Source organism: Arvicola amphibius, chromosome 1, assembly GCF_903992535.2.
Source record: "Arvicola amphibius chromosome 1, mArvAmp1.2, whole genome shotgun sequence".
NCBI classification, from domain to species: Eukaryota; Metazoa; Chordata; class Mammalia; order Rodentia; family Cricetidae; genus Arvicola; species Arvicola amphibius.
Window position 1 is genome coordinate 165131729 of NC_052047.1, and position 121896 is coordinate 165253624.

General features: G+C 44.9%; 1 protein-coding gene across 1 annotated transcript; it reads left to right on the plus strand.

The window, feature by feature from the left end:
• Window positions 1-53605: 53605 nt before the first annotated feature.
• Window positions 53606-121158, plus strand: Apba1 (amyloid beta precursor protein binding family A member 1). The gene is made up of 12 exons (XM_038344602.1): window positions 53606-54805; window positions 83647-83742; window positions 87046-87085; window positions 88465-88610; window positions 101768-101800; window positions 102790-102876; window positions 103822-104007; window positions 106337-106516; window positions 108821-109033; window positions 118671-118790; window positions 120275-120415; window positions 121076-121158. Exons 1-12 carry the CDS (start codon window positions 53606-53608, stop codon window positions 121145-121147), a joined length of 2514 nt encoding a protein of 837 aa, XP_038200530.1. The 3' UTR covers window positions 121148-121158.
• The last annotated feature ends 738 nt before the right edge of the window (window positions 121159-121896 follow it).

The window sequence follows — 121896 nt, forward strand, 5'->3', positions numbered from 1 at the left end:
ATCAACCTTTCCTTGTTCCAGTAGGTCATCTTGGGTATTTTGTCCACAGAAACTGGCAGCTGCCTAACAAATGGTGCTCTTTTTGTTGCCTTCGCTGACCCTGACCTTCTAGGAACCAGAACTCAATTATTGCTGGAACTACATGTCCTAATCCACGTTTGTCTGCTGAGAGAATGGTTTTCTATAAAGCTGTGTTTGATCAAATATTTCTTATTCATGCCCAGTCCTCCAGCATCCACCCAGCCATCTATGTAACAAGCATCCAGTGCTTTGTATAAGCTGACACGGGGCTCAGTGCTGGGAGCAGTGGTGTTCGCAAAGACAATGTCTCTGTCCTCACTCACGGAGCCGTGGACTTCAGATTTGCAGTTTTGATAAAATGATTTGTCCCTAATGCAAATATTGACTGAGGTGACACCAGTGGCATCCAAGCTGGAGTCTCCTTACTTCTCCCCCTCAACCCTATCCCATCTTCCCACGTCTTTATGATATCCTATCCCAATAGTGAAAGGTGACTGATTTCTCAATAGTTGTAAAATGTGAAAAATAGCATTTTAGAAACTGCAGCTTGGTATTTAAAGCATCTAAGTCGTGTGCTTGTTTTCATCCAGATTGTAATCTCAAAGTCACTTCTTTCTACCCAGAATGGAATTTAGAAGAGAAATCTGTGAAGATGAAATGACCCCAGAACTGTCCGACTGTATGAGCTGAGTCTCGAACGATGACTAAAATCTTGACCTTAGATGCCTTAGTATGCTCCACATAGTGGGTTGCCACAGGCTCGCGGAAGAAGCCGTGGTGTGGTAGTTGAGCCTTGCTGGGAGTGGCAGGGTCTGCAAGACACAGACATCTTCCATGGTTAGACTTTGTGTTCTAGTGTAGCCCAGTGAGCACAGAGGAGCAGTGGGTATCGTTTCTCGGGCCACAGTGGATCTGGCCAGCCTCCTTGCCACAGCACCTGAGATGTTCTCGTTTTGCTTGATTTAATTTCTCACTCGAGCGTCTAGAGGGAGAACCTGCGATCGATGTTGGCGAATGCGCCTTCAGACACCGTTAGCAGTTTCCTTCAGCATGACAAAGCTCAAGAGCTTTAGGTTAGATTGACTAAGAGCTGAAGAAGGCAGTGTGGCCAGAGTCCCCTGAGACAAAAGGATTTCTGCACTGAGGCCAGTGTGGGTTCTGGCACTTGCCTAGATTGCTGCCACACAGGAAGAATTCCAGTGGTGAATTTCCAACTGTGTAACCCCAGTCAGCTCTCTCTCCCTCTCTGGACCTGTTATCCAGAGCGTGTCCTCATTAGAAAATGAAAAGAAAATCACGAAGGCTACACACGATGAAGAGTTGGTTCCTCCAGGGCTTTGCCACATCCCTATATCTTTACACTTACTCGTAATTTCAAGTTTTGTCAGATTTTTTCTTTTTTTTTTTTGCTCATATAAAAAAAAAACTTTTAAGTCTCCTACTGAATATATTTCCTGTTCTCTAAAATAATAGTAAACAAGCATATCAACCTCCAAGGACCAAGAAACCCTTTATGCTGATTCGGCTCTTATTCCCCAGAAACCTCCCAATGTCTTGTTCCCAAGAATTCAATAAGAGACTGACACCTTTATTGTTTTTTGTTGTTGATGATTGTTATTTCCATAAACATGGTTTTTTAGAAAAATGTTAGTTTACTAATCTGCCAGTCTCCATTTTCAACTCAGTGTGAAGCATGAGCAATCCTTAATTAAGGAACAGTAGAGAGAGGCAAATGCTTGTCCTCAAGACTGACGTCAAGGGCAGGTTGTGTTTGGAGAGGTCACGACTGGGATGCAGGAATACAGGCTGGGGTTCTGTGCTGGTGGCTCATAACGTTTAGCAAGCGCATGATGACTCGGGCATCTTTTGGAAAATCTGGAACCCTGTGCCCCACATCAGGTAGGTAGAGATGTGGGTAATGCTTACCCAGGGCCAGAGACTGAATCACATTTGAACAGGTATCGTTTTTAAGATAGCTTCTGTATTAGTAAAACATTTATTTGGAAATGTATAAATACATGTGCATGATCACACAGACCCATAATTGTTGCTATTTTTATAGGACAAAAATGTTGGAGTATCACCAGTTTCATATAGCCTAATAAGACAAAGCTTGGAGAAGCACAAAGGAACAGGGCAGGGAGGCAGGGTAACTACACAGTCGTGTGGCATGATCACAACGCTGAAAGGCAGAAGCCACTGTTCACTGGGCTCTGCAGCTGTGGAAGCGGAGGAAATCGGCCAAGCCTGAGCCTCCCCAACCTGTCAATGTGATGTGTGTGCCTCATCAAAGCCCATGCTCTCTGCAACAGAGTGTGGCTCTCATTAACCCTTACTGGTGGGTTGGTCTGGTTCATTTAGAACCCTGCAGCAATAAATGGATGGAGATTGGGATCTGAAGAGGCCGGGCCTGAAAGTGTGGTGTGTGTGTGTGTGTGTGTGTGTGTGTGTGTGTGTGTGTGTGTGTGGTGTGTGTGTGTGTGTGGTGTGTGTGTGTGTGTGTGTGTGGTCTGTATGATGTATTTGTTGTTTATGTGTATGTATATATGGGCTTCATTAGAGCAGATTACATCATAAGAAGTAGGTAGATAGAAGCTGGTCACAGTCAGAGGATGTAAAAGGCACTGTCTAAATGAGAACCACACACATGGGGCAGTGGAGCAGGGAGCTGAAGGGAGCAGGAAGTGGTGGAATATTCAATCCACTTCTGCTCGTTCCTCTGGCTGGAGTGAGTGCTCAGGTGGCTGGGGAAGGGTGGAGGCAGAGTGAGAACACAGCAGCAGCACACGTCTCTGGGAGCCCTGAGGATGCAGGAACTCTGTACACCATCTCGTTTTGACCGTCTCCTCACTGAGCTTTGAAGGGCCTGTAAGCAGGATGCCAGGGGAGCATTCTACACCGGTGCCTGGGCCTGCACCTCTGCAATGTGCTTAGCGTGGTTGGGTCATTGGCAGCCTCAAATTTTTAGCATAGGTAGAAATTAATTCAGGGTGGAGGGGTACATTGTGAGCATACCAGATACCCCAAAAGCCATAACCTTCTGAATGCAGACCCACTGCTCAGAAAGCCTCAGGCTTTGGGCATTTCAGGTTCTGTGGATGCTCAGCCACTCAAGTCCATGCGAGCATTCCATAACCTGAAAACTTGGGACTCTGATCCCATGCGTATTAGACAAAAAAAAAAAAAAAAAAAAAAAAAAAAAAAACAAACCCAACCTAGAATAGTAAAAACATTGAAGTGATCTGCTATTCCTTCCAAAAGAGTAATAATTAATGGAATCTTATATTATTGTAAAAATAACAGTTACCAACACTAGAAACATGGAAAAGATTATTTGCCTTACACGGTGATAAATGTTCATTATTGAAGCTGGGGAAAGTAGTGAGATAATTCTACCTTCCCAAAACTACCATTGGTACTTGGCATTCTTTCTCTCCCTGTCCTGCTACCTCTCTTTCCCTGTGTGTGTCTCTCTGTGTGTGCCTGTTTAAAAATTATGGTCATAATTATATAGTCTTATATTTTATGTGTATCATTGGATGTTCTAGTGAGGAATTTTATTGTGCATGTAATTAAATATTCTCAGAAAAGATAGCATCTATGTAATAGTTCACATTATAGAGAAAGAATTCTTTCAGTGGCTTGTGTAGAGTTCATGGTTAGAAAGTTGGTATATGTAATAAGAATGCTGGAATATTGACACTGTCTCCTATTTTCTTTAAGGTGACTATTTTCATAATTTAATTTTAAAAAATGATCTTTCAACCTGGCATTCATTCATTCAATAATTAACATGGTTACCATCTTAATATCCCCAAGCTTACCAGTTGATCATACAACTATGCTTCTGCTTCACATCTCTCCTGGTTTTAGGTCTACAAAGAAACAAATGTCGGACTGAGGGAGAGAGGGCACAGTGCCCTCCTAACTCCATGACAGCTTCTTTGTTAATTAATTCATTAATTTTACACACCAAGCACAGTTTCCCTTCTCCCCTCTCCTTCTGTCCTCTCCCCCTACATCCATCCTACCCCTTCCCATCTACTCCTCCTCTATCTCCATTCAGCTTCTTAAAACCCAGGGAAACTGGCCTCCGCACGCCCCAGAGCAGCGGAGAACGGGGGAGAATGAGAGCCCTGTGTGCTGTGAGATAGGCCTCCTGGAGCCCCCTCCACCCCTACCTGCAAGGATAATTACTCCATCGATGTAATAATCATGGAAACCAGAGGGACTTGTTCTATTAGGCTTAAATTGTTCTTGTTGATTTATTAACACAATCTTTTTTTTTCTTTGGGCACATTCACAAACAAACTAAGAGGGACAACCCAGGCTGCCCTAGACTTCAGGGATCAGTGGCTTTGGAGTGAGGTGTGATATAATTCAGAGTCTGCTCATATTTGTGCGTGGCACCTGCTGTGGAGGAGGAGCACAGAAGCTAGTCTGCAGCTGTGTTGTTTGAATTTGTCATCTGGGTGAAAATGAAACAGAGAAGGTGATGGGCACTTCTCGACTGCGTTCCCTGGATCCTTAGGCCAGCGGCAGAGAAGGCTAGAGAGAGGCACCCTAGACTGTAAAAGCTTCATCTCCTTTAAGGCAACCATCCTGTCATATTCTGTTTATAAATCTCTATCAGAAGAAGGCTGAAAACTCATTTGGGAGAGTCACTTTGAATTTAAGATAAAGAACAGGCAGGTGTGGCCGCACATGTCTCTGGCCCCAGAATCCAGGAGGCAGAGGCAGGTGGATCTCTATGAGTCTGAGGCCAGCCTGGTCTACAGAGGGAGTTCCAGGCCAGCCAGGGCTGCAGAGTGAGACCCTGCCTCAAAATAAAACAAGGTCAAAGATAGATTATAAAATAAACTATCTCAAAAATAGTCCTGTGTAATGGTAGGAACTCCTAACTTTCTGCTGTGACAACTACATTTAGGAGCTGGGGAGATGGATCCACTTGGTAAAGTACATGCCATGCAAGCATGAGGACCTGAGTTCAAATCTCTGCCTGTCTATACCTCTAATTTTGGGGGTAGGGAACAGAGACAGTTGGGTCCCTGGAACTCCCTGGCTCAGTTGGTAAGCTCTGTGCCCAATGAGAGACCCTGTCTCAAAAGATATGGTGGAGAGAAACAGTGGAAGGCTCCAGACATCAGCCTGTGGCCTCCACACACATGTATGCATATCCACATGCACACATGTACACATGCAAAGACATGCAGTACATGAATACATACAAAACAAACAAAACCCCAGCATTTCTGTGTCTGGCTCTGATGTGGGAGAGTCTTCTGTTTGAGTTGATTTCATTGGCTAATAAAGAAACTGCCTGGCCCATTTGATAGACCGCCCCTTAGGTGGGTGGAGTAGACAGAACAGGAAGAGGAAGTGAGGTAGAAGGATCAGTAAGATGCCACACCTCTCCTAAGTGAGGCAGACCGCTGTGCCTCTCCTCAGAGAAAAGCCAGACGCGATGACGCTCCAGCCCAAGATGGACGTACGCTAGAATCTACCTGGTAAGGCACCACTTTGTGGTGCTATACAGATTATTAGATATGGGTTAGTCAAGATGTGAGTAAGAGGCTGGAAGTAATGGGCCAGGCAGTATTTAAAAGAATACAATTTGTGTGATGTTATTTCACGTGTAAAGCTAAACATGGCAGGAGCAGGGTGGCGGGAATCCAGCCCACAGCTCCTCACTATAGAATGGCGCCCAACTACCACACCTTGAACTCACAGATGGCTCCAGCATGTATTTCTAGTGATACGTTTGAGAATCTTGGCTGTGCACTGACAGGCTCTTTCAACTCCGGGAATCTGGTATTAAACCTCCTTGGGTATCTTGCAGAATAGACCTCAGAGCCTTTGCACAATATCCCCCCAACATTCTTCATCCTTCAAAGACTAAGGAAGACATTTTGCTTGCCATAAAGCCTGCCACAGCGACCCAGATTCTGACATCTGGGGTTTTGATAAGATTCTATGAATATCAGGTGATGCCAGCGTGCCCAGCAGCCTCATTAGTATGCGTATTAGAAATATGTGCCTGGGCTTTCCAGAGTTGCCCAGCCTTGGCACTAACTCATTCTTCATAGGGGGATATGTTAAAAATGCTTTTATCAGCAGATATGGATTAATAGTGGGTTTTATCATTTTTTACATGTACATAATACATTTAGATCGTATCACCCCCCCTTACTCCCTCTTGATCCCCCCACTCCTGCTAATCCCTTTCCTCTTCCTTACTAGTCCTCTTCTATTTTCTTCCACGTCTTTTGGGGTTGGAAGGTGTGGCCCAATGGGCTTTACTTAAGCTCTCTACACGAGTGGAGTACCTTACCAGTGGCTACAACACAAAAGAAAATCTCTCTCCTTCCTCATCAACCATGATAAGTCTTTGGACGAAAGCGGGGGGGGGGGGGGGGGGGGGAGAGACGGACATGAGCCCCTCCCCTTTCTTTGACAGGGTGTTCCTGAGGCCCAATCTTGTGGCGCTCTTATTCAGGTGATCACAGATTCTGTGTATTCAAGAGTGTAACAACCATTTCATGCCTAGAAGTGGGAATTGCACATCGGTCCTGCCCCACCCCAGCCCAACCTCAGTCTCTTCTCCTTGATTATCTTAGTTTTGTCTTTGTGACAAATACTTTAGAGAACTGAAGGAGGAGAGATTTATGTAGTCTCGTGGTTTCAATCCAAGCCATTGCTTAGGGCCTGAGGCCAGATAGATTATGGCAGAGGGAGTGTATGGTTTCCAAGGCTTACCCTCCTCCAGTGATCTGTTTCTTCCAATATGGTCTCACCTCCTAAGAGTCCATTCAGCTATGAACTCATCAACAGGGTTATTCATTGATAAAGTTAGTGCCCTTGTGATCCAATCCCCTTAATAGTTCTACCAGTCAAGAGCCAAGTTTTCAATACATAAGCCTTTTAGGGAACTGTATGTATTTAATCATAGCACATGGACTGTGTAATGTATGGAGTTCAGTGGCATCCCTGGCCTTTACCTCCTCTGACTACAGAGTACATACAAGCACACACACACACAGAGAGAGAGAGAGAGAGAGAGAGAGAGAGAGAGAGAGAGAGAGAGAGAGAGAGAGAGAGAGAGAGAGAGACTATAAAATAACAAATGGCTCCAGGCATTAACAAATACCTTGGGTATGGTAATAATATGGTCCCCAATTGAGAACCAGTAACATACATACACTCTAATATGTAGAAATCAATACATGTAACATACAGTCTCAGACGTGTATAGCATGGAAAGTTCTGCTTGGCTTTCATTTGTAACATCAAAACCACGTGTTTTAGGAATACCTGTCCAGCTTACAGATGTGATGTGATTGTGTGTATAAAGTCACAGCTTGACAAAAAAGGTAGCCTCCTGGGAAGGTGACAAAATTAATACATATCTGCCTGTAGCTAGGCAAACCTTACATTGAGAGAACAAGAGTCAACCTTTGTCCTTTCCTCTTCTAGATCTTTCCATTTTGAGCATCCCTTCCCACTAGTTCATGTTTGACATTCTGGCTCAGACACACCTCTAATGGTCTTGGTTGGAAGTAACCGAGCTGTGGGGATTGCCCAGGACATGCCAGACACCGTCCTCAGCCTTGACTTCCATTGTGTTCTTTGTCTTGTTGATAATCCCACTAGGCAGACACTGCTCGTCCCACCATGTAACACCTGGAGAGCCAGATGTGGACATGAATACACACACAGCAACTCAAGGGCGGGGCTCACTCCTAACCACTTCCTTGTGTCACTGTCCAAAGATCCCACACATTTGCTTTTCAAGGACCTCAAATGACCACAGTCCTAAGCTAAATTCTAAGTTCTAAGAGGTGTGTCATCTTCTGCTGCTGGCTGAAGCAACAGGGTCACGCGTTCAGCCTTTGAGACATACTGGTAGTTCCAGCAGAGGCAACCAGAAGTGTGGGGGAAGGCTGTTGCTCCTTCTGCTGGCATACCCAGGATAGAATGTATGCATTCTAGTTTTATTTTTATAGCAATTAAGTGGAAGATGTAATTAGTTCTCTTGTTTCACATAATGGATGAAGCCGTAAAATCTAGAGTGCTTGGCTAGAATCTTTCTTCCCACATTTAGACATTTACGGAAAGAAGTGATTAGTTAGAGGCTCAGAAAGGCTATGGTTGCTACTGAGGCTTCCCTCTGCCGCTACTGTTAACATAGGCTCATGGACCTTCTGAGAAATTGCACGTGGTGCATGGGGCCTTTTCAGGACATTCCAGAAGCTTCTTGTTCTTCTATAATTGAAGCATGATCCCTTGTCCCCCCAGGGGCAGCTGGATACCTAGGTAGCATAGACCGTATCAGAATGCAGCCATCCCCCTTTCTGGTCCCTCTCCCTTACTTTGCGCTTTTGACCAAAGATGTGAAGCTTTTCTGAGGGCCATAAAGGGAGCTTTCTGGGGGAGTCTACCAGCACAGGCCAGCCTTCCTGGGCTCTGGATGGAAGGCCACTGTCTTACTCTCAAACAGTAGAAACCAGCAAAGCATTTTAATAGAAAAGATACATGATTGGGTAGACGTGTGTTGTGGAAGGGGCACTGTCTTCAGAATGGAGAATGTTTTAGGACCCGTTGGAAGCCATGCTGAGGCCAAGGTGAAGAACAGACAGTTTGGGTGTGAGGTGGTGTGTTGGACCTAACTAAATGAGCGAAGGGCTGGCTGGCTGAGAGGACATGGGGCTTGGTGGAGAAAAATGGAGTCTCAGTTGCTGCCACAGTGCTACCTGAGAAATGGTGGGTGTCGGGCTATTTACCCTGATACCAACAGAAGCAGCGTCTTGTGGAAGAAGCAGTGTGATGGGGGTAGAAGATGGCATGCTCCTTGGGGACACATTACAGCAGCTGCAAGGTGCTGTGGAATAGACCATTGGTATGAAGCTCTGCAGAGGGCTGGCACAGGGATATGCCCCTTGGAGTGTTAGTGAACAGATCCTTAAAGGGATGGGGATGGGCAGATGGTGCTCCACTAGCGGGGTCTTTTCCTCGGGTCTCACACAGCTGGATTAGGGCGGAGGTGTAGGGCAGTGTTTCAGGACACACTGGGAGGCCCTGGAGCAGGGAGGACACATTGCAGCAAGGACGGTCTCTGGGCAGGTGGCCTCCGAGATGAATGATGAGCCTAAGACTGCCCGACATGTGGCCCCCTTCATCTTCACAGTTTGGTTGTTCAGAGGCTTCTGCAGCCACTTCCTGCTGTGGCTCCAAGATTAGAACAGGCATTTTTGGATGCTTCCTTTCCAAGGCCCCATGCCCCATGCTATCTGAGGAGACCCAAATGAAGATGGCCTTTCTCCCTCCTTATTTACCTGACCTACAGCTTTTCAACTAACTACCTCACAACTATTGTATTTCTAAAACTGTTACTGGACCCTCAGCTCAAAGGGGGGCGGTGTTCCTTTGGGGCCATTTCCACTTTGTCCCTGTTTGGTGCTAGCCACATGGCTATTAGGAATGTTGGGGTCTCGGTTTCATTCACTGATCATGAGTAGCCACCCAGAGAGGAGAAGTTGTTGGAGCATATGACCATTCCATTTTTATTTTTATTTTTATTTTTTCAGAAGCACTGTTCTGTCTTCCACAGCAGCGGCCCCACCCTCCATCCCCGGCAACAATGCTCTCTGGTTCCAGTTTCTCCAGTCTTGCCCAAACTGCTTCTTGATTTTCATACAATAGCCACTCTGTTGGCTGTCAGATGGCAGCACCTACCTCTTCCCAACTGCTCACCGACTAGCGCATACGTTGGGTATTGACAGATTGAAATCATAGCTTCCCATGCGGCCAGCTGAGCAAGAGCACACAGAGGTCATGTGACCGCCTAGCCTCACTTATGAAGACGAGCTTGCCTCATTGAAATGCACACCATAGCCTGTGAAAATGAGAGGGAACGGACCTTTGGGAGTTCAGAAATGTTGCAGTTCAAAGTGAGGACATGCTTTTGTTTTGTTTTTAATTTTGCTCTGTAATGGCTGCATTAATATTCATAAAGCTCTTCAGAGGAGGTTGTCATTTGGTATTGAGTCCATTACAGGTGTCACTGGGTTCAGAGGGTTGCTGCAGAGATTAAATTGCCCCTGCTCCTCCAGTGCTCTTCAGATTAACTGTGCTCGGGGGTGAGTTCCATCACTCATCTGCCGGAAACCGAGACATGCCTATTAGAAGTGCAGAAGTCGGGGCGAATGCTCCGGCAGAAGTTCTGCAGTTCAGAGATAGTCACAATTTTTGTGCACTTGTGGGAGACAGGGCCTCTGAGACACTTCCCGTTTCGGTGAATGCCACATTGAGGAGCGGCTTTGCTGTTCTCAGAGTGGGCTGCTTGTATTTCTTGACACTCTGTCCTAGTGACTTTCAAAGCAACAAAAGCCCAGTGGGTACTATGGAATTAATCAGTGCTGGCAAAGTCTTCTCTATATCTTGTGGAAAGCTGGTCACCAGAGCATCAGGAGCCAGGGGATGCTGGGAAAGCTGGTCACTAGAATGTTAGGAGCCAGGGGATGCTGAGCTGCTGAGCAGGGAAACCCGGTCCTTTTGGTGATCTGGTCTTGATGGACAGACCAGTCTCTCTAGAAAAGCTGACTGAAAACTAAAGGAAAGTCATCTGTTAAATTGGAAGTGCCATATTCTCTATGCATAGAGACTATGCATGTGTTCTGTGAAGTAGGACAGGCTTATGGCTCTGCCCCGGTTTGATAACCATGAAAACTATGTAATCATATTAATCCGCATAGTAACCTTTTTACTTCTGAGTTACATGGAATGTTTTCACTTCGGAGGATTGAAATTGTATCATGCGAACCATGTTAGCAGCAGGGTGGCTTTGCACTGCAGCCTCTAAGGGAAGTTCTGATGTTGTCCCCTTTGCTGCTGAGAGGGGACAGTCACCTGTCAGATGTTTTTGCTGTTCTTCTTGTTTTAATTTCAATGTTCATTCTTATGGATGGAGAAAATAAGTCACTAGGTAGAAAAGTGACAGCTGGAGCTGGCTATTCTTTTTACCTAAATTTATTATCAATGATAGAATCAATACGTGCAAGATTATGTAATCCATTTTATTCAGGGTCTTCTCAATTTGGGTCATTTAACGTTTATAACAGTGGTTCTAAACCTTCCTAATGCTGCATCCTTTATAATACAGTTCCTAACGTTGTGGTGACCCCCAACCATAAAATTATTTTTGTTGCTACTTTATAATTTTGCTACAGTTATGAATTATAGTATAAATACCTGTGTTTCTCAATGCTCTTAGGAGACCCCTGTGAAAGGGTCATTTGATATCCCCAAAGGGGTCATGACCCACAGGTTAAGAACCATTGGTTTATAGGATAAGAGAGATTTGAGATTTATGTAGAAAGGGCTCTAATTTAGAAATGAAATGGCCTGGCCTAGGGCAGCCAAAGGCCAGAGCGAAGCTTAACAGAAGGCGTAATATGTCATCTGATTTCAATTTCTGCTCAAGAAAACATTTATTTCCCAAGAAATAAAGCTAAATTGAATAAACAACCTTGTATGGAATTGGCAGTGACAATAAGTATTGAGTAATTGTTTTCTACGGTGCTTCTGTCTGCCGATGCCATCTTGCTAAGCTGGTTTTTAACTTTCTTGTTTTTTGAAAATCAGTTTTATAAGAGAGCACTGTCATATATTTAAGTTCAGATTTAAAATTTTCTATTTGGGGGATGGGCGAGATGACTCGGCAGTTAAGAACACTGGCTGCTCTTCCAGGGGACTTGAATTAGATTCCCAGCTGGCACATGGCAGCTCACAACTCTGTAACTCCAGTCCCAGGGCATCCGATGCCCTCTCCCAGCCTCCACAGATACTGCAAACACATGGTACACATAAACATAATAATAAAACTAGTAATTTTTAAATTTCCATTTAGGCAGATTTAGTTTGTTCTCTCTAAACAGACCAAGCACACGATATGCTTGTGCATATACATGTGTGTGCAAATGTGTGTTTCTCATCCTTGTATTGATAGTTAGCCTTTCGATGAAAGCAGGAATAGGAGTAGAATCAGTAAAAAAAAAAAAAATCAGTGCTTTAAAAGTGCTGATAATATTTACATTAAAAAGTATAATCTTGCCTTGGTTGAAATCTAATGTTCGATTTGAATTACGGGGATCAACTAATTCCTCTTAAGTGCACATGGACACTCTCCTCAATATTTGGGGCACAGCAAGAAGAATGAATAACCTAACTTAAGAAAATAATCATTACTTTTCTGGTAGAGATCAAATAGCAGAAATGATTGCCATAGTAACCACAGTCACCTAGACCCTAGTCTCCTAGACCCATAAATAGTAAATTATAGGATGGGAAGAGCCACTGTAGCCCCAAACCAACTCCTCTCAAGGCTCCAGTGAGCCTGTGGGTCTGTGGCAGACGATGTTCTTCATTAAATGTTCTCGATGATGTGATGATGTGTCATAACCCGCTCCACTCCGCAGCTGAAGTTACTTGGGCCCTGAGGATGCAGGTCACACTGTATAGAATAATGACATCACTCTTACCATGTAATATCCCTGTTTCCCTCCAACCCTGAGCCAGTGGTCCTCACACCCAGTCAGTGTGCCGTTTGTCATGAGCCTGCAGTGAGCCACAGCCTCACAGAAGCCTTGCCCCTGCAGTGTGGTCCCCCATCACAGCACCTTTCTCCAGATACTGATGTACACACTGAGGCGAGACCCCACCGCATTGAGCCTTGGTTTGTCTTGCTATCTTAATTTTCTCGCTGACTTGAAATGATTTCTCTAACCGCAGGGAAATTACAAGAGCATGGTCTTTGGTTGAGGAGTATTTGAAAAGAATTACTTTACATAGAGTAGTCATCCATGGTATGAAATATGATGCAGTACAAGGAGGAATGAGCCTATTTAGAGATAAAGAGACCGAGGGTTCATTTATATACATTACAGTATATTATTATAGGTCTATTTTATTATTAGTTATTGCTAACCTCCAACTGTGCCTAATTGATAAATTATACATTACATAGTATTTATGTATGGGAAAAATACAATATGTGTAATGTGGCTGTCCAAGGTTTCAGGCAACCACTGGTGGACTGAAAAAGTATTTCTGCCTATAAGGGTTTGCCCTTGTATCCAATGTACACAAAGAATATATTGTGTTTAGCTATTCGTTTTATTCCTTTCATGAAATACATATTTCTTTGTGTCTGGAATATCAACTTACACATTATCTGCTTCCTGGGTAGGCAAATTAACTAAATGAATAATATTTTCACATGTTTAATAATATTAATGATTGATGATGGTTTACTGAGTACCAGCTGCTTTATATGCAACCACATATTTTATCTTCACAGTAGTGCTCAAAGGTAAGAATTTTTTCTATCCTTCTCTTGATAATGAAGAAACAGAGACTTAGAGATCTAGTATAATATAGCTAGTAAGTGATAATGGGGTTGAATGGAAATCATCAGTATTCTGACTACTCTCATTAAAAAGCAGCTTGATGTGGGATTCCCCTCTGTATGCTGTGAATATGATTGGTTAGTAAAAGAACTGCTTTGGGCCTATAGTAGAGCTATAGGGGAACAGAGCTAGGTGAGGAAAACTAAACTGAATGCTGGGAGAAGGAAGGCAGAGTCAGAGAGAAGCCATGGAGCCACCACCAGAGACAGATGCACTGAAACCTTGCCGGAAGGCCACAAGCCTCAAGGTAAAATATAAAATAATGGAGATGGGTTAATTCTGGATGGAAGAGCTAGCTAGCAATACGCTTAAGTAATTGGCCAAGCAGTGATTTAATTAATGCAGTTTCTATGTGGTTATTTAGGGAGTCTGGGCTGCCGGGAAATGAACAAGCAGCCTCCTTACTACAGCAACTTGCTTAGGATAAAGCAATAACTTTTTAAAAATACAACCAGCTTTTTACTGGGGTCCAAGTCAAAGGTGTGAGTACACTCACTTTACTGGGCATCACTGAGCCCTGCCCATCAGTTGCACAGATCAGGCAGCATTAGAACCAGCTTATTAGAAAGCAGGTGCTAGTCGGGCATGGTGACACACACCTCTAGTCACAGTACTTGAGAGGCAGAGGCAGACGGATCTCTGTGAGTTCGAGGTCAGAGGAACTAGCTACAGAGCTAGTTCCAGGACTGCCAGAGTTGTTACACAGAAAAAAAAAAAAACCTGCTTTGAAGGAAAAAAATAAAACAGTTTTGCTCAAGTTGGCTGTGGTGGTAATGACCAAGATTTAAGTCTCTATCTATATAAACCTGACTGCTAACCACTCATAAGTCTATAGGTGAAAAACAGAAAGTCTTCTAGCAACATGGTAGGCAAAGTCCATGCAGAGTTGTAAACATTGGTTAAATCCTTCCAAATATTATTTTTAGTGTCATGATAATTGAGACCAAAATGAAGAAAGTCTGGAGAGATGACTCAGTGGTTAAGAGCACTGCCTGTTCTTGCAGAGGACCCAAGTTTGATTCCCAGCACCCACACAGAAGCTGACAACCATCTGTTTTGACTCCAGTTTCAGGGCATCATCTGATACCTTCTTCTGATGATGCCCAAGGGTATCAGGCATGTGCCTGGTGCATAGAGAGGCATGCGGTCAAAACACCCACACATAGAAAACATTTCTTAATTAAAAAAAGAAAGGAAGGAAGGAAAGAAGGAAGGAAGTAGGAGAAAGGAAGTGGAAACTCAGAGGAGCCAGATAAGACAAGCCCCATGCTGGAGACTGTTAGCCCTGGAGAAAGACGCCCACCTTAGTTTCCATGCCCGCATGAGCAGTAGATAAGACTTGATTTGTGCATGGAGAGTCAATGAAAACATAAACCCTTTAAGATGGGCACCTTATGGTCCTTCTCCAGAAGAGGAATTAAATATCTGCACACTCTTCTATGAACTGGTGTTCTGTGTGAGTCCACACCTTCTCTCCTGGAACAGATGCCTGAGGAGGACTTCTAAATGAAGGTCATAAGGCCATAGACTGATGAATCACAGTGACTCCTGTCAATTCTTTAAGTATTATTAAAAGCGAAATGGCACCCTGATGTAAGCTGGAATTTTAGAGCACCAAAGATGAAGGATGCATTTTAAACCCAAATGGGAGAGAGTAAATAGCCACAGGAAATTGTCCTCAAAAGAAAAGCAATTGCATTGGCAGGCTAGAGCTTCTGGACAATAATGAAGACTGAAAGACATTGGAATAATCTTTTCAAGATATGAAAAAAGTAATTATTGACCCAGAGTTCTATACCCTCTTAAACTATCATTTCAGGGTGATAATGACATGGGATACGCAGCGAGAAAGAAGAAAAATTACAGACAAACACAGCAATCTTCAAAAACATTGTGTTGCGTGAAAAGGCCAGAAGCAAGAGTAATTACTGTGTGCTTCTATTTATATGAAATTTAAAATAGGAAAAAGTTAATGGCTAGGAATAGCTGCCTGAGTGGCAGAGATGGGAACTGACAGACAAGGGGTGTGAGCGAGCCATCTGGTGAAAGGAAATGTTTTAAGCTGGTCTGGGTGTTATTTGCATGGTTGTGCACGTACCCAAAGCTCATTGTCCTGAACAGCTTTTGCTCACACTCGTATGCCACACCTCACTAGTGTGCATCTCAAGCCTCCTCTACAAAAGAATATTGTTTACAAAAAAGTGTATAAGAAGAAAAAGGCACATTTCCTGAAGAGTGAGATTTTGGATGAAGTCTGGAGTGGGTTTTAATAATGAATGAGAGGGGGGATAAGTAGTAAATAAGTATTTTCGTTTAAGCAAACATCGCCTAACGACAACAATATTGACTTCGTTGGGAAGGCATTAAAGCAAGATAGAACTGACACACTAATAGCCACGGGAGACAGGAGGTGGGTACTGGAGCTGGAAAAGTCTAAGATTCTTGTTTTACTCTAGAAGAAGGTAGGGTGCTGCTTAACTTGAGATGAAGCTAAAATCATTTTTAAAGTAGTCACAAAAACAGTAGCAACAGAATATCTGATTTTCATGATAGGAAAAAACTAAAAAGTTATTAGTAAAATAGTAAATTTGTTCATCAATCTAGTAAAAATCAGGAGAGTAGAAAATATAGAAAAGGAATAGATAGTAAAAGAATGGAAAAGAGAGCCAGGCGGTGGTGGCGCACGCCTTTAATCCCAGCACTCGGGAGGCAGAGGCAGGCGGATCTCTGAGTTCGAGGCCAGCCTGGTCTACAAGAGCTAGTTCCAGGACAGGCTCTAGAAACTACAGGGAAACCCTGTCTCGAAAAACCAAAAAAAAAAAAAAAAAAAAAAAGAATGGAAAAGAGAGCCAGTTAAATTAATATTCAGAATACAAGGTAATTTATTAATGTATATAACACAAATTTATGCATGCACACGAACAAGTGCTCACATATACTCCACATACGCCAAAGAGGGAGGCGGGTGCTTTCACACAGAAACAATGTTTTGGGAATGAATCACTAGGAAAGTATAGACATCCTGAGCCTGCACCCTCTAAGTAAACGTGGCAAGAAGTCAGCAATTTTATAGTAACTTAGAAATAGTAATGTTATAGCATGCACAGAAATGCAAGCATGCACAGAAATGCAAGCATGCAGCCCTCACAAGAACATGATAGCTCAGACAGACAGACAGATGCTCAGAGGATGATTCAAGCAACACCTATAGATGACCTTGGCTTCTGACTGTGTAAAGGACCCCCGCCCCACATTCGAGCACTAATCATGGACTGAGTGTGAGACCACTAAAGAAGTGTGTACAAAGGGTGAGGCAGGCGACTTCTTAAGACAAAAGCCAGCTAAAGCAACAGCACTCTGCAGCATGTGAATTCTCATTTGAAACATCACAGTAAAGATGTGCCATCTACTGCTGTCACCACCCCACCCCGTCACATTCTCTGAAAGACTCATATGTAGTTTTCTTCAAGGGAGGAATGGCATCATCAATGGATATGCCTCCCAACCAGCAGTACATGGAAACCAGTAGTTTCCATGCTACAAACATTTCTTATGTTTCTTATGTTTCAATCTCTCCCAGATCACCTCTGGGAGAGGTTGGATGAAGTCTTTGGATGAAAGACCAGGTTTAACATCTTTCTTCCTGCAGTTACACTGTACTTACATCAGTAAGAGCCCACACTGTTGGACCCTATGTTCTCTGGGCGGAGTTGAATAAGCACATGGTTCATCGGGCTCATTATACAAATTCCACTTAGACATTTATTTGTCTCAGCTTTCTTTTCATAATGTGTGCATAACATTGTTCATTATCATGGCTACAGTATCCAAGATTTCAATACTCCCACTTTGTAAGCCTAGTGTATCCTTAAATATTCTTAAAGGATGCAGGTTAGCCCCTCATTTTATTGGACTTCCCTGTCTCTTCTGCACCTCCTGCTGACCCAGAAATTCCACAAACCACTCCATTTTTAGGCTGATGGCATGCAGAGATCCCAGTGTAACCCAGCAATCTCCCATAGGAAGCTTTCTTCGAACCCAAAATGATTCCATTTCTTACCATGGATCCCTGCCCCTGGGAATATTTTAGTTAAATGTTCACTGATTTCCCTTCTATGCTCTGCCTTAGCAAATTAGACATCAGACTGTATTCAGGAGTCTTTCTTAACTTCCTTCAGTTCAGGCTTTGATCACCAAATTATGTATCCCGTGGGTGTTTTGGTTGACATAAAAGGAATAAAACAATCTGTCACCGTTTATTTTACACTATAATTGAAGAACTAACGCAACTATTGAGGGCAAGCTTCATCCTATCACTAGAGATTAAATACAGTGCACAGATCTGTGCTTTCCAAAACAAATGTTATTGGCTCCATCACAGAGCAATGAAACCATAACAGCACTTGGTCACACATTCAAGCCTGGGCATTGAAATTCTCTACCTGGTAGAAGCTGCCCCTAGCAGCATTTATATGACCCCTGACAGACTGTCCATCTTAGTGTCTGTGTTTAACATGTCCCTGGTTTCCTATATCTGGCCCAAGACTTCGGACTTTAATATGTGAATGAAATGGACATTTGGAAGGCTGTGGCTCATTCTTGATGACCAGAGGAAACTTCATTTTACTTCACATACTGATATATTTGAACTGATTTCATGTTTTTCACTTTGTATACAGTGGGAGACACATCGTGATGGTGGCAAATCTAGGGGTTGTGTTGAATAACTGCCGTACTTTAGGGTATCCGATGAAAGACTCAGTTCACTGCATCTGAGTCCCCATCTAGAGAATTAGCTTATGCTTTTTCTCAAGTAGCAATCCTCATGTTACAAATACAAAAGTAGACTCGTTGCTCTCCCTCTTTATGCTACATAGACTGTTTCTTCACTTTAAGTTCAACTTTAGCTTAGATTAATTAGGTGCCTACATCATATACAAAATTTTACAGTTGAGTGGATAATAGCCTCATTATGTAGCCAGGTTATATAATTTTTATGAACATCATCAAGGTCACACCACATAAACAAGCAGAGAACTTAATTCCCCAATGAGAAAATCAGATACCCAGGGTGCATTGAGAAACTGCCCAATCTGCCAGTAACCACCAAAATGTGAATTAAAGCAAGCATGACACATCCTCTCTCATCTTTAGATTTCTTATTTCTAAAAGTTGTGATAAAATTTGGGAAGCGACTCAATGGGTAAGGTGCTTACTGTATTCTCTATACCCGAACAGGACCCAGAATGTCTATTTAGCTCCAGTACTGGGGATAGGGCAGTAGAGATAAATGGATCCTTGGAGCTCAATGGCTGGCCAGCCTGGTTGAAAAAGACAAGGTGAAAGTTCACTGAGAAATCCTGTCTCAGAAATGAGGCGGGGAACTAGTGTGGCGGCTCAGTCCCTGACAAATTCTCTCTCTAGAGACCACATAGTGGAAGTAGAAAACTATTTCCCACAAGTTATCCCCTAACTTCCATGAGGTTTCCCATACCCATGATGCCCCTACATCACACACACACACACACACACACACACACCATAGAAATTATGATGATGATGAAGATGATGATGATGAAAAGGCGTTCCGTTTTTGATGTATCTTGTTAAAATCATAAATTTTATATGTATTGCCAAAGAATTTGCAAAATTGACACATATAGCAATTCATATTGCTAATTGTTCTGCCATTTATACTTCCCAAGGATGTCAATGTATATTGAGAGATTCTTGTCTCTCTACCCCTTTTTCTACACTGAAGTGATCATATTTTTGTTGTTAAAACTTTTTTCTAGATTTTTTAAATTTTTATTTATTTGCACAGGTGTTTTCTTGCTTGTATGTCTGTGTACCATGCCATTCAGTGCCCAGAGAGGCCAGAAGAGGGTGTCAGATCCCTCAAAACTGGTGTTCCACATGGTTGTGCCATGTGGGTGCTGGGAATAAAATCAGGGTCCTCTGGGAAAGAAACCAGTGCTCTTTGCCACTGAGCCACCTCTCCAGCCCTGAGGTGACAGTTTAAAAGTGTTGGGAGTGCATGAGTCAATTGTTGCACAGCTGTAAAAATTTCAGGGATCAAATACCCATTTATGGAGATGTTTCTATAACCTGGAAAACATGTCTATGGAAAAGACAAATACCATTTTAGGTAGCCCTGGTGTCCACTGCTCACCTCCCCAGACAGATGAATAGGAGGTACGTGGTGTCCAGCTCAGGGTGGACATCCATTCCTCTGTCCCCACTTCATACAATCTACCGCAATGGTTGTCAACCTTCCAATGCTGTGGCCCTTTAAGACATGTCCTCATGCTGTGGTAACCCCCAACCATAGAATTATTTTGCTGCTGCTTTATTCACGTTATGAATCATAATGTAAATATCCAATATGCAGGCTATCCGATCTGAGACTCCCAAGAAGGTCATGACCCACAGGTTGAGAACCACTGGTCCAAGGACTGTTTTGGAGCTCAGTGAACAGTTCAGTGCTATGGCTTGATTCATCTCATGCACTGGAAGACAGTTATGCGAATGTCACTAAGACTTGTTTCCATCGTTACATCATTTACTACTCAAAAAAAAAACTGAACTGTCTCCAAGCAGAATGATTGTCCAGTGATGAAATGTTCTTGTCTGCTGTTGCCTTGCCTAGTTTTGAATACTTAAATCATGTCCATGGCACCTTCTCGAGACGTGTTCGAAACACTGGAAACCCCACTAGCTCTCTTGGCTGGTTCTCCGTACTACCACCCGCTGACATATGCAATACATCCTGAAGATACACCATCTTGTGAAGGGAGCTGATTTTTCCACGGCTCTTCTGGGATGAGTTGAGAAAGCTCATAAACAAAGGCTTGTCACTGGGACCTGAGGTCGCCACTACACGAGTTTTCAACCTCAAAATAGCTGCCATTCCAAACTGTTTGTAAAGTATATGTCCCGTTTGAAAGGCAATAACACAAATCTCACAATCAAAATCGTCTGTTTGAATGTAGGAAGACAAGCAAGAACCGTTTTCACCAAAGCAGCACAGAATGCTGCTGGTGTCTCTTCCTCTCAGCACAGACACATCTTTGTTGTCTACCTGAGTTCCCTGCAAGGGCTGTGTGCCGATGGAAGCTTCTGGAGTCTGTGTGCTGGTCTTTGGAATAGAGATATTTGAGGCCTTCACCACCATGGGAAGTCACCCGCATTTGCGTGTCTTCTACAAGCGTGAACCATGCAATGCCAGCTTATTGGGGTCTTAGAGTAAAGCATGCATGGGCTCTGGGATGTGGCAATCTCAGGTCAAAGCCTGGCTTCACCGGGTACTAAGAATATGACTTTAGGTTACCAAATGCCCTCAGTCTGATTCTTCCTCTGAAATGTGTCAGAAATGTGCGTTTGCTTGACAAAGTGAGAATTTAGAAAAACTTATGTCTATATAAGAATCAACTTGTGGTTATTACTAGGTCATGAGCACAGGTGAATTGTATGCAATTCAGTAGATCGATGATAATCCACGTGATATTCAATAGCCAATATATGGGAATGATAATATTTATGTACCATCTTGGCTAACAGTGCATGCAGGAGGCTTTGCATAAGTTCCTTCTTGACTGACTTTAAAGCTGCTCATTGCGAGTGATGTTCATTGGTGAAGTTTCTTGTCTGAACAAGGAGTTCTCATGGGTGACACACGCTTCTTCCTCCACTTTCTGCTCATTAGTGTGCCCCAGTGAGAAGGCTTGGAGGTCACTGTTGTTTTTCTGAGACCAGGAAAGAGAGTCCTTTTCACCAGGAAAGCCAACAAGACCATAAGGGACTCAATCCACCCTTGTGTGCTCATTAGCGCTGTGCTGAACCACATAAATTGAACTGGGTTCTTAATAATTCTGATTTAGACACTTTACAGAGTGTAACAAAGATGTGTTCTATTTCTGTGAGAAACTTGCAATAAAGCATCCACAACAATCTGTAAAAATATCTTCTATGCTGATAACTTAGAATTCTCAGCTCATTTTTTAAAACTTTTTAATAAGTTTTTGAGAATTGCCATACATGAATACACTGTATTTATATCATTTCTACAATTCTTTCTCTACTCTCCAACTCCTCTCTCCCCCTATTCCTTCTCAGATTCATGACTTCTTCTATAACACACACACACACACACACACACACATCCTTCTGAGTACATTTAGTGTTGCTTACACATACATGTGTCTAGCGCTGACTACTTGGGAGTGGATAAACTCTCAGGGCTCTCATATCTAGAGAAAACTGATTTTCCCATCAAATCCATTGCATGAATATAGTTCTTCATCTAGGGGTGGGGCCTTGTGAAATAGTCCCTATCCCCATTGGTGTGTTGAATTCTGTAGTCATTATGCAGGTCTTGTTTAGGAAACCATATTGTTCCATATTTCATGGGTGATGTATCCCTACCCTATCTAGCAGACATTGTCTCAAAGCAGATGTCCTGATTCTCTGGCTCTCACAAGCCCCTCTCCTTCCTTCTCTTTCAATGTTCCCTGATCAGTTCATTTCTTATGTCCATCAAACCAGTCTTCAACTCTGTTAAGATCTATCAGAAACACTATCCACAGCAGAAGCAACCCAGATATCCATTCGTGAGAGAATGGACAGATTGAAAGATTGTAGTACATTCAGGAAACCATATTCTAGCCCACGATAAAAAAAAAAAAAATTCTGAGGAGCTGTTTGATGCAACTATATAGGGAAATCTTTGCAATTACTTGTTGAGCCAATGGAATCGGAAACAAACAAAAAAATTCTGTGAGATTTCATTGCTACAACATTCAGGAATAAGTAAATCTAATCTACAGTGGTAGGGAAAGGAATGGGAGCCACATGCGGTTCAAGAGGGGGTATTTGCAGGAAAAGGGTAGAAGTTTCCTGGGGTGATGGCAGCCCCCTGTTATTTATAGATAGAAGGATAAGCAGTCACACACACACAAATTCACCAGACTGCATAGTTGCATTCTCTGCATAGACAGTATAACTCACACATCCATTTACAATACTGCCCAAGAAAGGGAAAAATGAATATGGGGAAGATAGGAAATCAGCTCTTAAAAGAGCCCTCCTAGGACTAGAGAGATGGCTCTGTGGTTAAGAGTGCTGGCTGCTCTTCTAGAGGACCTGGGATGGATTCCCAGTATCCACGTGGTTGCCGACAACCATATGTAACTCCAGTTCAAGGGGATCTAGTACCCTCTTTTGGCCTCCTTGGGCACTGCACACATTGGTGCACAGACATGCAGGCAGGCAAATCACACATACACATAAAAATTAAATGGAAAGTAAAAGACATTGATAGATTCTATAATATTCTATTATATTTATAAAATATAAACTCTGTAAAAATTAAAGAACCCTGATCTTAAAACTGAATAAAACCTGCCAAGATAGCTTCAACAACATGAATAAATTATTTCATAATTTTTAAAGTTTTTGCTCTGAAATAAGATGCCATATAAACAATACTCACTTTAACGGCTAGAGGGCGTTCTGTTTTAAATTCCTAAGTGACGGATTTTTGAATGTCTCTTCGGATGCATTACTGTTTTCGTCTAGAGGAAAGAACAGGTTGTTTTGTAAATGTATCTTTGCAACTTGGGCTTGTTAAACTCCTCCATGGGAGAAGCGGGAGGGGTACATTGCCTGGAGCAGAACGGACGTGTGTGTTTGAATTCTGTACAGACTGATTTCATGCAGGACATTTTCATTTTGTGTGTAAGAGCGAGCCACCCACTGGCTGCTCTCATTTGCTCTGGCGTGTGTATTTGCTGACACTCGAGAAGGGTAATGTATCAGGAAGGGTGGAGACAACTTTTGAGGACCCCTGGGAGAAGGACATGGATACGCTTCATTCGTTTTTACTCTTCAGAACCTTCATGATTTTTGGTTTGGTTTGGTTTTTTTTCAAGACAGGGTTTCTCTGTAGCTTTGGTGCCTGTCCCAGAACTAGCTCTTGTAGACCAGGCTGGCTTCGAACTCACAGAGATCCGCCTGCCTCTGCCTCCCGAGTGCTGGGATTAAAGGCATGTGCCACCACCGCCCGGCAGTACTCGGGATTTTACAATAAAAAATTGTGCAAACCTCTCAGCCTTCAAAATTTACTAATATGGAGTAATTAGGATTTTTGTTCCAATCACAAAAAAGGGGTCACCCAGACTACTTTCTGTGACAAAATAACAATGGTAGCAAAAGATAAAAGAAAAAAACATTGATTCTGAGATGCAACAAGACTTTTGCAACAATCTTGAGTTTTAAAAAGCTCAATTTAAGAAGGCTCCATTGGAAAATTATACCTTTTCTGCCTTGACATTCACCCCAGTTCCAGGTTTATAGTCACCCCAAACAATTCCTTTTTTGTTGTTTGACTTTTTTAAATTTTGCTTTTACAAACTTATTTTAGAAGCTGTCTTCCCTCTTTCTTTTTGGACAGATAGTGGCTTAACAGGAACCAAATGCAACCTGAGGTTCTTCCCTCGGCAATCACGCATGCTCACCACAAGAGGTCACTCACGACCCAGTGAGGGCAAAACCTCGGCGCCTCCGGAGTAGTGAAAACCTTGAGAGTTCAAATGTATAGACCCTGTCATGAGTTCTGACCGGATATGAAGTGGTGGGAAGTGGGATTTGTAACTGTGAGGAGGATTTTGGCTGCAAAGGGGTTGGAATTGCAAGAAGACTAAGAGACCTGAGGCTCCTCATTGCTGCTGTCCCCTGCTCCTGTCGGGTTGTGGTGTGCTGAGGGAGTGAGAGCCAGGGTGACTGACCTCCCACAACCAGCCTCTCAGGTGACTGGCAGGCTCTGAGACCCATGCCCTGTCTTTGCTTTAAGAACAGTTGCAGCCGGGCGGCGGTGGCGCACGCCTTTAATCCCAGCACTCGGGAGGCAGAGGCAGGCGGATCTCTGTGAGTTCGAGGCCAGCCTGGTCTACAAGGGCTAGTTCCAGGACAGGCTCCAAAGCTACAGAGAAACCCTGTCTCGAAAAACCAAAAAAAAAAAAAAAAAAGAACAGTTGCAGACTGGGAACCTGCGCTTGGTCATGGCGTGGTATTGCAGCTGTGCAGAGGTGACTCATTTCCTTTTCTACCTGCTCAGACCATGGACTTTTGAGGTTGTTCCTGAGGGTACCCATGAGCTCCCTTTCACCTTGAGCTCTCTGAAGACAAGCTTGTCTGCTTCTCTGCTCTTCCTTTAGGACGTCTTGTGTCCACAGCCCCAGGCCTTTCGAGGCTTCCACTACCTTTCTGTCTCACCAGCTGCTTCTGCAACAAGCGCTCTTCTCCAGATAGATCTAAAGTGGATGACCTTATCTTCCTCAAAGAACTTCGTGGGAAGAAGGGGAGCCAGGAGTGAGCAAAATGTTCAAACTGGGGCATCTCTGCCTGGCAGGCCCTCTGGGCATCTGTGTCTAAATGTCATTGGAATGAGGCAGCCTCCAACACCGTGAGGCCGTGGCCTTTCTCTCCTGGGGTTTTGGTTCTTACTCCTCATTCTCTGTGTGCCTTTGGGTACCTTTCCATGCTTCTTCCCTTTGCCCCTCCCCCCACATTTTCTTCTGGCTTCCCGTTCTCCCAGTGGCTCTTCATTGAGCCTTTTATTGAAGCTGTTTGCCTGATGCCATGCTTATTTCAAACTACCTTAAAAAGCACATGCAAGCCATCACAGTCCCCCACTGGGTTCCTTTATTTTTCCTGCCTGTGCTGGGTCTGACACCCCTGTGTGCCCCAGAGGAAAGTTATTCAATGAACAAATCTGTACCATGTTGTCTTAGTTTGAAGACACAGCAGGAAATGCAGTCGGGTGTTCTGAACACCCTACTTCCTTTAGGCTTGAGCGCCCTGCCTCCTAGTCCTCTTTAAGAGCTTTCACCCCCATTAGCTTGTTCTGTGCAGACCAAGGGGGCCGTCCCTTATCGTCTTGCATTAGAACAGGAAAAGCTGCTTCTTTCTGCCCGTGGGTATTCATTGCCTATCACTGCTGTAACAAATGACTACATTCTTACGGCTGAAACAGGACAGATGTATCGGCTTACAGGACCCAACAACACCAGAACCTAACCCAGGCTCCTCTGAGCTGGAACTGGGAACTCTGCCCCTGGCTGGAGGCTTCAGGGAGGATCCATTTCTTTGCTCATTCTCAATGACATCGCCCAAGTCCTTGAGGTTGTAGGAACTGATGCCCCCATTTCCTAGCAGCTGTCAGCAGAGGGCAATTTTTTTGTTTGGCTTAAAGTCCTTCTTCCACTATCCTCAGAGTCACCTGTGCCTCAGGCTGGCTTCAGCCATCAAACCTCTGCTCTTTCTTTGGTCTCTCACCCTGACTCAGCTGGAAAACTTCTCCCTGTAGGGGTTCATTACTAGGTTGTGTTCAACCTGATAATCCAGAGTGATCTCTTCATCTCAGACTCTCCTCCCTTCCCCCAAGCTGCAAGAGCCATACATCATGCAGGGCGGCATGTGCTTGCTGTGGGCATCTGTGGTCACTGTTGTTCTGCCTAGCACAGCACTTCCCAGTTCTTTCCTGGGAAGGAACCCCGCATGGTGGATGTAGCTGAAATGCGCAGTGTGCTGCCCAGGGAAGCCTGTCTTCATCAAGCCTTGCATCTGTGAGCCTGGCCAAGGCTGTGTAGGCTCTGTTGTTTCAGGGCACTGCCAGGAGGTCTACCTTTGAAGTATAATCAAGAAATTGAAATTTTATCTTGAAAAAGGAAAAAACAATAAGCTGGGCATGATGACCTATACCTGTAATTCCAGCACACGAGCAAGCTGGAGCAGGAAGATTACTGCAAGTCCAAGATCAGATTAGGTTATAGCTAAGACCCTGTCTTGAGAAAGAAAGAGGGAGATAGAGAGAGGGGGGAGAGAAAGAGAGAGAGAGAGAGAACGCACGAGAGAGGCAGAGACAGGGGAGGAGTTTAATAAAATCTATTAACAGTCTGCTGCTGACATCCATTCTTCTTCTAATTGCCTATCTTTGGTAAGGCAACCCAGGTTTTATTTAGGCTCAAACCAGCTCAGAGAAGGACATCCTATTCACAGGGAGCTTCCCATGGACATCCAGACTGCTAAGCATGAGGCTCAGACACTCTCCCACTCCAAGTCTCCAGCTCTTATTAAACCACAGCAGCCAGGGCAGAATACCTGATGGAGCAGTTCCTCAGGGAACAGAACTGTGCCCAGGAAAGGAGACCTCCAGCATAAGTGGGCCGGCTACGTCACTGCAGAGCAGGTGGATGATCCGGTCAGGAAGGTTTGGTTTTTTCCAAGTCTCGTGGGTTTGTCTGAAAGGCAAAATACTGATTTCTATGATGATCAAATAGAATCTAGGCCAAAAAGTACACATGATACCCCCAAATAGAAACGACACTCTCCTATTGCTGAACTGAGGAATTCTCAGTCTAAACTGTGAACTTCTAAGTAAATTTATCTTGGGACTCATCTCAGTGCTAGAGAGGTTACTAAGCAAATTCAAGCAAGGCTCTGAGTTCCGTCTTCAGCATGGTGTGTGTGGGGGGGGTAGATTTGTATTTATGATTTCAAAATGCATCATATATTAGAAAATGCATGTCACAGAAGAATAAAGTCATTGTTCCGGGCAGTGGCCTCTGAGATGAGTCCTCCCATGTTCATTATTTCCACTGAAGAAGTGACTTCCACCTGGGTCTTCCATGACATTTAAAAGCCAATTTGTTGAAGGTCACCCAGTGGTAAGCTAATTGGCTTACACATCCTGTTTTCAAACTCTCTTTCTAGTATCTAAAAATCATTTAAGGGATGAGCCCCAAACAGTGAGAGTCCGGAGGCTGGAGAATGATCATTGTGAATGAGAGTCTAGAGAGGATACAAATTCCAGCAGGGGCGTGGTCCCCGCCATCGCTGTATCCTCTAAGTGGAGAGTCTAAACAAAAACACGACAGCGACCAAGAACAAAAGAGTGTAGAAGCTTTGCGTCTGTTTGACATCGTCTTCCAGTGCATCGGTGGCTGTTTCTTACGCGCCAAGATCACGTTCTTGTTTCTATTACTTAGAACTATTGTCTGCAAACAATAGAAACCAGTTCCAAAAAAAATGGCTACGGGAAAGGAACAGGCTGAGAGGAGATATTTGAAGGCTGTGGAAGTGTTTTTTGGATCCCAAGAGCCAAATTGCAGCCTTGCCATCAGAGGGTCTGGACTAGACAGTTTGAGATTTGGTTTCAGACTTGTGGTTGGTTTTCTTTTGCTGTAGTTCCTCTCACCTGGCCTTTCCTTTCTCTCTTTCAGTTTCTCTGTGCCTATTGCTCACCTACCAAGCCCGTTTTGTCTAATCTGGATAAGATATAGCTCCTCGTAGATTTTTTTTTTCTGTTCAGAAGCTCAGCCCTGATGAGATTTGAAATTTTAGTCCCCTTGCTAAATTGGTACATAAAGAACCATGACTCCCGTTGGTCAGGGTCCCACCATGAATCAGTTGGCTAAGTCTAGGTGAAAGGAACGAGGCTGGCAGGTGCCAGTCTTTAGAGTCCTCGAGATGGCAGGGAGGCAGCTCTAGAGGAGGGGAGATTTGCAGTAAGCTGCAGAGCCCCCACAGGTGTCTTGGAGTCTGACTGAAGAACCTCACATTGGTTTCTAGGCTGAAAGCCCAGGCCTAGGGAGAGTGGACAGATGGGAAGATGGACACTCATTCACCATAAGTCTTTGATTGCAGCAGCTATGTGGGTACCATTCTCTGAAGACTGAATCAGTACTATACCCTGAGAAAACAAGGGCAGATGCTTCTAGCTATGTATCAACACTGGTAAATTCAGGCAGTTCCAACTCCTGCTCTTAAATTAACTATATCCTGTGGTCATAATATGCCTTTTCAGTCACTGGGCACTGATCATGGGGCCATTCTTAGGCAGGATGTCATGCTGGGAACAATATTTAAGGACCGGTGTGTAAGGTGAGGCATAGGCCAAAAAAACTGTGGATCTATGTTGGCTGGCAGGAAGTTCTCCATGTGAATTTTATTTTTATCTGTTCCCTCTTCGCTTGTATTATTATGAACTTGTCTAAGACACTTTGCTAGGTGGAAACATGTTAGATGCATATGTATAACAAATTAGTAGAATATTCATTCTGAATCTTATTTAAATTGACTACTTCTGTATTATTTTCAGCCCCACTGAGTAGCAGGAACTCAGCCAACAAACAGCTGATACGCAGAGAGCCTTTGCAGCCTGCCATAAGGACTATTTAGGCATGACTTGCAATTTGTATGGCGGTGGTTGAAATGTGAGCAAATGCTTTCAAAGTATTTCAAAAATAGCCCTGAAAGGCTCCATAAGTACCGAAAGCACTGACATCACCATGTCACGAACTCCTTTCATAGATACTGCAAAAGGGAAAGGCCCTTTGCAGCTTAAAAGTCAAACACGAGGGATAGTTGGAGAAGCTAGCGTTGGTGTATGGTTTTTTTTTTTTTTTTTTTTTTTGGTTTTTCGAGACAGGGTTTCTCTGTAGCTTTGGAGCCTGTCCTGGAACTAGCTCTTGTAGACCAGGCTGGTCTCGAACTCACAAAGATCCGCCTGCCTCTGCCTCCCGAGTGCTGGGATTAAAGGCGTGCGCCACCACCGCCCGGCTGGTGTATGGTTTCTTGATGCAGGGCTTTGGCTCCTTAGAAGCCTCTCTTTGTTTTATTCTTGTGACAGACATGGGCACTGTGTCTGTGCCTGTTTTAGCCAGAGGGAAATTGAGTTTAAGAGGCATGAAAATTATGTTAAATTATTTGGAGCTAAATTAATGTGCTTTTACTAGTGTTTATACAAAACTCCTGTGGATGAAAACTGTAATGAGAAAGATAGCCAATTAGCACATTGGGTTAAGCAGGAAAGATCAAGACCCTGTTGAGATGGCAGAGAACCACGTGGCTTCAGTATTCAGTATTCAGGAACAAGCCACATTATCCAAGTTCAAATCCCAGTCTCACCACTTCGTTGCACTGTGACACTGGGAGAGTCACTCAACCTGCCTGTCTCTCAGTTTCCTCCTATTAAAGTTCAGTCAGTCTTCACAGAGTTGTTCTAAGAATGAAAGTTACTTAAACACATAGTATAGTCCCTGGAACATCGGAAAAGACCCTCACAGCCCTGAGCATGCCTGCTTGTCATGTCGGCAGAGGTGCTGAGAGTGTTAAGCACGGTGGCCTCAGTGGGCCAGGCTGGGAAGGATGAAAGGCACAAGATCTCTGTTTCCTGATGGTTTCCAGACTTCTACCCGCCCCCACCCCGCCCCAGTTAATAAGGAAACAGTAGTGGAAAAGCTGAGATACCCAGCAGACTGTGCTGCACCAGGGAGGACCGCCAAATGGCAGAGGGGCCAGCAGCCTGTAGCTCTGCGCATACTTAGAACCCTAACGGGCGGGAGGGTCTCAGTGTTCATCAGATTATCAACCCCCCAAAACAGGATTGCCACGGGCTCCTTACATTCATAGACGCCAAGGAAACTGTGATAATTGGGCACTAAAGGAAGAACTTCGGCCTAAAGAAGGAGGTGAACATGACGTAGTTTGTGGCAATGGGCCTGCAGCCTGAGGTGCAGTTGGCTGGCTGAGTGTTCCTGGAGATGAGACATTCTCGTTTGCCCTCTCTCTCCTCCCTAGTCATCCTCAGAATACTAATTGCTATCCGAGGTTTATTTGGATTTGCCTCAAAGCAATACAACCGCAGAAACACTAAAGCGAAATGCTGAATTTCTGTAATCCATGAGAAGTTAACTATCTCCAATACAGTGATGGTCTGATTTAACACCTAAATTTGGATAGCTCTGAGAACCAACATAACTAAAATTATGTAACTTTCCTTGGAAGATGGTTTGGCAGCTTCTTAACAAAGCTAAAAATATGCTTACTGTACGTGTGATCCATCATTTAACCACTTGGCACTTGCCCAGATGTGTTGGAAAAGTTCCCATAGATATCACACACAGAGATGCTTATAGCAGCATTGATCATAATTGACGAAATGTATCAGCAGCCAAGATGTCCTTCACTTGGTAGTTGGATTTTAAAATTAGCATTCTGCACTCAAGAGAAGTGAGCTATCATGGCACGAAAAAGACTCTTCAGTGTATATCACTATGCAAAAGAAGCCAGTCTGAAAACTCACACACTAATGGGTCAGTTACATGTGTTCCTTTACTGATAGTGAGGTTCAGTCCCAATGAACTAGTCCTAAGTTGGAAATACCCTTAAGTCCATTGTGCATTTACTGCTCCTAGGCTGCTAAACATCCTGGCTTGGCAACAGAGCAACTGCAAAGTTCTAGGGTTTCCCTGCAGATCTCCTGGCTTGCTGGGAACTGTAGCTCATGGGTGCTGCCCCATCATCTCCAAAAGGATGTTCCTGCCGCTGTCACTAAGCTGGGAAGGGACCATGATGTGAAATTTGAAGTACTATTTCTACAGCACGTGTATTGCTTTCACACAATCAGAAAGCCAAAAAAAGCCTAAGTCAGCCATCATAAGTTGAGAGGATTGCCCACGTATGATGTTCTGGAAAAGGCAAAACTATCAAGGTAGATAAAAATCAGTGAGTCCCAGAAGCTGAGTAAGGGGATGGCTAGGAGGGAAGAGCAGAGAGAACTTCAAGGATGGTGGGTGTATGATGCTCTGAAGGTGACACATGTTCTAACGTCTATCAAAGCCCATAGGACACACACCAAGCTTGAACCCCAGTGTGAGCCATGGTCATGCAGTAAGGTTCACAGAGAGTAGCCAATGTGCCACTCTGGTGGAGATGACAGAGGCTGGGAGGGCTGAGGACAGGAGTAGAGAAGGGGTCTACATGGGTCTAAGCTTGCTACGCTTCTAGCCCAGCTTTGCAGTGAACCTAGACTTTTCTAAGAAGTCTTTAATTTTTAAAAATGTGCTGTTTGCTCATATTTATTAGCTCTGCCATAAACTGTCACGCTCCAAAACTACTTTCAAAAATATTTTTATTGAAATGGAATTATTTTAAATTAGAGAGCAGGAACATATGTTCACCTTGCTTCTAAGCAAGATGCTCTTAATTGAAGCTAAGAAGAAAATAAATGTCAGCGTGCTTATTAATTCAAGGGGAAGTAAATTGCTTTTCTGCCGTGTGTTTGCACTTTTAACTAGAACCTGTACCGAAGTCTTTCTTCCCCCTGCTTCTAGCTTAACTGTAGGGATTTGTTCTGTAATTTCCAGTGTATCGATGCTATTGAGTGCTTTATAATATGTTGATTTAGTCATTATTAACTGGAGACTTATTTATTTATTCTCTCAAAAATATTTATTGGCCTATAACTCAATAGCAAGAAATCAACAATAAAAACAAACGTAAGAGAAGCGCTTAAATAGACACTTCTCTAAAGATGTGACACAAATGGCCAGTAGGTGCATAAAATAATATCCGGCAACACTGACAGATGCCAATCAAAATCACAATGAAGTGCCAGCTCACACATGTTAGAATGGCCACTCTAAAAGGAAAGAAGTTTCTTTGTGAAGAACCATTTGTTCTCTTATGTGCATTGGTGTTTTGCTTGAATATGTCTGTTGTGAGAGGGTGCTAGATCCCCTGGAACTATAGTTTCATGTGACCTGCCATGGGGATGCCGGGAATTGAACTTGGGTCCTCTGGAAGAGCAGCCTCTGCTCTTCACTGCTCAGCCATCTCTCCAGCCCAGAGAGATTATTTTTTTTAATGTGATGGACGTAGTTTATTGCCCAGCAACCTCACTTCTAGGTATTTATCTAAAAGAACTGAAATGAAGACCTCACAGAGATAACCACACTCTGTTATGATCTCTGTAGCAGTATTCACAATAGCCAGGACACAGAAAAAATGGTGGAAAAACCATTAAGTTGATGCACACAGTGGCGTAGGATTCTTGCCATTTGCAGCAACACAGATGACACTGGACGACATTCTGCTAAGTAACATAAGCCAACCATGGAAAAACAAATACTGCATGCCTCACTTACTTACATGAAGAATCTAATATAGTCAACGGACAGAAGGAGAGGGTAGAATGGCAGCTGCCAGGGCCTAGGGAGCGGTGGGGAGAAGCTGCCATTCAAAGGGTAGAAAGTTTCAATTATACAAAGTAAGTGATGCCCAGAGCTCTGCTGTACATCTTACTCATAGTTAAGAACACCATATCATACTGTCTAAATCTGCTAGGGTATGCCCCATGCCCTGTGCTGTACTGTAATAATAATAAATCAATTATAAATGGTTAAGCCTCACACACCATTCCTCTGAGGACACAGTGTGTGGAATTGTAATAAAACGTAAGAGGGAGGGAGATAAACAAATGTGTAATATGCCAGGTGACGAGTTAAAGTAGCTGTACTACTGGGGACCGTGATTCCAGGAGCTTCTCTTCATATGGTGACGTTTGAGCAGACCTGTAACAAGTCGTAGGTCTTGTCTGGGGACAATGAGTTCAGGCAGAGAGACAGAGAGTAGAGAGGACCTGCTGGCATTTTATGAAATTGCAAGGAGGTCCCTGTGACGAAGGGTGTGTGTAGAAGTTGAGATCAAAGGCCATCTCCTGGTAAGAAATGGTGGGGATTGTAATGGAGGAGTCAGAACAGTTTGGTTCATCCTTGGTCAAGTTTGAAGGTAGAAATGACATGAGTGTCTCACAGATTTGCTAGAGTATGAAGAAGGGACTTAAGGATGATGCCACAGTTTTGAGCAACTGATGTCACGGAAGCAATAGTAGAAAGAGTCGGTTTCACAGGAGGAAGTTAGAAGTCTGTTCTTGCCCATCACCTTGCAGGCACTGCCCCTTATCCATGGCAACATGCTGTTGGGGAGGGGGGACAGATTACATCTGTAGGAGTTCAGGGGAGGGGTCTGCACTGTCACTATGAACCTGAGATTTGTCAGTACAGATGACACCCAAGCCTGTATGAGATTGCCTGAAAGATCCTGGGTAGCCAGGAAACTAAAAGGCTTAAAAACCAAGCCCGGGTCCGCCAGTGGAGAGAGGCCGGGAAGACAAGAGGAAGCAGCCTGCGAAACAGGAGGAGCAGCTAGGACAGCCAAGAACAAAGTGCTGTGGGACCCAAGACAGAAGCCTGCTCCCGGAGACAGCCCGTGATTGGCTGAGTCAAATTGCTGCTCAGCTGTCCAGTGCAGCGTACCACCCTCTGCAGTGTGGAACATGGCACCTCAGAAGAAACTGGATCCATGGAGCCATAGGGATGAGAGCCCAGCCGGAAAGAGTTTAAGGCAGGACAGAGGGAAAGGGGAAACCCAGGGACAGCAGAAGAGGCGAGGATCTCGCTTAAGGAATCCACCTTGCAAGTGACCAAGCTAGAATTTAAACTCACAGGTTCTTACTTCAAGGCCCCAGAGTGTGTGTTACGGTGGAAAGTTCCCGACCAGGAGTCAGGGCAGCTCTGACACTTGCTGGTCATGTGACCTTGAGTCACAAGCCCTGTAATATGGCGGGTGGGTAAATAACAAAGGGCCCTGGCCCTAGCTTGGGGTAGCGAAGGAAGATGGAGCTAGTCCTTAGAGGGGAAGAGCAGTCCTGTTCCCATTCTCATCATCCCTTAAGCAGGGAGTTTGGACCAGGGAAATTCTAAAGGTCTTTCTTGTCCTTTGATCCCATGGGTTTGGGAAGAGAATCCGCTCACATCCGCTGGACAAGGGCGAACAGCCCAGATACACTCTCCGGAGTGTTTTAAAGGTGGCAATGCTTAATTAGAATTTTTAATCGGGAGAAAAGTGTGCGGGCACTTTAGGCGCAATTAGTGCAGCAGATTAAAATCATCTAAGTGGCCTCATTCACTTCCCAACCTGTTTCAACTGACTTTATAATTCTGCCCTGGTTAATGGCCAGGTGTCATCTGAGTAAGTAGAGCACCTCGGCGATTTTAATGAGGTTTGCGTTGTCAACCGGGGGTGTCTTCTTCCTGCACTTGCTGGGGAGGAAGCATCTAACTCTTTCAATAAAGTTCCAAAATAGTCCAACAAACTTAGGGTGTTAGTCCCAAGATAACCCTCATCTTTTCTCAGTGACATTTTGAAATAAGTTTTTCTAGACAAAATGAAACAACAGAAGCAGTCAACAGACGATGACACATTGGGAGAAAACGCTTGCAACCATGTGACAGATAAAACGTTAATATCTCTGATATTCAAAGACTTCCTTCAAGTGGCTACAAATTAAAAAGTCAATCAAAAAAATCAGGCCATTTAAGGATAAGGAAATACAATAGCCGGTCAGCCTGTGAAACAGAGGCCTGCTTATTAGCCACCAGGAAAACTCAAGTTAAAACATCCCTCACCAGACTAGCTAGGATTGAGGCTGTTCGTAACATCTGTCAAAGGAATTCCATTTTCCTGGATATTGGCTCACTGTGGCCTAGGCCTTTCCTGTCCCTCACCCCCAGGAGGGTATATTGGTAGTAAGTTTAGGGAAAGAGACCAAGGGGGCTTGGTGCCACCTGTGCCCTTTGTTCACCACGAGGATGCTTGTCATATATTCATAGCCTGTTCCAAGACTTCTCCAGGTATGACATGCTGCTGTGAGGGACACCTGTGGCTGGCAGATGTCCCAGTGATGACATTGGATACCCAGCTAATGCAGAGTTGAACACTAAGACCCTGTGACAAATCTGAAGACAGAGTGCACAGCCCAGCTCTTCAGGGGAAATTTTAAATCCCTATTTCTGTGGCTCCTTTGTATTTCATTGCTGGTTTAGACCTTAGGGAAGAAAGGAAGCTTTTTCTGCCTTTGTCCTGATAAGGAAAAAAGAAAAAGAAAAATGTGCCCATGGCTACATGCATAAAATAGAAATTCTTCAGAGTTAGCAGGGAATTGCTAAGAATTGAGGAAGTCATTTGTCGATATGTATTAGAACATAAATATGTAGCATAATGTTGGGGGTTATTCAAGAATAAGAATGCCTTTGACACCACTTAACTGTACATTTACATATGGCTAAAATGCTGCCTTTCATGCCTGTTTTACCACAACAGACAGTGTGTATTAGAGCCAGCAAGGCGGCTCAGCAGTGAGGCCACTTGCCAGTAACCCTGATAACCAGCGTTCCATTCCCAGGATCTGCATGGCGGAAGGAGAAAACTGGCTCCGACAAGTTGTCCTCTTCCTTTTCTGTGTGCACTACGGCCTGTTCACATACACCCTATGCACACCCACACACGGCGAATGAAATGTTTGTTCAGTCAGATGAAATTATTGGATTTCTTGCATTTACTTTGATGTAATCCACCAAGTGGGGGCTGCAAGTGGGGAGGAGTATGGACGGACCACAACTGGCCTTCTTCCTCTCTTCAACCCTCAAAGCCAAAGTGAGAGGTTAATAGCACTGCCATCTGTGGCTCCACTTACTCCCACTCTCTGGACATCCTCGCATAGGAATAGCCACACCCACACATAATGGCATATATCTAGGAGAGAACATTCCACAAACCAGTGACTAGGCAAATGTGAGAGACTCTAATGCTCGTGAGTGGCTATCTCAACAACAATTGGACCTTGCTAAGTACATCAAGGATAACCTACACCCACCTGATCATTTGTTTCTGATGAGCAGACACCAAGAATGATGGGATACTTGGGGGAAAGTAACAGCAAGATAGCGAAAGACTAACCGTCCAACAGAAGGAAAGACAAGCCAGGAGACTCCAGACAAATGAGCGTTCTCGTCCATACGTTCGGAGAGCTCCAAGAGCTCAGGATAGCCTTTAAAGAAGAAATATAAAGCACAGGGTAGAGAAAGGTACAGCTCTTAGTAAGTAAACATGGACTCCAAAGGTTTTGGGGAAAACAAGCCAGGAAATCTAACAGGCTATAAAGAGGCAGAAGCGGGGGAGTGGGAGCAAGCTGAAAACTGAAGAAAGCTAAGAACGTTTGATGATCTCAGAGGTGCTGATGTCTGACCAGAAATATAATCAGGGCATTCTCAAAGCCCAGGAAAGGCATGTTCTTCAGGCTGCAGCCGGCTCCACTGGACAGACACCAAGTAAGGCCTAGGCTCATTCTCTCAGATTTCCAAACACTAAGAAAAAGAGAAAACGAGTTCAAATACACCAGTGGTGGGTGACTACCAAGGCATGTGCTAGTCTATTCCACAATGTCTCATCAGCACCGTGGCATGGTGCCCTCATGGTGGAACAAGGCCCTCATAGCCATGGCCAAGCAAAGCTGTGCATTGGTCTCCAGCGTTTTGAGTCACCCCCTGCACTCAAGTGCAGAAGGACTTGATTGTGGCTACAGGCTTTAAGTGTTAGATTGACAAAATCTAAAACTATAATTGACAGTGGATGGGAGGCCAGACAGTAAAAATAAAGTGGAGAGATGGGAGGATATGTCAGTAAAAGAAGCCAAAATGCTAATTACAGAAATAGTTTAAAATTTCAAAGTAGCCAATAAAATAGAATTATTAAGCATAGGGGCCAGAAGGAAAAGGAAGAGCTCGACTAACTGTTCATCTTTTATGGCTGGAATTCAGGAGATAGTGTCACATATACATGGCAGGAACTCAGCAACTACTAATGTGTGTGTGTGTGTGTGTGTGTGTGTGTGTGTGTTTTCATTTTAGGGCTATGGATATGGCACCTAGAAACAAAAGAAGCACAATAAAATCAAGTTAGAAGCAATATAAAAGGGTTATTTCTCTTAATATTCATGCTAGTCAGCTTTTCTTTGCTAAGACAAAAATACATGAGAGAAATGAACTTATAGGATCATCTTGATCGTAGTTTTAGAGGTTGTACTCCCGAGTCACTCGCTTCTTTGGTTTCTGCGCTGTGGGCGGGACAGAACAGTGTGGTAGGGCTGGTGGTAGAGTGGAGTGCTTCACCATGTGACGGGGAGAAGTAGAAAGAAGTGAGGACAAGATACACCCTGCAAAGACACCGCCTCTGTGACCTGCTTCCCCCAACTGGACCCTACTCCCCACAGCCTATCAACGCTGACCCACCCAGTGTTAAGCTTAGCAGGCTCATGATCGAACCCCAAGTCCCCACCTCTCAACATCCTGGGGACCAAGTCTTAACAGCTAAGCCTTTAGGGGCACTTTATGCCCAAGCTATAATAATATTCTTGTCTTTTTTTTTTAACTGCTAGATAATTACTTCTTTCCTGGCCTTACTGAAATATTCCTTTGAAGTGATTTATTAGACCAATATATAATACCTTCACATTTTTATTACTGTTGCACACAAAAAGTTAATTTCCTAACAGGAGCACCATATCGTTTTCTCCACATGGTTTATTATGGATCCAGGGCTATTCCCCCATGCAGCTCCATTACCTCTCAGGTCCGAGTCTTCTGCATTCAGCGAGTGGGGAAAGAGTATGTACAAAAGGCAAGTTCCCTTGCATAAATACCTTGGTTCAGAAATGACATGCCACTTCCGCTCTCCTCCCTTTGACGAGACCTACTCACAGCCCATCCAGATGTAAGGGGAACTTGCAGTGTAGTTTTGGGTGACAGTTTTGCGTTTTGAAGTGGCTTGGTCTGTTTTCTGCTTCTATATCAGTACCTGGTGGTTTATAAAGAACAGAGACTGAGTTATTAGGGTTCTGGGGTCTGGGAAGACCAGCAGGGTGGTAGCATCTGGTACATATTTCCTGCTGACTGGCATATGGTGAAAGGTACCCCTACGTTGAAGAAACATGCGTAGAAGACAGGAAGAAAAGTTAGGCTGAACATTCTTGTACCAGGGCCCATCCCTGAGTTACCTAACCCAATCCTGCAGAAACAGGCTTAATCAGTTCATGTGGGCAGATCCTTCACATCCTAAAGGCCCAGTGTCTTTTCCCTCTCCTGTGTCATTGTTACCATTGTTGCTTTTTTTTTTTTTTGTATTGTTTGAGATAGACTCTCCCAAGGCTGACCTTGAACTCATAATCCTCTCATCAGACCTGACTGGTGTGCCGCTCTACCCAATTTCCATAATAGCATAATAGCAATTGCATTTTAGCATGATCACTAAAGGAGATATTTAGATAATTAACATGGGGTTGAAGTCAAGACTTTGGTGAACAATGAGCCAATTTGCTTTCAAATACCCATGTACAACTTATGTGTGTGTGCACCCTGGAAAGGTCAGGGTTCTGGGCATGGGAAGGATGACTGCTTTGAGTTACTTGTATGTTTTTAATTCCTGGTCCTGATACCATTTATAATCACTCGGTAGGTTTGCCTCTTACTGGATATTTGTCCCCTTTGTGGGTGACGACCTTGGCACTATGGTGAAAGAAAGAAAGTTCAGAAAAAAAAAATCTAGCAACCAGCTGCTACTTTCAGATAAACATCACTATGGACAGACTTTCTACCCCTCCTGGGCTTCATTATCTGCAAAACGAGATAAGTTCTGGTTGCCTTGGGAAGACTTTCAATTCCACCACTTTATCATTACATCTACAGGTGAATGGAGAACATGCTTCTGTAGAGGAAAGGTGAATGACCACAGCCTAGACTGGAAATCCCCATCAATGTATATAACTCTTGAAGCCGTCTCTACCAACCCTACCACCATCACCACTTAGTCCATCTACAGAGATACTACTCGTGAACAGCGAGGCGCAAAGAATAACAGAGGCTGGATGCTAGGATTGCCTTGAGAAGCCTGACAGAAGGCGAGGGTGTTCAAAACATAACAGAATGTTTACAGGGACGCAGCCCTGCCTTAGCACCTTCCTCAACGAAGGGGAGGACATGTTTCCCAGGCTCTCTACAGGCAGGATTTCACTCTGTATTCGGATTTTAAAATAGGGTCATTGTTCCAACACCAAGAGTACTCATGCATGAGAATCTGCCCAGCTCTCATCCTTGCCACTGCATCCCAAGGGAAGCTACTCACATTGCTTTCTCCCTTCTGTTGTATGAGGGGACGTGCATGCACATGCATGCACTTGTGCACGTGTGTGCACATGCACGTGTGTGTCTGTGTGTGTGTGCGCGCGCGCGTGTGTGCACACACACACACTCACACACGGCACTTTTGGACCAATACAATAGTGCCCCTTCTCCATAGTCTCAGTTTTCACCAAGTCAGTCAGTCAACCAAAGTCCCCAAACACACTATAGTATAATAAGTTCAGTAGAGAGATACACTATATTTATGTGACTTTCATTACAATACGTTGGTGCAATTATTCTATTTTATTATGGGTTATTGTTGACAATGTCATACTATACCCAGTTTATAAACTGAGCCTTAGGGTTCATTACCACCCACAGCTTCCCAAGGATAAGTGGGCTGCACCCACTACATACTGTTTTGACCTTGCTTTTAACTTCATGGATGTGGGAGTTCTTTCTATGTCCTTTGTGTTTACCTCTTCCTGTCCCATGAGTAGTCCATTATTATGTGTGCGCTTCACCAATTTTCCCATGGTGGATACAGCTGTCGTTTCCCATATTTTGTGAGAAAACTATAAATTGCTTGGTACTTGAGTCATTTCATACACCTGCGAGTTACATATGTAAATTCCTCCAAATGGTGATTTCAGTAGATGCTTTCAAGCTGATAGGTCTTCCTCGTCTCATTCTGTAGATGAGGAAAGGTAAGAATAAGTGGCTGTGGATCCAGGGCTGGAGACAGCTTGCCAGTGGTAGGATTTTTCTGATTTGGACGCGTAAGGTCAATGAAGCTCAGTGTGTAAGCATGAGGGGAACCACCCAGCGATTCACCAAGGCGCAGGCTGCAATAATGAGACTTGGCTTCAGCAAGCTGGCAAGCCGCAGTGGCAGCTGTGAGCTGAGTACTACCAATGGCTGAGCAGACACTTTGTGAGCTAGAGTGTGGGAACCAGCTTGGTAGGAGGTTTCCAGAAATAGCAGACACACGGTGTGCAGGCATATCCACAGGCGCATGCATGCTCACGTATGTGCTCTCTCTCTCTCTCTCTCTCTCTCTCTCTCTCTCTCTCTCTCACACACACACACACACACACACACACACACACACGCACACTAGGACAAATGTTGGAAGTGGGCCTAGGAAGCAAATTCTTGGTCCAGTCAGGTTCCTGTCACCCTCAGCTATGCCCATCACGCCTTAGAATCAGGACAATGGCAGAACGATGACAGATAAGCTTCAACGAAAGGTAACTTTGTTTCACACTCGTATGCAGAGACATGCTTTAATATAAATACACGATATGTTTATATACGTTTAAGAGCAGTGTAGGTTTGTGGTCGCATTTAATGGGAAGCAGTGAGTCTTCATACCCGCACACACAGTCTCCCCTTCAATGAACATCCCAGAACACTTACAGTTGCTGAAGTATTGGCACATCCTCATTACCCAGATCCTACCAGGGTTCACTCTTGGTGCTGAACAGTCTGTGAGCTGGCCAACGCACTCTTGTTCTTGTTCTTGTTCTTAGTTAATCTTTACAACATCTGATGGGGAGGGGTCTGTTGTCACTCGCTCCGGAAAAGAGGACACAAAGGCATAGAAAGGCTAAATGAACACAAGCAGTTGGACTTGGACTTCTTAACTACCCTCTATGATGCCTCCACCTTCACGCCCAGGCCCTGAGGTTTCTTTCCCCTTCCTATCCACCCCCACTGCAGGTAGATGTCCCTGTTTCTCCAGGCTTCCCCAGGTCTCGTTGGCACTTTTGAGAGTCCTTGAGCAGGTGGTCCTTCTGTTCCTGCAGCGGAGGCTTGAGCACTGAAAGGGGGGAGCTGAGGGTTAGTCGGGATGCCCTTGAGGATTACCTTTGAAGGTACACTGGAATAGGAAGGAAGAGGTGAAGATGAAGGAATGGGGAGCATTGCAGTTACTGGATGAGGGGCCAAAGGACCTGAACTTAGTAGACAGCAGTGCAGGGAACATTGGAGTTACTTAATGAGGGGGGCAAAGGACCCGAACTTGGACGGCCGTGCAGATTGGAGGAGACAATGCAAGCTAGCCTCCTCGAAAGGCAGATGGCTGGTTACATGATACGCGGTTCACTCACTCGTGAAATCTCAATCTTCTCTTGTTTAGAAGAGAAAATTCTGAAGTTTTGTTTGGTGAGCAGTGTGATGGCCCTGCAAGCACAAAGTTGTTTCCAAAACTATTTTTTCCCTTTTTTATGTTATATATTTTTATCAATTAACTTTGTTCATTGACAGTTTCAGACATGTATGCGATGCATCCTGCTTCCTCTCGTCTCCTCCCCTCTCTTATTTTCCTCCCACCTCTGTCAGCTTCTCTACCAACCACTTTCCTACACTGGACACTTTTTTTTTCTTTTTTCTTTTTCTGGTTTTTCGAGACAGGGTTTCTCTGCAGCTTTTTTAGAGCCTGTCCTGGAACTAGCTCTTGTAGACCAGGCTGGCCTCGAACTCACAGAGATCCACCTGCCTCTGCCTCCCGAGTGCTGGGATTAAAGGCGTGCGCCACCACCGCCCGTACACTGGACACTTTTGTTATGTTTTGTGACCCACTGAGTTTAACCAAGACCATCTGTGTGGCCATGGGTTTGGAACCATCCGCTGGACTCTGGAGGGCCCACCAGTGGGTGTGCAACTGAAGACAATGACTCTACCTCTCCCAGAATTTATCATTAGCCAGTAGCTCAGCAGCAGAAACTTGTGCATATTAGGGTCTCTGGAGCCCTCCCTTAACAGCAGCCCACATAGAGGTTTCACACACCTGGTAGTGGCATTTTTGCTTAGTAACGCATGGCTTCTGGAACCAGCATTGTCCAACCATGTTGAGTGCCTCCCTTCTATCTTTTAAATTTCATTTTTCAAAACTTTTTTTTAAAAAAAAATAAATTAGCTTACAAAGTTATAGGTTTCCTTGCAAAGTTATAGGTTTCTCTTTTTTTGTTGTTGATGTTTTTGTTTTTTTGTTTTTCAAGACAGGGTTTCTCTGTAGCTTTGGAGCCTGTCCTGGAACTAGCTCTTGTAGACCAGGCTGGCCTCGAACTCACAAAGATCCACCCTTGCAGTGTCTTCTTATATACAAAATTTGGTTTCCCTTCCCCGCCCCACCCCCTTTTCCCACATCCCTGTCTTCCTCCCAGCGTAGACCCTTTGACCCTTAGTAGTCTCTCTTCTATTCCCATTTTACACGTGTTCTATAACTCTCCCCCACTTCTTTCCCTTCCAGTTTCTTTTTCCTCTTGCACAAACCTCTTTCTGGTTTCCTGCCCTTTATACACAGCCTCTCCCACATACACATACACATACACATATGTAAATTAGAAGCTAGGATCTGTGTGAGAGAGAATATGAGGATAATTGTCTTTCGAGCCTAGATTGACCAAGTATACTATTTTCTAGTTTCATCCCCCTTTCCTGTAAATGCCATAATTCCCTCTTTCTTACAGCTGAATAAAATTCCAGTGTGCGTGCACATGACACTTTCTTAATCCATTCTTCTGTTGAAAGGGATCCAGGCTAACTCCATTTCTTTGATATTGGGGGCAGGGCAATAGCAAATTTAGATGAGCAAGTATCTCAGTATCTCTGTGGTAGGATACAGAGCCCTTTGGTTATATGGCATGGCATGACAACCTCTATCATATGATAGTTGTGTCTTAAGCATTTTGAGAAACTTCCACATTGGATTCCAAAGTGATTGCAGCAATTTACACCCCCACCAGTGTGAATATGGGGTCTTCTACCCCATAACCTCATCAGCATCCTTGTCATTTATCCTATTGGTGACAGCCATGCTGAGTGAGGTGAGACTCAGTCTCGCAGTAGGTTTAATTTTGCATTTCAATGATGGCTAAGGATGTTGAACACTTTATAAAGCTTTTATTGACTGTTTGTATTTCTTCTTTTTGATAACTCTGTGTTCACTTCATTAACCCATTTGAATTGGGTTATTTGTTTTCTTTTCTGTTTTTTAGTTATTTGTATAGCCTAGATATTAATCATATGTATATATGGTAAAGTTTTCATCCAGTCTGTAGGGTATCCTCTTGCTCAGTTAACTGAACACAAGGTTTTTAAGGATCAGGGAGATGGATCAGTGGGTAAAATATAAGCCATATTAAGTTTTTTTATTTCATTCCACGAGGTCCCATTTGCACAGTGCTGGCCATATTTCTTGAGCAACCATAGTCTTATTCAGAAAGTTCTTCCTTCCTCTGCCTATTATCTTGAAGTGTTGTCTCTGCTTTATCCTCTAACAGTTTCAGGTATTGTGTTAAGATCTGTTATCCACTTGGGGTTGATTTTTGTGCAGGGTAGATATCTAGTTTCCCGGCAATATTCATGCTGTAAGGAGGCTGCTTGTTGGTTCCTGGCTGCACAGCCCCAAAATAATCATACAGAAACTACATTATTTAAAACACTGCTTGGCCCATTAGCTCTAGTTTCTTATTGGCTAACACTTATATCTTAATTTAACCCATTTCTAGAAATCTGTGTATCGCCACATGGATGTGGCTTGCTGGGTAAAGTTTTCAGCGTCTGTCTCTGGCGGGGCTACATGGCTTCTCTCTGACTCTGCCTCCCTTCTCCCAGCATTCTGTTTAGTTTTACCTGCCTACCTGAGTTCTGCCCTATCAACAGGCCAAGGCAGTTTCTTTATTCACCAATGGTATTCACAGCATACAGAGGGGAATCCCACATCATATTCATATTTGGGGCATCTAAGACTTACTTTCTTTAACCAATATGGTCAGTGAATTCTGATGGATTCCAGATTACCCAGGAATCCTTTTGAAGGGAAAGAAGTTTTCCACCTTTCCTTCTTTGTTTCTTTTCCTATCATCTTTTGCTTAAAGCGACGAAACAGAGCTGAACTGCCTTGGGAAACTGACTCAATATGGGATTTATGGCTCATTAAACTCAGACTCAAGCCATCTCCCTTTTTGCTACATAGTAGTTGCTTAATGGGTTTTGTTTTTACAATTGTGAGTGAGGACCTTCCTGCATGCAAGTGTTTCAAATCACCCAGGTTAGTCAGTGCTTCCCAGATTTGAGGAGCAAGTGAAAAAATTGTTTGTGTCCAATGGACAGTAGACCTTCTGCTGACCCCTTCCTGATCCTTGAACAAAAAAGAAATCCAGAGGCAAGAATTTAATTTGAGTCTTTGTAATTAGGGTCATAGCTGCACTCTGGTTTCTGTCTGGGGAAGGAAAATGAACGGAAAACTAGAGGGATTAGAGAAGAGGGAGTTAACTGGCTTTCTAATGAGCCAAATAATTTGTAAAAGTAACAGTCGCAGTAAATCTGAGGTGATGTGGTCTCAGAGGAAAGATTGCATTTTAATGAATTACTATTCAATTTTCCTTAGCTGGAAACTCCCCCATCTCCTTCTCCCCTTACAGTATAACTTAATGAGCTTCTGAAAAGTCACACAGCTGAACCGAATTGAGAGTCTTATTATCATCTGTAACTCTATGGTCGTGGTGATAGTGGGGTTGGGGGTATTTCTATACAAAAGAAATATAGCTAGATTGGCCGTAACCAGTAACTTAATATTTTTGAACTGAGTGTAATGCAGCAGAAATCATAAATACCATAGGGTTGGGAAGGAAGTTGGGACATCAAAAAGGAATGATTACAGGAGCACCATATCAAGCTCCTCTAGCCCTCTGTAAATTATGGATTATATAGATATGTTTGATTTTATACCGGAAGCTTTTCGCAGAAATTCACAGCAGCTTAATCGGCTTTGATTTCCAGACACTCTCCCTTGAGTTTTCTGTAAAAATTGTAAAATCTCCCCTCTGACTTTCTGCGGTTGCCTGGAGCTTATCAAGTGTATTTTATTGGAATCAGAATGATGAGTGATTTGGTCATTAAAGTGAGGCAAAGAGATAGGAAATAAGGAAATCTGAATAAATTTAGAAACGTCTTCTTAACCAAAGGCTGGGCTGTGATAGAGCTTTGTGGTTGGGATGACTAAATTCATTCTAGTGGGTGAGTTAGTCGTGCTGCTTGGTTAGCATTAATACTTATTTCAAGGTGGGATGGAAGTAATGGACCTGATTTTTGCAGAGATGGCATAGGAGTCCATCCATCTAGCTGTCTTCTGCACCACTGTTTCTCCGCTGAGGATAAAGGCTCCTTATGAAAGATAGGGCCACTGACAAAATATATTTTGGGGTTTTTTGTAATTTTTTGTGGGTCTCCCTCCCTCCCTCCCTCCCTCTCTCTCTCTCTCTCTCTCTCTCTCTCTCTCTCTCTCTCTCTCTCTCTCTCTGTGTGTGTGTGTGTGTGTGTGTGTGTGTGTGTGTGTGTGTCGGGGGGCGTTTGTTTATTTGTTTTTTGCTTTCCAAGACAGGATATCTCTGTACACAGGCTTTGGAGCCTGTCCTGTCACTCACTCTGTAGACCAGGCTGGCCTCAAACTCACAGAGATCTGCCGGCATCTGCCTCCCAAGTTCTGGCATTAAAGGTCTGTGCCACCACTGCCCAGCTGACAGAAGCTATTCCTAAGGCTGCCCTTCTGAAGGAACTTCAGAGACGACCAGTCTTTAATAACTGTGGCAGTTATGCATCTTTATCTTTTCGGAATAGATTTGCTATTTTCTAAACATCAGAAAGTAGTAAGAAATAAGAACATTTAAATTTAAAAAACCACTTATAGCCAAAAATTTCGAGTGATAAATCTAGATGATGCCTGTTAGCTTGAGAGAGAGAGACAGAGAGAGAGAGAGACAGAGAGAGGGAGAAAGAGAGAGAGAGAGAGAGAGAGAGAGAGAGAGAGAGAGAGAGAGAGGAAAGAAAAAACAGATATAACTAACTAGGACTTTAGAATGTTGAAAATTATTCACTGGCAGTTTCAAAACCCTTCAATTAACTTAGAAATCAATTCTAACATAAGAGTGCCCAGAGTGCTTTGAACAAAGGCAGTGCCCTCAGACAGGTAAGTGGAGAGTCTGCCAAGGTCACCATTCTGAAAGTGATTACACCAATTTAAATGTTTGTTTAAAAAAAAATCAATCGCATTACTTTCTGGGCTCAGTGTAATGAACGGGAAGAGTGCCGCAGAGCTCCGGTTCCAGCCCTTTCTGCTCCCAGTGACCTTGGACTATCTATTTAAGCCGCAGGAACCTCTGCTTCCCTATCAGCAGCTGGGGATAATCATTCCCACCGAGAGGGTTGCAAGAGTGAGAATTGGAGAATATGAAGCAGTGTGTACAGGTGGAGCATGTGGCTGCATTGTTTAGTGTGACAATTGGTTATTATCTGATGTATTTATATACTCCTAGCTTTATTTCTAGATGGACTAAAAGAGCCCAAAGTAGAATACTAATAAATATATCCTGTGCCCAATATTCACATTAATATTGTTTTAATTTTTGCCTTTTAAAATTATGTATTGACCTCTTAAATACTGAATATGGAATGCTCAGAAAATTCTCCAATAGACATCAAATAGTGGTTACACAAACTGTTATTGTTCTATTGCCATCTGAAGAGGCATCATCTGTATGATAACCCTATTCCACAGGTACTATTATTTTTTTATTTTTTTTTTATTTTTTTTTTTTTTTTTGGTTTTTTGAGACAGAGTTTCTCTGTGGCTTTGGAGCCTGTCCTGGAACTAGCTCTTGTAGACCAGGCTGGCCTCGAACTCTGCCTCTGCCTCCTGAGTGCTGGGATTAAAGGCGTGCGCCACCACCACCCAGCTTCACAGGTACTATTATTATGACTGTTTTAGAAACTATAAAATGCGGCGTTTGCTGCAAGTTATTCAAACATGTCAAAGCTGGGAAGTAATAAAACCTGGGCCCAGAGTTGACCTCTTGTCTCCTAAGCCTGTCATTTTGATCACTGCAAAATTACATAGAGTATATTATATAGAGTAAATGATGGGATAATCTTCTAGGGGCTTGGTAGTTGAAGGATGCCAAGCACCACTGATTTTCAATACTTATAAATAAGGTGAAGGTACCTCCTTTGAAGTAAAAAAAAAAATCAAATGTGACTAAGTATTATGATATTATAGTGAGACAATATTCTGGTAACTTCAGAGCCCATAAATTAACTTTCAAAGCTGCTCCCAAAAAATGAGTATCCAAGGTCTTGCAACAAGGGTAATGCCCTTGAGACATATAAGTATAGAGTCTACCAAGACCGGCTGCAAAGGATAGGCCTCCCATTCCCACGCTGGGCAGGTATTAGATGACACATTCGGCGGCAGCTGTGGATGGAAGTTCTCTCTAGCTGGCAGTCCACATCTAAGGTACATGACGGTCTTCGCACATTGCTGCCCCAACTATGGGCATTCTGTATAGAAGGCAGGGCTAAGGTCAGGATTGAGTTATGAAACAACCCAGTCAAGGAGGGTCAAACGGCTTCCACTGAGGTGGGAGGAGTAATGTGGAGAAGAGACCCAGACAAAAGAGATTGAAATATCCCAGAGAAGGAAGGTCAGGTGGCCTCTGCTCTGCTGCAAGGAAAGAGGTAGCAGCTGAGATCCTGGTAGGCTTCTTATGCCCATCAGGCTTCCTATGTGAATTTCCTGTGTCAGTTTCTGGAATGTATATAACCTCATATAGGGGAGCAGGGGGCATGTCATGGAACCAGGGAGAGAGAGTGGAGCCTGGTGTGGGACTTATTAGAGTGTCATCTGCCTCATTTTGACTACAGCTGTACTATCTATAATATTATCCTTGTTGTTGAGCGGGCTAGCTACTGTGACTCATTTTGCCATCTGTTAAGACTTATACATGAGCATCCTACCTTAGATAACAGCTGGGTGCCAGTAGGAAGTAGATGGGTACTCAAATCAGGTAAAGTACAGAGACACAGAACTTAGTATCTACACTACTTAAAAAGGCGCAGCCATTGTAATCCATAAGACTAGAAGGGAAATGTGGAAGCCCTCGTGTCTTAAGAGTTGTGCCCTTAAGGGTTGATAAGCTCCTGTCAGAGATGACCAATCTCAGACTCCTTCGTGTAATCAAGTCACTCGTTGTTGGTCAAACAGAAACTGAGGACTAGGTAACTATTGGAATGTCCAAAGAGGCTGGCCTTGAAGGGCACAGGCAGGCAAAGCAACAGAGTGACTCTGGACTCTGGAGGGGACGGTGAAGATGTATAGCCACACCTTCATCTGCAACCTCACATTAACTGACACCTAGCTCTCAGCAACATACCTTTCCTCAGGTAGTCACCCGATTCAGAAATCATTTCAGGTCCCACCTGCAAGGTCATGCTTCATGGTCTCAGGTGCAAAGATATGAGGTGGAACAAGGTATTGTGCTGGAGCGAGATAGTTCTGTGTTGGAAGTGTTTTTCTGACCATGTGAGCTATCTGAGTGTTTTAGAAAGGAGAAATGCATTTACATGTCCATCTTTAGGCTCCCATCATAACTAAATTTAACTTCTGAATGAATCAAAGGTGTTTAATGAACCCTAGTCTTCTTCATTCTAGTCTTTTATATTAGTATTGTAAAGAGATGCATTATTTTTAAAGGAGATGGCCATGCAAGGCTCTTGAGATCCTTTGAACTCCTTACCCAGTGTTTCAAAACTGATCTAACGAGGAAGCTTGTAAGGTAGGAAATACATATGTATTCTTACTCTCTCATCCTTTTTGCACTATGAGAAACACTAGGAGCCGGGGAGATAGCTCAGGGGGTGAAGTACTTGCAAAGACATTAGCACTGGGAAAGTTGAGACAGACAGATGGCTGGGACTCACTAGCAAGCTAGCCTGGCCTTCTTAGCTAATAAGTCTCCAGGTCAGTGAGAGACCCTGTCATCCAGAAAAGAGAAAAATAGACTGCACCTGAGGAAGGCCCAAGCTTGTCCTCCGACTTCTATGTGCTTGCATACACATATATCCATGCACACCTGCACACAGATGAACACGTGTGTGAGCATACACACACACACACACACACACACACACACAAGAACCGTTAATCTCAACATATACAGGATACTCCTATATCCACCCACAAGCTGCATCCAAGGCATAATCCTGTTTAATAGCCACAACTGTTTATTACTACGGCTATTACTCTATATCAGGGTGATATGCTGCCCTTACCATGACTGACAGACATCATTTAAATAGTGTATTATGTGTGGGTGTTAAGACAGACTTCAGTCTCAAGAACTAGGCCTTGACTGCCAACTCCAGTGGGAAAAAATAAGCAACAGGCATTAAATGTTTTAGAGATAGTTATGTAAATATGGAGTCTCTCAAGGCTAAGTGAGGGGACCCAGCCACTTGTGCTGGGCAGGCACAAGAAGATAAATTAAGCTTTAAGGGATGTAAATGTAGTCTGGCCCTTTCCCAGAGGCACCTGGACACAAGCATAAAGGCTTAAATAAGCACACATGTAAAATCTCCTATATAACATATGAATCAAATTTATTTTTCCATTTCAACACCCATGACACCTTTAAGTTTTCCCCTGCATCTGCACGACTATCACCACCCTTGACAAGACACATACACACAGAGACACAGAAAGACAGACACACACGCGCGCGCACACAGCAACCTGGGTGTTAAAACTTGATTCTTGTTCTTTTATACATTCTGTTTTGTCTGCAGCCACACCTTTCTTCGAAAGCTACTTTTGAGTATCTCAGAAAATAAAAGACAGTCAGTTGACAGGGCTTGGCAACAAGTTAAGGAAAGAAGAATGGAAGTGACATTCCGCCTCCCCCTCTATCAATCGCAAATTGATCTTGGCCAACAATATCAGATACCTGAATTTGGCCTCTGAATCCTGACATTTTGTAGTCTAAACATTCTGCAGCAGCAGCAGAATGCCTTCCTTTTGTTTATTCTCTCCAGGCTGTGAAGCATTCCTGAACTGGGAACTGGAAGTGGTCTGTGCTTTTCCACTGGTGGCCTGCAGGCTCTCTCGGTCCTGCCATGGCCCCCTTCGTGCTACAGGTACCTGCAAGGATGAGACTCTTCTGCCTCTGCCTGCCTGGTTCACAGCTTTTTTATAGTTAGTGGGAAGGAGTTTCCGTCAACCTCTCCTTCTTCCTTTGCTCCACCTCTCGAGGTGTCTGGACAACTATCAAGGTCCCAGTTGTGACAGGGTCTTTCTCCTAGGCCTGAGCTCTTGGATGCGGGTGAACTCATGAAATACACAGGACTTAATGGGACCAGAAGGTGACACAGGAGCCTCTACTGTTTTCACTACGGGCTCCTTCTATGTCTTGAACCTATTTCTACTGTGTATTCATCACCGGATAATATAATTACTAAAGCTGTCTTTAAAGGCCAGGATCATGTCTTAGAAATGTTTGAATCCTCTTTGCCCTATATAATGTCTGACATGTGTCCAATAAAGGCCGATGGGCTTCACATACTCAAATGTGGGAGAATGTTATATACTAGTATTCTTTAATGGGGGAAAATGTTCTATCATACTAAGACTACAGGCTTTTCATGGTATTTCCACAAAGAACTTTCCTTATCAGGGTTTGGTATAAAACCTGTACAGAAATTCCATTTTTGTTGAATTGATGTATCTGCTAGTCAGATACAATTTAAACTCAGTGCAGACTAAACTTTCTTTGTAATACCTCGGTGAATAGAAAAGCCCATTTTCACAGAAAATAGTGGCTTTGTCAGTTCTGTTCCTGGTATTAAGAACTGTTAGCCATCCAGGCTTTTGTGTTTCTAACATTGACCCCCACAGCCAGGATGCCTCACAGGGACAGCACCCAGGGAAGCCTGTTGTATTCCTTTTTGTGGAAACTTGTCACATGGCCATTAGAACTGGGTTGGCACACAGGTCAGTGCCTCGTGATGTGTTGGTTCTGTTGTCTGTATTTGAGCCCTTGTAAAGGAAACAGGTACAGTGACTTTGTAATGTGTTGAATATTTGTTTCGTATTTTCCACGATCTACTGGAGGCCTCTTCACTAGGTGTACCTTACAACCAATACTTGATTTTCTGTTCCACTTAATTCATCTCTGTAAAAGCCTCAGTGAGAACTATTCTCGTTTTTAGGAAACTTTCTTATACTCTGGCCACAGTTACTGTTCTCTGGGGTTTAATGAAAGGAGTCCACCATTTTTTTTTTTTTTTTTTTAGAAAATACTGATTCTGATCTGGTACTCTTTTTAATTAGAGGGCAGTAGATTTGGTTTGGTAAACTGTCATTGCTTTCTAGTGCGAATCAGTCAGGGGCGGATAGGGTCCCTCACAGTGGGAGCCCGGATGTGATGCTCTCCTTGAAGGCAGATGAGCCTCCCTTTCCCCTTGGTCGGTCATAAACATTGGGATGGAATTCCTGTGGCTATGGTGAGGAATTGGGTGGAGCATAATGAATGTTGATATTAAGAATTGATTGGGTGTCCCTATCTTTCTGGGGCTATCTGTAACATTTAAGAGCACATCCATCCCTTTGTGGGAAAGACTTAACAAAAGAACATGATGAGAGAAATCCAAACATGCTATTGAACCCATGTCCTAGTTCATTTTCTGTTGCTATGATAAACCACTCTGGCCAATTCAATTTGAGGAGAAAAGGGTTTATTTCATCCTACAGCTTCCAATCCATCACCGAGGGAAGTCAAGGAAGGTTCACACTGCAAGCGATGAAGCAGAAATCCCAGGGGAATATTGTTTACTGGCTTGCTCAACCACCTTTACTATACAACCCAGGTCTACCTGGCTCAGGGATAGAGTGTCCATAGTGGGATGGGCCCTCCGGCATCAATTAGCAATCAAGAAAATGCCTCACAGACTTGGCATTAGGTCAATCAGGTCTAGGCAATTCCTCAATTGAGGTTGTCTTCCCTGGTGACTGGATTGTGTGAAGTTGACAGCTGGAGCTAATTATGACAGCTCATTTAACGATAGATTTCTGGAAACCCAATGAATCCTATCTGATCTCTTTGTTCATTATACTATTTGTGTCTGTTTCTATATATGGTGTACAGGCTGTGCTTAAAAGTGTGTGTGTGTGTGTTTGTGTAAGTGTACACACATGGGGGTTACATTCCAGTACACATATCTGGAGGCCAGCCACTTGGAAAGCTCCTAGGATCTACCTGTCTATCCCGCAATGCTGGAGTTCCAGGCACCCGTAGCCACGCCTGGCTGTTTTATGTGCCGGGTATTTGAACTCAGGTCCTCCTGCTTCCATGGCAATTGCTATCTCCCACAAGAGCCATCCACCCATCCCTTAAGAGCTACTTTTGTGATAAGAGCTAATAAAAAGTTGGAATCAATCTTTCTCTCTAACTGCTAGTTTCCTCACAAATAGGTAGAAACCTACCCTACCCATACTTTTTGAAAATTAGCCACTCTAGTTTCAGATAACATGGCATTCACAGAATTATGGAATTTTAGCTCCAGGGCACATGGAAAGAATTCTAGAAACTGCCTTCTTTGTGTATCTGTCAGAATTCTGGTTTCTAGGAGGAAAGTGCTTCTGGGTCAAATGAGTTAGAGAAACCCTGAATTTTCTAACTTCCTCCCCTTGAATATTCACAGTGAAAAGTTACCTGTCAATCACCTGGTCCCAAGGTTATTTAACTAGAGATTCTATTTTTCTGTGCTCATTTTGCTTGTAAGAAAAAGAACCTGGTGTCTTTGTGAAGGACTAGAAAGCTAAACCCTTGTTGGGAGTAGAAGAACCAGGGACCTATTCATTACCAGGCTCCCCGGAAAGGCTGCATCTTTACACTCAGCAATAACGTCAAAAAGATTCCAAGATGATATGCCCACCACCCCCCTCCTGAAATGTATTTAAAGAGTTGCTTCTAAAGTATCTAGTATCCTAGTTTGAGAGATTTATCCTTGAGCAGATGGGGAAATGTGCCAACTGGCCCATCCAATTGAGCAATAATACTCTATCTGTAAACCCCAGAAAACACAACCTGAATAGCATGAGGAACAAAGTTATGAAGCTCTCAGTCTGGGGGCTTGGGAGGGAGGATGCAATAAGCAATTAAACAAGTAAATATGTAATTACAAATTGCGACACGTGCATGAAGACGAGAGTACTGTCAGATTAAGCTTAAATTTGTAATCGTGTCTTAATTGACCCAGAATCCAGAAGGGATCAATAGCGGGTGATTTTATGTTTGTCTTGATGTTCGGCTCATAGTCACGTTTTGAACCACACAGCAACCTCTCTCCTTGTTTCTTTTCAGCCCCCGTGGAGCAAAATGAGAGCACTGTGAGCCAGCTCAGTCTCTCCCCAGCCATCCCCCGACGCCCACCATGAACCACTTGGAGGGCTCCGCGGAGGTGGAGGTGCCAGACGAGGCGCCAGGAGGAGAGGTGAACGAGTCCGTCGAGGCCGACCTGGAGCACCCCGAGGTGGAGGAGGAGCAGCAGGCGCCCCCGCAGGCCGCCGGCCTACACGGTGCGGTCGAGGACCCCCGCGCGCAGCTGGCGCGGCAGCAGCAGGAAGAGGAGGAGCGCGGGGAGAGCCTGGCGCGCTCGGCCAGCACCGAGAGCGGCTTCCACAACCACACGGACACGGCCGAGGGCGACGTACTCGCCGCGGCCCGCGATGGCGGCGGCGCCTACGAGGCGGAACGCGCGCACGACGCCGAGGATGAGAGCGCCTACGCCGTGCAGTACCGGCCCGAGGCCGAGGAGTACACGGAGCAGGCGGAGGCCGAGCACGCCGAGGCGGCACACCGCCGCGCGCTGCCCAACCACCTGCACTTCCACTCGCTGGAGCACGAGGAGGCCATGAACGCGGCCTACTCGGGCTACGTCTACACGCACCGGCTCTTCCACCGCGGCGAGGACGAAGCCTACGCGGAGCCCTACGCCGACTACGGCGGCCTCCAGGAACACGTGTACGAGGAGATCGGGGACGCGCCCGAGCTGGAGGCGCGCGACGGCCTGCGCCTCTACGAGCAGGAGCGCGACGAGGCGGCCGCCTACCGCCAAGAGGCCCTGGGCGCGCGCCTGCACCACTACGACGAGCGCTCGGACGGCGAGTCGGACAGCCCAGAGAAAGAGGCCGAGTTCGCGCCCTACCCGCGCATGGACAGTTACGAGCAGGAAGAGGACATCGACCAGATCGTGGCCGAAGTCAAGCAGAGCATGAGTTCGCAGAGCCTTGACAAGGCGGCCGAAGATATGCCCGAGGCCGAGCAAGACCTCGAGCGCGCCCCCACGCCAGGAGGAGGACACCCCGACAGTCCCGGGCTGCCAGTATCTGCCGGGCAGCAGCGGGTCGTGGGACCCCCGGGTGGCGGCGAGGCTGGGCAGCGGTACAGCAAGGAGAAGAGAGATGCCATCTCGCTGGCCATCAAGGACATCAAGGAGGCCATCGAAGAAGTGAAAACCAGGACCATTCGTTCGCCTTACACCCCCGACGAACCCAAAGAGCCCATCTGGGTCATGCGCCAGGACATTAGCCCCACGAGGGATTGTGACGACCAGAGGCCCATGGATGGGGATGTAAGTATGAATAGGTACAGGCTGGCTAGACTCCAGGCCCTGGGGAGGGGAAACTTGAAGCTCTGTGACCTTGCATGTCTGAGAAATGACTTTGTGGGTACATGGTCTATAGGGGCGCTATGCACCTCCCCATGGTAGTTGCCCCCAGAGTGGTGGCAGCAAGAGGATATTAAAAGCGGACCCCACTAATCAGACACATAAGGCATCCCTGTGCCTTCCAAATGGCACCTAGAGGACTTGTTGAGAGTTACATTCTTGGGCCAATGCCCACCCCCACATTCCCCTCTTGGTGCACATTGAGAAAGTCTGAACTTTCTCAATTGGGGTCCTAGAATTTGTATCAAATCTGCACTGAGTAAGAAGAGACTTTGTTGGAGAGGCTGTTGGCAAAAACGCCATCCTGTAAGTACAAGATCTAGAAGGGTTGCTGAGATGAAGGAACCCGTGTGAAATAGAACAAGGTGTGTGGAGCGTGGGATGGAACGGTGGTCCGGTAGCACAGGTGGGCATGGGATAAAGTTTTAACTGGAGACCAGCCTGTTCTCAGGTGTGTAGGAACACCTGGGGAAAGGAGAGTAACTCTACCAAAGTCTAGTCTGTGGGCTTTTTTTTTTTTCCTGGTTAATCAGCAGTTCAACCTAATCACACTTAAAAGGCAATGTGAAGCGTCTGTGTCGTGAACGCACAGGGCATCAGAGAGTCAAAACAAGGGAGGGGGGTTCTTTGCAGCAGGCCGAAGCCTCAATCAAAAGTGGCTCTGAATTTTCTCAACGTTTTACTTTTTAAGAACAGCGGGGTTCCGTGTTATCCCAGCTAACAAGGTCCAGGGCTCCGCTGCTGACGCTAGGCCTCAGTTAGAGAACCATTGCCATGAAGCCATCTATATATTAAAGATACGGACGGCACTACGGCCTCTTTCATGGAAATCCCCCTGTCCTGTCAGGTGTTGTGCGGCGTCCTCACCTTCCCCAACACATCCACATACACTGTGACTCCCTGTAGCATCCAGTAAGCCCTAGTCACGTCACAGAGGGTACGTTTTCCATTTAAAACCACCTGTGCTTCGCCGTGAAGAGCCACAGGCAGAGCTGTTGCTGCCTCTGCCCACATCTTATTTGCCATTTTTGGAACTGGAGACCGTGTCAAGCTCAGGTGTCACAGTCTGTTGAAAAATAAATCAAGACGACTAACCTTTGCCCCTCTACCTTGCTATAAAAAAAATGCTTTTGGCTCCGACTGTCCCTTTTCTGTGCTCGTCGGTAATTTCTAAGCAATTTCATTTTCAAATCGAGCTTGAAGCCGGAGACGGGTCAAGAGGTTAAATTCAGTCTCATTTCATGTGGTCCAGGGCTGGCCTCCTCCATCAGCATCCTTAGCTGCATCGGCTCCTTGAAATGACGTACTGCTTGACCCTGGAGCTTCACTCTGAGCTGCCAGGATAGCTATTGTTCATTTGAACTAAGAGGACACTCTAAGACGTGTGCGTAATGTTTTACTAAAAAAAAATATTATAAAATGCTGAATGATACTTCGGATCTCGTATATTCAGAGATTTATCTTGATGCTAAGGAATCGGTGATGAGGGCTTACTGGGGTATGAAGGGTTAACAGAAAGCAAAGCTAAAAAGCCATGCCATAAAATACGCCCCCATCATCCTTAAGCTGTTTGGATCTGTGGGTCATATTTCATCTGCCATGCTGTATTTATAGGAAAGACCTTCATTTGCTCCCTCTTTGAGGGTATTATTCCACCTCACCTCAGCTTCAAAAAGGTGTTTACTGAAATCTCATTCCACGCACGCTGTCACAGGAAATGGAAAGGCGCTGTTGAAACCGCTGTGGTCTGCAGTCTGCAGCAGTCTTGTTAGAAATGCAGATTGCTACCCTTCTGCCTAAAGCCCAACACCTGAGGCAGAGCCCGCTGATCTGGGGGGTTGTTTTTGTTTCATAAATGCTCCCTGAGATCGCAACTGTATAAAAAGATTGAGAGCCACTGATTCAAAGAGGGGAACCCATTTAGGAGCTGTGCATTCGAGACTTTCTTCAGTGAAAGTCTGTAGCACTGCGGTTATGGTCTGCAGAAACAGAGGGCCCTGAAAATCTTATTCCAAAGGCCACAGTGTGTTAAAAAACAAAACGGCGAAATCAGGCAGTGCAAAGGAACAGGTGGTGGGTGCGAACAGTCGGGTTTCCAATTAGCAGAGGTAATTGCTAACAGCTACCTTTGCTTTTGACAGGCCTGCCCACTCCCCTGTAACCCCAGCCTTGTACATATAGAACAAGCAGGCATTTGTTTGCTGGGGCAGTAGACAGAATGAGAAGCAAGGATTGATTATCCATGAGCACGTGTTCTCTTTTCTGAAATGACCGATGGCTCGGCACCAAGTGAAAACTATTATTTTTCTGAAGACCTGAATTTTGGTCTAGTAAGGACCTTCTATCTTCTGGGTATGCTCGAGAACTTCCTTCCAACCCCCTAGGTGGAAAATACTTATAGGGAATGACATGTTCTGAAAAGTCCCCTCTTCACCGACCTCTCTCCAGGCAGCACAGCCATTCAGGGACAACTGCTTTGTCAACAGTCAGCACGGTGCATGTTGGGAGATTCCAACTACTCTGAATGGTGGGGCACGCTGATAGCAGCTCACTTTTAACCCTCTCCTAAAACTTTATTAAAACAATGTCCCGATGGACACAGAGCTCCTGATGGGCTTGGGCAAGTAGAAGTGGTTTGGAGATGGTTTAGCATACATTATTGACCAGCACATAGAACACTAATCAAAAACCAATTCTAACAGCTCCAGTTTCCTTTGGTTATTGGTCTTTCTGAAAACAGTTGCACAAAGCAGAAATGTAGTACTGTATGCATGCAACTGAGCTGGGAAGAACATAGGCCTAGTCTTCAGAATGCAAACACTGGATGTCAGTTAACCAGAAATGCATAGTAAAAAGGACGTAGACTTTAAAGCTTATGGTAGAATCTATGAAATAATGTCTACATCTGAAAATGGAAGCGAGGCAATACAAATACATTAGCTCTGAACTTGAAAGTAAATGTGGAAGAAAGTTCCAAAAGAATTGAAAACTGGAGCCATGAAGTGAGGAGCGGCGTGAAAAAGAATTTGAGTTTTGCCCTAAGCTGCACAGTATGATTTGACTTTGAAAACTATATTTGCGGATTTATACAGAGGCTGTTCACTGAACAAAGAGATTATCTCATTGCCCTGTTTTCTTGAACAAAAATAGAGAAGGGCAAATGCTTCTGTGTGTTTTGTGGTCAATTCATAGGAAGGAAAGGGCTTCTTGGCTGGCTGCTGACCTCTGGTAAGATGGGTGTTCTGTTTCAAGCAGTGTTTGCATTAAGCGTACACACTTTGTTTGGCTGGCATTACAAACATAAGGATAAGGAACTACAATTAGGTGGAGATGAAGGATTTGCTACCCATAGAACACTACTGGACAATAAAGAACCAGGAGAATGTGTTTAAAAGCCATGGACTCGCAAGTGTGTTTAGAGCTCGGAAGCCTCAGAACCATGGTGAGGAAGAAAGCAGCAAGATCACTCACTGCAGTGGGAGTCATGCATGCTGGGGCCAAGTGCAGTGCATGGATTTCTCCAGAGGCGTGAATAATATGTCAGTTCAGAGCCTTCGCTGTAAGGATGTGATGTTCCTGAGAGCTGCCTTTTACCAAGGGGAAAACCCCACAGCTGCAGCGCTTACAGACCCATCTGCACCTCCAGATGCAGTGAAGTGTCAGATCCCAGCAGGGAGTGGTGCTCCATGTAGCAAAACTCAGTTGTCAATAGCAACAGCAAAGAGGAGCCATTTTTCTGTGAGCCATGAGGACCTGAAGTGACCAGGGTAATTTTCTTTAAAGATGTAATAGTCTTAACTGTTACATCTTCAAAATGAAAAGGCTTGACCTTAAACTCCCATTTGGAGAGCAAATGCTTCATTTCAACCGTGACAAGAGCATACGGGGCTGGAGAATGTTTGCCTTGTTCGCTTCTCTTAGACGTACAGTGTTACCTTCAATTTTCTTACCTCATCTCTAGAGTTTCACCTGTCTGCTCAGGGCTGGGCAAGCCCCAGTGCCTGAACGCCACCTGCCTACTGACATCAAACCACTGCCATGTCGGAACCGCTGGAGCAGAATCCGTCTGATGACGGCCCACCACAACTCAAGTGTCCTGGATTCTCCATGCTCCATGGAATTCAAAAAAAGTTATGGGAAGCTTTTTTAAAAAAAAAAAATAGAACAGAGGCTTCAACTTCTCTTCACCCGACCCCACTCCCAAGAGGAATCTTTCTTTCTGAATATACTCACCGTGACAGTATATATGTGAAGCCATGGGGAAAATACAACAGGATAAGCAACAGGGAAACAAATGGCCAGTTTGGGCTGAGAAAATTTCACCCCTAGAGTTAGCAGACAAGGTCACAGTTCAGGAATGTGATGGGGTCACTTAGGAAGTGGGGGCTCAAGAAACTGCCCAGGATGCTTTAGAATATTTGTGTTCTCCTCTGAGACATGTCACCTGCAGTCCTATGTATGGTAAGTGGACTGGGGAGAAAGGGCAGGTATAGGGAGAGCAGCTATATGTGTACCCTGGCTAAATCCCAGGGCCGTGCAGTCCTACACAATCAAGAAGCATCAGTTGTCCATAAGTGTGATCTTCTTTAAACTGAACTTTCTTCTCACTAGAAGCATAGTTGGCGTCGTGCTCTTAATTGGAGTTTCTCGGTAACCGTAAGATGTTTGCCAATGTGAAGTCGTCTCTGAAAATGTGCTGCAAGGATCATGGGTATGGAGTGTCGGCTCCCCCTGGAAGTTAGCGCTCACGGTGTAGGGTGGGTCACTGGCAAGCTGAGTTAGTGCGCTTGGCCTCAGTGTTTCTCCCCTCACCTTTTCTGCACTAAGGTTTCTGTCTGCTGCCTCCCAGCATGCAGATCCTCACCATGCCACTTGTTCTAGTCCCTTCCTTCAATGACAGTGGTTCGCAGCTTCTGCTTAAGCAACAAACCACCAGCCTTTTTTTAAAAATCCAGGACTATGCTAATTAGATCGAACTAACCTGCTGGTCAGTGAAAATGGAACATGCACCACCCCCTTCAGGTAACAATTAGTTTATATTGGCATCTTGTTCCCCTTCCAGAAACAAATACACAAAAAATATTTCAGGGCAGGAGGTTGTTTCAGCATTAACACTGCTTAGGCAGTCAGAAAGCAGACACCTTCTGGCTGACAGGGAGGCAGTATCAACATTCTGGGACATAAAGGCCTAAAGTTAGTGCCTGCCATGATCACCTGTATTCCTTGCCTTCTTTAATTTTTCATTTCAGAAAACGGATGCAAGGAAGCTGTGGGGAATACCCCGGCTTCATCTGGGTCTCGGATGTCTTGATGTTGCCCCCTCCCTGCCCTGAGTTCAGCATCTAACCTTTAAGGATTTCGCTTTTTCTCTTAACTGTTGCTAGGAGACTGTCAACCAAGGTCAAATGCACATGCTAATTAATTAAGACTCATTAGCACCATCTTGCCCTGTTGACCTTGCTTCTGTGTTGTCAGCCATCAAGGACAAGTTAAAAGGAATTGTATCGCTGCCACTGATTCTGTTTCTGCGCAGGATTCCTGTGAGGTGCTCAGATCTCCACCTGCTCATGATGTTCTGGCCAGCCACATTATTTCCAGGACCAGATAGCAAGGGAGGGTGTTGAAATGGGATCCAAAGTCAAGCAGACACAATTTAGGATGACGTTGTGTTCTGTAAGTGCCTGATTTCTTGCTGGAATGTGATGTGGTGTCTTGGGGAGCGGAAGGATGGCCTTTGGTTGCTCCTTTCTCTTTACATTTATATCTGAAGAGGGCTAAACCCCATGTAAGCATGCTTAACTCATGCTGGTCCACTGACATGCTATGAAAGCGTACATGTGCCAGCTCACTCTCCATTATCTTCTGGGGTTCAGACTGCTTAGATAAAAAGGACAGACAGATCCTATAGTTCCAACACTGCAGAGACAGAATGTAACCATGGAAGCAAAGAATCTGACACAGAGGTGGCAGAAATGGGCTCCAGTTTATTTATTCAATCAAGCAGACCTCGTTAAGGAAGGACACCTGCTACTCACTTTCTATCACTCTGAGAGCTTGGACATATATAATATTGCCTGAATAAGAAATATGGCCAAGTCAAAGGCAGTAATGTTCAATGCTTTTCTTTTTTAAAAAATCTTATTTTTTAAAATTATTGATAATTTTATGCACATGTGCCAAATTTGAATCATTTTCACCCTCCCATTACCCTCTCTCGTTGTTTCTTTTTTCCACTAAAACTCTATTTCCAAAAATTCTTTCTTGTACTTTGATGTCTTTTTGGTTTTTTGACCCACCGAGTTTAACCATAGCTGCTTGCAAGAGTATGAGTGGTGGAATTATTTCCCAGAACATAGGCACTTTATCAGTGGTTCTCACTGAAGAAAATGACACTCACGCCCCGAGCACCTATTAACTGTGCACAGTCCCTCAGAGAGCACTGGGACCTCCTGAGCCCTTCCCCCATGCACGGTGAAATAGTGAGGGCCCAGTCTTACAGCCGACCTTGTGCAGGTAACCATAGCTTCAGTGAGTTCCAAAGCCCAATAGCCACGTCATGTCCAGAAGGGCGTGTTTTACAGACCTTCTCCCTAACCTCTGTCTGTTACATTCCTTCTGCCCAGTCTTTGACACTGTTCCCTGAGCCTCAGAGGGGATGTCACAGAGGTCTCATTTAGGTCCAAGCACTCCACAGTCACTTACTCTCTATCCTTTGACTGGTTTTGAGCCTATGTTAACTGTCCTGTACCTCCATGTCTAACGTCAAAGGGCTCACAGAGCTCTGTCCTTCCAGCTTTGCCAGCTGCAGCACACTTCTCCCGGGCCGTCCCACTCCTTGTCTGCAGCTGTTGTTGGCAGGTATCTAGGGCTCTGGCATCTCCAACATTAAGGGGTCTCCAGTGCAATCCAGGCTTTACTTCTACAGATTCGGGTAATGGCCTCTTAGGGCTTCCGTGCAGGGACTCCACTTCCACATGCCCAGCCTCAGCGGCTCTCCTTAACCTCAGAGGAAGATTCCACAACACCTTTACTTACTTCTGTATTTTTCATGACTCTAAAGATAGAAGCACAAGGATAATACTGACAAGTTTAGGGGGCCGTGTAAAGTGGAGCCTGGCCCTCTTGAATCACATTTGCAGTGCCTTTCCCTTGTTGTTCCCTTTTGTGAGTAGAAAATTCCTCAGACTTTCTGTTTACAAGTTGGAAGCTCAGCTGGGTGGGGTCATTCCCCACTTTTGAGCAGGCCTTTCTTTAACCTCATCCCTTTCTGTGCAAGCCTTAGCTCCAACATTAGATGTCCAGGTGTTCTTTTTCACTTCAAACTCTACATTTTGTCTTTGTTTGCCTTGCTTACCCTTTTTCATTGTAGACCCAAAGAAGATTGATTATAATAAGCACAGGATAGAGTCAATATTAGGTTATCTTGAAATCTCCTCCACCAAGGAAATTAACTCAATACTTTTTGTTGTTGTTGTTTAGCTTCAGGTAGATTCTTGGGACATGGGCAGAAAGCAGCATATTCTTTGCCGAAATAGCCTAAGAATGATCTCTCACTCAGTTGCCTCTTGCGCTGGATGTCCAGATCCACATTGCTCTCAGTGGTATTGTACTCAAGCTCATACTAGAATGCCCTGTTAACCCCACTTAACAGCATTCAGCTGGTTTCCTAGTCCAAAGTTTCAAAAAGATCTTCTACATCCCTCTAAAAACAAACAAAAACATCATGGTCAGGCCTGACACAGCAATATCCCACTCCCTGGTACCAGCATCTGCCTTAGTTGCTTTTCTATTGCTGTGATAAAACACTGTGACCAACTTATAGAAGAAATGGTTTCTTTAGGGCTGTGAGGTTTCAAAAGCCTCAAACCATTCCCAGTTTCCTTCTCTTGACTTTATGGTTGTGGATCAAGATGTAGGCTCTCAGATACTGCTCCAGTGTCTTTCTTGCCTGAGTATTGCTGTGCTCCCTGCCATGATAGTCATGAACTCTAACCCTCTGAAACCATGAGCGCTAAATCAACTCTTTCTTTATGGGTTGTCTTAGTCATAATATCTTATAGCACAAATAATAAAAACCCAGAGAAAGATATTGGGGTTCAAGCCGAAGATCAGAAAAGCAAAACAGCCAAGCCACTAGAGAAGTCTTACCTCTACCAAGACTGGGCTTCTGAAGACAGCTCTGAGCCTTTGTCTATTCCTGTTTATATTCTCCTTTAGTGCTGGGATTAAAGGAATGTGACTCCCTCAAACTGGGATTATAGGTGTCAGCCACCACCACCTGGACCTGTTTCTGCTTTAATCTAGTGTGGTGTTGAACTCAAAGAGATCCATCTGCCTCTCTCCCAAATCCTGGGATTAAAGGTGTGTGACACCACTACCTAGACTCAGGTGGTTTAGTTTTACCTTCTGATCTTCAGATAAGCTTTATTTATTAAAACAAATAAAATATCACTATAGTATCTCATCGCAGCCAACTGCAACCTATTATAAAAAGAAGCTTCTCTGATAAAAGGTTGAGAACAGCATTGATCTATAGGTATAAATGTGTTTGTTTAGAAAGCAGTTTGACACCATGTCCATATATAAAACAATAGCAAAAAGTTCTACCCTAGAATATATAACTTCCCAGCCAGTTCTTGACCAGGTTTATAGTGCCAGTTATGGGTCCTTCCTGTGGAGCAGGCCTCAGATACAATCAGAAAGTTATTGGTTACCCCCATAATAGTCATGCCACTATTGCACTTTTGGGTCATCTTGGCAGAGAGGTTGTTATTGTAGGTTATGGGGTCCACAGATAGATGATTTGATTGATGACTTTTCTCTCCAGAAGTTTGCATAGCATATGTTGGAACTCTAAATGCTACCCAGCAGTAAGAAAACTTCAAGCTCAGACCCAGTTTGATTTCTCAATGTCATACAACCCAAGTGTGAAGTGTCTTCAGCAGTAGGATCTTAGGGCCTAGTTCTGGTGCACAAGCAAATGCATTTACAATAGGCTATAGAGTTTTGGGAGCCTCTGGTTTAGTGATTCTCAGTCTTCTAATGCTGCGACCCTTTAATACAGTTTTTCACGTTGTGGTGACCCCCAACTGAAAGTTACTACTTCATAACTATAATTCTGCTGCTATTATGAATTATAATGTAAATATCTGATATGCAGAAAGTCTTTTATGCAACCCCCAAAGGGGTCACAACCCAGCAGCTGAGAGCTGCTGCTACAGAGCCTCCCTGACCAATATCACAGAGGGCAATATCCCTCACTTGGTACTGGGATTTCTGTTTAATGAGATTAGGCTTCTAGAAAGAGCATGATCCACCCATGTAGGGTGTTTTTGTTTTTACTATATTTACAAAATGGTAAGTTTCCATAGACATGTTCATAACATTCCTTGTTTTCATTAATTCCTTCCCTCCCCTCTCCTCTGCCCTACCCTATTACCTTGGTTCCCACTTAAACCTTCCAATACCACCCCTGTACCTCCCTACTATGATAACACATGTGTTCTCCTATCCTCCTGTCCTAGTTCAGTTTCATTTGCTGTGATAAACATCACAACCAAAAGAAAGATGCGGGGAGTGGGTGTTCGTCTTACACGTTACAGTCCATCATCATGGGCAACCAGAGCAGGAGCCCAAGGGCAGAAACCAAAGCAGGGTCCATGGGAGAACACAACCTTGCTCTCAGTGGCTCTCTCAGCTTGCTCTTTTGTACTTGCCCAGAGGTGACACTGTCCACATTGGGCTGGGCCCTACCACATTGCGTATTAATCAAGAAAATGTTCCACGACTTGCTCACAGGTCAATCTGATGGAGACATTTTCTCAGTTGAAGGGCCCTCTTCCCAGAGGACTTTAGCTTGTGGGTCACTTCCCTTCTATAAGGTTTCATTTTTTTTTCCTCTAGTAGATCCTTTCTGGGTTTTCAGCCTTTACAGGCATTTCTGTTAAAACACATTACTCTGAAAGTCCATAGTTAGAATCTGTGTGTGAGAAAAAAACACTTGTATCTCTGTGCCTGGGCGTAACGTTTTCCGTCCCCTTTCCTACAATTCCATTTTCTGGAGGAACCTTAGTGTCTTTATGTATAGACTCATTTTCCTACAATTCCATTTTCTGGTGGACCCTAGCATCTTTCATGGATAGACACACATGGAGAGAGTGGACATCCTTATGCTGTTCCTGATCTTAGTGGAAACACTCTGTATTTTCTCCCTTTAGCATAATGTTATCTGTAGGTTTATATCTTAGGGTTGTATTGCTGTGAAGAGATATCATGACCTTGGGAACTCTTATAAAGAGGACATTTAATTGGGGTGGCTTGCTTAGAGTTTCAGAGGTTAGGTCCATTATTATTATGACAGGGAGCATGGCAGCTTGTGGCCAGATGTCATGCTGGAGGAATAGCTCAGAATTTTACATCTCTGACTGTCACACTGAGGGAAGCTTGAGAAAAAAAAAAAAAAAAAAAAAACTCAAAATCCACCCCCAAAGGGACACACTTGCTCCAACAAGGCCACACCTCCTAATAGTGTCACTCCCTTTGGGGTCCATTTTCTTTCAAACCATCACATTCTACTCCCTGGCCCCCAAAAGCTTATAGCTATATCAAAATGCAAAAAAAAAAATGCATTCAGTCCAGTTTCAACAGTCCCCATAGTCTATAACAGTCTCAAACTTGTTTCAATGTCCAAAGTCTCTTCTGAGACACATAGCAATCTCTTAACTATAATCACCTGTAAAAAATCAAAATTAAAAAGAAGATCACATACTTCCAACATGTAATGGCACAGGATATGCACTACCATTCTAAAATGCAGGGAAGGGAGCATAGCGAGGAAATGCTGGACAGAAGCAAGATCAGAAACCAGCTGGGCAAACTCCAGACTGTAGCTCCATGTCTGATGTCAAAACATGCTTCAGAACTCCAGCTGTGTTCAGCTTTGCTGACTGCAACACACTTTTTTGTCTTGGGCTGGTTTCACTCCCTGTTAACGCAGCTCTCCTCAGCAGGTATCCCAGGACTCTGGCATCTCTAACATCTATCTCCAAAACATCCCAGGCTTCACCTTCACAGCTTCAAACAATGGCCTCTCTACTAGGCCTCAATTCAGGGACATGTCTGACACATGCCTGGCCTCAGATATTCCATATCTCCTTCCTTCTATTCTTAACTCTAAAACAAGAACCACATGGCTGAAACTGCCAAGTCCTGCTGCTTGCAGAGGCTGGAACATGGCCCCATTATTCAATTACATCTTCACTATTGTTCTGTCCTTCACTGACTCTGCTTGGCTGTCCTGAAACTTGCTCTGTAGACCAGTCTGGCTTCAGACTCAGAGATTCTCCAGCCTCTGCCTTCCGAGTGCTGAGATTGAAAGTGTGCCCAACCACACCCAGCTCTAAGCTTTTCTTTAGTTTCTTTCCACAAGTTGGAAACTTAGCTGGGTGAGATCTTGTCCTGAGTCCACTACTCCCTCTATTCAATTTCTTAATCTCTTTATCTCCTTGAACATAGAATTAAACTCCATTCTACTTACTAGTGCTCTTTTTTTGCCTCAAAATTTACTTTTTGTAATTTACTCTGCTCACTTTACTCCTTTTCATTATAAATCCTCATTAGAGTTACCACTAATACCCACATGATGAAGTCTATACTAGGCTATTTTGAGATTTCTTCTGCCAACTGAATTAGTTCAAAACTCTTGACTTTAGCCTCAGGGAGACTCTTTGGACAAGGGCAAAGGGCAGCCACTTTCTTCACTAAAATATCACAAGAATGATCTCTAGGCAACATACTAATATTCTTCTCTGAAACCTCTTGAATGAGTCTCCAACAGTTCAAATAACGCTTAGTACCTCTGTCTTCCATGCTCCTACTAGCATGGTCAAAGTATCAAAGTCCAAATCTCTCCAAATAAGCACATGGTCAGCCCTATCACAGAAATACCCTAGTCCCTAGTACCAACTTCTGTCTTAGTTAAGGTTTTTATTGCTGTGAAGAGACACCATGACCCTGGGAACTCTTATAAAGAAAACATTTAATTGGTGTGGCCCACTTACAGTTTCATAGTTTCAGTCTATCATCTTCATGACAGAGAGCATGACAGCATGCAGGTAGATGTCATGCTGGAGGAATAGCTGAGAGTCCTACATTTTGCAGACAACAGGAAGTTGACTGACTGTCACACTGAGGGAAGCTTGAGCAAAAGGAACCTCAAAGTTTGACCCCACACTTCCTTTAACAAGGCCACACCTCCTAATAGTGCCATTCATTTTGGGGCCATTTTCTTTCAAACCACCAAAGTTTATTATATATAATAAGCCTTTATTATGTAGACATATGTTGCCTTTAACATACCTGGCATCTATGGAGGTTTTAGTATGAAGGAAGGTTGGATTTTTGTCAAAAGCCTTTTCTGTCTATTGAGATAACCATGTGTTTTCTATATTTGGGTCACTTTATATGCTGAATTCAGCTTATCGATTTATGTATGTTGAACCATTCCTGAATCTCTGAAATGAAGCCAATCTGATCATGTCATATATTCTTTTGAAGTGCTCTTGAATTCAGTTTGTAGGTATTTGTTAGGGTTTTTTTTTTTTCTTGTTCATCAGGGAAACTGCTCTATAATCAGGTCTATAGTTTTCTTTTTTGTTATCTTTATCTGCTTTGAGTATCAGGATAGCAATTGCTTTGTAAAAAGAATTTGGAAGCATCCTTTTATTCTGTTTTAACAAAATTATTTTTTTTTTTGAAGGTCTGGGTAGATTTATATGATGAATCTTTCTGGACATGGGATTCTTTTAGTTGAAAGGGTTCTTATTGCTGCATTAGACCTATTTAGATTGTTTATCTCTTATTTGACTTTTGTAAACCTAGAAATTTACCCTTCTTTCATATTTTTCAACTTAGTTGAGTATATATTTTTAAGGTATTGATTTTCTGAATCTCATTGGTATCTATTGGAATGATTTCTTTTAATCCCCAATTTTATTTTTCTCGTGTGTGTGTGTGAGAGAGAGAGACAGAGAGAGAGAGAGAGAGAGAGAGAGAGAGAGAGAGAGAGAGAGAGAGGTATGTTTTGTGTATAGTATAAGCCTACATGTACATGAATCTGCATTTGGACACATGTGCATATGAAGGCCAGGGGATGAGATCTGGTATCTTTATTTTATTCTAGTTTATTTTTTTAGGCCAGGTTACTTACTAAATCTGAAGCTCTAGTGTAGCCTCCTGGCCTGAGATCCACCTTGACCAAAACAGTGCTGAGGTTATAGGTACATGCAGCCATGCCCAACTTTTTTAAATGAGTGATGGGCTTTAAAGGCAGGTTTTTTTTAACTTTCATATCAAGCCATTTTTTCTGGCCCCTTCCAATTTTATTAATTTGGGTATTCTCTCTTTGGTTAATTTAGCTAAAGGCTTGTCAATATTATTTATCTTTTCAAAGAACCAACTCTTTTTTATTCATTCATTATATTGGTTTTGATTTTTGTTTTGCTTACATTTGTTTCATCAGTTACTGCCTGATCTTCACTATTTCTCCCAACCTACAACTTTGGGTTTGGCTTATTCTTATTTTCCCAGTTCTTTAAGTACATCATTAAGTTATTTGAAATTGTTGTTGTTGTTAACGTAGGCACTTAGAGTGATAAACTTCTTCTTAGAACTGCCTTTGTTGTACCTCAGGTTTTAGTATGTTCTATAATGATTTTCATTCAAATATAAGAATTTTTATTTGCATTGATGATTTATTGATCATTCAATAGTTTGTTTAAACTCCATTTTGGGGGGATTTTTTGAGGGGAGTTGGTTTGGTTTGTAGTTTCAATTGCTGTTGATTTCTAACTTTGTACATTGTGATCAACTGAAGTACGAGGGCTTATTTCAATTTCTTATATTTGAGACTTTCTTTGTGTCTGAGTATATGATCTATTTTAGAAAAGTTCCTTGTCTGCTGAAAAACAATGATCATCTGCAGTGTTTGGGTGATATATCTTGTGTCATTTAATCCTATTGTTTCCCTGTTTATTTTTTTCTGGATGATCTGTCTGGTGGTGAGTGTGGAGTATTAAGGTTGCCCTCAGTTACTGTGGAGTTAATCTGTGACTTTATACCCAGCAACATTTGTTTTATGAAACGGGTCTGCCTCTGTTCCATGTGTATATGATTAGAGCTGTAACATCCTCTTTATGGGTTGTACCCTTTTGATCTCTTCTGGCTAGATTTTGTTTAAAGTGTATTTTGTCACATTAGAATATCTATCCTGCTTGTTTCCTGTTTCATTTGCTTAAAAACATTTTCTAGTCTGCCACTGTAAGGGGTATTTATCTTTGCTAGTGATGTATGTTTCTTGGAGACAGTGAAAGAAGGATCCTGTTTCTAATACAGTGTGCTAGTTTCAGTCTTTTGATTAGAGAATTAAGAACAGTAATATTTAGTGGTGTTATTGGAAGGTGTTTATTGATTCCTGTCTTTTTGTTAATTTTGAAGTTGTATGTATATTTCTTGGTTTTCTTTTTCTCAATACCAAAGTATTCCTTCTATTATCGTCTATTGGACCAGCTTGATAGACATAAATTCCTTTAGCCTGTTTTCTTTTTATCATAGAAACATTTTCTTTCTCCTTAAGGTTTCCTTTGGGAAAATGGCTGTTATTCTATGGGTCTGCCTTTATATGTGACTTGGCCTTTCTTTCTTACAGAGTTTCTTACAGTTTCTTTCTTTGAGAGTTTTTCTTTGTTATGTGTATTTAGTGTTTTAACTATGACATTAAATGGGGATTTCTTTTCTGGTCCAGTCTATTTGGTGTTCGTGTATCATGATAAGCATCTCTCTTCCTAAATTTGGTAAATTTTAGTTTATGATTTTATGGTCTATTTCTTCATCATGAAAATTTTCCCCTTTTCCCCTAATTCATAGATTTTGTTTTTTTCAAATGTGCCAAAGATCTTGAATATTCATTTCCTACTTTTTAAAAATTTGTCATTGATGCTCTGGACAGTGGTGGTACACACCTTTAGATCCCAGCACTCAGGAGGCAGAGGCAGGCAGATCTGAGTACAAGGGTACCCTGGTGTACAGAGCAAGTTCCAGGATAGCCAGGACTACACAGAAAACCCGTGTTTCAAGAAAACTAAAAAAAAAAAAAAAATGTTGTTGATATTGGCTAAATGATCCAGTAAGTTGTCTTCAAGTCCTCTTAGCTTTCCCTCCACATGACCCATTCTATTAGTGAGGTTTTCCACTGAACTTACAAAAAATTTAATTCTTTTAATTTTTGAGATTATAATTACATCATTTCCCCTTTCCCTTTCCTCCCTCCAGTTGCTCCAATTGTTCCAATATACCCCTCCACTTCCTTTCTCAATTCAAATCTAGAGCCTTATTCATTAATTGCTCACACACACACACACACACACACTCCTAAATACAAAAACACAATTTGCTCCATCTGTACAATGCTTCTTGAATTTATGTTTTCAGGGCTGATTGGTCTGCTCATTGTTGGGGAAGACTGCTTCTCTCGCTCATCCTTGCTTAGTTGTCAGTAGTTCTTTGTGTAGGGTTGAAGCCTTTTGTAGGCTTTCCCCAGCTACAGGAGCATGTATGTGGTTGTCCTTGTTTATTCATGTTTAGCCGCCTGGAGCCTGGCTTTTCATGGTCCTTCTGAGCCTTATCTAGTCCTTGCAGACTTTTGGTCCCTGCTCCTGATTAGCAAGGGCTGCCTGATTCCAAAGCATTGGTGTTGATGCCCAGGTACATGCTTCTGCTTTCCGCATGTTCTGATGTCAGGACATCGAGCAAAAGTGGCTCTATCTTGTGAACAACTCCATTTTGTTTTCTTGTTTTCTGTTCTAAGTATTCACTACAGAATTAAACCTGGGTCTTTTGGAAGAAAGACAGTGATCTGATCTTAATCACTAAGCAGTCTCTTCAGTGGGGTGAGAGTCTTGGTGGTTGGCTTACCTCACAGGGCTAATTGGGGTGGGGACTGACCAGCAGTGGGCACTGGGTCTTATCTTCCTCCTTGACCTCGGAGCACAACCTGGCAGTGGGGTCCTAGGTCTTTGCCCATTCCCTGACTTAAGAGGCTGACTAGCAGTTGAGTCCTGTGTCTTTCCTGTTGATCACTTTCCTACTGGCTAGGAGAGAATTAGGACTGTGACCCCTATTCATAAGTTACAAGTCCATTTTAAAATTGAACTGATATTTTGCAGTGTGCTCTGCACATGAGGTATTGTACGAGACCCCAGGGATACTATATGATTGCCAGAGCTCTGTCTGCATAGTGTTCCACGTGAGGCCAGTCCCTTATCAAGTCCACAGCCAGACCGCTCAGCCTGTTCTGCTCTTAAGGCTTTCATCTGAATCCTTCTCTGATGTCTTAGACTACTGCCACCTAACAGAGCATTCCAACACCTAGCGGCACAAAGCAGCCCGCATATCTGTCTCACACTGTGAACCTCTAAGAGGCTGCAAGTGGGCATCAGGGGGCTGTTACCATTGTAAAGCGTTCCTGGGGAAAGCTCTGCTCCCGAGCTCCCATGCTGTGGGTAGGTTTCAGCTCTTCAAAGCCAACTGGCAGACAGCCTCGGTTTCCCATTGATCTTGGCTGGGGCATTCTCAGTTTGTTGCCCCATAGGTCCCATTTTGCCCTTAAAGTATGCAAGACAAGAAGGCTCCAGAGTCTGATGGCCAGATGGGAGCCACAGTCCTTGGTAACCCAATCAGTGAGTGGCATTGCACCACTGTCATTTTCTCTCATTGTTTAGGCTGATACCTGACCCACACGACCTTCCCAGGAGAGGATTCAACAGGGGTTTGACTTTCAAGAGGTAGACCTTTGGAGACATCTGAAAAGTCCCATATTTGGTATTTGGTATCAGTCATTCTGTCAGCAAAGAAAGAGCAGCTGGCCTTAAAACTGAAGGGTGTCTTCTGCTTATGACCTCATCAGTCATTTCCGGTTCCTAGGTTGTTGTTCCACCTTGTGGCTGTGAGAAAGAGAACCTACAGGTTCCAGTGTGACTGGTGGAGAATGACGTCAGAGTGTGTGGGGGCCAGTACAGAGGTGGATGGAACAGGTGGTTACACACAAGAATGCAGGATGAAGGGGCACTGTAGAAATTTGAAAATGGGGAGTTTGTCCAGAAGGACAAGCATATCCATGGCATGCTCTTAGGCTGAGTTTATTTTCAATCTTAAGGGGCTGTCAGTGTCCAAAGGACCTGCTGTAAAGACTTGTAAGTTCCAGCTAAGCATTCAGTCTCTGTGCTGGTGTCTCCCTTGACTGTGGGAACAGAAATACCTGTTCCACTAGGCTAGAGCCTTCATCCACTAAGCTCAGCCCAACTTGGGCCTCTAGTTGACCCAGTGTATTGTATGAATATTGTTTCTCTCTGGGTCAAGAAGCAGGGATGGTTGGGAAGCATGGAACTCAGGGAAACTGCTGGGGTTGGAAGAGGCCTGCAGGGTGGGAGGCCAACAGGGCAAGCTGGCCCTGAAGACGGCTGTTGGCCCCAGCACAGTGCTCTCACTCTCCAGTATGGTGCGTGGGTCCTATTCCTTATGCTCCCGTCTCAGCACCATCTTGCGACTTGCAGAGTTTTCCATCACAGAAGTGATCCATAATTGATGGAGCCTGGAGAAGGGGTGATGAATAATTAAGCAGGTCTCAGGTACAGAATGAACATTAAAGGGAGGAGAATGAAAACAAAACAGCCAGGGGAGAGGTTCAAGCTCCATGATGCCAAAAGATTGCTCCCTACATCACAGAAGGCTTGGGTTTTGATTTTGAGTCTTCAGTTGTCTGATAACTTAATCCATGTGTGGGTTGATCATCTCTGGCTACTACCTGAAAAGGTGACAAGCTTTCCCTGGCAGCAGTGGCTTCCATAGCTTTGTTCTGACCGCTTCAAAATCAAAACCAAAGTGTCTTCTAGAGCGATCGAGGGAAAATGGCTTCACAAAAAGCCAGAGAGAGTTAACTGCCAGTGAGTTTGAGTCTGGGCACTTCATAATCAACACCCAAAGATTTTTCTCTTTAAAAGAAGTAACAGGGACACACTGAGTGAGCACCGTCCTGCAAAAGGCTTTTCCTTCTTACTGCTGGCTAATGGCTGCAGGAGTTGTAGCCATTGACTGAGGCTATGGTGGGCGCACTCTGATTGCCAGGAAGACCCATCAGACTCACAGAACAACAAGAAAGATGGGCAAGTCCAGAAGGTCAGTCTCTGTGTCATCCTCCCTCCCGCTGGCCACAGAGCTTGAGCACACGTAGGAAACTACCAATTCGGATGGCAGGTGTTCCAGCTATGGACTGCTTCAGATCCTATGTGTTTTGTTCTACCATTTAACCCTGTCCACAGTCACTGACTAGACAGGTAGCCTCAGAGGGAGCCCTGCTAGCAGGTCTGACAGAGGGCATGGCATGGTGAGTGGGAAGCTGATGCTCCTGTGAGGGTAAGGGACTTAGTGCACCAAGGTCCCTCCCGGCTGCCCTGGCTCCATGGCTCAGCATAGCATAAGAACTCGAGAGGCCTCCCATTTCTGCAACCCACACCTCAGCCTCCCTGTGTTCTCTCCAGCTCAGCTCTACCCAGCTATGCTGGGTCCTTCCTTACTATTGTTGGCAGATGTGGTTGTTTTTGAGACTGATCTGGAATCATATATTGTTTGCTCTAAACCATGCTGACCATGAGGCAGCTCTTCTCTGGTTGGTCAGAGCCCGCCTTGCTCGTGGCACACAGGAAGGTTGTTAGAGCACAGTGATGGTGTGCAGTTGGTGCTGGTGAGGAGGGCGTGTTTCAGCAGCCCGTGCTACCAGCCAGCAGCTGATCAGAGTTCCTGAGCTCTCCCCACTCACCCAGGTGCATTCTGATCAAGGCCCGAGAGAACATCTTTAGCTACCTTCCTCCCGTCCCCTTTCTCTTCCAAAGCTGGAATCCTCTTCACAGGTTTTATAAACATAGCAGAGTTTGGGGTGTGTGAAAGTCTCTGGCGGCACCTCTGTGCTGAGTTTATTTCCCCCAGAAATAGTAGGTGCCACTGACAACAAGGATGAGCCAGATTCCTCTCAGAAATATCAGCTGATGATGCTGCGCCAATGACTCGAGACAGCCCTGGCTGCCCAGCCCTGAAGGGTTAAACTGGAGGGGCAGACACTCCGGAGGTGGTCACAGCTCCTGTTACCAGTTGCATTATTGACAAGGGCACCTAATACCACCAAGACTGTCCACCAAGCGGCACTGAGATCAAGAGTTCACCTCAGCTCACAAGTGGATGCCCAAGGGCTCGCCCCGTTGCCCAAATAGCACCTGGAAGGATGGAGAACTTTTGGATGTACCAATTTGAAAGTCACGAAGAAGAGGTACGTGCCCCTTGGGCTGCACCAGGTTGTGCTGCCAGGCTTCAATCCTCTGCTCCTGGCCCAGGTAGACTGTGGTGCTCTGCCTTTCTCTCGATAAGCAGGGAATGGGTGGGGAGAGGGGATCACCCAGGATAGAGGGAAATGAGCTTGGGAGTAATGGTGGCTTAGAGATCAGGGACCATTTTGCACTGAGCCAGGACCTGGGAAAGGTGGGCTCGTTGCTGTGTCTCCCCGTGAGTGCTACTTTTGATTTTCTGTGTTCTGATGGACGAGTTCATCTGGACACTGCATCCCCACCATTCCAGGCTGTGCCATCTTACAGTGCTGACAGCTGACACGTAACCATGACTGTTAGTGCCTTGTGCACAAATAACTGCCTGGCTGGAAAATGAGAATGTGCCCCTGTGTGGTGCCGGGCACCCTGTAAGCTCTTTGAAAGTGGTAGCTGTTGCTATTTCTAGCAGGTGTTGTGCTATTAGAAATTGTGAGTGTAGCTGTATTTCCTCTGTCTGTTTTGGTTTGAGATGGATGTTTTTACACAGTTCAGGCCAGCCTTGAACTCGCCATGTAGTCCAGGGCATTCTCAAACCCTTTGTCTCAGCTTCTCAATGCCAGGATGTGCCACACCTGGCTTGGTTATACTCAGCTCAGTTGCTAATCCTAATATAAGTTAAAAGTGACTGGCCTTTGCTCCCAGAGCATAGGCAAGTGACCGGGAAGGCATGAGGTGCCATCAAGGAAAGAATGCACTAGAAAGGAAAGTAAACACAAGGCTTTCTCTTTTGTCTGGTGTAATGTATCTCAAATACATCAAGTGAGGCTGGATTAACCAGTTAATCAAGGGAGCTAGACACCCTTTCAGTACATACAGCATTACCGGGTGATAGGCTGGTTCACCCTTACACTGATGGTTGCTTCATAATTAACTGGTTAATCTTTAGCCTTGAGAACACGGCCTCAGAAGCTTAGAACTCTTGTGATAGTGACGAGGGGGGATATTTTTGTGTTGCTCCTCTGGGCTGAGTGCTGCCAAGCACGGTTCCCTGGGGTCCTGGCAGCTTCCACACAGGTTTATGAGCTTAAGGATGGGAGCCAAAAGGCTGCTGTCTGTGGGAGAGAACAGAAATGGTTAGAGTGGTTAACTAGCAGTGCTCTCCAAGTTTTCCACTAGTGCTGATTGAATCCATTATGAATATATATATAAAACACTTCATTAAGCCCAAGCTATTATCATCTTAATGACATAATTATGCTCATTCAATGCCTATCCTGGCTTCGCTACTTCACCACATTAAGAAAATACAAATGTGCATTGATAATATTGTTTGAATTATACTATAGAGTAGATAATTATGTACTTCTTAATCAGCTTCAGATTTCAAAAGCGTGAACGTACATTGGGGAAACAAAATTCATCATATATTTGGGATTTTTCAAAATAACTCTAAAGTGGAATAAGATTAATATAAAGCAACTCAGACAAGTAGGAAAACAGTGTGTACTGACTCGGGGAAAGGAATAAAGGCAGGTAAGCCAGTAAGCTAGGCACAACCGCCAGTGCCATCTGTGAACAGCAGGAGTCAGAAGCCCCACACGGTGTCAAATCAAAGCTGACTGAAGAACCGGGGCATGTGCCACGGCCCACCCTGTGTAGCTACACCTTTGAAACCCCATATAGAAAAGGAGTAGAAGCAGGAAGCTGTTCAGGCAGGAAAGGGTTACCTGTCCAAGGGCTCGATTGCAGCGTCTATACAGCCACCTCTGTGAGTACCAGGGCCCACTGTGGTGCCCACTCTGCCGTGCTAATCTTGCAGGAATGCATGATATGCAAGCAAGGGTGACAGCACCTCATCCAGAAGGAGTGGAGATCAATGGTGCCAGGGACCATGTGCGTGCTCAGAGCTTACCCTGTTACATAAAACTATTACATAGAGCTCACTTTTGTTTGCTTTTCCAAATGATACAAGATACCTATCTGTGTGTGCTATCTATCCATTACATGTATTAAAATCCTGTTGTATATTTTATGAGGGCCTTTGCCTTAGGTACTTGGAGAAGAAACATGTAGATTAATTATAAATCCTGCCTTTGCTGTACTTACTGAAATACTATGACAGAATACTATAGTTTTATAATATACAGGGAGAAAGTCAAGCAGCCCATGAATAGTACAGATAAAATGTATGCAAGGCTCCCAGGAGGGAGTCCTCTCGCCTAAGAGGACTGGGAAGATTGCACAAGGAGGTGGCAGTTAGCATGGGCCTTTTGAGGCCCTTGCACATGGAGAATCCAGGTGAGGGGAAGAGATAAAGCCACTGAGCAGAAACATGCAGGTGGCGGGCTGGAAACAGGACACGATTCGGTTTGGCTTACTGGGAAAGAGAACAAAGTGACAGTGCCAAGGGGTGCAAAGGAGTTGAAGCCGAACTTCAGGGGGCCTCAAATGCCAAGCTAGTCGGGGACTCGTCTCCAAGCAAAGAAGGTAGATTAAAGGCTTGAATTAGAACCGCTTTGCACAGAGCTTCGTATGGAAAGAGAAAATAGGTCCCTGGGGAAGAAGGCTTGTGAACTGTTAGTACTATCTCATTTAGTCGGGGGTGTGGGGAAGCGACAGAAAGGAAACCCCAGATGTCTCTGAGTTGTTCTCTACAGGTGAAAATACTAACTAGCTCAAGCCCAGGTGGGTTTAGCCAAACTTTTTAAGTTTTCAATATTTACTTTCTCCCTGCCCTTTGCTGAAGTGAATTTGTCACTAAGTTTCTCTGTAAGAGAGGTACCAGTATTCACTGGGACTCAAGGCTCCCTAGAGCTAGCTGAAGTCTTCCATAGGTGTCCTTATTTGGTGGTATGCTGGGGTCATCTGCGCTGTGCTGGGGTTAACAGGAGGGATGGGCGTGTCTTTGTAGGCCAATCACTACAACAGTATCACTGCCAACTTTCAAATTGAAAGAAGAGCTTTCTTGCATGGAAAGCAGTGGATGTGCCAGAATTAGTTCACAGCAGCTGTAGAGACCCGCCCCCTACCTATAGCCACTAATGAGCTGCTAAAGTGTTGGAGGTTATGAATTAATGTCGTCTTTGTGGTGTGGTTTTATAAGCCTTTTGCTTGCTTTTTCACTTTATCCATGAAATTTTAATGAGGAAACAAAATGAGATGAAGAAAGCAGATGTGCTGGCCCTCTGAGCACTCTCTGAGAAAGAGAAAAAAACAATGTGAGATTGGAATTGTAAGACTGCTCATATTAGACGAGTGTTGTATAGGCTCCTGGATAACTAGCTGCCCATCAGTGCGCATTCACACCAGCCAGGCTGCCTGTCACCCTCAGGAGGTGGGGCAGGACTGTCTTCCCCTTTCTCAGGAAGGGTCATGGAGTACAGGCCCCCTGTCCAGCCTCAGAGCTATGAGCAGGGAAGACTGGATTCAGTCACTAGTCTGTTAGACACCAGGGCTTGAGAATGTAACCACTTTATCATCCTGAAACACAAAATACATTGTCATGTGTTCAGCTATGATAGGAAATTAAAACAACCAAGTCATTTCCAAGGGGAAAATGTAAACTGTTGTTTCTATGATCAGACTGTTTTATAAATAGGCTCTTCGTGTGGCAAAGCCCCATCTCAGTAGCTTTGATGACACAACCTAACTGATGATGTGTGCTTTAACTAACCCAAGACTTGGGAGCCCCCAGAACGAGGTTAGGGTTCTGTGATAGGGAAGAAGCCTTTGCAGCCTCTGCTCCCTCTCTCGGATGGCCCTCATCACAGCAGCCACGTCACATCTGAAAACTCTCGGGATATTGGTTTGAGGGGCATGCAATTTACTTTTTAAGAAAAGGCATTGAATCTTCGTTCATGCGTGGCTTTGGCGGCATGATCAGACAATATGGACATTTCAGTGACAGCCTTTTCTTTTCTTTTTGGTTTGTCGAGACAGGATTTCTTCTGTAGACCAAACTGACCTCGAACTCACCGAGATCCACCTGCCTCTCTGTCTCCCAAGTGCTGGAATTAAAGGTGTGTGCCACCACCACCCTGCCTCAGTGACAGTGTTTTCTATGGGGCTCCCTCAGTCATGTGGCACTCCTGCTCTTTCAGGATACTGCTATTATTGTCATCATCCTTCCACTCTGGCTCTGTCTGAGTTTGCTTTGTGCTGAAAATCAACGTCACAGAAAGGGATTTATAAAGAGAAGTTTATTTGCTTCATAGTCCTGGGGCTAAGTCTTGAGCAGAGTTCCCTCGTCTGCCAGAGGGCCTGCGTGTGTGCCGTGTGACAGCATGGTGGAAGGCATGCACAGAAGAAAAGGGTGAGCTCTGCTTACTTCTGTCACAATGATAAACCCCATGACCAAAAGCAACCCATAGTTACGTCATACTCACCACCAGTTACCTAACTCCAGGAGAGCCAGCAGTGACTCCTCCACTCTCTTCTTGGTGCCCTTACTGAAAACTTCTTACCACCTTTCCCCCCGTCCTTCTCAGTCTCTGCTGGCCACAGATTCATTCGGTTCTTCTTGAGATTAATGTCATTAATTTCCAATTAATTAAGAAGGTGTGGTATTTATCTGTTTCACTTAACACAACAACCTCCAGTTCCATCCATGTTCTTTTAAGGCTCAATATAAATATACATTTTCTTTGTCCACTGAAGAACCTCTGATTTGATCCTATGTTGGATTGTATATTTATAGTTTTTATGTTCTTGTAAAATGATCCTTTTGTCTATATATGATGACAATATTTGTCTTTTTGCATTTATTTAAATTCTGTTTTATCAAATATTGCTATAGTTATTCCTACTTGGTCATGTTCCCACATGTGTGATGTGTTATTTTCTAAGACTGCACTTCAGTCTCATGATTCTTGGCTGGAGGAGTGGGTTTATGTAGTAAGTATGTAGTCTTTTCTTTTAACTCGTTCATGCAGTCTGTTTTGGTTGTTGCATGTAATCCATTTACATTCAAGGTTGTTCCTGAGAAGCATGAACTCCCTGTTGTTTTATTAATGGCACACTTCTCACTTTGTTGATCTTGTTCCTCTTCTTATCATAATATCTGCCCTGTCGAGGATTAGTTCTCTGTGTGTGACACACGTGTCCTGTCGAGGGTTAGTTCTCTGTGTGTGAGGCATGTGTCCTTCTGGTACTTTGTACTCAGGTGTCTTCAAGGCAGTAACTACCCTTTTGTTTGTACAGAAGAGTCCCTTAAGTACTCCTTATTGCACTGGCCTGCAGGCAATCAGTTTGTCTGGGTAATGTCTCTGGGCATAGGAGTTTCTCTTCCCCATTATTTTGAATGTCTCATCCATTCTCCTGTAGGCAGTGGGGTTTCTGTGAGGCAACCTTTTGTGAGTCTGGGAACGTTCCTTACATGTAACTCTTTTCTGGATAGTCTAAGATTATTTGTTGTGTGTTCCTGTCATCTGAGCTTTTGGGGAGGGTCTGATTGAATCTGTTGTCCTTTGTGCTCCCAGAATCCAAATGGCCATATGTCTTTAAAGATCTGAGAGCATTGGGGGCATTTTCCCATGAAAAAAAAATATTTTCCAGTGTCTTTCCCATTTACTTTCTTGGGTTTCCACGATGAAATGTGTTTTTCTTAATGGCTTCCCATCATTTCCTAGAGTGTCTTCTTTCTTTTACATTATATTTAAAAGTGCCTTTTGAGAAGAGCTTTCCCCCAGTTGTGAAATTTCTTCTCCTGGTCAATATGGAAGCTTCCTTTATATTTTTGTGTCACCAATTGAAGGGTTTTCTTCCAAGCTTTGGTTCTTTTGAACTTCATTCATATCCTGCGTTTTCTCAATTCTTTGCACCGCTTATCTCTTTTGTGTCTCTCTGGGTTTCCTCAGGATTCTTGCTTCATTTCTTTTTCAGGCACTGCATAGGCTTCTTTCGCACAGATCTGTTTCTGAGTAGTTATTGTCTCCTTGCAAGCATCATGTTTCCTTTCATACCTCTCGTATCTTGATGAGGTCTGCACATCTGGTGTGACATTCTATTTCTTCAGATTGTATAAGGTAGCTTGTGTAGGAAAGGATGTTTTTAGTTGGATGGGTACTTTGAGTTTGACTACAGTGGGTTCCACAGCAATCCTAGTGATTTCTTTGTGATTGATGTCAGCAATGTCTGTATTACAGGGGTTCATGGCATAGGCCTCTCTCTGTATGTGTCTTGGGACTCTACAGAGTTGAGCTTTAATACACAGAAGATGCAATGGCAGCTTCCACAGCTTTGCTGGTGTGGGATGTGGGGAGACTTAATATTAGTTATGACTGCTCAGCTTAGCTTAGGCTTCTGTCTGGCTAGCTCTTTTAACTTAATTTGTTTCTCTTTATTTACCATTTGCCTCGGGGCTTTCTGTCCCTACTCTGTGTCTCCTGGCTGCAGGCTGCCTGGCTGGCCCTGTGCATATCCCTCTCTTTCCCCCTCATTCTCTCCTCTCTTCTTTATCCTCTTATTCTTCTCTAGTCTAGATTTCTCTTCCTATTTATTCTCCCTACCTGCCAGCTCTGCCTATCCCTCTCCTGCCTACCTATTGGCTGTTCAGCTTTTTATTAAACTAAACAAGTGCCTTAGGCAGGCAAGGTGAAACAAATGCAACACATCTTTACATTGTTAACAAAAGCAGCAGATACAAATGTAACACACCTTCCTATACAGTAATATTCCCCAGCATAAACACATGTAACACACCTTCATATAAAGTAATATTCCCCAGCATAAGCAAATGTAACACACCTTCATATAAAGTAATATTCCCCAGCATAAGCAAATGTAACATATCTTTGCCCAGTTAAAATAATACTCCAAAACAGAGAGGTTGAACATAACAGAAGATTTTGAAGCAGACATTTTAATACCTTTGTTTCATCCTTGTAATGGCTAGGTCTGTTTGAAGGTGTTGTGCATGCTTGCCTTGGTCTGCAAATGGCAATTTGTAAATTTGTGATGTGTTAAAAGAACTTCACTAGAGCCCAAGTTAGAGTCCTCACAGGAAAAAAAATAGATTTCTAGAGCTTAAGATGAGCAATGCATGTTCTACACAGAGGAGCAGAGGAACACAACAGAGAAGGACTCACCTCTGACCACTGAAAGAAATCGTCCCAAGGAAGCAGTGGGCAATGTTGTTTCATATCTTCTTTCAGTGCAGGTTGGAAGCAGTGTAACCAGGGTACCACACTGAAGTCATCTGTCCATGCCTCCCTTTGCTAAGCCCCACCTATGTGATGATGGAGACAGCATCCCTGCTGCCGAAGAGCTCTTAGGCATACACAAGCTCTTAGGCATACTCAAACAAGGTTTAACACAAACTACAGCACATTCCATAGGGGAGACATGAGCTATGATTCGCATTTAGGGAATCCCAGTCAGGGCTTTGCTTCTGAACTGAGCTCTGAACATGGGGGAGAAGGAAGGGAAGCTGTGGATGGAGGAAACTCACCCCAGCCTGTGTGTGGCTGAAGGCTACAGCACCAAGTGTCTGGGGAGAGGGAGGCCCCTGGTAAGGTCATTGTGGGGGCCGTAAAAGCTCTTATCAGGGAAGTGACCAGCAGACTCAGGTTCCCCTCTTCCCCAACATTCCCTGGTAGGCACCCAGCACTAACCTTACTGTGTGTGGGTCTGGGTTCCATCTTCTACATCCCTGCCTACTGCCCAGACAGCCTGTCTTCCCACGTCACTAAAGAACAGTCCAGTGCCACAGGGTGGTAAGAAATCCGTTTGTAGAATATTGGAGTGGAAATAAAGAAATGGGAAATACTGGGCTGTCTGTCAGGTAGCTCATTATGACGATGTATGTCCATGACCCTGAAGCAAACAGTTCAAGAAAACCCAAGTGCAGCAGCTTCCCTAAGGCTCAGAGGGAACCATAAAATCTTTTGGGGGAAAAAATCTAGGCATAAATATGAAAAGAAGCCTTTTCAGTGTGAAAAACTGGGGAGATTTATGGCATTAAATTCTCATCCTTTCCTACATTAATTCTGAGTCGGCCAAACAGTACTAAATCAGTAAGCAACCAGCAGCAATCTTGGGTGATGACTGGAAAACGCCACATGTTTCTTCTGAAAGGCTTGCAGTGCTGCTTTGTTGTGGCCAGGCGGCCTTAGGGTCTGGGTGCTTTATATCTGCTCTCATCTTATACTTGCCCTCCTGCCTTGACTGTGGTGATAGATGTCTTCCCGTCACCATGTAAAGGGCTCGAGGGTCCTCACCTCCCTGCTTAGAATTAAGTAATAATATCACCAGAGATGGGGGTCGCATAAGTTCTTAGCTAAATAATGCACTTTACTGTGTTATCTTTTGGTGTCCTCTGTAGTTCTTGTAATCCAGACTTTTTGGACAAGTTTTCCTCATAGTTTTCAATAATGCCCACTGAGGTTCTTTTGTCTGTTAGCGTTCTCTGTTTCCCCAGCACCACGTCACTGTGAAACTTCTCCCTGTGCAATGGTACTGTCCTGATGCCTTGTGCCCTAACTTCCCACAAGGGACCAACTAGAGTCAGGTGTGCAGCCGTGTTACTTTCCTTTGCTCAGGATTTTCCATCCTGGCTTTTATACCCACAGCTGGGAGAATATGTCCTGCCTGGTTTCTCTTGTGTTACATGTGGGCTCTCAGATCTACCACCCACAGCTGGGAAGCACTGCACCCTTGCACCCCCATGCCATCACTACAGAATTGGTAACCATCTCTGAGGCCCACCTGAATGTACCCCTCATCTCCCAAGATTTCAGGAGCACATGGAACTTTCTGGTATCATATGGGAGTGTTTCCAGGCCTGTATTTGTCCCATGACTTGCTTATTTGGTCATTCATTTAGCATGTACTTAGGGGGTACTTGTGTTGTAAGCAGGAACAGAGGTTTCATATCCACTGCTAGTGCCTGCCTGTGCCCACACACCAAGGCACTGCCACACTAACACATGGACCATGCTCTCCAAACCTGTTTTTTATAGCCTTATTTTCAAGCCTGTCATTTGACAAAGAATTTCTAAACTATGATGGCATGGTCCAAAACAGTGTGATTTGAGTGTTGAAATGTCTGAGTGTTGAAATGGCCTATGGATTAAGAAAGACAACCTTAGTCATCTGAGCTGACGTGGGCAATCCAATGGGCAGTTTTAGTTCTCAATACTCCATTCAGACTGTCTTGGGCAGGTGACTTAAACATTTGTATTCTAAGCATTTGTAACTTTTCACTAAGAAAAAGATCAACATTTTCTTTAAGCTTGATGCCTACTGTAAGTCTATATTTTCTTTAAAATGTTAGCCTAATGGGAGAAAAAGTCCCAAAAGAGACAGGTCTGCTGAGTGCGATTGGCAATTCTCGACAAGGAAGCTCCTCTCACTGCTGTCTGTCCCCCTTCTGTGTTCCAGTCCCCTTCTCCGGGCAGTTCCTCACCTCTGGGTGCTGAGTCATCAAGCATAGCCCTTCATCCCAGTGACCCCACGGAAGCCTCCACAAATAAAGAGGTAGGGCACCATCTTCATTCCCAATGCTTCACCCCAATAATGCTCTATTGTTTTCATCTCCGCCCACCCTGGAGAGATATATTTCTTCTCCTCTGCTGTGTGAAGATTGTCAATGGAAGCCATGACTGATCTGTCAAGTTTGGTGGTCACTGGCCACAGGTGTCTGGTAGTTATTGAATATGAGAATTATACTTGCATTCTGGGTGTTCAGTGCCATCTGCAGCTGGTTACAGAACTTTTGTATCACAGGACATTGAACCTCAGAACTGTCTACCAGCATCTTTTTCAAAAGAATGCTCTGTGATGACAGAATGAGGCCCTTCTGTATTGTCAGGGATGCTCACTCAGCCTCAGATGTCCACAGAGCCCTCGAAACATGCTCAGTAGGACTGGGGAACTAAACTTCTCATCTTAACTCTAGGCTAGAAGCTACTCAACAAGGAGGAGGTAAGGTGTCCCTTGGGGACAAGTTCTGTGTTTAACCTCACTCATGGGGGACATACTGAACTCTGACAGAGCTCTTAAGATACAAGATGTAGCTAAAATTTCCGGGGCTTGAAAAGGGCAGGTGTTTTCCCCTGAGTAGAGCTGTTGGCTCCTTTAGCACCCAATGTCCTCTTAGCCCAAGGTGATGGGCACTGCCTACTGGGGGTCCACACCAGATAACCCTTTCCCTGCACAGTGATTGTGTGGGCACAAGTGGGTCCAGCTGTAGCTGCTCCTTCCTCGGCACTAGATGTGGTATAGAGCTACATCTCTGGCACCCAGCTGTGCTGACAATCTTATGTTAAATTCAACCTGAATAACAAATTGTTTCTAAAATGTATCCTATTTATGACTGGGAGGTATAAATTTTATTAAATGAAGTTTTTTCTAGAAATATGTTTTCTCCTCATCTGGTCTATTCACAGACTCTACCACTAGGTGACAAGATCATAGTTTCTGCCATTACTTGATACTTTCTTTCTTTGTAGCACGTGGCTGGGTAAGAATGGAAGAATGGCAGCTACAGTGGCAGCGACAGTAACAGACATTAGCATTTGTTAAGCATTTGCTGTATTCCAGGCACCAGGCCAGGCAGAGCGAGTCATAGACTGAATTTCATTGGAGCCCTTTGGTGGTTCTGGGGGGTGGGGGGTGGATATCTGTCCTCATGTTAGTTCCGAAAGCCAGAGCCGGGCACATTTGACTACCCAGCTCACAAGTGGTCAGCTGTGCTTTGAATCTGAAGTCCTGTTGGCCCAGGCTCTGAACTGCCAGGATCTACTGCACCTGGTGTGGAAAGTGTGTAAGGTCACACGCCCGGTTATCATGCCTATGAACTCTACACGTAGTTCACGTGACCCCTGAAAAATTTTGACTTCTCAGCTTTAATTTCTTCTGTTGTTTTTGTCTTATTTGAGAAGTGGTATGTGGCCTGGGATGCCCTTGACTTGACTCCACAATCCTCTTGCCTCTTCCCGTCCAAATGACAGGGGTTTCCTTCCACATTCAGCCTAGCCCTTAATATCTTAAATGATACTTTCTTAATTCTTGCTAAGGGTCAGCTGATGGTCATCTCAGTTCACGTGTGAGAAGGCATGTCTACACCAGGTGTCTGAATATTAAGCTTTTGAATATGCACCAGCTGTTAATAGGGACAGTAGATGTGTTAGTCTCCCAGTTCCTTCAAGGCTTGGCACATGACTCTGCATATCTTTAGAAATACTGATGAAAATCCTCATTGTATGCTATTTTCTAAGTATTACCCAAGAATGAAATAAATCTGATCGTGAGCGAACAAATGGAGAGCAAGTGGATGTACCAATTGCCTACTATTGCTACTCTAAAGTAATTTTCCTGCAGCTTCTGCTAAAACAGGTTTTAGCATTCAGAGAAGTGTCCTAGTAGCTCAGGAAAACCGAATCAGCTTTTTAAAGTTGCCTGGAGACTAAGCCATTTTGATGGTGCTAATGACTTCTCGTTACTTCCAAACACTGAGATCAAGAGCAGGGAGATGGTGGAAAATGGTCTTTGGCCCCTGTGAAGAAGCTTGCGGCATTCTCCGGATAAGAGCACGGCCCTGCTGGCCGTACCTTTCCACACGTGCATTAGCAGCCAGGAGCTTCAGTTCTTGTACTCAGGAGACCCAATTTCTTTGACCTAAGGTGCCATTTCATCCCAGTGAGCACATTTGCAGGGGCCCTACTGAAAGTTGCCCTGTGTAGTCTACCATGCAATTAGTGTGGAATTCCTGTCACTGTCCTGAATGTTGAGGCGCACCAATTTTCAACCTATAACAGTTAGCATGCCAATGTTAGACTCCTCTGCAGGTTAATGGAGTGACACCCTCGTCCTCGCCCACAGCCCGCTGCTCATCTAGCCCATCAGGTTCCCCAGAGCCTGTCGTCATCTCACGGGTCGGTGTACTGAACGAGTGTCCTTCTCCAAAGAGCATGATTAAATGATCACATGTGCCCTGGTAAATCTTGACCATGTAAACCCTGTTGCCCGTTATAGGTGCTCACTTTTGAACCCGAGCTGTCCTTTGCACACATTTCAGCTCCAAGTTCTGAATGCATTTGGAGCCAAAACAAATCCTCTGCTCTTCTCTCATGGAGAGCCATTTTCAGCATATGTGCTTATGAAAGGAGCCTATGCCAAGCTTTGCCCCTGAGCATGCTGACATATAAACTCCCAGCCAGCCAGACTCTGGAAGGTGTTTAGCTCACCCCACCCAACAGTGCTGTTAAGACTGACCTCTGCTTTGAGCTGACACATGTAAATAGCCAGTGGTTGGAACTTAACCTTTCATTCTTATTTTAAAGAAATGCAAATTCATGATTTACAGAATGGAATTTTTCAGCTTAAATGAATCAGTAAGCGATTAAAAAGTGCAAGAGGGTTTTTTGTTTGTTTTTAACAGATCCCTTTGTGTCAGTGATGTAAAGGAAACTGTCCAGGGAACCCTGACTCTCAGAGTATTCAGCCATGCTATTGGTGCATTTAGTAATTCGTAGTTTTTCACGTAGAGTGTAATCTTTATTGCTGATTACACATCTTTTTAAAGCCGACAAACACCTCTCTGAAATGTAGGGGGATTTTGACCACTTAAGACTTCAGTGGGCAATTCTGGGTTTTAGGTAACCTTAATAGTAAATACATATATTTATCCACACTTCGCTCTTTCTAATGAAAAATGGTCAGCAGCTGGTTAGCAAATGCCACTGGTGATGTGTTCCTTTTTTATGTTGCATGGATGCTGTGCTAATGCATATTTCATCATGCTCTGCCCTTTTTGAAACCTCTTTGTCTTAATTACAGTCAAGAAAAAGCTTGGCTTCATTCCCAACCTACGTTGAAGGTAAGAACCGAAGAGAAAATATTGAGTACTGGGGTTGTTCATGAATCTTTTAGCATTTGGAGGCACTGGATGTAAAACAAAATAGGGGGAAAGACCACAAACCTGCTAATTATGAATATCTTAGAGTAAAGGTATATAAATATAACAACTGTGAATCCTTTGTTCTTGTCACTGACCAGGGGTAAAGGCCAGGGCCAGAGGTGGGAAAGCTGCACACCAGCTGAAGGGCCTGACTAACTGCCCACTTCTGTGTTTTGATACAACCTTAGTTGTTGAGAAGTGAATAAGTTAAGTGTGTACCCTGGCCAGCATTTTCTCATGGGGAACAACTCAAGGCAAGCTAGACCGTTAAAATGAAAATAAAAACCACTTCAGATTAGCCCTATAAGAGGGGAAGCAAATTGTTTCCACTTCAAGTTATTTTATTTCTAGAATAAAAATGAGGTTTCACAGGGTTATATTCTAGTCTCCTCATTCAAGCCAAAGGAAATATATATATATATATATATATATATATATATATATATAAATTAAAATGCCTATCTTTAGTGAACCTGTCATATGTAATGGTTGTGGATATGCTTTAATTTGGGGTGTGGGTTATAGGTGACTGTGATTAGAATCAGATGTCCTGTTTAAAACAGATTTAATTTAGTGGACTGGTGAGTGAGAAGAGAAAAATCTGATTTTCCTTGGGATTGGTGTCAGTGTGAAGCCAGGAGCATCACGGTCTGTCAGGAAGACTGGCAGCATGGAACCATGGCTTTGCTGCAGTGTTACCAGTCAGTTCGCAGAGCTGGAGTCTGATGCCATTACAGGAAAGAAATACTCCATTCTCTTCACGTAGGAAATGTGATTCCTCCGTCACAGACCAAACAGGGAAGGGAATTTTGAGTGGGTAGAAAAGAAATAGGAAGTGTCAGGAAATGGTGTTTTCCATTATTACAGCTTTCTGTTCCTCTGACTATCCACCCAAGCAGGCATACAGTCACATATGGACACATGTGACAGGCATGGCAGTCAAAGATGCCCAAGAGTCCATGCTGCAATTCACAGGACTATGTTGGGGAGTGGGGAATTGTTTAACCTACGGCCTCACATATGTGCCAGTCAAGGACCACATAGGCAAACTTTGAACAGATTGCCTTCCTGCCTCAGCCTCCCAAGCAACTAGGATTCCAGGCCTGGCGAAGAGACAGCTCTTTTTTACTGTTGGACTTTGGTTCATATTCAAGTAAATACATCATTTCTCATAGTAAATGGCTCTAAGATGTCTTAGACTGGCACTTATGTAAACAGTAAGCATGGGATTGGTATACAGTGTCAGGATGTGGCATCACCGTGACATCATTCACTCTGTGTGGCTCTATGTGTTACAGTCCCTGGACCTTGTGACCCTGAAGACTTGATCGATGGAATTATTTTTGCTGCCAATTACCTTGGCTCCACTCAGCTGCTCTCAGACAAAACTCCCTCCAAAAATGTACGCATGATGCAGGCCCAGGAAGCAGTCAGCCGGATCAAGGTGAGGGGACTGCATGGCCTAAGGGGAGGTGGGCGGCTGGAGGTTCATGGGCAGCGAACATCAACCCACAGCTCTTAGAGAGTGGACTAAGATGCTCACGCAGGGTTCCTAGCTAAAATCCTGAGTCAATACATAACTATAAACTATAATCTAAGCACTATTCAGGTTGATCTTGAGAATAAATACATATAACCATGGACCTTGCTCGTTAGGCCTCTAAGGCAAGGTTGCAGTACTGGCTTTCTGCTGACAACCAGAGGCCACTGGTTGGAGCAGTCCTCTGTTAGGCTCCATTCAAACTGTCTTGCTTTCAGTAAAATGGATGACTAAATCTTACTTGAGTAGTTTGAGGAAGTCGAGGAAATCCTAGTTTAAACTAGTTTAAACACAGTCATAACCTATTTAGCTTTATCCAGACTTAAAAGGAGAAAGCCAACTGGAAACATCAAGAACCAGTTTCATCTAGTTTCAATAATTCACAAGTAGATTGAGCCATTCAGAATCAGTCTATAAATGTGGAACTCTAGAATCTCCACCACAGTGTCGCCTAGAATTATAGAAAAACCAGAGCAGCGGGGACACTGAATTCACCCTGCCCATGCCGATTTGCTGTCAGATGAAACACATTCTGAGAGCCAGCATCATTGCCTAAACCTAGAGCCAGAAAACTAAAATGGTAGGACTCACCAATTTATTTTTTTCTAGTTTTAGCTACTAAAACTGAACCTTCTCTGCTCCTCTCGTCTGGTACCACACAGCCTGGTAGCGGTGTGGCCATATAGAGTGAGTAAAGGACGAGAGAGGGCAGTGAGAGGCCTTCATCTGTTAATAAAAGAAAAGATAATCCGAGCACTCTTATGTAGGACTGTGGGGGAGGGTAACGGTCGAAGTGACTCCCTTACCCCTAACCTCAACCTCAACCACTCAGAGGAAGCTAAGCAGTCAGGAGAGGCAGCAGGGGTGTCGGATAGAGGGGTGTCGGATGAGGAGTACCCTAGAGGCAGAGGGAGGGAGGTGCCTGACCTGATGGAGACAATTGAAAAGGAAGCAGAGTTACTGTGTTTTATGTTCTCAGAGGTCATGGTCCAGACCAACAGTGGTTGGGTGTGGTTTCTGGGGTTGCAGTGAAGCAGAACAGTGAGGCCGAGGAACATGGGAACAACTTCGCTCCCCTCATGAAGACAGACAGAGCTGCATGCAAGTCCTCTCTTCAAACACCCTCACCAGCACCCAGACATACACTGACCACTTGGTGTCTCTCAGACCACTCAAGGGTCAAGTTGGCAAGAGTAACCATCATAACTCCATCTGTTCTCAACACCCTAAACACATCTACTCGGGCCGTAATTGATCTCCAAATGAAGAAAACAATAAGGATATAGCTCTGCTTAATAACTTTTGTTCCAAATCTCCCACGGTACACTAGACAAACTCTTAACTGTGAGCCCCTGAGAAAAGCAAGTTAAGCACTTCCAATATATAGCAACTAACAACCTCATTCCGAAAGGAAAGAGTGAAAACAAGACTCAAACCCAGTGCTAAGAGACTCGTGTAGCATCTGAAGAATGTGGTGGCATAATGGGAGCCTCACCTACAGCCCTGCCAACTGTAGCCCACGTGGGCTTGTCTCAGATGGTGGTGCTCACGGCCTGGAGCTTTAGAGACATACATCCTGTTCTTGCATCTAATTGACTGGCACCTCCATTTTATCTCTGTCTTTACCCTCATATTTTCACATACTTAGAGGGCTCCCCCCAAAACCAGAATCACATGGAAAACACCAGCATGTAGCACCAGCTTGAGCAATAGCTGGACCTCCTCGGATCACAGCTACAGGAGCCTCTGAATGGGCCACTGAGCACAGCAGAATGATTTCTATAATAACTTGTAGGCATCTGTATACATGCAGGGCACCCCAGCAGCATTCTCTTTCTGGGGAAAGTCTTTCAAGCCAATTTACATGTTTATGTCACTAAGCCTGGTAGTGAATAAAATCTTGCTGATTCCTGAGGGGCCTTCAAGGTGTCTTTCTGTCTCATGACAAAGAACTTCTCTCCTTTGGGGGGTGCTTTGTAGAAACCTTGCCTTCCAGAACCTCAATGTTTCATGAACTTTAAAAACCAAACTACGTTTTCACATCTTTCCACCCTGCTTTTGCTCCCGTTCTAACTAAACCTGACCAAAAGCAACAACCATGTTCATGCAATAGCTTGATGGTAGCTGTCTTAAGAGTCCCTCTGCCAAATTTAAATAGAATCTAACACAATGTCTCGGGATGTACAAAATGTAGACAAGTTATTTGTCAAAATATAACACAAATGGCCTGTGGTCTATTTCCAAATAATTTCCCCATTTCCATTAGGAACCCCACAAACAGTTTTTACCTCCGTGGTATATTGATTTGAGCTCTCGCCATTATCACTCCTCAAGGCTCTGGTGAAAGAATTTGGGGGACTCTAACACATGTCCCCAAACTTCTCTTCCCAGAAGAGCTTGTGAAGGCTTCTGAACCATGTAGTCAGGTAGTCCTGAAGATAAAGCCACTCCTGGGACCAATTCTCTGTTCCCTTGTAAGTTGCCATGACAAGTACTTGAGAAGAAAGGTTGGCTTTGGTTCACAGCTCAGAGCCCACCATCAGCTACCTGCTTTTCTGAACGGTGGTGGAGTAGTGCCTCACATCATGAGCGTGGAAAGGACCAAAGCTGCTTGCCTCATGGCAGCCGGATAGCAGACAGGCAGGTAGTGCTTGCCTGTGCTGCAAAACTAAACTACTAGTTTCTACCACATCAATCAAGAGTAACCATCACAGCCAGGATGCTGACATGTGCCTGCTGTTGCCATGCTCAAGAGACTAAGATAAGAAGATTGTAAGATGGAGGTCAGCCTGGGTGGCTGTATCACAGTCCTGTCTCTAAATGAATAAATAAGATAAAGCATCAAAGCCGCTGCCCACTCCCTCGGCATTTCCCCAGGATGCTGTGATGTTCTCTCATCCCTCTCTTTGCTTCATCATCAAGAAGCTCTCCGTTGTACCAGCTGCTGGAGCCTCCATGGGTCAGTCGGTCTTACAACTTCACTTGTAAAGCAAGCAGTTGTCTCCTGAACTCAGAGCTGGTCTCTCCCTTAACTACCCGCAGTACATGTAGTAAGCTGCAACTTTTAAGTCACCATGGATATGTTAGGAATTAAGGCGTGTGCCTCTTGGATAATTTCCAGCTGCCTCAAAAGTGGGTCTTATCACGACATTGAGAGCACTCTTGATGTTGTCTGGCTTTGCAGTTATTCCGTGTGTCAGGGATCCATTCAACCACTTAGTCTGGGACACAGACACTTTGCCTGCGCCTTGAAGTCCTTCCGTAATGTGCATTTGGCACCATTTGTAGATGGAGGCTGCTACTTTGTTTCCTGGCCACCAAGCCCCAAATAATCACACAGAAACTATATTAATTACAACACTGCTTGGCCAGTGACTCAGATATTTTTCTAGCTAGCTCTTACATCTTGAATCAATGCATTTCTATTCTTCTGTGTATTGCCATGAAGCTGTAAAGATTCTAGGTGTCTTTTCCTTCAGCAGTTATATAGCATCTCCCTGACTCTGACTACTCTCTCTATAGATAGATAGATAGATAGATAGATAGATCTATATATCTCTCCCAGTCTGGCTATATTCTGCCCTGCCGTAGGCTGAAACAGCTTTATTCGTTAACCAATAAAAACAACACATATACAGAAGGACATCCTACATCAACTTGTCTTATCTTAAAATGAGCTTCTCTGAGATAATGGAAAGGAAGATCAGTTCTTTTAAGAGAAGCCCCTTCTACTCACAGACATGCATCTTGCCCCTGACTCCCAACAGGACAGCACCCTGAAAGCAAAGTAGCAGTTTGTCCTTCACACTGGGTTTTTCATTTTAAGTAGTGGATTAGGTAGAGCATTGCTGGATTCTTACCGAGCTACCCAAGCATAGTGTGTGCATCAGCTCTCCACTGCTGGGACAGATACCTAAGATAAAGGAAAGGGGCTTATTTTGCTCACACTTCCACAAGTGTTATCTCCTAGTCACTTACCTACCTGTGTTGCTTTGGGCCAGTAGTGGTCCAGTACAACCCTGGGAAGTTGATGGTAGAGGAGGCTGCTCACTTCATGGTGGCCAGGAAGCAAAGAAAAGGGAGGAGTCTGGGTCCTGATAACCCCTTCAAGGACAAGCCCCAATAACCTAACTTCCTCCCACAAGACTCATCTCCTAGGGTCCTACCATGTCCCAAAAGTGCCACAGGCTGATGACCAAACCCTTGCATATGGACCTTTGAGAGAAAATTCCAGGTCCAAATTATAGCAGTTGGCCTAATTTCTTTTGTTTGCTTCACCCCAAAGAGATATATATTAACGCCAGGAACTTTCTTCATGGTTCCCCCCCCCCCCCATGGTCTTCTCCATCTTAATTTAATGCCTCCCCAGCACAGTGTAATGAGGACGCGAACAGGCCTGCTTTTCGTCCTTGCCTGACTCCCACTCGGCTAGCTTTACACCCAAAATAACAACACACAAACTGTATTCATTTAAACACTGCCTGGCCCATTAGTTTCATCCTCTTATTGCCTATCTCTCACATCTTGACTAACCCATATCTAATAATCTGTATGCCACCATGAGATCGTGGCTTACCGGGAAAGATTCAGCATGTCTGACCTGGCGGCTGGCTCCATGGCATCTGTCTAGGGTCAGAGAATCATGACGACTGCTTGAGGCATCTGCCTCACTTCCCTTCTTCCCAGCCTTCTGTTCTGTCTACTCCACCTATCTAAATCCTGCCCTATCAAAAAGCCAAGGCAGTTTCTTTTTTAACCAATGAGAGTCCTCCATCAGCACAGCTCTTGAAATAATGCATTACTCTCTTAAGAAAAACAAGCTAGTTTCAAATGGAATCTTAATCCAGACTCTAAGGGTGCAGTTCTGTAAAGCACATAGCATTAAGACCCTTGAGTGAGTGGTGCCATTAGCTTCCCCGATTCTAAACATACTGCAGAGACCTGCCACAGCTTGCCTGGTGACTTTCCAACTAGGTTGCCTGATGGCTTCCCAACAGAGAGGAACTAGCTCTGCAAGGTGCACCCGGGAATGGGTAGACTATCACATACCACAGGGCCTTTCCTGGGCTGGCACCAAATACGTTTCACACTCTGAAACCATCCAGAACAAAGCCACACATTGTATCAAAATACCAAATTCTATGACAAGGGTTACTTAGGTGTTCTTCCCAGAACAAAACAGCATTCTGACTCTGAGGGTCATTGCAGACTTCCTGCAACAGAAAACTGAGTGTTGCCTTATAGATTCTACTAATCAAGTTCCCACAATCTGGCTTTATTTTGGGCCCCTTATTTATTCACCTCCTGACAGCGTTAGACTCCACATATGAGTATCTCGGTCTGTCCATTCCTCTTGTGGCATTTAAGAAGGGCCCAGATGGCACAGGCGGGGAGAGGCAGTAGTAAGCAACACATCATCTGGATAGGAAGCAGCACACATGGCGAGCAGCAGCATTTCTCACCAGCTACCCCAGCACCAGCTATGTCCTAAACTGCTTTCTTGCCTACATAATGGGGGCTGACAGTGTAGTTTTACTTTTAAGTCCACCTCCCTTGTGAAAAAGCAGATCCTTTACTCTGAATCTCCCAGCCAACCAGCAACCAGAAATCCTCACAGGTCAGTTAAACCTAAAATTAGATGACACTTTCAAAACAGGCATGTAGCCAACTGATTATAAATATGTTTCAGACCTGCCCAGAGCAGAGTGGGCATTTGGAAACCATGTATTTATCCTTTACAAGTCAACTGGTGTCGTGTGAGGACTTCACTGTAAAGCGGTAAAATCAGATGGTTACATCTCACTTCTAATCATTTTCCAGTGTGCTGCTGCACGCATTGGAAGGAACTGCTTGCCTGTCGATAAATATTTCTGCTCCGTGTCCCTTTTCTATCCATCTAAATGCTTGTCAGAATGACAGTTTACACAGCCGGAAGCCTCTTCCTCTTTTAAGTGGAGACGACCATGTAGTCCATCCCACCTAGAAAGCAGCTGAGTTGGGGGCTGGCCCAGACTTCTTGGCAGAGAGAAGAAGGCTATCATCCCAGATGCCCGTGGGCTCCGGCACAGTCGTGTGGTCCACCCATGTTCAGGAGAAACCACCTGGCTGAGAGGGTGGGCCCCATGGCCCCATGATGAGATTGGCCATACAGCATTCCGTACACTCTACTGTTGACATGGTACTGCCTAAGCTGCTAATGGCAGCCTCAACTCACATAACCCGCAATAATCCGTGACTCTGACACAGCATCTACAGTGCAGTTGTGATCGGTAACCAGCTATGCTGCAGGCAGGCTACAGTACAGTGCCCAACTGGAAATAAAGCCAAATGCCTGGCAGACTGGACACTGACATCACACACATTGTCAGGAGAAAACCGCTTAGAAGACCTCTGAAAGGAGTAGTGATCTGACCCACGAGATGCAGAGACCTCAGTGTAGGGGCACAAGTGTCTCTCTTCGGCAACAAATTCCAAAGAAACCAGAATGGATGAAATGCCTGATAAAAAAAAATTTTTTAAATAGATATAAAGAAGCTCAGTGAGATACAAGAGAATATTTTTAAAACATCAAATGAAATTAGGAAGACAAAGCAGGACAAGAATGAGAAACTCGCCTGAGATCTTTAAGAATAACCAAATAGAAATCTTGGAATGAAAGAGAATGCTTAACCAGAAAATATCAACAGACTAGATCAAGTGGAAGAAATAACATCTGAATTTGAAAACAGGTTCTTAAATATCTAATTTAGACCCCACAGGAAGAAGGCAGGGGAGGGAAAGGGAAAAGGGAGAAATGCACTCGGGATCTTTGCAAGCCAGGGTGGTTGTATATTCCCATAATCCCAGCATCCCTGTAATCCCCATACTGGGATACTAATCAGGAGAACTGAGAACTGGAGGGCAGCCTGGACTACATAGCAAGACTGTCTCTTACAAACAAAAAGGAAGAAAATCTTTGTAACACTCTAAAGGGAATAAATCTCTCTATCATTGGTTAAGGACACAGGAAAATTATTCCATGGCTTCTCTAATCTTTGGGAAGATACGATCATCCAGGTATAAGAGATCTAGAAAATGTCTAATATACCTAACCAGAAAAGATCTTCACCCCAGCATTATAGTCAAACTGTCAAAAGTCTAAGAAGTAATTTTACAATCTGCAGGGGACAAAAACACCCAGTCACTTCTACCTTACGCTCATTAAAATAGCAGGAGACACCTCACGTGGAGTCCTGCAGTCTGTGAAGGGGTGGAATAACACATTCCAAGTCCTGAAAAAAAATCACCCAGAATTACTCTACCAAACAAGACTACCCCAGAAATGGAGAAAAAAATAAGACCTCCCAAGATAAGATGAGCAAAACTGATTTATGACTACCAGCTCAGTGGGGAAAGCACTTGCCACACAGTGCAAAGACCCAAGTTTGGATCCTGAGCAGCCATGTAATTGTCTGTCTGTTACCCCAGCACCAGGAAAGTAGAGACAGGGTTCTCAGGGCAAGCAGGCTAGCTTGACTACCTGAATCAGTGTGCTCTGGGTTCAGCTGAGAGGCCCTGCCTCAGTATATAAGGTGACTGAGGAAGATGCCCAGTCAGCCTCTACCCTCCATCCTCACATACTACACAGATATATATGTGCATGCACCTGCCACATACCCATGAAAACATCAAAATGACAGGACTATCAATAATAGCCTCGGATGTGAATGGACTAAATTTTCTCATTAAAACTTAAGGGACTTGCTGAATGGGTTTCAAAAGACATGAGCCACCAGTATGCTGCTTGCTAATAATTTACTTCACAAGTAATTACACGGAAACCAAAATGGGAAAGGTGCAAAATGCAAAATGACACTCCAGGTGAAGGAAAGCCTGAGATAAGCAGCAATAACCATCTATAGGAATAGACATTGAGACAATAAGAAGAGAGAAAGGCAGACGCCATGTGATAATGAAAGGTCAAGTCAATAGTAAGGTATAATTATAAGTTAATATGCACCTAATGGTATAGCATCCAGTTTCATAGACAAACATTATGACAAGTGGAGAGAGGCTCCAATACAGAAATAGTGTGGAATTTCAACACTCCACCTGGTTAATGAGCAGGTCATCCAGACCCCCTCCTAAAGTCAAATTAATACCACAGTCAAGTTATAATATAAATCCTATGACTTCCCAGGCATTTATAGAATAATCAACCTCATAGTTACCGAGCACATTTTCCTCAGTTTAGGATTTCTCTGAAACAGATTATGTATTATGTCACAGAGTTAAAAACATTTAAATTATATGCTAGATCCTTTCTGATCACAATGATTGCTAAAACTAGAAACCAGTTAACAAGTGAGCCAGAGATAGGACAGCACAGGGCAGTGGATCACTGAGGAACTGAGAGGTGAATTAGTGCTTGTCTCAGATTGGCAGTTGGTAACTGCTAGAGGAGGGAAATCCTTCTTGGAGGGTACAGTGGTTACTTTTCTATTGTTGTAGTCAAACATCATGACCAGGACAACTTATCAAAGAGAATATTTAATCAGTCCTACAGTCACAAAGAGTGTAGAGTCCAGGATGGTGACAGAAAGGCATGGTGGCAGGAGCACCGAGAGCTCACATCTCAGACCTAAGCAGGAGGCAGAGAGCACACTGAGGATGCCGTGAGTCTTGAAATCTAAGAGACTGTACCCAATGGCACACCACCTAATCCTTCCCAAACAGGTCTACCATCTGGTGACCAAATGCTCAAACATATGATCCTGTGGGGGCCATTTATTTAAACTACCCAGGGAGTATGGCTCCTGGTAGGTTTCCCATGCTCCAGTGGATGGCCTCACACCAGTGCACATATGGGCAGCACTAATTAGACTAAGTTCAAAAAAAAATAAAGACAAGCAGTTAGGAAGGAAAGCTACTGGGGAAAGGAGGGCATTGATTACATTCCTATACACATAGGTTGAATTCTCAACAAACAAAAAATTATAATAGAAATAAATACAACACAACTGTGTTAACCCTAAGGTTACATTTATCAGTGCCTACATTGAAAAAAAGAGTAGAAACTTTGCAAATACCCTGCTGAGGTATCTCAAGGACTTGGAAAAGTAAAAACTAAACTAGCCCAAAATAACAAAGACCAGAAATAATACAAAAGATCAGTGAAGCCAAGAGTCAGTTGTTTGCGAAGATAAATATGAAAACATAAGTGATTCAACAGAAAGTTAATGCATCAACGGGGATGTTTTGAAAAAGCGTTGACAGATTAGAAAACCCCCGAGGACTAAGAACGTGGCTAGAACGGCGAGTGATGGTCAGAGCCCACCGTGCACCAACGTCCTCCATATTATTTCCACAGTAGCTCCCCCATTCAAGCAAGGCCTGTCGGGACTATGGTGTGTGCCCTGCTACAGTCTTGCTGGCAGTGCCTTAGAACGATTTGGGGCAGAGACCTTTGAAGAGACTCTGGTCCCGTGTTCTGATATTCTGGGATGTCCCTCCCCACACAGCTCGGGCCTGTGACTGAAGCCTATGCTAGCTCCCTTGTCATCCTTTCTCCCAGGATCCCATTTTATTCTCAGCAGAGGCTAAAGTGGTCCTCTGAGGCACAGAGGCGTGGGTGTCCACACACAGGGCGGTGTCCTCCTCTCCATCCTCACTCTCACCTGTGAGGCTCACGCAGCGACATCACAGATGCTGTCGAGGGGGTGTGTGCTGCACACGTTTTTGTTCAGATCATTTGTTTCCATTTTTTTAATCTGTCTTTACTAGTCTGTCCCAGAGTTCATGTTTTGCCATTCTTTTGTGACTTCTTTTAAATATCAAAAATTATAGTTTCATTGTAGCATCAAATGTTCTATCGCTGTTGGCTTTGTCTGAGTCATGTCCCTTCCAGGCTTACTTGAGGAGATCAGTAGAGAGGTTGCTGCTGGCACCCACAGGGCCTTTGCATACATTTATTGCCTCATTCACTGCTCAGACTGGAGTGTAGGGTCTACTCGGAGGTAGGTGTTATTAGCCCCATTTTATGGAAGTCAAGGCATACCAGAAGAAAAGCCTACCTAGCTGCACAAGGAAGAATAGACACAGGGCTAGATTGCCTGGTCTGAATCCCTGCTCTGCCACCTCACTGCTGTGTGACACTGGGCAGATTACCTAGCCTTTCTGTGCTTTGTTTCCCCCCTCTTGAGTGTCTTACTGTAGTCCCTTCCTCACAGAGCACTGTGAGCTTTGAAGTGACCTGTGAAGGTTAGACGGCCCCTGGCATAGATGCTAGCTGGGTAAAGAATAGGTAGGCAGGGCTGGAGAGATGGCTCAGAGGTTAAGAGCACTGACTCCTCTTCCAGAGGTTCTGAGTTCAATTCCCAGCAACCACATGGTGGCTCACAACCATCTGTAATGAGATCTGGTGCCCTCTTCTGGCCTGCAAGTATACATGCAAGCAGAACACTGTATATGTAATAAATAAATAAATAAATCTTTAAAAAAAAAAAAAAAAAGAATAGGTAGGCAGCCAGGGCCCTCCCCACAGCGTGGCCCACCTAAAGGGGCTGTCATTGGCGAGTGCCTGGTACACGCTGAGACTGGAAAAGGAAAGGGGCACAGTTCTTCTCAGGGTCCTGCCATCCTTGGCCTCGGGAGGTTTCTATTAGCCTCTTCCAATCTCTCATCCAGGCACTGGCTCGCTCATCTTTTCAATGTTACATCTAAATGTTATTATTTGGCACAGAATACTTAGAAATCCAAGTGATTTCAAGATGGTATTGCTCTGCCTGCATAAAATATCTTCAACCGTGTGAAAACCATGCCGAGTACCTGTCCTGAAACTCAGTTTGTCTTCCTCATCTTTCTGTGGTTCCAGAAAAGAGAAGAAAACAATAGAACCCGGGTATTTATTGGTGGCAGTTGCCTAGAGTTGTTGGGCTTTTAACACAAACAGGAGTAGGAGTTCCTGGGCCATTTCACGTCATCTCAAGAGAGGCCGAGAAAAGATCCAAGAGATGTTAGCAGGCAGATGAAAACTGACTCAGGTCAGAACCTCCAAAGGCTGCTCACTCCACATGCATCTGAGTGGTGCGGAAATACACCCATTGACAAGGGTAGTGGTTAGCAAAACACCTCCATAAATCTTCCAGAGCAGACTGCTCACCTCAGACTCATCACCACCAGAAGAATGGCGGGGAAGCTGTGTGGGAGTGTGGCCATCCTCTTTCCTGGGTATCAGCAATTAGCTTATGTGCTATCTGAAGGGCTGACTCATCCAGTTTCTACTGTGGGATAACGCAGACAACACAGTTTAATCACTAGTGAAATAGAAATGCATTGCTGAGAGCAAAGTTTCTCTTCCAGGTAAGTACCAAGGAATTGAGAGAACAGCCTTACCCACCCACCCATCACAACAGCACAGCCTTACCCACCCACCCATCACAACAGCACAGCCTTACCCACCCACCCATCACAACAGCACAGCCTTACCCACCCACCCATCACAACAGCACAGCCTTACCCACCCACCCACCCATCACAACAGCCAAACTTTATCCACCTACACCTGGTACAACTAGACAGCCTTACTCACTGGCATTGTAGCTATCACAACACCTCAGCTTTACCACCCTACACCCATCACAGCGGTGTAGCCTCACGTACCCTCCAACCCATCACAACAGCTCAGCCTTACCCACCCGACAGAGTGACGCAGCCGTCTTGACACCTTCCACAGCTGGGCCCTGACTCACATCCACGTAAACTGTGACATACACAACTGAAGAGCCGCACCCTACAAGTGTCAATTATAGCTGTGCATCGCAGACGCAGACATAACGCCCCGTGCTCTTTGCAGAGGTTTTTGTGTGTTCATTTATCTTTTAAAACAGTTCAGTGAGAGATTATTTTAGTCCCTGTTTTACACAGAGAAACTAAGGCATAGAAATGTTTAGTGGCTTGCTAAAAATCACATAGATAGTAGGTAGCAGAGCAGAGATTTGGATCTGGAAATCTTTTATTAACTATGGTATCTTTTAATTATAAGTACAAGAAGAAATATGTTCATTTTCATTAGATACAAACTATATTTATCTTATAAAATGTATAAGAGGAAATTATTGCTACAAATAAAAGAGGAGAATGATAGGATTAATTCAACAGGAAGACATACCACCCTAAATATATATATGTATCTGTGTGTGTGTGTGTGTGTGTATATATATATATATATATATATATGCACTCTATAACACAGATACAAAACAGAGAAAACACAGCTCAGCGGAACAAACACAATATAAAGACAAGTCCGGAGCGACAGCTGATGATTTTAGCACACCTTTGTCGGTAAGCTGATAGAACAAGCAAGGCACACGCACCAACCCATTTGAGAGTTATCTTAACTGACGACTGAGAATTCTTACTTTACAGTGCTTATGACACATTCACCAACATCAATCGTGCTAGATCATAATACCTAAGACTCAGCAACTCTCAAAAAGACTGAAATCATACATAATGTGTCCTCAGGCCACAGTAAAATTCATCCCGTAACTGATGCCAGAAGAAGAGCTAGGAAACATCCAAATATGATGAAATTAATAGCAGAACTGAGGGTTCAGAGAAGTCACGGCTGAAGTGTTGTAACATGGCAGTGAAGACATTGCAGTGCACAAAACAGCGGCACAGCTAAAGCAGGCCCGAGAGAGGGAAAAGCCTTTGCAGGAGAGAAAAGTTTGGACAGCTGTAGCTTTTTATCAGAAGTTGAGCGGAAATTCAGCAAGTCGCTCCCAAAGAAACTTAGATAGAAATTAAAATGTAAGCTGAAATCAGTGAAATAACAAATCAGGCATTCAATAAAAACAGAACCAAGAGGGGATTCTTTAAAATGGCAAATTACAGTGAAGCATAAGAAGTCCCTTCTCACCCTTGTCCCCAGCACTCCCAGTAAGACTATGTCCCCGTGAAGTGGGGTGTTGAAGCCCATCTTTCTCCACACGTGCCTTACACGCTTGAGCAGTGCTAGCATGTCAGTTCCTCTTTTCTAACTATTCTCCTGTCTCTGTTTGTTCCATGCTAAGCAGACGGCCCAGAAATTAGCCAAAAGCAGGAAGAAGGTGCAGTACAAACAACTTCATCACTTGGTGTTACGCCTGTCCTTTTCTTTTACGTTTTGCCTTTTTATGATTTCGTGTTTTTGTTTTCTGCATCCAGCAAGTTTTTGTTCCAATTTCGTTTTGAATCGCTCCATAAGCCAGCCTTTCTCCAAACTTAGTTGCCACAAGTGGCCATTTTCTGTTGCTCATTTGGTCATTTCACTTCAGAGGAACGACAGGGAACAGATTGGAGATGCTAAATGAATCCTCTAGTGTGGAAGCTGCAGCCATTCAGGAGCAATGATGTGGCAGGGACCTGGGACTACCCAATTGCAGTATATTCAATTTGAGGATTTCTCAGATTGCTGGATGCAAAAACAGAAAACTCGCTAATAACCACACATGTGCAGGGTTCAGCCCTAAACGAGCCAGGCTGCCCTTTGGGATGGCAGAGCTTCTAGGTATTTGTAAATTACTCCGAGGATGTGAGGCATTGGGGGCTCTTTTGGAATGGGGTGGCTGCAGGAGCAGGCAGCTGCTTCTGTTGCTGTGGTGATGTATGAACATGAAGACCCTCTTACCAGAACCGCATCCAATGGCTTCATTTGTACCTACTACTGACATTGCCCTCCGTCAGCTCTGACAGGGTAAAATGAGTGACCATTCCAGGGTCACTATGAGTTAGCTGCTCTTACTCTTTGACCCCCCCCCCCGAAACCCTTGCAGAAAGGGTCACTTGTCACCATGTCAGAGTTAATCTGCTGCAGTGACTGCCACTGTAAGGCAGCAGCAGAGGGGACTCCACATTTCCCCTGTAACGTAGAGATGCTAACTCTTGCCCATGCGTCCATCCTCTCTGTAGTACCTTCAGCTTTGGCAATTTAACCCTTGAGTCTGTGTTGCCGTTCTGGTGACTGTGTCTTGGTAACCCAGTGTGTGAGCTAACCTTTTCCCATGCCATTGGGTTCAGGTAATATAATAAAACTTCTTTTGATGCACTTTTTTCTTAGGCTCCTGAAGGTGAATCTCAGCCAATGACTGAGGTGGATCTCTTCATTTCTACCCAGAGGATTAAAGTATTGAATGCAGATACACAGGTACCAGCTTGCTCCCACCTTTCTCAGGGGTAAAGGTCAGTGGGGTTACTCTAACATAGACTGCCCTGCCTGTAAAGTGGCTATCCCCTGGTGTTGGAATGCTGTAACTTGTGTGCTGGGTCCTGGAAACCTGACTGGGACGACAAGGGAATTAAGAAAGGAGGCACACACATACAGAACAGCTGGGATTGGTGGGCCAGGCGCTCTGATGCAGATGAACCAGAGGCAGCCTAGAAACTCAGTGTGTTTATTTTCTACATCTGAACAAGGAAGCAGAAGGAAGTCTCTTTAGGGGAGCAGTCCCAGGCTGTAAACACTGGGGAGGGCAAAGCTGGGTTCTACATTCTCTGCACGTATTTTGTCAACATTGACACATGGACCAGGAGAAGGCTTTGCCATCCCCATGGATCTGAGATATTGGGATCTGTGATGTAGCTGTGCTCATGTCAGTGATAACACATTCACTCAGGGCTTCAATCAAAAACAAAGAACATGGTTCACAAAAGGCTGTGGCTAATTTCTTCAAGCACAAAGGGAAACGCAGAATATGTGTGTTGTCTGTCACTCAAATGAGTTGTCTGGGAGGAGGTACTCACTAGCCTTAAGGAATTCTATTTAAAAGTGTACAGCATACATATGTGTGTGTGTGTGCGCGCGCGCACACTGGCATTTAGATTTTATCTTTTCAGCTTCACCACCAGAGATTCTACAAAGGTGTAAAATGTTTAATATTTCTTCTTTTTCTCTTGAATATATCTCCTCCTCTTCACTGGCCAAGGAAAATGCCTCAGGCCTGGGAGTGGGACTCAGAGGTCTGGCAGTGAGAGCCTTGTCCTGGCCCACCCCAGCTGGGTTCCATCCTCAGCCTGTGTGAGGAAAGAAGATACCATCTCCCAAGTTCTTACGTCCTACGTGCCACTCATCTGCTCTGTCCTTCACCTCTAGGAGCCTATGATGGATCACCCCCTGAGGACCATTTCCTACATCGCAGACATTGGGAACATTGTCGTGCTGATGGCCCGCAGACGGATGCCCCGGTCCAACTCTCAAGAGAACGTGGAGGCTTCTCACCCATCCCAGGATGGAAAAAGACAGTACAAGATGATCTGCCATGTCTTTGAGTCTGAGGATGTAAGGCTGCCTTCTCCAACCTCCCTCTGGGTGACCTCAATAGTCACTAGGTGGCCAGTTTCTCAGGACCTGAATCAGTCTGGCTCATCATACATTAAACATATTTATTGAGCCCCTGCTGTATGTCAGGCACTGTTCTAGAACTGGAGGTGTACGGCGTTACTCTCTGTGCAGACTAAAGGGGTGGAAGATAGAGGTAATCAACTTAGTAAATTAGACATGGGGAGTGCTTTGCTGAAATACAAAATGGGGTCAGTGCACAGAAGGGCAGGACTAGTTCAAGTAAGGTGTTCAGCATAATACATTTTTTCTTCAAGAAGGTGACAGTTGTGTAGAGATTTGAATAAAATGAGAAATAGCAAGTGCAAAGGACTAAAGCAGGAGAGTGCCAAGTTTGCTTGGGGAGGAAGAGCCAGCAGGCTTTGAAAGAGAGGGACCCAGATTGCCAGTCTAAGCAGGTCTTCATGGCACCAGAGTGTTTGCAGAGAAAAGTTCGGAGCTGTACAGAACTGTCCTGCTGTCACAGTTAGCGTCCCTGTTCCTCCCAGGCCAAGGACTGGGAGGAGTCCAAGGGAGCATCACCCCCTAGGTCCAGACCTTACGAAAATGTTCCCTTCTGGGTAGCAATCCAGGATTCCTGACCCCATTCTCACAGGACGTGAGGTCAAATGAAGACAGATGTGTTCACAGAGAGGTGCCCCTTCATCCACAGTGGCTCTGCACGGCACTAGCCCCTGACCTCCCCAAGCACTGTCCCTCCTGTGACTTGCTTACCTAGCTGCAAGAAACTGCCCTCCGCAAGAAGTGAGGAGGCCAAGGCAGTCAGGAAGCCAGGAGATGCTGACACTGATCTTCAAGCCTTAAGCAGCAATGCCTCTTCCTGACTCCCTTTGTCCTGTGCTCTAAGGCTGTGGCAGGATGCAGCACAAGAGAAATAAGCAGGGCCGGGAGAGTTCATGAATAAAATTGTAGAATCTTTAGGCTCCTGGTTCCTGCAGGCCAGAAAAGGCTCACCAGCCTGTAGGATCCCCGCAGGACCGCTGCTAACTTCATCTAGCACAGAGTTTATAAAGAGGGCTTTCTTCCTCTATTTTTTAGTTCCACTAGAGAAAAGCAGAAAGATCCTAGTGACTTCATTTTCATTATAATCTGGAGCAAGTGTATTGTTCCATAGCTGAGGGATGAGCCGGAATGGGCTGGGCTGGGCTGAGCTGGGCCGCCACCCCATGAACAAGCAGGCACAGGGTGTCTGTGTATGCATAAAGACCAAAAGAGGATGTTGGGTAGCATCCTCCCTCACTTTTCCACCTATGCCTCTGAGGCAGAGTCTCTGCCACAGTCAGGGGTTCACATTTTCTCATTTAGGCTGGAGGTCAGCAGGCTTTCTGCCTCTGCCACCCTCTTGAAGCTGGAATTATAGACATGCACAGCTTACTACATTAATGGTAGAATTTTAGTCCAGTCCTCATGGTTATTCAGCAAGCACTCTTAGCCACTGAGCCATGTCTCCAATTCCCTTTATTTTCTACAAAATAATTTATAGCCATAAGTATAATGAAAAAGGAAAAGAGGTTCAGATAAAGTCATGATACTTTAAATGCATGGACTCGGCCATTCCAAACAGTAGCATGAAGCAGCCAGATGTTGCCATCTGCTTACTTAAGTTTGGCTGTGAGAACTGTACTGTATTTGATGCAATACTGTAGATACTCTCTACTTGGCATTTTGGAGGGTCAAGCAAGAATGCATACCTGTAAACACAAGCAGAGTCTCCATGTGCCACTGACAGGGATATGATCACTGACAACTCGTGTCATGGCCACAAAAGATATGGGTGATTTTAAAAGATGTAAAACTTACTTATAAAATCCCAAAGGACCGGCTTCCTTTGCTTTGTACAGTATTATTCTTAAAATGTGCAGGGTAGCCAGGTCCACCCAATTAGTCCTGTATTTAAACAGAAACTAGAATCTAGTCATGGATACAGTGATTAGAAACAGCTGTTAAATATAATCGATGTCCAGTGAGATATCCAAAAATTATACCGGATGTAGAATGGATTTGTCACTGTGTATTGTCTTTTTTATAGTAGGATGTCCAGCATCTCTGACTCCTGTCTACTGAGTGCCAAGGACTCCCTTATGGGTACAGTCATAAGAAACATACTGATTTTTTTTTCAAATAGCTCCTGGTAGGCACTGGTACCCTGATATAGAATGCTGAGTGACCTGCTATTTAGAACCCTCAAATGCCACTAGGACTCATCCAGGGGCGCATGTGCCAGAAACTCCCCCATTCACTGCTGTCTTCCCCTATGCTGCCACTATAGGCCCAGCTGATCGCACAGTCCATAGGGCAGGCATTCAGTGTGGCGTACCAGGAGTTCCTCAGAGCCAACGGGATTAACCCTGAAGACCTCAGCCAGAAGGAATACAGTGACCTGCTCAACACCCAGGACATGTACAACGATGACCTGATCCACTTCTCCAAGTCGGAAAACTGCAAAGATGTAGGTACTTCCCAGGACTTGTTCCCAGGCTGAGCCAGCCGGCTGGGGTCCTAGAGGGTGAGGCAGCCCTGCTGTGGAAGGAGAGGCTGGAAACAGTGGTGGTGGCAGGGCATTCTGTGGCTCTCACGTCCGTCTCTGGCTTCCTCCCAGGGGACCCTGTTATCAAGTACTTTTGAAAACAAGTATAAATGATAGGCTGCCCATCCTCTACCCCTTGAGGGAATTCTATAGGTATGGATGCAGGGCCTGACCTCTGTCCTTACAAAGCCCATGATCTAGGAAAGGGGGCTGAAAATGAACAGTGGCCTGCCTGCTCAAGCACTGGTGAAAGACAGCTGCAGTGGCAAAACAGATCACGTGATCATGCAATAGGCACTTCTCCCTCTGATGTTTCAGACTGAGCTCCGCTGGAGGGAGACAGGGTCAACCAAAGTGGTCTGGAGTTGTAGGTCATTGCAATATTCAGGGGCAGCAGAGAGTGGAGGGGTAAGGAGCAGTAACAGAGTGCTGGGACATCAGGAAGGAGGTGACTCAATCAGAGCAGGAAGTAAACACAGGAGAAGAGACAGTGTACCAATTTGAAAATCCAGAAAGATTTTATCCTCCAGATAAAAAGAACTTTGAATAAGAATGTGGGCTTTGGACCCCATTAGGTGTCTTGAGTCAGGCTCGTTGGACCACAGCATAGAAGAGGATTCCTGGTCAAGAGGTTCAATGGAAGCCTGCACTCAGAGCAAATATGGAGTGGGAGGGTACTGAGGATGAGTATGGTCTTGCTGGCCATGACCTTCCTTCTGAATCACAGCGCAGGGGACCCGGAGGTAGGTGTACCCTCTGTCCCATATTGACCTGGGATGGGCAGGGATATATTCATTGACTAGGGCTGCCATGGTAGCCCCAGAGGCTAGGCAGCTCCAGCAACAGACAGGAGTTGCCTTTCGGTTCTAGGCTGAAGTGCAAGGTTGAAGTGTTGGTAAGCCTGAGTCCTCAGGGCTGGGAAGAAAGGCTGTGTTCACACCTCCCTCCTTGGCTCTCAAATGGCCTCTTCCCTCATGTCCTCGTGTCACCTCCCATGTGCCCAGAAGAGCAACAGTCACACCAGATCGGAGCATGCGCGAATGTTCTCAGCTTAGCTCAGTTGCTCAGTTTACCTTTGCTCCAAGTGGAGGCACTGAAGGAGGCACTAAGATTAGAACCACAGCACAGGAATATAGGTATGGGGAACACTCCAGTGTCCCACTCGGCTGTGGGAGATGCTTCAGGGAAGGGGCCCGCTGCTGAGCTGCTGGGAGGAGTGGGCAGCATCTGTGACAGTAGCTTTGCTGGCTCCCAGTACAGACACATCAGACTCCACCAGATACTTCCAAAAGGGCCTTCCTTTTGGATACTTCCATGGCCCCTTTGCACACCTCCATATACTACAGGTGTCCAGTCCTATTGCTTGCCTCTGCGCCAGCCACCCAAGGTCACAAACACCCTATATGTCTGGGATCTGTTCTTCCTGTGTGCACCACAGCCTTTTGGCCATGGAAACTTCAGCGTCACGGTTTCCTCTCCTTCTGCCTTGCAGAAAAGTACTTCATGTGTTTATCACTCCCAACTCTTGAATACTGGAAATACTTTGCAGAACATTGTGGGATGAGAAAACCTATGCATAGAACCCAAAAGCCGCTTGTGGATTAAGGTGTAACAGGCCACCAAAGCTCTCACTACATAGGACAACTGATGTTTTAAAACAGAAAAGCATGGTGCCCCTTGTATTTGTGTGTGAGGCCAAACTGGTCACATGAAATGAGGGTGAATTCCAGGTCTCGATAGGGGTTGTTGGGGGTTGTGTGTGAAGTGGGTTCCTACAGACTCCAGATGCCACCGAGTGTAGAGAAGACAGGAACCCACCTGGACTGGCACCCTCCAAGAAGCACTGAAGAGCCATCCTAATTAGTCTTAATAATAAAAACCCAAAGTCAGATATCGAGGTAAAAGCCGAAAGACCTGAGAAGCAAAGGACCAGCCACAGTTACCTCTTAACCTCTCCAACTGCTCAGACCAAAAGGGGGCCAAGCTCCTATCTCCACCCCACCTTACACTTCCTGTCTGTCTGCACAGCCCTCCAGACTTTTATGGTTAACTGTGGCTAGCTCCACCCTCTGATCTCCAGGCAAGTTTTATTTGCCAGAACACAACATGCTACAACAAAATATCTTTTTCCCCCCAAGGGGGGCGGACGAGAGAGGGGACCAGCTCTGATACCTGTCCCGTATGGCTGCTGATAAGAGCTTTCTATACATATTTTTCTTCTTCCAGGTTTTCATAGAGAAACAGAAAGGAGAAATCCTGGGAGTTGTGATTGTAGAGTCCGGCTGGGGATCCATTCTCCCCACTGTGATCATTGCCAACATGATGCACGGAGGCCCTGCCGAGAAGTCAGGGAAGCTGAACATCGGGGACCAGATCATGTCCATCAACGGCACCAGCCTGGTGGGCCTGCCCCTGTCCACCTGCCAGAGCATCATCAAGGTACCTAGGCGTGGGCAAACCTTCTCGGTAGCAGACACGAAACAATGTGGAATGGGACTGCCATCCCGTCCTCAGTGTGTGTGAGCATGTTCCAGGCCCTGAGGAAGACCCAGCTACAGACGGTATGGACTTGTATTCAAGGCAGCTAATAACCTTCTCCATAGGTCTGAGTCACAATGTATGAGGCTTACATAACACCTGCATCTAATCCAATGCCCATCATAGGTATCATAGGTATGTATAACTCATCAGTTACCTCAGCTCCTCCCACGTAACCCAGACTCAGCCCCAGCAGGATTTCCCTCAACTCTGTAACCCAAATACTCCTTTATAGCCAGCCAGATAAATGTGAGAAGACTTACCACCCCCTTTTAAGCTCATGGGAATGCTTCAGCTCTTCAGAGAACACTGGTGGAGGCCAACCTTTCCCGTCCCCTGAGCCACTGCCCGAATGTCATAGGGAGAAAACCTGCTCTAGTCTGCATGTTCGTTTTTGTCCGACCCACGCTGATGCCATCACTGAAGAAAAGAGTTACTTAGAGAGAAAATGAATATGACTACCTGGGGGGAACTGGATTCTTCTTAGCAGCGAGGCGTCTGTACACCCAGCCTTTGGAGGACGCCGGTCCTTGCTGCCTGTGTAGCGGACTGACACTGTAGCCTCTTTGGCCCAGAACCCCACACCCAGCAAGTAGGCAGGCTGGGGTGCTCAGCTTTTCTTGGTCCCAGGGGTTTCAAAGAGAGCACCACTGTGTGTGGGTGAACACATCTGTACAATAGCCAGTCAGTGCCCAAGAAAACCCTCAAAAGCCATCAGCCTCATCCAAGGACCTGGGGCAAGGCTGTAGGTGAGCACAGAGGACAAGGTGACGTGTCCTCCGTGAAGTATGCTAGTTGCTTAGTTACAGCCACATGTGGACAAATAAGTTCCGAGAGATGTGTCATCAGGCATTCATTCCAAAGCTTCCCTTCCCTCCCCTCTTCCTAATCCCCCACCTTCCTTCTACTCTGCTGCCATCTTCTCCTCCACCCTTTTTTTCCTCTCCCAAGGATATCAATCAGTCAAGGTGTATCAAGTTGCTGTGAGATTAGGCTCCTCCCCTTTTATTAAGGCTGGATAAGGCAATCTTATAGGGGAAATGGGTCCCAAAAGGAGGCATCGGAGTTGGAGATAACCCCTACTCTCGTGTTTAGTAGTCTCACAGGAAGAGCATGCTGCGGAATTGTAACGCATATGCAGGGACCTAGGTCAGTCCTGTGTAGATTCCCTGGTTGTTGGTTGAGTCTCTGAACCCCTGTGGGCCCAGATTAGTTGGTTCTGTGGGTTTTCTTGTGGTTTCCTTTACCCCTCTGCCTTCTACAATCCTTCATCCTCCTCTTCCAGAGGACTCTCCAAGCTCTACCTAATGTTTGGCTGTGGGTCTCTGCGTCTGTTCCCATCAGTTGCTGGCTGTGGTAGTTTGAATGTTTTTATCTCCCATAATCTCATAGGGAGTAGCACTATTAGGAGGTGTAGTTTTGTTGGAGAGGGCACGGCCTTGTTGGAGGAAGTGTGTCACTGTAAGGCTTTGAGGTTTCCTATACTCAGGATACCACCCAGTGTCTCATACAACTTCCTGTGGCCTGCATATCAAGGTGTAGCCAGTACTACATCTGCCTACATGCCAGCATGCTTCCCACCGTGATGATAATGAACTGAACCTCTGAAACCCCAAAAATATTTTCCTTCTAAGAGTTGCCATGGCCATGGTGCCTCTTCACAACAGAAACTCTAAGACACTGGGGGAAGACTCTGATGATAGTTGGGCTAGGCACCAATCTATGAGAACAACAGAATATCATTAGGAACCATTTCATTGGTTTTTGTTTTTGCCAGTTGTGTTTAGTCCTATCCTAGGTGTCTGTGGTATCTCGCCTCTGGTTCTTGGCCCTCGGGAGAGGTGCCTCTCAGGGTATAGGTCTCTAGCTGGGCCACTCATTAATTGGTCATTCCCACAATTCCTGTGCCATCTTTTCACCTAGCACATTCTGTAGGCAGGACAAAATTATAGGACGAAGGGTTTGTGACTGGGCTGATGTCTCAGTCCCGCCCCTGGAAGTCTTGCCTGGATACAGGAGATGGCTGGTTCAGGCTCTATGCTCCCCATTGCTAGGAGTCTTAGCTAGGGTCACCCTCACAGATTCTTGGGAGTTTCTATTGCTCTAGGTTTTCTAGGTCATCCCTGGCAATGCCCCCAGATTCCAGCTGCCTCTCCCAGTACTCTCCTTCCATCCTCCCCCAGCCTGATCTCTTCTGCTCCCATCCACATTTTTCCTTTCAGGCCCCTCTTCCTACCTATTGGCTATATCCATCCCCTTTCCCCCTCACAGTGAGAGTCATGCATCCCCCTTAAGTCCTCCTTGTTGCTTAGCTTCTCTTGGACTGTGGGCTGTAGCATGTTTCTCCTTTGGTTTGACGCTAATGTCCACTCACGACTGAGTACATACCATACTCATTTCTCTGGATCGGGTTACCTCACACAGGATGATCTTTTCTAGTTCCATCCATTTTTAACATAAATATAAATGTGTCACAATTTCTTTATTCATTCTTCAGTTGAGGGGCATCTATGCTGTTTCCAGTTTCTGAATATTAAAGGCTGCTATGAATATAGTTGTGCGAGCATTGGCACAGGAGACAACTTCCTGAACAGAACACCAGTAGTACAGGCACTAAGATAGATAATTAACAAAATGGGACTTCACGAAACTGAAAAGCTTCTATAAGGTAAAAGACACTGTCAAAAGGATAAAGCAACAGCCCACAGAATGGGAAAACATCTTTACCAAACCCACATCTAACAGAGGGCTAATATCCAAACTATATAAGGAACTCAAGAAACTAGGCATCAAAATAAAACAAATAATTCAATTAAAATGGGGCATAGATCTAAACAGAGAATTCTCAACAGAGGAATCTCAAATAGCTGAGAATCACGTAAAGAAATGTTCAATAGCCTTAGCCATCAGGGAAATGCAAATCATTAGGCAATTTTGTCATTTTCCAAACATTGCAAAGTAATTAGACAATTTAGGTCAGTCACCTGATGTGGCCTCTTGGTAAGACCAAGAGAGATAGTAATTGTAGGACCCATGAGAGGGCTGCCAGCATAACACAGCATACTATCTTACAGTTAATGTTGTGTTTTAATGAGTATGAGTACACCCTAAAATGATGATATAAATACAGTGTAATAAGTACATATAACCTAGTAACAGCACTGATCCTTGTTGCTTGTGTAATCAGTATGACACTGTAGCATCCTTGGCCCCAGAACTTGTAAGTCTGTGGGGGCCATACCTATTCAAACCACCCCATTTTACTCCCTGGCTCCCATAGTCTCTTCACAGCAATAGAAATCCTAAGACACCTGTAGGTGGAGACTGCTTGTTCATTTCCTGGGCACCCAGACCCAAATAATAGCACAGAAACTATATTAATTACAACACTGTTTGGCCAATAGCTTAGGCGTAGTTTTAGCTAACTCTTATGTCTTACATTAACCCATTTCTATTAATCTGTGTATTGCCACAAGGCTGTGGCCTACTGGTAAGGTTCTGGCTGATGGCTGGTGTCTTTCTCCTTCATCAGCTACATGGCATCTCCCTGACGCTGCCTACTTTATATATCTCTGTTCAGATTTCCCACCTACTAAGCCACTGGCCAAAACAGCTTCTTTAATAGCCAATTGTAATAAAACATATTCACAGCATACAGAGGGGAATCCCACACATCAGAGTAAAGTCAGGCTGGAAATCTGAACAGAGATATATAGAGAAAGTAGGCAAAGTCAAAGAGACAGCAATCTCGAGGCAACATAGTAAAAATCTTCTCTGGAAGCTCTTGGGCCAGGCCCCCACAGTTCAGATCACCCTCAACACCACTGTCCTCCAGTTTCCTACTAATGTGGCCCATTAAGCCCCCACTTAAACCATTCAACTGCTTTTCTAATTAAAACTCCCCGAATCAAAATTACTCCAAGGAAAAGCATGGTCAGGCCTATCATGGCAATACTCCAGTCCCTGGTACCAACTTCTGTCTTGGTTAGGGTTTCTATTGCTCTGAAGAGACACCATTACCATGGCAACTTTTATAAAGGAAAACATTCCATTGGAGCGGCTTACAGTTCCAGAGGATACTGGATAATGCTAAAGCGCATTATCATAGCAGAACATGGCAGTGTGCCTGCAAACATGGTGCTGGAGAAGGAGCGGAGAGTTCTGAATTTTGATCCACAGACCACAGGAAGTGAACTGGCACACTGAATGTAGCCTGAGTATATAGAAGACCTCAAAGTCCACCTCCACTGTGACACACTTCCTCCAACAAGATCACACCTACTCCAACAAGGCCACTTCCTTATGGGCCAAGCATTCAAACAAGCGCGTCTATGGAGGAAATACCCATTCAAATCACCACACCAGGGAATAGGAATTTTTCAGCTCCAGTGTTGTCTCACAGGACTGCCATGGTAGATCTGTCTAGTTGACTAAGATCACTGTGCAGCACATGACTCTACAGTAATGATGAGATCAGAAAAGCCGTCTAATGCAGAGAATCACTCAGGTGTTTAGTTGGACCTTTGTTGGGACTGAGATGAACCCTGGAGAATCCATGCATGTACAAGATATTTACATTCCTGGAAAGATGTGTAGCAGCATAGAGGTAAAAGGTTGCAAGAGTTTAGGAGTGGAAACATTTGATTTTGAAAGTTTAATTTGACTTTGAAGGAGTTAAAACTTAGGTTTGTATCAGGAAGGACAGTGGTATTCAGAAGTGTCTGCTTGAATTGAGCAACAGTAGGCTACCATTGAGTCAAGGGAAAGAACTCAGCCTGACCTGCAGGGTTGATCTGGTAACCTCTACTGAACAGCAGGACCTCTGCCCACTGGCCTGCCCCGTCCCTTCTCTCCCATGAGGTTACTTGTGTGTGCATGTGAGATGCATGTGAGAACTGCAAGGGGTTGTGTGGCCCAGACAGTGGGTAGGTCCTCAGCCAGGAGCTAGGCATACCAAGAAGAGGTGACTGGCCCCACAGTTACAGAAGCCAAGGGCTGTGCACCCAGCACTGACCCTCGGAGGGTGCTCACTGAGCTCATGCCTCCAGTTGCTCATGAACTTCTATGCAATAGGTACTGTTGGCACCCATTGCATGAGTAGGAAACAGGCACAGAACAGCAGTCACACAGCTGGCCCCTAAAGACACATCACTCAGCCAGTAAAGAGACAGCCCTGAGACACCACCCCACTCTGTCCAGGGAGGGTGTCTATGCAAGTGGAAATCCTCAGCCAGAGGTAATGTTGCATGCTCCAGAAGCCTGAAGATGCCTTGGCTATCCTTCCAGGAAGACAGTACTAGAGGCACAGCCTACAGTGCATAGGACACCACCCTCCACAGCCAAGCCCTACCCAGCCCCAGGTGTTGATAGTGCCAGTCTTGAGGCTCTGTGTGTGGAGGGCAGAGCTCATATGTGAGGGGAAGAAACTGGCGAGAGAAACTGCTGAGGGTGACTTTATGTGGAGTTAACCTGGGTCCGGAAAGGCTATGGGATGGGAGAAGGGTATTATAGACTGAATATGCCCCTTTAAAGTACATGTTGAAGCCCTAATCCCAACAACTGTGGGGGGGTGGTGATTAGGTCTCATGCTTTCATGAATTGGATCAGCACCTTTATGCAAAGGACCATACAGGGCTCTCTGCTTCTCTTCCTCCGTGAAAGCAACCAGAATCCCACTGTCTGCAGCCCAGATGAGGGCCCTTATCACCTGACTGCCAGCACCCTGATCTCAGACTTCTGCCAGCCTAACTATTAAAAGTAACTTTTATTGATTGTAAGCCCAGTGTATAATATTTTGTCATGGAAACCCAAGAGGGAGGGAGGGAGGGAGGGAGGGAGGGAGGGAGGGAAAGAGAGAGAGAGAGAGAGAGAGAGAGAGAGAGAGAGAGAGAGAGAGAGAGAGAAATATGAATGAGAGACACTTGGGTGATGGTAGGGATAGACCTCAGTTGAGGAAATGGGAATGTCTGATAACTCCCAACCTTATGTCAGAGCCTGACCTTCCCGTAAGCCATGCTTTACCTGAAACCCCAAGGCTCAGGGTCCCCAACTGGCCATTCCATTGGACCCCAGCTCTCCTCTCACCCACCCACGTTGCCCTCTAATGACAGATAAGACGAGGGACCGTGGTGTCTATGAGGTCAGCCTGACCATCTTGACTGCTGCCTAGGGACAGCTCTGTCCACAGATGACCAGCTCAAGGTGAAAGCAAAGCTTGCCCAAAGCTTCCTGAGGGGGACAGGTTGTTTGAAGAGCTGAACTTTGATGTCTGTAAACTAAATCTCCACAGACAGGGAAGACGAAAAGGCCATGTGATGATGAAAGAGACAAGTGCCACTGAGGGCCTGAGAAAGCTGCTGCCTCCATGGCTCCCTCAGCAGAGATGGGCACAGCAGGCAGGCCCCGCTGGAGCACTCGCCTGTCCCAAGATCCTCAGCTTTGGAGCCGTGGCTTGTCTTGGCTGAGGGAACCTCAGCACCAAATGAGGACTGGCAGTAGATTCAGTGCCCTTTTTTACGGTTCTCTAGACATCACCCCACCTTGTGCCTGGACCTAGGTGGATGCTCACACTGCTCCACCCCCAAACCTCAGTCCCTGCAGGGAAATGTCTGGGCGTAGAGCTTCACTGTCCTGCTGTTCATTCAGTAGGTCCCTGTCCTGGCCACCCTACCCAACATCAGTCATTGCTTCCCACATTCACACAAGCCACCCAGGGATCCGGTTAAGGTGTCAGTTGTATTCCGACAAGTCTTAAATGGGACTCTGCCTTTCAGTAAAGTCCTGGGGAAGTTGGCATTGCCAGTCTTCTGGCCTGACTGTTGAGGAACAGGAGTCTAAAGCGATGTTGTTCTGTGTCTTGCCACTGCAATGCTCATTAGCCTTTTTTCTCCCAGATCGCAGGAAGTGGAATGTGTTCCTAGTTACAGAAACCTTCTGGGTTCTTTTTTGCCTAGCTCTTACCTTCCCTGTTGTAACTCATTCCTAAAGCATAGTCATTGGCAGACCAAGAACACTAGCATCTCTCTGCTCGTGCCCTTGCCTCCAAGTCCTTCCTTCTAGACTTCAGGTCCTTTTCCAACCCAGTGCCCGGCTTTCCTTTCCTTCTCAAGAGTATTGTAGGATTGTTCTTGTTGCTATAGATACCGCTCTGGCTTCTTCTCTTCACACTATATTTCTTAATTTGTTGCATCATTCACTGTTGTCATGGGGACAAAATGACCATTTATTTAATTGGCACCTCCAACAAAATGGCAGGTCAGAAATCTAAGTTAATGGGACCCAACTTGAAACACTGATTAGGGATAGCAGAGCAAATCATGTTCTGGTCATTTCAAATTGCCATTTCTGAGGCCTTATGTTGAAGCACATTTTCTCCAGTCTCAAAAGTTATTTTGCTGAGGAACCCAACAGGCATCTTAAATCAATTCACCAGAGCCATGTGAAATTCATAGGTAACACTGGGGAAATTGTTTCATTCTTGTACTTTTTGGTATATTCTATAAGATCTTCAGGATTTCCTGGGCGGTTAGCAGGTGTGAGCTTTGCGTGAAGGACCATGACTCCTACAGGCGGGCCGTGCCACTCTCAGTTCGTGTTCCACCAATTCCTGCTCTGCAGAGGATGTGGGGGGAACTCCAGCACCTCTATTCCCACCTCAGTCCTGACACACACTCTCTGTGTTCTCTCTCAGCCTCTCGTGCTCCCACCAGTTCCAGGAGATCTGGAGAATCTTACTCCTTCCAATGTCCAGGGCCTAACCCATTTATTGGTATATAAGTGATTTAAGTGAACAAAATGAAGAGGTGTTCAAGGAAAAATGAAGTGTGTTCATAGCCAAGGTCCAGCCTGCCTCACTTCTCCTACCTGCTCTGATCTTGTGGAATGAGTCCGAGTTTTAAATCTGATAGCTGAGTTCAGTGTCATGGGATAAGGCATTTAGGAAGATGTATATAGAAACTGAACCTGGCAGAGACCTCAGTGTCAGCATGTAGAAAACAGTAGGGAAAATCAGGTAGAGCAAGTGCCTACGAGCCCCACTGCATATGGTAGCAGAAATAGGACCGGAACTCGTGTCTGAGGACACCAGCACTGTTCTCCTCACCTGGCTATGCTTGTCCCACTTCTGGGAGCAGAAAGCCAGACATTCACTCTGTCTTATTGACATAACGATGAGACTTGCTGTCAACAGAAGGTCCCAATCTGTCCCTGGCATCTGATGCAGGAGAAGCACACTCCGTCATCCACTGTATTGAAAATACTGTCCCCTCCACTAGGGGGCTCCCTAGCCTGTTTCCAACCACTGGGGATACTGGTGATGCCAATGTGAGTATGAGCATCAAGTCACAAATCGCCCTATCTCTACGGGATATCCCCAATCCCTGCCAGCTCTCTCTGGATAACATGCTTACTCATTTCAACACCCTTTACCCTTGCTGCCCTGGAGGAGTCTAAGATGACCTTGAGCCATTTCTTAATCTGCTGGTCTCATGGATTAGAGTCCAGTCTGGCAGGCATTTCCTGAGCACTCGGACCTCCCAACCTTAGCTGTAGCAGCAAGGCCTCCAACCTCACGAGTGTAATCTGTTTGCTCCAGGATGCAAAAACCATCACGTTCTCTGCAGAGTGTCTCTTGAACTGGGATGGGAAACTCCTCAGAGCCTGTCCATGCTGGGGACTGGTGCAGGAAAGGGCTCGCAGAGTGCCGAGCATGCTCTCCTCAGATCATCTGCTCCGGCAAGCAGGAGGCAACCAGGGCGGAACAGGCCTTCCTCGGAGCCAGCAGCTCTGGAGGGGGCATGTTTATTTCTGGACTGGCTTCTGCATGGTCCCCACTTCTCAGCGCGTAGCTGACGAGGTGGTAGATGGACCTGCCTGAGAGAGGGATGGTGTGGCTAATGTGTAGGAAGCTGCAAACAGGCTCTGAAAACTGTTTCCCGTGCATAACTAGAGGTCAGCTTTTCATCTACAATCCATTCTGGCCTAGAGGACAGGCAGGTGACCAAACATGAACCTATGTGCAGTTTCCTGTCTCATTTCTCCTTCATAATCCATCACATCCCAGGGAGGCAAACACACTGGAGCTTCCAGTTGTAGTGGGGATACCCACAAGCTAGAAGATCTCTCCAGACATAAAGAGTGGGGAAGAAGAGGTTAGAGACCAGAGAGAACCAGCTTTGGGAATGAGCTGCTGCTGTGATGTGTATGCCCTCTGATAGGAGTCACTGCTAGAGTCTGCCTTGGAGAGGAGAGAGCGCATGTCCCGCGTGGCTTTCTCCCAACAGTCTACACCCTCGTCCCTCAAGCACATGGACTCTTCCTTATAGTTGTACCTTTGCCAGGGCCCTTGACACCGTCCATTTTCCAGCCACCCAGAGTACGACTATCTAGGGAGGCCTCACTGGGATGGCTCCAGGTCGGGCACACACAGCCTTCAGAAGACCGCAGGTGTAGGCGCTGCCTCGGTCTGGCCACACCTGCCTCTGTTTACCCTGCCTGACTCAGTGGTCACCATCTCCACTGTGCTTTATTCACGTTTCAGGGCTTAAAGAACCAGGCGCGGGTAAAGCTGAACATTGTGAGGTGCCCTCCGGTGACCACAGTGCTAATAAGGAGGCCGGACCTTCGCTACCAGCTGGGATTCAGCGTCCAGAATGGAATTGTAAGTATACGTCAAACCACGCCCTTTTCCAATACTGACAAATGGAAATGGAGGTATATTGAATTTTTTTCCAGCGGGTACACTCCCTTCATCTTTTCATCCAGTAAATAGACTTGGGGTTTTCGGCTGTAATTTGACTAGCTTCTTGGGATTTCGCCTGTTTGGGGATGGAGTGTGCTAGGCAGGCATTCTACCAAGGAGCCACAGCCCTAACCCTAGACCCTTGGTCTCACCTCCAGTGTGGAAATCAGCTATGGAACATTTGACCTGAGAGCACCCTAGAGCCCAGAAGGACCCACTCACCCCAGACCCACTAAGCTCCCTTGCTGCAGGTCTTGTCTGCATCAGCTTTTGAATAAAGATGCAGGGTCTGGGGTGTAAAACCAACTTTATAAGTTCACAAGTACTCATGCTTAGTGTGTAAGGTGCAACCTGCAGCACTGGGAACGTTCACTCACTAGTGGTTACAGCCTAACCACAGGACGTAGCTGGCTATACCATCGATTCCGTCCCTGTAAGAAGTGAGTTTGGCCAAGGACCGCCAAATAGAGAACGACAGGTACCTCTCTCCTCGTGCCATAGTGTGGAACACAGTAGGCTTCTAGGTGTTGACTGAGTTTTGCTGTCCTGCCCGGTCCTACCACCATTAAGTCCCAAAGAATCACACAGAGGTCTACATTAATCATAAACTGATTGGCCCAGTAGCTCAGGCTTCTTATTAACTAATTCTTGTAATTTACATTAGCCCATAATTCTTGTCTGAGTTAGCCACATGGCTTGGTACCTTTTTCAGCGAGGCAGTCACATCTTGCTTCCTCTGCAGCTGGGTCACAATTGCAGACCCAAACTTCCTTCTTCCCAGAATTCTCATTGCCCTGCCTCTACTTCCTGCCTAGTCATCCCACCTCTACTTTCTACCTGGCTACTGGCCAATCAGTGTTTTATTAAAAATAATACGAGTGACAGGATAAAAGACCATTGTCCCACAGCCTCTTTAGATCATGCAATAGTGGTCCTCAAATACAGGCTTCGAGCATCAAACAGTTCCATGGGTAAGCCTGCTTGGAGACTGTGGAAGTCTGATTGAAACCCTGACCGCCAACAGCTAAGCCCCAGGTGGTCAGAACTCATCACACTAGTAACTTCACACCTGCCATACCCCTGGGCAAAGTTTGTGCACAAGGCAGCCTGGTGGGCCTACAGAACCTACTTTTGACGCTGCTGTATATGGTGATAGGGACCAGATGCAGGATCTTGTGCATGCTAGTTGAACATTCAACCGCTGAGCTTCGTACTGGGCCACAAAACCCATTGTTCATAAAAAGAACCTGAGAGATTTAAATGGCCCAAGCCTCGGCCAGTCAGCTTCTAAGGGGTGTTCACGGTAGAGCACTAGGGCCCCAGGGAAGACAGCCCTTCACCCTGACACGGTTTGAGGATGTGGCCCTGCCCGCTATGTGTAACTTGGTGTTTGCCTCTGGTAGATCTGCAGCCTCATGAGAGGGGGAATAGCTGAGAGAGGAGGGGTCCGCGTGGGACATCGGATCATTGAAATCAATGGCCAGAGTGTCGTAGCCACACCACATGAGAAGATCGTCCACATCCTCTCCAATGCTGTTGGGGAGGTAGGAATGAGGCCTGGGGCTCAACAGGGCTGAGGTACTGCGTGTGCGCCTGGCACATGGGTTGTGCTGGGAGCCTCCTAGAGCCCCCTCTCCCTCCCTAGATGCTCCTTGGTAGGCAGACCATCTGCTGCAGACCTGTGGGAAGTAACCTCACCTGCCTTCTCTTCCTCATTTGTGTTGCTACTCCCTGTGGTTCCCCAGATTCTCTCATTCTCCCCAATTAACACCACCAGGTGTGATTGGAAGAGACGAATTAGATTCAAAACTCCTAAAACCCGGAGCTCCCAGCACTGGCATGGGCTCACATCATGTCCTAACTACATTTCTGGGGCTTCTGTTCTTGATGTAGTAGCAGAATGCTTTGAGATGGGCTGCACTCCCCACTGCCAAGACAGGAGATGGAAGCAGGCAGTTAGAAACCCAGAGCCCTTCTTCCCGTTGAGCCACCTTTACTTTTCAAGGGCTGTGAAGACAGGAGCCTTTAACTGGGAAACTAAGCCTTACCCAGATTTTCTTATCATTTACAGTGCCCCCCCCCAAAAAAAAAAATTTAGAAAGCCATGGGCTTCACTCTTCTTAGGACATGTCTGGAGGTTGCGGGTGGGCTCTCTTGGAAACTGTATGGCCCCAGCCCCAGCTAACATGGCTGTCTGCCCTCAGATCCATATGAAGACGATGCCAGCAGCCATGTACAGACTGCTGACCGCCCAGGAGCAGCCTGTCTACATCTGAGCCGCCCTCCGCAGCAGCGGCATGCATGGAGGACCCCCCTCACCGTGGTTGTGTTTCTTGTGCTGCATCGTGTGTCACTGAGACATTCCCCTTTCTCACTCAGCGTTTGGTCTAACACAGGAAGAGAAGAACCGGCAAGGACTCTTTACTCTGTCTCTCTCCAGTTTGCTTTTTTTCTGTTCCTTCCTTAATACCAGGGAAGTTTTGTGTGTGCCCCCTTGAGGGTGGAGAACAGCTAATATTTACCTGGGATCATTGTGGAGGGCCTTTGGGGGTCCTAAGGTGGTTGCCACTGCCCAAGGGGACATTATCCCTCCCCGAGAGGCACACACTTCCCTGAAGGAGCCCTCAGGGGCAGCAAGAGATGACTGAGCAGTGCCTAAAACTCACTTGCTGACTCCTGCCTGCCCTGCCCCGCTTGACGGGAAGACAGTGGCAATGGGGACAGCCACATCTTTAGTGTTCGCTGCCTGCTGTGGGGTTAGGGCTCCAGACATTATTTCTGCCCAAAATTTCTGAGCCAATTTTAAATCTTTTCCATAGTCCCCTCTTAGTTTCAGTGTGTGTGATAATACAGGCCTAACTGCAGAGAAAAGAGAGAGTGGCATCCTGGGCAAGGCTGCTGTGACACTGAAGAGATCCTGGCAAGTCACAGGGGCTCTGAGGCTTCCAAGACTGCCCCAAGGTTACACATCAGGGACAACCACAGGCAGGTACGATCTTCCTGCATTCTTGCACAGGCACTTACC

Excerpts from the sequence above, each read along its gene's own strand:
- Apba1 (XM_038344602.1), top strand. The coding sequence starts at position 53,606 with ATGAACCACTTGGAGGGCTCCGCGGAGGTGGAGGTGCCAGACGAGGCG. Across the intron at positions 54,806-83,646 it reads AGAGGCCCATGGATGGGGAT|TCCCCTTCTCCGGGCAGTTC; the intron begins GTAAGTATGAAT and ends TCTGTGTTCCAG. Across the intron at positions 87,086-88,464 it reads ATTCCCAACCTACGTTGAAG|TCCCTGGACCTTGTGACCCT; the intron begins GTAAGAACCGAA and ends TATGTGTTACAG.